General features: G+C 52.2%; 11 protein-coding genes, 1 long non-coding RNA gene and 1 other non-coding gene across 38 annotated transcripts in view; 7 read left to right on the forward strand and 6 right to left on the reverse strand.

The window, feature by feature from the left end:
- The window catches only part of EFNA1 (ephrin A1), a 7,054-nt gene extending 1,484 nt beyond the window's left edge, over positions 1 to 5,570 (forward strand). Inside the window, exons 1-5 of one of the 2 annotated variants that reach the window (XM_012476309.2) lie at positions 303 to 505; positions 1,952 to 2,247; positions 4,208 to 4,273; positions 4,434 to 4,484; positions 4,659 to 5,570. In XM_012476309.2, the coding sequence (XP_012331732.2) occupies positions 360 to 505; positions 1,952 to 2,247; positions 4,208 to 4,273; positions 4,434 to 4,484; positions 4,659 to 4,771 (672 nt within the window). In that variant the 5' untranslated portion in view covers positions 303 to 359 and the 3' untranslated portion in view covers positions 4,772 to 5,570. Of the gene's footprint in view, positions 1 to 302; positions 506 to 1,951; positions 2,248 to 4,207; positions 4,274 to 4,433; positions 4,485 to 4,658 lie in introns of those variants that run through there. The other variant, XM_012476312.3, reaches the window with a different exon arrangement.
- A 1,020-nt stretch (positions 5,571 to 6,590) lies between these two features.
- On the forward strand, positions 6,591 to 8,954 carry SLC50A1 (solute carrier family 50 member 1). 3 transcript variants are annotated; one of them, XM_021673091.2, is made up of 6 exons: positions 6,595 to 6,714; positions 7,008 to 7,105; positions 7,224 to 7,347; positions 7,939 to 8,100; positions 8,368 to 8,487; positions 8,569 to 8,954. In XM_021673091.2, exons 1-6 carry the CDS (start codon positions 6,676 to 6,678, stop codon positions 8,668 to 8,670), a joined length of 645 nt encoding a protein of 214 aa, XP_021528766.1. In that variant the 5' UTR covers positions 6,595 to 6,675; the 3' UTR covers positions 8,671 to 8,954. The 3 variants fall into 3 exon arrangements, with proteins under 3 accessions (XP_012331738.1, XP_021528766.1, XP_012331736.1); XM_012476313.2 differs by having other exon boundaries at positions 6,596 to 6,714; positions 7,008 to 7,085; XM_012476315.3 differs by lacking the exon at positions 7,939 to 8,100 and having other exon boundaries at positions 6,591 to 6,714; positions 7,008 to 7,085.
- Positions 7,974 to 10,359, reverse strand: DPM3 (dolichyl-phosphate mannosyltransferase subunit 3, regulatory). The gene is made up of 2 exons (XM_012476307.2): positions 10,293 to 10,359; positions 7,974 to 10,040 (listed from the first exon to the last, which is right to left on the reverse strand). The coding sequence occupies exon 2, from the start codon at positions 10,033 to 10,035 to the stop codon at positions 9,757 to 9,759; it is 279 nt and encodes a 92-aa protein (XP_012331730.1). The 5' UTR covers positions 10,036 to 10,040; positions 10,293 to 10,359; the 3' UTR covers positions 7,974 to 9,756.
- A 28,736-nt stretch (positions 10,360 to 39,095) lies between these two features.
- KRTCAP2 (keratinocyte associated protein 2) lies at positions 39,096 to 43,800 on the reverse strand. Of its 2 annotated transcripts, none has more exons than XM_012476283.3 (5): positions 43,697 to 43,800; positions 43,171 to 43,325; positions 42,998 to 43,061; positions 39,497 to 39,563; positions 39,096 to 39,248 (listed from the first exon to the last, which is right to left on the reverse strand). In XM_012476283.3, the coding sequence occupies exons 1-5, from the start codon at positions 43,743 to 43,745 to the stop codon at positions 39,128 to 39,130; spliced, it is 456 nt and encodes a 151-aa protein (XP_012331706.1). In that variant the 5' UTR covers positions 43,746 to 43,800; the 3' UTR covers positions 39,096 to 39,127. The 2 variants fall into 2 exon arrangements, with proteins under 2 accessions (XP_012331706.1, XP_012331705.1); XM_012476282.2 differs by having other exon boundaries at positions 43,664 to 43,773.
- Positions 43,801 to 44,296: 496 nt separating this feature from the next.
- Positions 44,297 to 54,101, forward strand: TRIM46 (tripartite motif containing 46). Of its 6 annotated transcripts, XM_064370905.1 has the most exons (11): positions 44,415 to 44,477; positions 45,638 to 45,724; positions 45,838 to 46,099; positions 46,340 to 46,683; positions 47,371 to 47,514; positions 47,637 to 47,732; positions 48,403 to 48,656; positions 48,891 to 49,012; positions 50,029 to 50,331; positions 51,614 to 51,911; positions 52,939 to 54,101. In XM_064370905.1, the coding sequence occupies exons 1-11, from the start codon at positions 44,415 to 44,417 to the stop codon at positions 53,330 to 53,332; spliced, it is 2,367 nt and encodes a 788-aa protein (XP_064226975.1). In that variant the 3' UTR covers positions 53,333 to 54,101. The 6 variants fall into 6 exon arrangements, with proteins under 6 accessions (XP_012331702.1, XP_012331704.1, XP_064226976.1 ...); XM_012476279.2 differs by lacking the exon at positions 45,638 to 45,724 and having other exon boundaries at positions 44,297 to 44,477; XM_064370904.1 differs by lacking the exons at positions 44,415 to 44,477; positions 45,638 to 45,724 and adding an exon at positions 45,017 to 45,081.
- Positions 54,102 to 54,918: 817 nt separating this feature from the next.
- Positions 54,919 to 59,631, reverse strand: MUC1 (mucin 1, cell surface associated). Of its 2 annotated transcripts, none has more exons than XM_012476278.2 (7): positions 59,481 to 59,631; positions 58,913 to 59,028; positions 57,245 to 57,294; positions 57,090 to 57,145; positions 56,541 to 56,662; positions 56,310 to 56,459; positions 54,919 to 55,301 (listed from the first exon to the last, which is right to left on the reverse strand). In XM_012476278.2, exons 1-7 carry the CDS (start codon positions 59,536 to 59,538, stop codon positions 55,227 to 55,229), a joined length of 627 nt encoding a protein of 208 aa, XP_012331701.1. In that variant the 5' UTR covers positions 59,539 to 59,631; the 3' UTR covers positions 54,919 to 55,226. The 2 variants fall into 2 exon arrangements, with proteins under 2 accessions (XP_012331701.1, XP_064226462.1); XM_064370392.1 differs by adding an exon at positions 56,808 to 56,944 and having other exon boundaries at positions 57,245 to 59,028.
- A 2,520-nt stretch (positions 59,632 to 62,151) lies between these two features.
- Positions 62,152 to 75,360, reverse strand: THBS3 (thrombospondin 3). 11 transcript variants are annotated; one of them, XM_012476266.2, is made up of 23 exons: positions 74,436 to 75,356; positions 73,214 to 73,420; positions 71,904 to 72,160; positions 71,698 to 71,800; positions 70,333 to 70,359; positions 70,043 to 70,125; positions 69,906 to 69,957; positions 69,632 to 69,780; positions 69,096 to 69,236; positions 68,792 to 68,869; positions 68,266 to 68,418; positions 67,959 to 68,069; positions 67,765 to 67,872; positions 67,004 to 67,163; positions 66,544 to 66,662; positions 66,355 to 66,407; positions 64,968 to 65,161; positions 64,600 to 64,778; positions 64,442 to 64,490; positions 64,026 to 64,222; positions 63,605 to 63,777; positions 62,551 to 62,690; positions 62,152 to 62,463 (listed from the first exon to the last, which is right to left on the reverse strand). In XM_012476266.2, the coding sequence occupies exons 1-23, from the start codon at positions 74,512 to 74,514 to the stop codon at positions 62,405 to 62,407; spliced, it is 2,871 nt and encodes a 956-aa protein (XP_012331689.1). In that variant the 5' UTR covers positions 74,515 to 75,356; the 3' UTR covers positions 62,152 to 62,404. The 11 variants fall into 11 exon arrangements, with proteins under 11 accessions (XP_012331689.1, XP_064226653.1, XP_012331691.1 ...); XM_064370583.1 differs by having other exon boundaries at positions 69,913 to 69,957; positions 74,436 to 75,352; XM_012476268.3 differs by having other exon boundaries at positions 73,530 to 74,524.
- Positions 62,829 to 73,578, forward strand: LOC105733708 (uncharacterized). The gene is made up of 3 exons (XR_001111332.3): positions 62,829 to 63,533; positions 71,481 to 71,596; positions 73,238 to 73,578. It is a non-coding gene; the product is annotated as an uncharacterized LOC105733708 (long non-coding RNA).
- TRNAE-UUC (transfer RNA glutamic acid (anticodon UUC)) lies at positions 72,702 to 72,773 on the forward strand. The gene has a single exon. It is a non-coding gene; the product is annotated as a tRNA-Glu (tRNA).
- Positions 75,361 to 75,443: 83 nt separating the features above from the next.
- On the forward strand, positions 75,444 to 80,779 carry MTX1 (metaxin 1). Its single transcript, XM_012476274.3, is given in 10 exon segments — positions 75,444 to 75,613; positions 75,616 to 75,660; positions 75,663 to 75,973; positions 76,980 to 77,049; positions 77,182 to 77,261; positions 79,093 to 79,185; positions 79,351 to 79,533; positions 79,659 to 79,735; positions 80,194 to 80,348; positions 80,441 to 80,779. Coding segments are annotated over 10 exon segments (1,398 nt in total). The 5' UTR covers position 75,444; the 3' UTR covers positions 80,656 to 80,779.
- Positions 77,581 to 97,252, reverse strand: LOC135272277 (lysosomal acid glucosylceramidase-like). Of its 3 annotated transcripts, XM_064370587.1 has the most exons (12): positions 97,086 to 97,252; positions 86,917 to 87,008; positions 86,462 to 86,549; positions 86,033 to 86,224; positions 85,763 to 85,909; positions 84,678 to 84,811; positions 84,297 to 84,469; positions 83,541 to 83,778; positions 82,699 to 82,923; positions 82,156 to 82,319; positions 81,518 to 81,634; positions 77,581 to 81,426 (listed from the first exon to the last, which is right to left on the reverse strand). In XM_064370587.1, the coding sequence occupies exons 2-12, from the start codon at positions 86,941 to 86,943 to the stop codon at positions 81,324 to 81,326; spliced, it is 1,608 nt and encodes a 535-aa protein (XP_064226657.1). In that variant the 5' UTR covers positions 86,944 to 87,008; positions 97,086 to 97,252; the 3' UTR covers positions 77,581 to 81,323. The 3 variants fall into 3 exon arrangements, with proteins under 3 accessions (XP_064226657.1, XP_064226654.1, XP_064226655.1); XM_064370584.1 differs by lacking the exons at positions 81,518 to 81,634; positions 97,086 to 97,252 and having other exon boundaries at positions 86,917 to 87,101; XM_064370585.1 differs by lacking the exons at positions 86,462 to 86,549; positions 97,086 to 97,252 and having other exon boundaries at positions 86,917 to 87,100.
- A 1,002-nt stretch (positions 97,253 to 98,254) lies between these two features.
- On the forward strand, positions 98,255 to 102,525 carry LOC135272321 (metaxin-1-like). 3 transcript variants are annotated; one of them, XM_064370823.1, is made up of 7 exons: positions 98,547 to 98,777; positions 98,941 to 99,000; positions 100,835 to 100,927; positions 101,093 to 101,275; positions 101,401 to 101,477; positions 101,936 to 102,090; positions 102,183 to 102,525. In XM_064370823.1, exons 1-7 carry the CDS (start codon positions 98,718 to 98,720, stop codon positions 102,395 to 102,397), a joined length of 843 nt encoding a protein of 280 aa, XP_064226893.1. In that variant the 5' UTR covers positions 98,547 to 98,717; the 3' UTR covers positions 102,398 to 102,525. The 3 variants fall into 3 exon arrangements, with proteins under 3 accessions (XP_064226891.1, XP_064226893.1, XP_064226892.1); XM_064370821.1 differs by lacking the exons at positions 98,547 to 98,777; positions 98,941 to 99,000 and adding an exon at positions 98,255 to 98,340 and having other exon boundaries at positions 102,183 to 102,522; XM_064370822.1 differs by lacking the exons at positions 98,547 to 98,777; positions 98,941 to 99,000 and adding an exon at positions 99,948 to 100,047 and having other exon boundaries at positions 102,183 to 102,521.
- On the reverse strand, positions 102,523 to 108,875 carry LOC110568742 (lysosomal acid glucosylceramidase). Of its 2 annotated transcripts, XM_064370819.1 has the most exons (11): positions 108,705 to 108,875; positions 108,250 to 108,337; positions 107,821 to 108,012; positions 107,551 to 107,697; positions 106,465 to 106,598; positions 106,083 to 106,255; positions 105,327 to 105,564; positions 104,453 to 104,677; positions 103,910 to 104,073; positions 103,260 to 103,376; positions 102,523 to 103,168 (listed from the first exon to the last, which is right to left on the reverse strand). In XM_064370819.1, the coding sequence occupies exons 1-11, from the start codon at positions 108,729 to 108,731 to the stop codon at positions 103,063 to 103,065; spliced, it is 1,611 nt and encodes a 536-aa protein (XP_064226889.1). In that variant the 5' UTR covers positions 108,732 to 108,875; the 3' UTR covers positions 102,523 to 103,062. The 2 variants fall into 2 exon arrangements, with proteins under 2 accessions (XP_064226889.1, XP_064226890.1); XM_064370820.1 differs by lacking the exon at positions 108,250 to 108,337.
- Positions 108,876 to 122,186: the final 13,311 nt, after the last annotated feature.

The following is a 122,186-nucleotide window of genomic DNA, read 5'->3' on the forward strand; positions in this document are numbered from 1 at the left end:
GTTTCCTCTCTTTCAGGAAGAAGCCTTTTCCTTACCCACCTCCCCGCCTTCCCTGACGCCGGTGCCCCCCTTTCCCAGATAGGGAGCAACATCAGATGAAGGCTAAGAAGAGCAGACCGTACCCCCAGGAGAGGGGGCTGGTGGGTGACCCTCTGGCCCCCCCCCCACACACACACACACTCTATCATACCCAGGACTAAAGAGACGCCAGTCCAGAGTAGAGTCCCCAAGCAGCCAAGCTGAGCCCAGCGTGGGGCAAATATGAGGCTACAATGAACTGGGTAGGTGTGAGGCTGGCATGGGTGACTCAGGCCAGTGGGCATCAGCCCTGGGATCTCCAGGCCTCAGGCGGGGGCAGCATGCTGAGAACGGCGCCGGCCTCCCTCATGCTGGAGGGCAGGCCCCTCATTCCAACCTGCCAGCTCCCTTTGTCCGGAGGACAGTGTTGGGGGCAAGTGGGTGCTGTGCCCTCCTGGGGACCTGGGGGCTGTCCACATTTGACAAGGTAAATTTTCACAGGTTCTCATGAATGCTGGGGCGGGTAGCAGAGGTGGATGAGGAATGAGTCAGTGCCCATCACGGGAATGAGGGAAAGACGCCAGGCCCAGAGCTGAAATACCTGTTCCGAAATGGCTTCTATGTTTATCTCTCCAGAGAGGAATTTTAAAAGCCTCTCTCTGCTCCTCTCTCTCTTTTCCCCGAGGTGGGGGAGGGGCCTGGTAAGCCCAGTTTGAACGCTGGCATGCTGCTGCAAAGCCCGGCCTCTCGGGGGTCATGCTGACTGGGCAGTGGGTGCCCACCTCAGAATCCTCTCCACCTGACGCCTTCCTCGCCCTCCCCGCGGTGGACAGGGCTTTCGCTTCGAAGCAAGTTGGCACTAACTTTGCTGAGTCTCTAGCTGGCAGTGCCTGGGGGAATTAGAGAAACTGGCCAGCTTGGGGGGTGGGGAGAAGCACTGTTCCCCCTACTGGGACCCCACCCAGGCTGGAGCCAGGTGTCTGGAGCTGGTGGGGAGGGGCTGGTGGGCAGTCAGGCTGGAGCCGGCGGGCCGGGGGGCGTTGGGGGGGGGGAATGAACTAGGAGGGAGCTGGCTCCACCTTAGAGGAGGGGAGGGGAGAAGCCGTCTGAAGCCCCGAGCTCCAGAATTTCATCTGGAAGGAGGTGGAAGTGTGGCTTTTGGAGATAAAGGATCAGGGGTGTTTTGGGGTGCGCTGAGAAGGGGCAAGGAGACCAGTGCATAACTTTGAGTAGCTAGAAAGGGAGATTTGAGGGGGCTGAATGAATTGATGACAGTGATTTAACTTAAAGGATTAGGGGCTTGGTATTCATGAAGGGTTAAAGATGGTAAGAAAAAAAAAAGGGGCTAGGGGAATTATCTGTGGGCCAGGTATACGAGCTTCACTGTTGAGGAAAAGTGAAGCTGGGAAGTGTGAGATCTACTCGGGGGGGTCCGGGAAACATGAGAGGAGTAAGGAGAGTGAAGACACAGATGTGTTAGGGGCTCGGGGCTAGCATGGCAAAGAGAAGGGATTCCCTGGATCCTGACTGCAGGAGGTCCAAGAGCATTTAAAAGGAGCAACTGGTAGAACAGATTTGGGGGAATATTTATGGGTAGAGAGAATGATAAGTGAGCTACAGAAACAGGTAGAGGTAAATATCAGGGTAGATATCAGGGGGTTACGGAAAACGCTTTGGTACCTGAGAGCTACTGAGTAGATGCTATTTGAAGGATCAACAGGAGACAGTGATGGTGGGTGGGGGGGATGTTTAGAGATGGCAGAGAGAAATGTAAGGCATCAGGATAAGTACATATTGCGAGTTGAGACTTCGGAAAAGTCTCCTGGGGCCCAGTGTGAAAGGTGAGAGGTCATGTAAACAAACATTCGGAGGCCTGAGGATCTGGCTTGGCTTCTGAATGACCGCTGGCTTCTTCCCCTGCGTGTATCCCCAGGTTCCGGAATGAGGACTACACCATACACGTGCAGCTGAATGACTACGTGGACATCATTTGTCCGCACTACGAGGATCACTCTGTGGCAGATGCTGCCATGGAGCGCTACATCCTGTACCTGGTGGAGCGTGAGGAGTATCAGCTGTGCCAGCCCCACTCCAAGGACCAGGTCCGCTGGCAGTGCAACCGGCCCAATGCCAAGCATGGCCCAGAGAAGCTGTCTGAGAAGTTCCAGCGCTTCACACCTTTCACCCTGGGCAAGGAGTTCAAAGAAGGACACAGCTACTACTACATCTGTGAGTGCCTGTGATGGGACAGTGTCTGTGTTCTTTCTGCCACCACACACACACTTGGGTACATGCTTGGTGCGGAGTCCAGCAGCAGAGGACCGTTTCAATTCTATTGAAATAGAATTCCAATCCTGAATGCTATTTTCATTCATCCACATCACAAATGTGAGTGAGCTTCTACTGTGTGCTGGGCACTCTGCTTGGCACATGGGCACACAGATAAATAAAACACTACAGAGCCCTTGTCCTCAAGGAAGCTGGGAAGAAACACACGTAGGTTAACAGACCCTTAAAGCAGTGTGCTACAGTAGACATGAACACAGGGGCCTTGGGAAAATGACCTGGGCACCTGCCAGGCTATGGGGCTCAGAAAACGCTCAGTGGGGAAGATGATCCTAGAGCTTAGGACAAGCAGAGGAGCTGGTCAGGCATGAAGGCACACGCACAAAGGAAGCATGACATCTTCAGGGAACTTCCTATGGCTCAGCCTGGCTGAAGTGGGAGGGATACAGGAAGTGAGGAGAGGTGAACAGGACAGACCATGGGGGGCCTAAAAGGTGATAAGGAGTTTAGACTTTAACCTGAGGGCTCTCATCACTGATGGGTCTTATTTTATTTTTTGTGACAGAGTTTCCCTCTTGTTGTCCAGGCTGGAGTACAATGGTGGGATCTCTGCTCACTGCAACTGCCGCCTCCTGGATTCAAGTGATTCTTCTGCCTCAGCCTCCCAAGTAGCTGGGATTATAGGCACCCGCCACCATGCCCAGCTAATTTTGTATTTTTAGTAGAGACGGGATTTCACCATGTTGGTCAGGCTGGTCTTGAAACTCCTGACCTCAAGTGATCCACCCACCTCGGCATCCCAAAGTGATAAGATTACAAGTGTGAGCCACCACATCCAGCCTGATGGATTTTAAAAGTTATGAGATCACCCATCACTTTGGGAGGCCAAGGTCTCCTGAGGTTCAAGACCAGCCTGGCCAACGTGGCAAAACCTTGACTCTACTGAAAAAATAGAAATATTAGCTGGGCGTGGTGGTGCACACCTGTAATCCCAGCTATTTGAGAGGCTGAGGCAGGAGGATCACTTGAACACAGGAGGTGTGAGGTTGCATGAGCCAAGATCACGCCACTACATTCCAGCCTGGGTGACAGAGCAAGACTCTGTCTCAAAAAAAAAAAAAAGTTATGAGATCAGCTTTGTGTAAAATGGATCTAGGACTCTTGTCAGTGAGGCCTAGGTAGGAATAGTTTTGTTTTGTTTTGTTTTGTTTTGAGACAGAGCCTCACTCTGTCACCCAGGCTGAAGTGTAGTGGTGTGATCTCAGCTCATTGCAACCTCCGCCTCCCAGGTTCAAGCCGTTTTTCTGCCTCAGCCTCCCAAGTAGCTGGAACTACAGGTGCACACCACCACACCTGGCTAATTTTTGTACTTTTAGTAGAAACGGGATTTCACCATATTGGCTAGGCTGGTCTTGAACTCCTGACTTCATGCTGTGTATCTGCCCTGATTTCTACAACTGGAGTTTTTTCATACAATGTTCTTTATATCAAAATAAAGCAATGTGTTTTTTTCCCACATTGGCCTCCCAAAGTGCTGGGATTACAGGCGTAAAACACCGTACCCAGCCTAGGAGTAGTATTAAATGGCCCAGGTAAGAGGAACATATGGTGAAGCCCTCACACTTCAGACTTGAAGGAGTGAAGGATGAAATGTAGGGCGGGGACAGTGTCTATGTTCTTATGTCACCACTGCCAAACCTGAGGGTTGTTTCCAAAGAATGGCAGGTTGGGCTGAACTATGGGCAGGAAGTTAGCAAAAACTAAGGAGGGTAAGAATCAAGGTTAGAGGGAAGAGAAGAATGAAATGAGTAGGGATCTGAGAAAGCAGGGTGAGGGGCATTTGGACTTACATTTTCTTCCAGCAAAGGTTTCTTCCTTAACACCCTGTGGGCTTATCTTGCAGCCAAACCCATCCACCAGCAGGAAGACCACTGCTTGAGGCTGAAGGTGACTGTCAATGGCAAAATCAGTGAGTGTCAGGGCGCTATGGGCCTCCTTCCTCCACCTCTATGCTGGGTGCAGTCTGGTGATCTGGGATGGTATAGAAGTCTTGCAGCCCAGCCACTCGCACTCACAGCCCTCTGCCTCTTTGATACAGTACCTGATCTATTACCACTCTTGTCTTTCAGCTCACAGTCCTGAAGCCCATGACAATCCACAGGAGAAGAAACTTGCGGCTGGTGGGTAGCTGGAGCAAATTGGGCCTGGGGCACAGGAAGGGGTCTGCTTGAAGAGGTTGGGTACAGGAAGTGGCTCCTTTACCAGGCAGAGGCTGAGGGAACCGTGTTGGGCTGAGGGCCAGTGTAAATAGTGGGGCCATTCACATTGGGGGCCTTTGCCCTCTTGCCTTGCAGATGACCCAGAGGTGCGGGTTCTACATAGTATCGGTCACAGTGCTGCTCCACGCCTCTTCCCACTTGCCTGGACTGTGCTGCTCCTGCCACTTCTGCTGCTACAAACCCCATGATGAAGGTGTATGCCACACATGGCCTTAAGGATTGGAACTGGGCTGAAGAGAGGGACAGGAACTCCAAACCTGTCCTGGGGCCACTTTCAAAGCCCCCAGCCCTGGGAACCACTCCCACCACATGCACAAGCTGTCACCCAGCAGCCTCAAAACGGGTCAGTATTAAGGGTTTCAACTGGAAGGAGGTCGACCAGCCCGGGAGTGCCATCCCCACCTTCACCTCAGAGGGATGGAGAAAGAAGTGGAGACGGTCTTTTCCCACCATTCCTGCCTTTAAGCCAAAGAAACAAGCTGTGCAGACATGGTCCCTTAAGGCACAGTGGGAGCTGAGCTGGAAGGGGCCACATGGATGGGCAAAGCTTGGCAAAGATGCCCCCTCCAGGAGAGAGTCAGGATGCCCAGATGAACTGACTGAAGGAAAAGCAAGAAACAGTTTCCTGCTTGGGAGCCAGGTACAGGAGAGGCAGCATGCTTGGGCTGACCCAGCATCTCCCAGCCAAGACCTCATCTGTGGAGCAGCCACAGAGAGGTTTGTAGCCAGGTACTGCATTCTCTCTCATCCTGGGGCGGCACTCCCCAGAGCTGTGCCAGCAGGGGGGCTGTGCCAACCTGTTCTTAGAGTGTAGCTGTAAGGGCAGTGCCCATGTGTACAGTCTGCCTAGAGTGTAGCCTAAAGGGCAGGGCCCACATGTACAGTATCTGTATATAAGTTGCTGTGTGTCTGTCCTGATTTCTACAACTGGAGTTTTTTTTATACAATGTTCTTTGTCTCAAAATAAAGCAATGTGTTTTTTCCGGACATGCTTTTCTGCCACTCCATATTAAAGCTTATGACCACTGAGTCCCTGCTAAGTACTAGGCTCTGTGCTACAACAGTAGCAACTGGGTTTGAATTTCTTTCTCTCCCAAGAATGCATGCCCCTCACCAGGCTAAAAGGGTGGGGTGTTTCCTCCTCTGAGGGTTGTCCAAGACCAGAGTGCTCCTGACAGCAGTCTCTTGGGTTCTGAGCTGCACTCCACTCTGGAAGTCCTTCCTGTCCAACCTCTACCCCACTCCCACCCCCTCACCGCAGGGCTTCGGCATACCACCGTTCAGGTACTCATGCTGTTTGGGTGAGTCAGGGAAGCTGGGAACGCCAGCTGAGGCATGCGGCCCCGCCTCACAGCCACACCAGCAGAGACGTGTGGGAGGCTGGGAGGGAAAGTTGCCAGCAGCAAGTCGGTTGGACCAGGGGGTCAGTGATAGAGGCGTCAGTGGATTGGCCACATCATATAAAGTTGATCTGACCTTGTAGCCCGAGAGGAAGGACAAAAGAGGAAGGCTTGGTGATTCTCGGCAATGTCTGTTATTTTGAGAAAAGGCTTCGGCAGCAAACTTCAGAAAAAAACTTCCCAAACCCTGGGCAACTGGGGTTCTGATGTGGAGCTCTGGATGGAAAGCGTGCTGAAGTCTGGTTGAATCTAGCAAGCTTTTGTTTGGAAGTCCGCCGCCGAAGGCGTACAGGCCTGTGGGAACACGAGCGTTGAGACTGGGGTCTAGATGATCCAAGGGGTAGGCACAGTGTGAGGAGCGACAGGTATCGGGGACACATCCGCGGGGCCCTAAGGAAGGGGACCGACCGGGACCTGGAAGAGGGCTGGACCAGGGAACTGGGCAGGCGCTCAGAGGGGCAGGGCGCGAGTTCCGGTTCAGTGGCGGAGGGGGCGGGGCTTAGCGTAGTTTCCGGAGGGACGGCCCGAGCTCGCGGGGGCGGAGCCGAGTGCGCGGGGCGGGGCTCTAGCGCCGCAGGTCTAGGCCGCCGTAGGTCCCGGCCACCGCAGGCTGGCGGCCGGCGCTGGGCGCGGGATCCGACTCTGGTCGTGATGGAGGCGGGCGGCTTGCTCGACTCGTTCATTTACGGAGCATGCGTGGTCTTCACCCTCGGCATGTTCTCCGCCGGCCTGTGAGAGCGCGGCGGGACTGGGCTGGGGAGGACTAGGAAGTCAGGAAAGGAGAGAGGGCAGAGACGTGGCCACAGCACCTGGCTCGTCTGGAACCCGGGATCAAAGTGGGATCGGGTCGAGGGGACTAGGGTACAAGGGCGAGGCTGGTCACTAGGCCTGAGGGAGAAGGCAGGATAGCTGGGGGGGGCGGAGTCTGCGGTGGTCCGGGAAGGATGACAGGCGTTGGGCATCCCCACCAAACACTGCTTCTCCCTTCCCACCCTTCACCCCTCCCTTCTGGGCCCCATTACAGCTCAGACCTCAGGCACATGCGAATGACCCGGAGTGTGGACAACGTCCAGTTCCTGCCCTTTCTCACCACGGAAGTCAAGTGAGGGAGCGACGGCTGCGGCGGTGGGAAAGGCTATCAGAGGGAGGTGGGGGCGGGGTAGGAGCATGAGTGAAAGAGCCCCTTTGGGTCCCCCTCTCACAGTGACCCCTTTGAGCCATGTCCCTCTCCACCCTGCAGCAACCTGGGCTGGCTGAGTTATGGGGCCTTGAAGGGAGACGGAATCCTCATCGTCGTCAACGCAGTGGGTGCTGCACTTCAGACCCTGTATATCTTGGCGTATCTGCATTACTGCCCTCGGAAGGTAGAGGCCCTACCTTGGACCCACCTCTCTCCTGCACGCTCTGCCTTGCTGGCAGAGTAAACACTACTTCCTAGAAGACTGTAACAGCTGGCACTGCCACTCTTTCCAGGAAGGCCCCTCCAGCTTTGCAGGTCTCCTTCCTCAAGAAGCCAGCCTTCTGACATTCACGAATTGCCCCCATTTAGGCAAGGCTGGTAGCTGTATCTAGCCTGAGATGCTTATGCTGCCAGCGAGCTAGGGGGAAAGGGCTTTTGTCTCTGATATTTTTTTCAGAGCCAGGGCCTGTGGGTGAGAATGAGATGATTAGCTCTGCTTCCCTGCTCAATCACACAAGCATTTATTAAGCTCCTACTGTGTGTGCCAAGCACACAGAAAGAAACACATCTTTCCCTGCCCTAGAAGTCTCCGGTGTTGTGGGTGTATAAGACTTTCCTATCAAGTTGCTGGTGGGAAAGATGCTGTGACAGTGCAGTGCTGGAGGCCTAAGCAGTTTGGCTTCCCCATTGGAGCATGGGAAAAGGCAGGATGAATTAATTCTAGCAGGGACGTCCGAGTGCACATCTGGAAGTAAGGCTACTCTCTCCCCTGCAGCGTGTTGTGCTCCTTCAGACTGCAACCCTGCTAGGGGTCCTTCTCCTGGGTTATGGCTACTTTTGGCTCCTGGTACCCGACCCTGAGGGCCGGCTCCAGCAGCTGGGCCTCTTCTGCAGTGTCTTCACCATCAGCATGTACCTCTCACCACTGGCTGACTTGGTGAGTGGGGGTGTCCAAGGAGGTAGAAGAGGTTAAAGTCAGGCTCTCATAGCCAAATACTATGCCTTACAGTCCAGAGAAAGGGGAGATCAAAGTGGGATCTCCCACTTTGGAAGGAGACAAGGCCGTAGAGGTGGGCGAGTGGGAGGCAGGAAAGGTGGTGACAGATCAGGGAGGGTGTCTGACCTTTTTCCAGAGAAAATTCTTAGGCAAGTGAAAGCTTTACTATGTGCTTGGCCCAGGAGAGTCTTTCATTCTTTCCCACAGGCTAAGGTCATTCAGACTAAATCAACCCAATGTCTCTCCTACCCACTCACCATTGCTACCCTTCTCACCTCTGCCTCCTGGTGCCTCTATGGGTTTCAGCTCAGAGATCCCTACATCATGGTAAGCAGAACACGGATGGGGTGACAGGTATGCAAGGTGGAAAACTGGCTCCTCTCCTCATAGCAGTTCTTGTGATTTCAGGTGTCCAACTTTCCAGGAATCGTCACCAGCTTTATCCGCTTCTGGCTTTTCTGGAAGTACCCTCAGGAGCAAGACAGGAACTATCGGCTCCTGCAAACCTGAGGCTGCTCACCTGACCACTGGGCACCTTAGTGCCAACCTGAACCAAAGAGAGCTCCTTGTTTCAGCTGGGCCTGCTGTCCAGCTTCCCAGGTGCAATGGGTTGTGGGAACAAGAGATGACTTTGAGGATAAAGGGACCAAAGAAAGAGCTTTACTTAGATGATTGGTTGGGGCCTAGAAGATGAAATCATTTTTATTTTTTAGAGAGATTATTTTTTTTAATTTTGGAGGTTGGGATGATATGTTTAGAATATGCCTTAAAATAAAGTGTTCCCCATTCCTGCCCATGATGGTTCATTCTCTACTCATGATTCTAAACCTGCCTGGTTTGGTGACAGGTGGGTCCAGTTATTCTCAGGTTGGTAGGGTAGGCTCAGAAAAGGTATCTCAAAGAACCAAAAGGTTGGAAAGACCCAGGAAGGCCTTAGAAAGAACAAAAGTTGGATGTTATAAAGAATGGAAGCCTTCACGAAAGTACTTCTGGCTGGATAAGGTGGCTTATGTCTGTAGTCACAGCACTTTAGGAGGCCCGGGTGGGAGGATCACTTGAGCCCAGGAGTTCAGGAAGAGCCTGAGCAACACAGCGAGACCCTGTCTCTACAAAAAATTAAACATTAGCCTGGTGGCACATGCCTGTAGTCTCAGCTACTCTGGAGGCTGAGGTAGGAGGTTTGTTTGAGCCCGGGAAGGTGAGGCTGCAGTTGATTGCACCAATGCACCCCAGCCTGGGCAACAGAGTGAGATCCTGTCCAAAAAAAAAAAAAAAAAAAAGGCAGAAGTACTTCCTAGTACTTCCTACAGGGTTAAAAGGACCAGGACAGTGAAATGTAATTTCCATCCTGAGAGATCTTGAGAAGGGGTCTTTTTACCTCCTTGGAAGCAAAAATGGGAACACCAGCAAGATGCAAAGATAAAGGCTGAGATGGCCTCAGGAAGGTGGTTCTTTCACATTCACTTCTCGACCGTTAGTACACAGAACCCCCAATACCCATTTTCCATACTCAAACTAAACGAAGTTAGAAAATAAACTGGCTCTTTAATGGGGAATGGGAGGAAGGGCTGTCCGGGCAGGAATGGGGTTAGGCTGTCAGAAGCGCAGCCCCCTGCGGGCTAAGTCGGCTCTGGCCTCCTGTATCTGGCTCTGCAGCTCGCGTGCGGCATCCTCGCAGTCATGAAAAGTGGCCACACGATAGCCCACAGTGCCCAGGGCATAGCAGCCGGCGGACACCAGCAAGTAGGCGGGCAGTGGCCACAGGACTTCCTGGCAGGACAAGGGCAGCTCCAGGCCCAAGGCTCCCGTGGTCAGGGCCGCCCAGGTGGAGCCCAGGATAGCCAGTCCCCAAAGCCACTGCGCTAATTTCGTCATGGTCACTGCGAGAAAAGAAAGCAAAGCTCCCCTGAGGAGCAGAAAGGAAAAGCGGACCAAATTCAGCCGACGCCCGCCCACCAGAGGGAGCATTTAAACCAGCCCTAGCCAGAGGGGAATCACCAATCCCAGCGGTTCGAACTTGAGTACTCGCAAAAGGTGGAAGGGTTCCTTCCATCTTGCTAACCCCTCTACATTTGAGACCCATTCCCCAGCTCTCGCCCTCTCCATTCAGTCTTCAATCCACACTTACTCACCTCTTGGCTCCGCGTCTCCCCTTACCCGGCGGCCCGGATGTCTGCGTCCGGAAGTCCTCCCTGGCTCACGTTCTGCTTCCGCGCAGCCTTCTGGGAGTTGTAGTTCACATGGCAGCGCCTGGCGTACTCGTGCCACTGCCTCAGTCTAGGCGGGGTCCAGCAGGCTGTGCTCCGCAAACGGAGAGCTGAGAGAGCCGTCGGCGCTGCTTCCCCACCTTGGGCTACGCTCTAAGCTGGCGTGGGGCTTGAGGACATCCTTAAATGTTGCAACACCATGGGAATATAATACAGTTCCCCTTAAACTCATTCGCCAGCACTGAAATCTTCATTCCCTTGTTCATTCATTCGAACATTCTTTCTTTTTTTTCTTTCCGTTCTTGACAGGGTCTCTCTATAGTGCCTAGGCTAGACAGAACTTTTTCTTTTTCTTTTTTTCTTTTTTCTTTTTTTTTTTTTTTGAGATAGAGTCTTGCTCTGTTGCCCAGGCTAGAGTGCAGTGGCGCGATCTCAGCTGACTGCAACCTCGGTAGCTGGGATAACAGGCACGCGCCACCACACCCGGCTAATTTTTGTATTTTTAGTGGAGACGAGGATTTCACTATGTTGGCCAGGATGGTCTCGAACTCCTGACCTCAAGTGATCTGCCCACCTCAGCCTCTCAAAGTGTTGGGATTACAGGCGTGAGTCACTGCACCCAGCCAGAACATTTCTTGATTACCATGATAGACTGTAGAGATATAGAAATGTCAAGAGATGCAACCCCTCCTTGGGTGGAGGGGGAAAGCAGGAGTCAGGGAAGCAGTTGCATTGACAACTAACGATGAAGGCTTGAGATTATTGTTAGAACAGAGGTAGTCATATTTTTACAAGGACAACAACCAATATAACTTGGAGCCAGAGGAAGAAGGGCTCCAGGAGGCTGTGAGAAAAGGAAGGAAAGAAGGAAGGAGAAAGAGAGAGAGAGAAAGAAAAGGAAGGAAGGGAGGGAGGGGAGGGAGGGAGGGAGGGAGGGAGGGAGGGAGGGAAAGAAAGAACCGGAAGAATTACCCGAAGTGGTGAAGGTATTAGGGTATCTGGCTGAAGAAATTTCTAAGCAGCAAAGCATTCAAGAGGTGACTTGGGTTCTGTTAAAGGCATTCAATTTTATAAGGGAAGCAGAGCATAAAAGTTTGGAAAATTCACAGCCTGACTGTGCAATAGAAAAGAAAAACCCATTTTCTGGGGAAAAATTCGAGCCAGCTGCAGAAATTTGCATAAGTAGTATGGAGCCTAATGCTAATCCCCAAGACCATGGGGAAAATGTCTCCAAGCAGGTCAGAGACTCACGGCAGCCCCTCCCATCATAGGCCCAGAGGCCCAGGAGAAAAAAGTGGTTTCATGGGCCTGGCCCAGGGTCCCCATGCTGTGTGCAGCCTAGAGACTTGGTGCCCTGTGTCCCAGACACTCCAGCTGTGGCTGAAAGGGGCCAACATACAGCTCAGGCTGTGGCTTCAGAGGGTGGACGCCCCAGATCTTGTCAGTTTCCATGTGGTATTGAGCCTGTGGGTGCACAGAAGTCAAGAACCTGAGGTTTAGGAACCTCCACCTGCATTTCAGAAGACGTATGGAAACGCCTGGATGCCCAGGCAAAAGTTTGCTGCAGGGGCGGGGCCCTCATGGAAAGCCTCTGCTAGGGCAGTGCAGAAAGGAAATGTGGGGTCAAAACCCCCAAACATAGTCCCTACTGGGGCACTGCCTACTGGAGCTGTGAGAAGAGAGCCACCGTCCTCCAGACCCCAGAATGGTAGATCCACTGACAGTTTGCACTGTGTACCTGGAAAAGCCACAGACACTCGACGCCAGCCTGTGAAAGCAGCCAGGAGGGAGGCTATACTCTGCAAAGCCACAGGGGCAGAGCTGCCCAAGACTATGGGAACCCAACTCTTGCATCAGCATGACCTGGATGTGAGACCTGGAGTCAAAGGACAGCGTTTTGGAGCTTTAAAATTTGACTGCCCCGCTGGATTTCGGACTTACTTGGGCCCCATAACCCCTTTGTTTTGACCAATTTCTCCCATTTGGAATGGCTGTATTTACCCAACACCTGTACCCCCATTATATCTAGGAAGTAACTAGCTTGTTTTTTTAATTTACAGGCTCATAGGCGGAAGGGACTTGCCTTGTCTCAGATGAGACTTTGGACTGTGGATTTTTGGGTTAATGCAAAATTAGTTAAGACTTTCAGGGACTGTTGAGAAGGCATGATTGGTGTTGAAATAAAAGGATATGAGATTTGGAGGGGCCGGGGCGGAATGACATGGTTTGGCTATGTCCCCACCCAAATCTCAACTTGAGTATCTCCCAGAATTCCCACATGTGGTGGGAGGGACCCAGAGGGAGGTAATTGAATCATGGGCACCAGTCTTTCCTGTGCTTTTCTCATGCTAGTGAATAAGTCTCACAAGATCTGATGGGTTTATCAGGGGTTTCTGCTTTTGCTTCTCATTTTTCTCTCACCACCGCCATGTAAGAAGTGCCTTTTGCCTCCCACCATGATTCTGAGCCCTCCCCCACCCAGGTGGAACTGTAAGTCCAATTAAACCTCTTTTTGTTCCCTGTTTCGGGTATGTCCTTATCAGCAATGTGAACATGAACTAATACAACAGGACATGGGAAAGGCTTGACTTTAATATTTATATTTTAAAATGTATTTACTTACTTATTTGGAGATGAAGTCTCACTATGTAGCCCAGGCTGGACTCAAACTCCTGGGCTCAAGTGATCCTCCTGCCTCAGCCTCCCAAGTAGCTGATACTATAGGCTAGCTAAAATTTAAATGAAGCAGTGTTTTGATAGGTTCAAAGTAAGCATAACTTTAAGTGAAGGGATCAAGAAGAAGTCTGAGCTGAGGGTCCACTTGGAAATTACAAAGTTAAAACAAATGTAGAATGTAGTGTCCAAAACCCCACTATCTAGGCTGGGAACAGTGGCTTATGCCTGTAATCCCAACACTTTAGGAGGCCAAGGTGGGAGGGATGGCTTCAACCCAGGAATTGGAGACCATCCTGGGCAACATAGTGAGACCGTGTCTCTATTTAAAACAAAACAAGGGCCAGGCACAGTGGCTCATGCCTGTAATCCCAGCACTTTGGAAGGCCGAGGCAGGTGGATCACCTGAGGTCAGGAGTTCAAGACCAGCCTGGCCAACATGGTGAAACCCCGTCTCTACAAAAAACAAAAACAAAAACCTCATTGTCTGAAGCTTTGCACTCGGATTGGAAATGGAGGCTACTTTTCTGTTGAAGTAATCCACGTGGCTCAGAGCTTCTGGCAAGAGCATGATGTTCCATTCTCACTGACTGATTTCAAATAGCAAAGTTTGTGACTATGATTTTAGAAAATGAGGTTTCTCAGCCTTATGTCCTTGATGTTAATTAACAAAAGCAGTTTTTACAGATTCACAGTCTTACTACAAACACAAATGGCTCAGCTGTGAAGAAAATTTTCACAGCCATAATAATGTAAACACTAAGTATTGATTTAACTAAAAATTGGAGCTGGGCACAGTGGAGCTGTGATCTCAGAACTTTGGGAGGCCAAGGCGGGAGGGTTGCTTGAAGAAATGTAGAGGTAAGTATCAGAAGTAGCTGAGAAACTTGAGCCTGGTTGTATATGCAGGCTGTATACTTAAGGGTTACAAAAGAGAAGCAGGGGATCGTTATTTTTCATTAAAAGCCTTGTTCTTTTTTTTCTTCTTCTTCTTTATCTTTTTTTGAGACAAGGTCTTGCTCTGTTGCCCAGGCTGGAGTACAGTGGTACAATCATGGCTTACTGAAGCCTCAACCTCCTGGACTCAAGCCATCCTCCTGCCTCAGACTCCAGAGTAGCCGGACTACAGAAGTGGGCTACCACGCCCAGCTAGTGTGTGTGTGTGTGTGTGTGTGTGTGTGTGTAGATGCTATACTGAGGGTCCACAGGGTCTCCCTATGTCGCTCAGGCTGGCCTTGAAATCCTTGGCTCAAGCGATCCACCTCAGCCCCCACAAAGTGCTGCTATCACAGTCATGAGCCACCGCGCCCACCGAAGTTACAGCTTCCAGAATTTGTCTAACAGGTTTTCCAATTTTCACCTGAAAATGCCCCCACTGCCCCAAAAGAGCTTTGTTGAACTAGTTGGTTTTTAAAACTATACAAATTCTTTTGTTAAGTAAAAATTAAAACAAATAAAAACTTTTTTTTGAGCTGGAGTTTCACTCTTGTCACCCAGGCTAGAGTGCAATGGCACAGTCTCGGCTCACTGCAACCTCCGCCTCCCAGGTTCAAGTGACTCTCCTGCCTCAGCCTCCTGAGTACCTGGGAATTACAGGCACCTGCCACCATGCCCGGCTAATTTTTGTATTTTTAGTAGAGATGGGGTTTCACCATGTTGGCCAGGCTGGTCTCAAACTCCTGACCTAGTGACTCACCCGCCTCAGCCTCCCAAAGTGCTGGGATTACAGGAGTGAGCCACCGCCCTGGCCAAAAACATTTTTAAAAACTTGCTATACAAACTTCAAAGCCCTACCCGCATCCCCATTTCCAACCCAAATCTTTCAGGTTGCTCAATCAAGGCCTCAGTGGTCACAGTGACTTTCAAATATGGGCACGCTACAGGGGCTGGACACCATCGCTGCAGATCCAGATGCAGAAAGTCTATTTTATTTACACACAGTAGACTTGGCCCTGAAAGACTACCACTCCCCAGGACCTTTTTGGGTGTAAGATAATGAGGAGGGGCTTGGACCAGCACATATAAGGATAAATAATAAATTATACAGTTTTTTGTTTGTTTGTTTTCATTTTTTTTTGAGATGGAGCCTTGCTTTGTCACCCAGGCTGGAGTGCAGTGGTGCAATCTTGGCTCACTGCAACCTCCACCTCCCAGGCTCAAGTGATTCTCCTGCCTCAGCCTCCTGAGTACCTGGGATTACAGGCACCAGCAACCACACCCAGATAATTTTTGTATTTTTAGTATAGGCGGGTTTTCACTACATTGGCCAGGCTAGTCTCGAACGCCTGACCTCAGGTGATCCACCCACTTCGGCCTCCCAGAGTGCTGGGATTACAGGCATGAACCACTGTACCTGGCCTATAAATTATAAAGCTTTGATAATCAGCAGCAGAAGAAGAATAAACATTCATTGAGGAGCCATTACGTGTCCTACCCTGTGAAACATCGTCATGTTTAATTTTCAGAACACACTGCAATAGGTATTTTGTTTTTTGGTTTTTGTTTTTTTTTTTTTGAGATGGAGTCTCGTTCTGTTGCCCAGGCTGGAGTGCAGTGGCGCTATCTCAGCCCACTGCAACCTCCACCTCCCAGGTTCAAGTGATTCTCCTGCCTCATCTTCCCAAGTAGCTGGGATTACAGGTGCCCATCACCATGCCCAACTAATTTTTGTATTTTTAGTAGAGACAGGGTTTCACCATGCTGGCCAGGTCGGTCTCAAACTCCTGACCTCAGGCAATCTGCCCACCTCAGCCTCCCAAAGTGCTGGGATTACAGGCATGAGCCACAGCACCCGGCCACAGTAGGTACTTCCCATTCCCATGTATGAATGAGGAAATCAAGATACAGAGAGGGCAAAAGGTAAGTAACTAGCTCAAGGTTGTGCAGATAATAAATAGCAGAGCTGTCCCACTGGACCCAAAACTATATTCTTAGCACTTTCATTCTACTGTGTTGCTGCTACAGCGATGGGCAGGTAGAGTTCATCACAACAGCTGACGTTCACCATGTGTCAGCTATATGTCACTATGATTCTTACGTGTCAGGCACTGTGATCAGTGCTTTATGTGCATTATCTCAGTCAATCTTCACAGCAAGCATATGAAGTAAGTACTACTGGCCCGGCACGGTGGCTCCCGCCTTTAATCCCAGCACTTTGGAAGGCCAAGGCGGATGTATCACTTGAGGTCAGGAGTTGGAGACCAGCCTGGCCAACATGGCAAAATCCCTCCTCTGCTGAAAATACAAAATTAGCCAGGCGTGGTGGCAGTTGCCTGTAATTTCAGCTATGCTGGAGGCTGAGGCAGGAGAATTGCTTGAACCCAGGAGGTGGAGGTTGCAGTGAGCCAAGATCATACCATTGCACTCCAGCCTGGGCAACAGAGTGAGACAAAAAAAAAAAGAAGAAGAAGGGAAGGGGAAGAAGGGAAAGATGGGGAAGAAGGGGAGGGGAGGGGATGGGAGGGGAAGGAGGGGGAGGGGAAGGAGCGGGAGGGGAAGGAGGGGGAGGGAGAGGAAGGAGGAGGAGGGGAAAGGAAAGGGGAAAGGGAAGGGGAAGGGGAAGGGAAGGGAAAAGGGAGGGGAGGGGAGGGAAGGGGAGGAAAGGGGAGGAGGTTAGGGGGGAGGGGAGGGGAGGGGAGGAGAGGAAAGGGGGGATTAGGGGGGAGGGGAGGGAGGGGGGAGGGGAGGGGGGAGGGGGGAAGGGAGGGGGGAGGGGGGAAGGGATGGGGGAGGGGAGGGGAAGGGAAGGGAAGGGAAGGGATGGAACTACTATCTCCAATTCACAAATGAGGACACGGAGGCACGACCCAGCTGATCTCCCTCAAGAGCCTGCATACTTTACCACTGCAGTCTAGCACCTCCTTCCCGAGACTGATGGAACAGAATAAAAAGAGAAAACAGATCAGACATGTATACGAACGTGGCATATGATAGAGGCACCATCTCGAGTGAATGAGGAAAGACGGATTGTTTGAAAAGCATTTGCAAATAGCTTACCATTTGGAAAACAAATTAAGGTAGATTTGAACCTCACATCTTATACCAAAACAAAGACCCAGAGTGTTAAAACAATTTTAATGTAAAAAGTGAAACTTGAATGTGCTGCAAGCCAATGTGGTGCATGTTTCTCTAATGCTCAGCTCAAGCACCACGTCCCCCAGGCAGCCTTCCTGGGCGGTGACTCTGTCCTGCAGAGTAGGCCCCCATCTCCCTCCTCCGTGCTCTCACCGACTCTTTTATAGATGGCAATAGATGTCGAGCTGCAGAGGTTTTGTTTCTCTGCTCGTCCTGCCCCCAGGACCATTGCATCCCCAAGATCAAGCACAGTGTGGGAAATGGAGCCAGGCTTCTATACATGTAAGATGAGGGAGCGAGAGAGAGAAGGACAGTTTGGCATTAGATGATCTCCAGAAACACTGTCCTAGCTTTTCTGGTCCCAGAAAATACAACTACTGCAGAGACTCAGTCTTCCAGACACGGGGTATTTGGCTTTGGATAGCGCTGGACAAAAGACAGCAGATTCTCAGGGTCCAACTCCTTTCTCGTCAATCTTTTTGCAGATCATCACCCTTCCACTACCACCTCGGGATGAAGTGCATGTGACTTCAGTAGGGTGTGAGAGGCAGTGCAGCTTGGGAGTTAAAAATTGGGGCTTTGGGGGAACATGTCATCAGGACCTCCTGGGGCTGTGTCATGGTAAATAAATAAAATAAATAATTTTTTGTAATTGGGGCTTTTGCTGAACATGGTGGCTCGTACCTGTAATCCCAGCATTTTGGGAGGCCAAGGCAGGAGGATCACATGAGGCCAGGAGTTTGAGAGCAGACTGGGCAACATAGTGAGACCTGATCTCTATTAAAAAAAACAAATTAAAATTTTAGCTGGGTGTGGTAGAGCATGCCTGTAGTTCTAGCTACTCCAGAGCCTGAGGCAGGAGGATTGCTTGAGCCTAGTCAAGCAATTTGGGAGAAAAATTCCAAATCTAAGAGCCTCTGTACTGAAGATAAAAGGATATGCAAAGTTAAAGAGACCACAGAGGAGGAAGGGACTATCTGGAGGAAAGACTTCATAGAGGCCCAGAAGCCTGAGGAGATGCTGGAAAGATGGGTACGAGTTGTTTAGGTGAGGGAGGGGGGCATGTAAGGCCGAGAGAACAGCTTGAATGAGAGGCCTGAGGTTCGTGGTGAGCAATCTTTTCCGGCTGTGTCTGAGACAAAGAATGTTTCATGGGAGGAGTGGCAGGGATGAGGTTGGAAAAGTTGGCCAGGGTCAAGTGATTAAAGACCCCTTAAAAGTATCTGTGGGCTGGGGGAGGTGGCTCATGACTGTAACTCCAGCACTTTGGGAGGCCGAGGCTGGCAGATCGCTTGAGTTCAGGAGTTCAAGACCAGCCTGGCCAATATGGCAAAACCCCATCTCTACTAAAACTACAAAATTTAGCCAGGCACAGTGGCACACGCCTGTAATCCCAACTACTCAGGAGACTGAGGCAGGAAAATCATTTGAACCTGGGAGGTGGAGGCTGCAGTGAGCTGAGATCGCACCACTGCACTCCAGCCTGGGTGACAGAGCAAGCCTCTGTCTCTAAATAAATAAATAAATAAAAGTATTTGTGTTGGACACTTCACCTATAAAGATACACATAGATGGGGCCGGGCACGGTGGCTCAAGCCTGTAATCCCAGCACTTTGGGAGGCCAAGGCAGGTGGATACCTGCATTTGCTGTTTTCTTTGCCAGGGATGCTCTTTCCCAAATATTCAGAAGACTTGTTTCCTGATTCATTTAGGTGTTTACTGAATCTATCTTAATCTATCTAAACAGTTAAGACCATCTTGCACTTTGGGAGGCCGAGGCGGGTGGATCACGAAGTCAAGAGATCGAGACCATCCTGGTCAACATGGTGAAACCCCGTCTCTACTAAAAATACAAAAAATTAGCTGGGCACGGTGGCGCGTGCCTGTAATCCCAGCTACTCAGGAGGCTGAGGCAGGAGAATTGCCTGAACCCAGGAGGCGGAGGTTGCGGTGAGCCGAGATCGCGCCATTGCACTCCAGCCTGGGTAACAAGAGCGAAACTCCGTCTCAAAAAAAAAAAAAAAAAAAAAAAAGATACACATAGACTGAAAATAAAAGGATGGAAAAAGATATTCTATGCCAATGGAAACTGAAACAGAGCAGGAGTAGCTATACTTATAAATTTCAAGACAAAATAAATTTCAAGATAAAAACTGTAAGAAGAGACAAAGACATTATATAATGATAAAGGGGTAAATTCAGCAAGAGACTATAATAATTGTAAATATATATGCACCCAATGTGGGAGCATCCAGATATATAAAGCAAAAATTTTTTTTTTTGAGATGGAGTTTCACTCTTGTTGCCCAGGCTGGAGTGCAATGGTGCAATCTTGGCTCACCGAAACCTCCGCCTGGGTTCAAGCGATTCTCCTGTCTCAGCCTCCTGAGTAGCTGGGGTTACAGGCACGTGCCACCACGCCCAGCTAATTTTTTATATTTTTAGTAGAGATGGGTTTCTCCATGTTGGTCAGGCTGGTCTCGAACTCCTGACCTCAGAGGATCCACCTGCCTCAGCCTCCCAAAGTGCTGGGATTACAGGCATGAGCCACCGCATCCAGTCATAAAATAAATATTATTAGAGCTAAAGAATAGAAGAGAAGAGGTGCAAACGACCCCCATACCAACCAGAGCCTGCGTGCCGCTGCATCCCGCACCCAGCACCTAAGTCACCCCTGCTGTCGCTGCCATCAAGCCCAAGGGAAAGGCTACAGGAGATAAAGCCAAGGCAAAGGACGAACCACAGAGAAGATCCGCGAGGTTGTCCGCTAAACCTGCTCCTCCAAAGCCAGAACCCAAGCCGAAAAAGTCCCCTGCAAAGAAGGGAGAGAAGGTACCAGAGGGAGAAAGGGAGAAGCTGCAGCTGGCAGGGAGGGGAAGACCCTGCAGAAAATGGAGAGGCCAAAACAGAGCAGGCACAGGAAGCGAAAGGTGCTGGGGATGCCGAGTGAAGTGTGTGCATTTTTCCTAACTGTGTACTTCTGGTGAATGTACACTTTGAAATACTATTTTTTATGAAGTTTTATAAAAATGCAGAATTTTGTTTTACTTTCTTTTTTTTAAAGCTATGTTGTTAGCACACAGAACACTTCATTGTTGATTTTGGGAAAAGAATGTCTCTGAAGCTGGATTGATGTGGGGAAAACACCTTTCCCTTCTGGTTTTGAGAGACTTCCTCTTGACTTCCAGGAGGAGGGGTTCCCTGACTTTGACACACATGGCCACCTTGGCACAAAAGCCTTGTGGCATGGAAAAACAAATTTGTTTTTATGTTCTCTTCCCTTTCCACCTTCCAGTGTAGACTTAACTCCCTTAAGCCCAGACACCTGTTGGGACCTGACCCCCCAGTCATTCGTTGCCAGTGTGTCAGGACTCTGGACTTTCCAGTGATGCCACTGAGATGGCACCTGTCAAAAGAGAAGTGGTACTGGGCGCAGTGCCTCAAGCCTGTAATTCCAGCACTCTGGGAGGCCCGAGGTGGGCAGATCACCTGAGGTCAACAGTTTGAGACCAGCCTGGCAAATATGGTGAAACCCCGTCTCTACTAAAAATATAAAAAATTAGCTGGGCATGGTGGTGGGTGCCTGTAATCCCAGCTACTTGGGAGGCTGACGCAAGAGAATCAATTGCTTGAACCCGAGAGGCACAGGTTGCAGTGAGCCGAGATTGCACCACTACACTCCAGCCTGGGCATGACAAAGTGAGACTCTGTCTCAAAAAAAAAAAAAAAAAAAGGCCAGGCGCGGTGGCTCAAGCCTGTAATCCCAGCACTTTGGGAGGCCGAGGCGGGTGGATCACGAGGTCGAGAGATCGAGACCATCCTGGTCAACATTGTGAAACCCCGTCTCTATTAATACAAAAAAATTAGCTGGGCACGGTGGCGCGTGCCTGTAATCCCAGCTACTCAGGAGGCTGAGGCAGGAGAATTGCCTGAACCCAGGAGGCGGAGGTTGCGGTGAGCCGAGATCGTGCCATTGCACTCCAGCCTGGGTAACAAGAGCGAGACTCCGTCTCAAAAAAAAAAAAAAAAAAAGCAGTGGTTCTGCTGTTTCTAGACTGTCAATCTTCAGATAAATTCTGCCATTTTCATTTCACTGCCTGAAAGTCAGGGTCGGCTTGTGAAAGTTGTTAAACAACTGACTAAATGTGAAATGTCAACCCTCGCTCTAAACGTTCCCTGTTCAGAGCATCACATGAAGACTTCATTGGGTTTTTTAGTGGCTTTCTGATTTTTGGTAGTCCGTTGAAGAAGGGAGTTTGAACGTTGTTGTATACTGTTAATGACTGTCTGCCCATGTCCTGCCTGAAATACCATGATTGTTTATGCAAAGTATCTTTAATAAAGCTGGATACAAACAAAATTTAAAAAAAAGAAAAAAATAAAGCTGGATACAGTTTGACTTGAAAAAAAAAAAGAATAAACAGCTGGAGACTTCAACACCCCACTTTTATCGTTGGACAGAACTCCCAGAGAGAAAATCAACAAGGAAACAATGGACTTAATCTGCACTACAGAACAAACAGACCTGATAGATACTTACAGAACATTTCATCCAGTGGCTACAGAACACACATTCTTCTCCTCAGCATATGAATCATTCTCAAGGATAGACCATATGTTACCCCACAAAACAAGTCTTAAAACATTCAGTTCAAAAACAAGGAAATAATATCAAACATCTTCTCTGACCACAGTGGAATAAAACTAGAAATGAATAACAAGAGGAATTTTGGAAACTTTTCAAATACATGGAAATGAAACAATATGCTCCTGAATGACCAGTAAGTCAATGAAGAAATTAAGAAGGAAATTGAAAAATTTCTTGAAACAAAGGATAATGGAAACACAACGTACTAAAACCTGTGGGATACAGTGAAAGCAGTACTGAGTGGGAAGTTTATAGCTAGAAGTGCCTACATCAAAAAAGAGGAAAAGCAGCCTGGGCAACATGGCAAAACTTCGCCTCTACAAAAATGCAAAAATCGGGCAGACGGTGGTGCGCACCTGTAGTCTCAGCTACTTGGGAGGCTGAGATGGGAGGATCACTTGAGCCTGGAAGGTTGAGACTGCTGTTGGCCATGATTCTCGATACTGCACTCCAGCCTGGATGACGGAGCAAGACCCTGTCTTAACACACAAAAAAAAAAGAAGAGGAAGAAGAAGGAGGAGGAGGAGGAGGAAAAACAGCCAAATAACCTATTGATGCATATTAAAGAAGAGAAAGACCAAACTGAACCCAAATTTAGGAGAAGAAAACAAATACTAAGGATCAGATTAGAAGTAAATGAATCTGAAATGAGGAAAACACCAGTGTGGCCAACATGGTGAAACCCCATCTCTACTAAAAATACAAAAAGTAGACGGGCGTGGTGGCATGCACCTGTAACCCCAGCTACTCGGGAGGCTGAGGCAAGAGAATCACTTGAACCCATGAAGCATGTTTTGCAGTGATCCAAGATCGCACCACTGCACTCCATCCTGGGCAACAGAGCAAGACTCCATTTAAAAAAATAATAATAAAAATAAAAATATAGGCTGGGTGTGGTGGCTCATGCCTGTAATCCCAGCATCTTGGGAGGCCAAGGTGGGAAGATCCCCTGAGGTCGGGAGTTCGAGACCAGGCTGACCAACATGGAGAAACCCCACCTCTACTAAAAATACAAAATTAGCTGGTCACGGTGGCGCATGCCTGTAATCCCAGCTACTCAGGAGGCTAAGGCAGGAGAATTGCTTGAATCTGGGAGGCAGAGTTTGCGGTGGGCCAAGATCATGCCATTGCACTCCAGCCTGGGCAACAAGAGCAAAACTCTATCTCAAAAAATAAATAAACAAATAAATATAAAAATATAAATATAAAATAAAAACGATCAGGTGGGGTATGGTGGCTCACGCTTGTAATCCCAACACTTTAGGAGACCCAGTTGGGCAGATCTCCTGAGGTCTCAGCTACTTCAGACGCAGAGAAAGAAAATCACTTGAACCCAGAAGGCAGAGGTTGCAGTGAGCGGAGATCACGCAACTGCACTCCAGCCTGGGCGACAGAGTGATACTCCATCTGAATAAATAAATAAATAAAACAAAAAAAGATCAACAAACAAAAAGTTGGTTTTTTAAGAAGATAAAAAAATTGACAAACATTTAGCCAGACTAAGAAAAGAAAAAGAAAAGACCCAAATAAATAAAATCAGAGATTAAAAAGGAGACATTGCGTCTAATACCGCAGAAATTCAAAGGCTCACTAGTAGTTACTATGAGCCACTAATGCCAATAAATTGCAAAATCCAGAAGAAATGGATAAATTCCTAGATACATATAACCTACCAGGATTGAAGCATGAGAAATCCAAAACCCAAAGAGCAATAACAAGTGATGAGATCAAAGCCGTAATAAAGTCTTCCAGTAGGCTGGGTATGGTGGCTCATGCCAGTAATCCCAGCACTTTAGGAGACCAATGTGGGAGGATCGCTAGAGCCAGAAGTTGGGGACCAACCTAGGTAACATAGAGAGACCCTGTCTCTATTTTTTTAAAAAGCCAGGCATGGTGGCTTACACCTGTAATCCCAACACTCTGGCAGGCTGAGGTGGGCAGATCACTTAAGGTCAGGAGCTCCACAGCAGCCTGGCCAACATGGCGAAACCCTGCCTCTACTAAAACTACAAAAATTAGGCATGGTGGTGCACGCCTGTAATCCCAGCTACTCGGGAGGCTGAGGCAAGAGAATCACTTGAACCCGGAAGGTGGAGGTTGCAGTGAGCAGAGATCGTGCCACTGCATTCCAGCCTGGGCGACACAGCGAGAGTCCATCTCAAAAAAAGAAAGAAAAAAAGGAGGAAGGAAGGAAGGAGGGAGGGAGGGAGGGAGGGAGAGGGAGAGAGGGAAGGAGGGAGGGAGGGAGGAAAGGAGGGAGGGAGGGAAGGAAGGAAGGAAGCAAGGAAAAAGAGAGAGAAAGGAAGGCAGGCCAAGGGCAGTGTCTCACACCTGTAATCTCAGCACTTTTGGAGACCGAGGCAGGTGGATCACTTGAGGTCAGGAGTTAGAGACCAGCCTGGTCAACAGCCTGAAACCTTGTCTCTACTAAAAATACAGAAATTAGCCAGGCATGGCGGCGGGCACCTGTAATCCCAGCTACTCAGGAGGCCAAGGCAGGAGAATCGCCTGAACCCAGGAGGCAGAGGTTGCAGTGAGCTGAGATCGCACAATTGCACTCCAGCCTGGAGGACAAGAGAGAGACTTTGTATGAAAAATAATAATAATAAATTAGCCGGGTGTGGTGGCATGCACCTGTATAGTCTCATCTACTTGGGAGGCTGATGCATGAGAATCACTTGAACCCGGGAGGCAGAGGTTGCAGTGAGCCGAGATCACACAACTGCCCTCCAGCCTGGGCGACAGAGTGAGACTCTGTGTCAAAAAAAAAAAAATTTTACCCAGACTTGGTGGCACACACTTGTAGTCCCAGCTACTTGGGAGGCTGAGGCAGGAGAATCACTTGAACCTAGGAGGTGAGGGTTGCAGTGAGCCAAGATTGCACCACTGCACTACAGCCTGGGTGACAGAGAGAGACTCTGTTTCAAAACTAAATAAATAAATAAATTTTTTTAAAAATACAAAAACTTAAAAACTAAAAAATTAGCCAGGTGTGGTGGCCCACACCTGCAATCCCAGCTACTCAGGAGGTCGAGGCAGAAGAATTGCTCAAACCCAGAGATGGAGGTTGCAGTGAGCTGAAATCATGCCACTGCACTTCAGCCTGGGCAACAGAGTGAGACTCTGTCTCAAAAAACAAAAAAAAAAATCTAAAGAGGAATTAATACCAAAATCTAGAGAAGGAGGGAATACTTCCAAATTCATTGTATGAGGCCAGTATTACTGATACCAAAACCAGACAAAGACACATGAAGAAAAGAAAACCACAGACCAATATGTCTCATAAATATTGATGCAAACATTCTTAGCAAAATACCAGCAAGCCAAATTCAATAATACAATGCAAAGATCAGTCATCGTGACCAGGCGGGACTTATCCCAGGGATGCAAGGATGGTTCAGCATATGCAAATCAATCAATATGATGTATCACATCAACAGAATGAAGGACAAAGGCCATATGATCATTCCAACTGATGATAAGAAAATGCTCGATAAAGTTCAACATCCCTTCATGATAAAAGCCCTCAAAAAATGAATAGAGAAGGAACATATGTCCACATATTAAATGCCATATATGACAGACTCATAGCTAGTAAAATACTGACTGCAGACAAACTGAAAGCCTTTCCTCTTTTATCTAGAACATAACAAGGATGCCCACCTTCACCACCGTTATTCAGACTGAGACTCTGTCTCTACCAAAAATGCAAAAATTAGCCAGGTGTGGTGGTGCGCGCCTGTAGTCCCAGCTACTCAGGAGGCCAAGGCAGGAGGATGGTACTGAGTTTTAGCTAGAGCAATCAGACGAGAGAAAGAAATAAAGAGCATCCAAACGAGAAAGGAAGAGTCAAATTATCCTTGTTTGCAGGTGATACGATTTTTTTTTTTAAACAGAGTCTCGCTATGTCACCCAAGCTGGAGTGCAGTGGTGCAATCTCAGCTAACTGCAACCTCTGCCTCCCAGGTTCAAGCGATTTTCCTGCTTCCGCCTCCCAAGTAGCTGGGACTACAGGCGCCCGCCACCACGCCTGGTTACTTTTTTTTGTATTTTTAGTAGAGATGGGGTTTCACCATGTTGGCCAGGCTGGTCTTGAACTCCTGACCTCATGATCCACCGGCCTCAGCCTCCCAAAGTGCTGGGATTACAGGCATGAGCCACCACATCCAGCCTGACATGATGTTATATTTGGAAAAACCTAGACTTCATGAAAAAACAATTAAAACTGGTAAGTTCACTAAAGTTGCAGGAAACAAAGTCAACATACAAAACTCAGTAGCATTTCTCTATGCCAACAGTTAACAGTCTGAAAGAGAAATCAAGAAAGTAATCCCATTTACAATAGCCATGAATAAAATTAAATACCTCGGAATTAACTTAGCCAAAGAGGTGAAAGATCGCTACAATGAAAACTATAAAATGCCGATGAGGCCGGGAGCTGGTGTTCATGCCTGTAATGCCAGCACTCTGGGAGGCCGAGGTGGGAGAATTGCTTGAGCTCAGGAGTTCAAGACCAGCCTGGGCAACATATTGAGACCCCCATCTCTACAAAATAAATCAATAAGAAAGAAAGGCTGGGCACGGTGGCTCACATCTGTAATCCCAGCACTTTGGGCGGCCGAGGAGGTTGGATCACCAGAGGTCAGGAGTTTGAGACCAGCCTGGCCAACACGTTGAGACCCTGTCTCTACTAAAAATGCAAAAATTAGCCAAGCATGGTGGTGGTGCACACCTGTATTCCCAGCTACTCGGGAGGCTGAGGCAGGAGAATCCCTTGAACCTAGGAGGTGGAGGTTGCAGTGAGCCGAGATCGCGCCACTGCACTACAACCTGGGCTATGTATGAGACTCTGTCTCAAAAAAAAAAAATTGATTAAAGACTTAAATCTAAGACCTCAAACTATGAAACTGTTACAAGAAGACATTAAGGAAACTCTAGGACCTTGGCCTGGGCAAAAATTTATTGAGTAATATACCACAAGAACAGGCAACGGAAGCAAAAATGGACAAATGGGATCACATCAAGTTAAAAAGCACAGCAAAGGAGGTAACAACACAGTGAAGAGAAAACCCAAAGAATGGGAGAAAATATCTGCAAACTACCCATCTGATAAGGGATTACTAACCAGAATATATAAGGAGCTTAAACCACTCTTCAGGAAAAAAATCTAATAATCTGATTTTAAAATGGGCACAAGATTTAAATAGACATTTCTCAAAAGAAAACATACAAATGACAAACAGACATATGGAAAGGTGCTCAACAGCATTGATCATCGAGAAATGCAAATCAGGCCGGGTGTGGTGGCTCATGCCTGTAATCGCAGCACTTTGGGAGGCTGAGGCGGGCAGATAAACTGAGGTCAGGAGTTCAAGACCAGCCTGGCCAACATGGTGAAACCCTGTCTTTTAAAAAAAAAAATAAACAAAAAATAATAAATAATTTTTAAAAAATTTAAAAAAGAGAAATGCAAATCAAAACTACAATGGGATGTCATCTCGCCCCAGTTAAAATGGCTTATATCCAAAGGACAAATAGTAACAAATGCTGGCAAGGATGTGGAGAAAAGGGAATCCTCCTATACTGTTGGTGGGAATGTAGATTAGTACAAGCACCATGGAGAACAGTTTACAGATGCCTCAAAGAAACTAAAAATAGCGCTACCCTGTGATCCAGCAATCCCACTGCTGGGTATGTACCCCAAAGAGAAAGGAAATCAGTAGATCAAAGAAGTATCTGCACTCCCGTGTTCGTTACGTCACTGTTCGCAATAGTCAAGTGTCCATCAGCAGATGAATGGATAAAAACATGTGGCACATATACACAATGGAGTACTATTTAGCCATAAAAAGGAATTAAATTCTGTCATTTGCAACAACGTGGATGGAACGGGAAGGCATTACGTAAAGTGAAATAAGCCAGGCACAGAAAGACAAGCATCACATGTTCTCACTTATTTGTGCATTCTAAAAATCAAAACAGTCCGGGCGCAGCGGCTCATGCCTATAATCCCAGCACTTTGGGAGACTGAGACAAGTGGATCACCTGAGGTCAGGAGTTCAAGACCAGTCTGGCCAACATGCTGAAACCCCATCTCTACTAAAAATACAAAAAAAATTGGATGGGCACAGTGGCTCACGCCTGTAATTCTAACACTTTGGAAAGCCGAGGCGGACGGATCACCTGAGATCAGGAGTTCAAGACCAGGCTGACCAACATGGAGAAACCCTATCTCTACAAAAAATACAAAATTAGCCAGGTATGGTAGCACATGCCTGTAATCCCAGCTACTCAGGAGGCTGAGGCAGGAGAATCGCTTGAACCCAGAAGGTGGAGATTGCAGTGAGCCAAGATCACACCATTGCACTCCAGCCTGGGCAACAAGAGTGAAACTCTGCCTCAAAAAAACAAAACAAAACAAACAAACAAACAAAATTAGCTGGGCATGGTGGCAGGCGCCTGTAATCCCAGCTACTTTGGGAGGCTGAGGCAAGAGAATTGCTTGAACCCAGGAGGTGGAGGCTGCAGTGAACCGATATCACACCATTGCAATCCAGGCTGGGCCACAAGAGCAAAACTCTGTCTCAAAAAAAAAAAACCAAAACAGACCAAGGGTTGTGGCTCATGCCTGTAATCCCAGCACTTTGGGAGGTCGAAGTGGGTGGATCTCTTGAGATCAGAAGTTCAAGACCAGCCTGGCCAAATGCTGAAACCCCATCTCTACTAAAAATACAAAAATTAGTTGGGAGTGGTGGTGGGGACCTGTAATCCCAGCTAGTCAGGAGGCTGAGGCAGGAGAATCACTTGAACCCAGGAGGCAGAGGTTGCAGTGAGCCAAGGTCAGGCCATTGCACTCCAGCCTGGGCAACAAGAGCAAAACTCCATCTCAAAAATATAAATAAATAATTAAAATAAAATAAAATCAATTGAACTCATGGAATTGGAAAATAGAAGGCTGGGAAGGGTAGTAGGGGGCCATGGGGATGCTTAATGGGTACAAAAAATAGCTAGAATGAATAAGACCTAGTATTTAATAGCACAACAGGGGGACTATAATTAATAATAATTTAATCATACATTTAAAAATAACTAAAAGAGGATATCGAATTGTTTGTAACACAAAGGATAAATGCTTGAGGGAATGGATACCTAATTTTCCATGATGTGATTATTACGCATTGCATGCCTACACCAAAATATCTCAGGTACCTCATAGATATATACACCTACTATGTACCCACAAAAATTAAAAATAAAACCTTTTTTGGGGGGGGATGGAGTCTTGCTCTGTCACCCAGGCTGGAGTGCAGTGACGCAGTCTCTGCTCACTGCAAATTCCGCCTCCCAGGCTCAAGTGATTCTCCCGCCTCAGCCAACCAAGTAGCTGGGATTACAGGCGCCCACCACCATGCCTGGCTAATTTTTCTATTTTTAGTAGATAAGGGGTTTCACCATGTTGGCCAGGCTGGTTTCAAACTCCTGACCTCAAATTATCTGCCTGCCTAGGCCTCTCTAAGTGCTAGGATTACAGGCGTGAGCCACCGTGCCCGGCTACATTTTAAATAAGCATATATAAATAAATAAAACTGTATCAATGGACTTTTCATACTCCGTTACATTACGATTCATTGGTTTCTCTCGCACTTCGCATAAATCTTTTACTCTTTCATAATTTTGTAATATTTTAAGCTATTCATATTGACTCACTGAGTGATGTGGATCTTCCAACATGTTGATGCTTCACTATAAAAATGCTTCTCAGGCCGAGCGCAGTGGCTCACACCTGTATCCCAGCACTTTGGGAGGCTGAGGCGGGCAGATCATGAGGTCAGGAGATCAAGACCATCCTGGCTAACACGGTGAAACACAGTCTCTACTAAAAATGCAAAAAGTTGGCCGGGCGCGGTGGCTCACGCCTGTAATCCCAGCACTTTGGGAGGCCGAGGCGGGTGGATCACTAGGTCAAGAGATAGAGACCATCCTGGTCAACATGGTGAAACCCCGTCTCTACTAAAAATACAAAATTAGCTGGGCATGGTGGCGCGTGCCTGTAATCCCAGCTACTCAGGAGGCTGAGGCAGGAGAATTGCCTGAACCCAGGAGGCGGAGGTTGCAGTGAGCCGAGATCGCGCCATTGCACTCCAGCCTGGGTAACAAGAGTGAAACTCCGTCTTAAAAAAAAAAAAAAAGCGCACAAAAAAAGTGCTTCTCGACTGACTTATGATGGGGCTACTCCCCCATAAGCCCATCATAAGTTGAAAATACTGTAAGTCGAAATGAGTTTAATACACCTAAACACCACCAAACATACAGCTTGGACTAGCCTACCTTAAACATACTCAAAACACTTGCATTAGCCTACAGTTGGGCAAAATCATCTAACACAAAGTCTATTTTATAACAAATTGTTGAATATCTCATATAATTTGCTGAATACTATGCTAGAAATGAGAACCGAATGGCCGTATAGGTACTCAAGCTGGGTTTCTACCGAATGAGTATTGCTTTTACATCGCTATAAGATCGAAAACTCACATATGGAACCATCATAAGTTGGGAACCGTCTATCCAATAAGAACAAATAAAACCACATTACATAATAACAAGAAATGAAAGGTCATTTGTTAATATTTTTTTAAAAGGCTTTGTGTTGGGGAAGAGTTGGTCCCTCCCGTCAGTGGCCCACCCTCTAGTGGGGTGGGCAACCGTCTTGTGTGTCTGTCAGGTAGTAGGGATTTCTGGATGTCCACAGGTATCAAGGTGATTAACTTGCAGTTCCATAGGTTAACAGGACAGAAGCACAGGTAATTAACAAAAACATATACTTACGAAATTACAGACAGGCTTTTAAAAGAGAAGTAGTGGAGCAGGGGCTGGGTGAGTCAGGGTTTCCTGGAGAAGATAACCTACAAGAGACCAAGATGGGAAGCTAGGATAGCCTGAAAGTGGGCAGACTAAGGAACAGGTCTGAGCAGCTTAGAGAAACATCTGGACCATTCTGAGGATTCAGCAATTTGGAACTGATGCAGGGTCGAAATTGGGTTTCAACAAACAGCTCAAAGTACAAGAGTGCTGTGTTGCCAATGGGGTTCTTGGTTCTTCTTCTTTTTTGGGGTAAGAATATTGCTCTTATAAGGTTGGTGGAAGGGTTAATTGAGAATATCTGTAAAGCAGGAGTACAGCCACAAGTGGTAAATGTTCAGTTAAAGATGGTTGTTGTCGCCAGGCGCAGTGGCTCAGGCCTGTAATCCCAGCACTTTGGGAGGCCGAGGCGGGTGGATCACGAGGTCAGGAGATCAAGACCATCCTGGTCAACATGGTGAAATCCCGTCTCTACTAAAAATACAAAAAATTAGCTGGGCACGGTGGCGCGTGCCTGTAATCCCAGCTACTCAGGAGGCTGAGGCAGGAGAATTGCCTGAACCCAGGAGGCGGAGGTTGCAGTGAGCCGAGATCGCACTATTGCACTCCAGCCTGGGTAACAAGCGCGAAACTCCATCTCAAAAAAAAAAAAAAAAAAAAAAAAAGATGGTGGTTGTCATCACAAAGGGAAGAAATAACCTTTGTCAAATGCCTAGTATGTCAAATGCAATGCTAGGCTCTTCTGCACTGTTATTTAATTAAAATCATTACCACACATTGAGGTAGGTATTATTATCCCCATGTTTTGTTTTGTTTTGTTTTTTGGCCACGTGACAACTTCACTCCTTGCAGAATCCTCATGTTGCAGTTAAGGAACTTAATGTGCCGAGAGATCACTCACCTTCAAGGACCCTCACCTGTAAGTGTCAGGGCCAACACTAGAAATTAAGTCTGTCTGATTTCAAGAAATGGGCTCTTTCCCCCATGGGCTGGAGGCTGAAAACAGAAAGGAGAAGTCTCTCTGAGGCATCACCCCTAGTACCCTCACACACAGACATACACATACCTCGGTTTCAGTAATTCCCTTGAAAAATCCTGAGGCCCCATGTAACTCTTTTTGTTTGTTTGTTTTGAAATGGAGTCTCTCTCTGTCACCCAGGCTGGAGTGAATGGCGCAATCTTGGCTCACTGCAACCTCCACCTCCCAGGTTCAAGCGATTCTCCTGCCTTGGTCTCCTGAATACCTAGGATTACAGGTATGCACAACCACTCCCAGCTAATTTTTGTATTTTTAGTAGAGATGGGGTTTCACCATGTTGGTCAGGCTGGTCTCAAATTCCTCACCTCAGGTGATTCACCCTCCTCGGCCTCCCAAAGTGCTGGGACTGTAGGCGTGAACCACCGTACCTGGCCCCCATGGTAACTCTTAACTCTGAAAAGGGCAATGTGGAAGGGTTTATTTCTGTAGGATCTGGGCCTCTATGGACAGGAATCCTGCCCTCCAGTTCCTCCTGACAATGCAGCCTTCTCTTAAAATGGATAGGGTAACCTTTGCTGGCTTTTCTCTCCCAGCTTACATGATATAAGAGGAGTTCTCAGTTGGGTTCAGTGGCTCACACCTGTAAACCCAGCACTTTGGGAGGCCGAGGTGGATGGAGCACCTGAGGTCAGAAATTCGAGACCAGCCTGGCCAACATGGTGAAACCCTGTCTCTACTAAAATACAAAAATTAGCTGGGTGTGGTGGTGCACACCTGTAATCCCAGCTACTGGGGAGGCTGAGGCAGGAGAATTGCTTGAACCTAGGTGGTGGAGGTTGTAGTGAGCCGAGACTGCACCACTGCACCACAGTCTGGGTAACAAGAGCGAAACTCTGTCTCAAAAAAAAAAAAAAAAAAAGAGAGGAGTTCTCAGAAGGGCTCCTCACAGGCCATGAGGGCCGTTTGGCTCAGACCTTATTGCCACATAAGGCCTCAAATTTAGAATTCTGATGTTTTCTCCAAATGTGGTTATAGTCACGCTGTTACTCTGATAGAACAGAAAGTAAGAACTTACCATAAAATTGATTTAACCTTTATTACGGAATTTTCAAATATATACAAAAAGAAGGCCGAGTTCAGTGGTTTATGCCTGTAATCCCAGCACTTTGGAAAGCTGAGGCAGGAGAATAGCTATACACACACACACACACACACACACACTCTCACACTCACACAAGTCAAAGAATAGTACAATGAATCTGGTATGCCCATTATCACAATACTTTTATTTTTCCTTCAACTTTTTTAACAATTTTTTTTTTATAAAGACAGGATTTCACCATGTTGGTCAGGCTGCTCTTGAACTCCCGACCTCAGGTGATCTGCCTGCCTTGGCCTCCAAAGTGCTTGGATTATAGGCATGAGCCACCACGCCCGGCCAACAATTTTTTTTTGAGACAGTCTTGCTCTGTTACCAGGCTGGAGTGATGCCTCCCGGGTTCAAGCGATTCTCCTGCCTCAGCCTCCAGAGTAGCTGGGACTACAGGCACCTGCCACCACATCTGGCTAATTTTTGTATTTTTAGTAGAGACAGGGTTTCACCATGTTGGCCAGGATGGTCTCGATTTTTTTTTTTTTTTTTTTTTTGAGACGGAGTTTCACTCTTGTTACCCAGGCTGGAGTGCAATGGCGCGATTTCGGCTCACTGCAACCTCCGCCTCCTGGGTTCAGGCAATTCTCCTACCTCAGCCTCCTGAGTAGCTGGGACTTTAGGCACGCACCACCATGCCCAGCTAATTTTTTGTATTAGTAGAGACAGGGTTTCACCATGTTGACCACCATGGTCTCGATCTCTTGACCTCGTGATCCACCTGCCTCGGCCTCCCAAAGTGCTGGGATTACAGGCTTGAGCCACCGCGCCCGGCCCGGTCTCGATTTCTTGACCTTGTGATCCACCTGCCTCGGCCTCCCAAAGTGCTGGGACTATAGATGTGAGCCACTGCACCCGGCCTTCTTCAACTTTTATTTTAAGTTCAGGGGTACATATGCCAGATGGGAAGGTTTGTTACATAGGTAAATGTGTGCCATGGTGGTTTGCTGCACAGATTGTCCCATCACCTAGGTACTAAGCCCAGCATCCATCAGTTATTCTTCCAGATGCTCTGCCTCCCCTACCCCTACCCTTCCAAAAGGCCCAGTGGTGGGGTTCCTACCATGTTTTCTCATCATTCAATTCCCATTTACAAGTGAGAACAAGCAGTGTTTGGTTTTGTTTCTGTGTGAGTTTGCTGAGAATAATGACTTCCAAGTCCATCCATGTCTGCAAAGGACATGATCTGATTCCTTTTCATGACTGCATAGTATTCCATGGTGTATACATATGTGGTATTCCATGGTGTATATATACTTCCATGGTGTATATTTTCTTTATCCAGTCTATCATTGATGGGCATGTAGGTTGATTCCATGTCATTTTTTTTTTTTTTTCAAAGAGACGAAGTCTTGCTATGTTGCCCAGGCTGGAGAGCAGTGGCTATTCACAGGCGCGATCCCACTACTGATCACCACGGGAGTTTTGATCTGCTCCATTTCCGACCTGGGCCGGTTCACCCCTCCTTAGGCAACCTGGTGGTCCTCCGCTCCGGGAGGTCACCATATTGATGCCAAACTTAGTGCGGACACCTGATCGGCATAGCGCACTACAGCCCAGAACTCCTGGACTCAAGAGATCCTCCAGCCTCAGCCTCCCAAATAGCCAGGAATACAGGTACACGCCACCACGCCTGGCGGTCATTGTTTTTTATTATTATTTTTTTTGAGAGGGAATCTCACTCTGTCGCCCAGGCTGGAGGGCATGGCATCATCTCGGCTCACTGCAACCTCTGCCTCCAGGTTCAAGCGATTCTCCTGCCTCAGCCTCCTGAGTAGCTGGGATTACAGGTGCCTGCCACCATGCCCAGCTAAATTTTTGTATTTTTTAGTAGAGACGGGGTTTCACTATGTTGGCCAGGCTGGTCTTGAATTCCTGACCTCCTGATTCGCCCGCCTCGGCCTCCCAAAGTGCTGGGATTACAGGTGTGAGCCACCGCGCTGGCCAATTTGCATTTTTCTGATGATGAGTGATGTTGAGTTTTTTTATTACATTTTTTGGTCATGCGTATGTCTTCTTTTGAGAATGTCTGTTCATGTCCTTTGCCCACTTTTTAATGGGGTTGTTTTTTCTTGTAAATTTGTTTAAGCTCCTATCATAAGACTTTAAATTATAAAATAGGACCTGCAGTTCCCTGTAAAGAAAATTTGCTATAAATTCTGTAATGATCTTGTGGATAGCATAATTGTATTGTAATTTTGTGTGAAAAAATGTTAATCTGGCTGGGTGCAGTGGCTCCTGCCTGTAATCCCAGCACTTTGGGAGGCTGAGGCGGGCAGATCACAAGGTCAGGAGATCGAGACCATCCTGGCTACACATGCCTGTAGTCCCAGCCACTCCAGAGGCTGAGGCAGAAGAATAGTTTGAATGCAGGAGGCGGAGGTTGCAGTGAGCCGAGATCAAGCCACTGCACAATAGCCTGGGTGACAGAGTGAGACTCTGTCTTAAAAAAAAAAAATGAGGCCTGGCACAGTGGCTCACGCCTGTAATCCCAGCACTTTGGGAGGCTGAGGCGGGTGGATCATGAGGTCAAGAGATCGAGACCATCCTGGCCAACATGGTGAAACCCCATCTCTACTAAAAAATACAAAAATTAGCTGGGCTTGGTGGTGTGCGCCTGTAGTCCCAGCTACTTGGGAAGCTGAGGCAGGAGAATTGCTTGATCCCAGGAGGCAGAGATTGCAATGAGCCGAGATTGCACCACTGCACTCCAGCCTGGGGCCTGGTGACAGAGCAAGACACTGTCTCAAAAAAAAAAAAAAAAAAAAGTTAATTTGTCAAATGTAAATGTGCCTGTTTTTCTTCACGTTCAAGTGTATCTGGAGCCTCCACAGAGAGTAGAGACCTAGATTTCTCTCCATCTTTCAGAAGTCCTGTCTCCAAGGGAGCAGTTGCTGAAATCTGAGTCCAGTTTCCCACCCTGCCCCTGGCCCCCTGCAGAGGCTGGGGTGGGAATAGATGGTTCTTCAAACTCTGCCAAAAGCTCTAAACTCTGCCTCCTGCCAGTGGTCAGGCCTCCTCCACCTGACCCTTCACCCAAGGTGATGGGGTGCCTAACCATAGGGCCAACTGGGGGGCTTCTCTCTCTGCCTCTGCAGGAACTCAACCAAACAGCATTTACAGAACAACCTCTGTGTGGCCAGCTGGCTTTCAGCCCTGGGGGTGGGAGGTGTGGGGGTGGATTTGGGAACCTGATCCCGATCCCAGGACTGCTGCCTGAGGAACCTCCAGTCTTCTGGGAGAAAAGCAAAGAAAGGTACTTAAAGCAGAGTTATTAAGTGCCCCAACTGGGCCGTGTGAGGGTCCCACCATTGTTTGCCTGAAAGGCAGATCCTAGTAAGCCTAAGTCAAGGAGGGCGGTGCACAGGGCAGGCGGGCCTGTAGGTCCCCGAGGGCAGGGCCTCCAGACTTCCCATTCTTTCTTGGTTCCCACAACGCTCAGGCCCCACTGGGCTCACAATAAGCTTCAATGCCCGCTTTTGACTGAAACTTTCCCCTTTGTATCTGTCTCTGTGTCTCTCAGCATCTCTGTCTCTAGGGGTCTCTGGCTCTCTCTTGTTTCCCAACATCCTTCCCGAGCCCCTGGGGAGCAGAGCTGGGGGAGCCTGGCAGTGGGAACGGGACAGCGTCCTGTTCTCACCAAGGACAATAAGGGCCGGAAAGGGCTGGAGCCAAGGCCTGGCGCAGACTCCCCTCCCTGCCTGCCCTGGGCGCCCCCAAGCCCCCGCCCTGACCCCCTGGCAGGGCCTAAGTGCCAGTCCTCGTGGAGTCAGCCTCCTTGCCCTTCGTCTCACATTCCCACTGCCCTCCCTTTTCTCTGGAGGCATCACTTCTGCCCCCAGGAACCCGCAGAGCGAGCACCCTCCCGCCGTCCTCCACTCTCCCCGTCCCCTGCATTATTTACTCCTGTTTCCGGAGCTGGCTGCGGGTGCTGGCGGTGTCAGGGCCACGTGTGAGGGAGCAGGAGGAAACATCTGGCTTCCCTCTGTCCCCCAGGGGCGGGGACGCCTTTCTCTCCCTCAGGCCTACCGCCTCCTCCGGGGTGGAGCTGAGCCCCAGGAGTCCAGAGGCCAAGAGGTTAGCACCTTTGCCCTTCTTACCCTCAGGGCTCTGGGAGCCTTGGAGTCCTCACGCCCCCTTACCTAATGATAGTGATTAGGTGGCTGTGGTACTCCTGCCAGGGTTAATTGGCAGGTCAGGTGCAGGCAGCCTGCAACCAGGCAGGGTACAGAGCTGCGACGTCGGCGCCAACCTGCCCTGTAAATGTACTCATTCCCTGAGGAAGGCGTCATTATTCCTGGGCCACATGCTGCCCCTGGTGCCTATGCAGTAGTGGCAGCAGGTGCTCCGATCCCTTGGCACTGCCCTGGCACCTGCTCTCCGGCTCCTCCCCACCCTCCTCTAGCCATAGAGATGATGCTCGCTGCTGGTCTCCACCCAAGCCAGCACCCGCTGTGGAAGGCACGGTGCCCTCTGGTGGTTGGATCCCCAGACCCCCCCATCCCCCACAAGCTGTGTCTGTGCTCACCTGGACTGGGACCTGACCCTCTGCCCAGTGCTCCCACTTCGGGTTAGGACAAAGTCGAGGTTTGACAGTGAGACTTAGAACCAACCCAGCCTCCCCTTAAGCCCAGAGACTATCTTGGACAACCTCACCTCATCTCCCAGATGGTCTCATCTATCACAACCCACCGCGCCACCCCTCTCAACCATCAATACAATATGAGTGAGTCGGAGCCTAGAGCGGCCATCCTATCAGGGAGGCTCTCTCTGGTCTCCACTGAACTTTCTGCCTCCATTCCCAGCCTAGAGAGAGAAGAGGCTTAATTCAGGATTCAGTCCTTCCAAATGAACCAGTCTTTCGAGTCTTCTAAGAAGGCTCGCTTCCCAGGGAAGGACCCAGCAGCAACGAACGCCCCTCCCAGCCCTCAGGGCTGGCTAGCCTGGGAGGGTGCTGCTAGCCTCCAGGAGGGAGACGTGGGTCCATAGCACCCCCTGCAGGCGTCTTGGATAAACTGCCCAGCACTTCCTCCTCTGCCAGGTTATAGAAGGGCAAATGTCTGCGGTTCTAGCCAGATAGGAGTGGAGTGGGTGGCCTCTAATCCTTGACCAAAACTCTACTCACTTCATCTTTGTTGGGTCTTCGTCCCTAACTCAGGCACCTATGGGCAGGATTTTGTCTGTTCTGGACAGAGTCTCACTGTTGTTCAGGCTGAAGTGCAGTGGCACAATCTCCGCCTACTGCACTATCCACCTCCCGGGTTCAAGTAATTATCGTGCCTCAGCCTCCCAAGTAGCTGGGAATACAGGTGCGTGCCACCACACCCACTAATTTTTGTATTTTTCGTAGAGACGAGGTTCCCCATGTTGGACAGGCTGGTCTCAAACTCCTGACCTCAAGTGATCCACACGCTTCGGCCTCCCCAAGTGCTGAGATTACAGGCTTGAGCCACTGCACCCAGCCCAACCCACCGGTCTTTATTGTCCATTATTATCAGGCTCTGGAATAGACAAAGCTAACCAAGACAAGGTGCCCACCCTAAAGCCCACATCATTCAGCACGAGGGAGGGCGCCTTTAGGTACCCCAAAGAACAGGCACTCTGCACGGAGTTGTTCCTCAAGACAGCACAGACAGGGCAGGGTGCAAGTAGCCAGCTGCCTCATTTCCATCAAGGCTGGCTCAAAGGTTAGTGTCCTTGCTCCTGTTTTATATACTTTGCTTAAACTTAGGAAGTTCCCAGTGTCTTGGCTACAAGATAGAGAAAAAATGAAGGCACCAAAAGAGACGCTAGGAGCAGTTGACTGCCCTGGAGTCTTTCTAAACACAGGCATATGTTCATGCTGGAGTAGAACGGATAGGTCCTGGGCAGCATCAGAAGGGAAGTCCTATCTATGCACTTGCAGCAGAAAGGGCAGGGTGCTCATTTGCTCAAGGCAGGTAGCTGGAGTGGCAAAGTTATCACACAGAACCCCATCAAACAGTGTAGGGGTGAGGGACCTTTCCTTCCTTTACTCTTCTGCTTCAAGTTCCCTTCTGGTGCTGACAGGCAGGCCTTCCTGCATTGCAGCCTTTACCCCTTTCCCCAAAGGTCAAGACTGCAGAATTCATGTACTTTTCTTCCATGATGAGACGCACACGAGTATATGTCACTCCAGTGCCTGGCCAAATGCCTGGCACCGATGGTGTTCAACAGATACTTGGTAAAAATGCATGTGGGAGGAAGGAAAGCCTCACCATTCCCAAGCTCTGAAAACGGTAGGTGCCCAAATGTGTTAACATTCTGCACACCTAAGCTGGGCACTGGTAGATGAGGCCCACAATATATCACAACTCACAGAGCTACAAAGAATCAACTTTATTGAACAATCAGGGTCAATTTCTCTTCTTGCTCTTGCCTGTGACCTTGGCTGGTGTGAGGACTGGAGCTGCTGCCTGGTACAGGGTGGAGGAGATCTTGTTGATGTAGTACAGACCAACCATGGAGAAGATGAAGCTGTATGGTGAAGACAGAAAGGTCATGGCACCAGTGGGCATGCTGCCAGCCCGGTGCCTCCTAGGGAAGACACTAGCATCAGGGAAAGAATCCAAGCTCAGGTTTAGGAAAATGAGGAAGGACAAAGGAGGAAGTACAGAGGGCTCTCCCTCTGTAGGTGTGGATGGAAAAAGTCTGGCACCATCACAGTAGGATCCAGTGCCAAAGAACAGAATGCTACACCCCTTACCCAGCTGTCAGGAACATACCAGGTGGTGACACAGACTCGGTGGATGAGGCCAGATGCAAAGAGAGCCAACAGGAGGCACAGCAGAACTAGGGAGGCAAGAAGAGACAAGGAGAGCAACGGTCAGAATGGAAATACTAGGCATTAGTACGTGGAGTCCAGGAGAAATCTGGGGCTCTCTGCATCTTGGGGAACCTGCTTAGAAGGGTATGCGTGACAACAGCAAGAAGATTCAGATGACCTTAATGATACCCAGAACATGGAGGCAGGAGGCTGAGTGTGGTGGCTAGCATCTGGAATCCCAGCACTTTGGGAGGTTGAGATGGGCAGATCACTTGAGCCCAGGAGTTTGAGGCCAGCCTGAACAATAAAGGGAGATCCTATCTCGAAAATAAAAAATAAAAATTGAATTTAAAAAAAATTAGCCAGATGTGGTGGTACATACCTATACTCCAGCTACTCAGGAGGCTGAGGTGGGAGGAACCCTTGAGCCCAAAGTTCAAAGCTGCAGTGAGCTGTGATTGCACCACTGCACTCCAGCCTGGGCAACAGAGTGAGACCTTTTCGCAAAAAAGAAAAAAAAAGCCAGGCGTGGTGGCTCACGCCTGTAATCCTAGCACTTTGGGAGGCTGAGGTGGGTGGATCACCTGAGGTCAGGAGTTCAAGACCAGCCCGGCCATCACTGTGAAACCCCATCTTTAAAAAAATAAATAAATAAAAGAAAAAAAAGAACATGGATGTAGATGTATATATTTTTTTCTTTTTTTAACCAGCTCTGCCCCAAATCTCACATTACCTCCTGGCTTTCCTCCTATAAAAGGGAAAAGGAAAGGTGACAGACAACAGAGCCTGAAGGGCAAGGTGCATTCCCATTTGGGGAGTCCAGTTAAGGCCTTTCCAACAGAAGCCAGACAATGAGAGTCGTCATTAAGCTGAGTGACTAGTAGTGGAAGTTGAGGACCTTGCTCCCCGGACACAGGTTTGGAGGGCAGAGGGCTTGGATCCACTTGTTCATGGGGGCAGGAAAGGACTGTAGGTTATCTGGAATATGGGAGAGAAGGTGGGAAGACTAAAGCAAGGACAAACAGGGCCCCACCTGCCAAGGGAGAAAGGGCAGGGAAGGCAAAGAGGGCCAAGACTTTGCCCCACCACAGTGGAATCTTTTTTTTTTTTAAGTTTTAAGGCAGAATTGCACTCTGTCGCCCAGGGTAGAGTGCAGTGGTGCGATTTCAGCTCACTGCAACCTCAACCTCCTGGGCTCAAGCGATCCTCCCACCTCAGCTTCCTGAGTAGCTGGGACTACAGGTATGTACCACCATAAGCAGCTAATTTTGTATTTTTTTTGTAGAGATGGGGTCTATCTATGTTGCCAAGGCTGGTTTTGAATTCCTGGGTCCAAAGGATCAGCCAGCCTCCACCTCCCAAAGTGCTAGGATTACAGGCATGTGCCATCCCTCCCAGCCAATAGAAGCAACTGAAAGGCCAAGCACAGTGGCTCACGCCTGTAATCCCAGCACTTTGGAAGGCTGAAGTGGGTGGATCACTTGAGATCAGGAGTTCAATACCAGCCTGACCAACATGGTGAAGCCCTATCTCTACTAAAAATAGAAAAATTAGCCAGGTGTAGTACTGCATGCCTGTAATCCCAGATACTTGGGAGGCTGAGGCAGGAGAATCGACTTGAACCTGGGAGGCAGAGGCTGCAGTGAACTGAGTGTGTGCCACTGCACTCCAGCCTGGGCGACAGAGCAAGAGTCCCTCTCAAAAACAAACCAAAAAAAAGCAGCAAATGAAGACAATACACATGGAAACAAAATCTAACAGAGAGAAGTCCCAGGACCACTGGATGGAAGAAACTATGGAAGCCTGCAAAAGGACTATGCAGAGAAAGCAAGTCCTAAAACAGGGCAAAGAAATGAGGGCAGCCAGGCACAGTGGCTCATACCTGTAATCCTAGCATTCTGGGAGGCCAAAACTGGAAGATCGCTTGAGCCCAGGAGTTCGAGACCATCCTGGGCAACATGGTAAAACCCCATCTCTACAAAAACTTAAATCATTAGGCTGGGTACGGTGGCTCATGTCTGTAATCCCAGCACCTTGGGAGGCCAAGGTGGGCAGATCACCTGAGGTCAAGAGTTCAAGACCACCCTGACCAACATGGAGAAACCCCATCTCTACTAAAAATACAAAATTAGCTGGGTGTGGTGGCACATGCTGTAATCCCAGCTACACGGAGGGCTGAGGCAGGAGAATTGCTTGAACCAGGGAGGTAGAGGTTGCGGTGAGCCAAGATTGCACCATTGCACTCCAGCCTGGCCAACAAGAACAAAACTCTGTCTCAAAAAATAAATAAACAAACAAAAAATAAGCTAGGTGTGGTGGCACTCACTGGTAATCCCAGCTACTGGTAAGACTGAGGTGGGAAGATCACTTGAGCCCAGAAGGTCAAGGCTGCATAAGCCATGATCACACCACTGCACTCCAGCCTGGGTGACAGAGTGAAACCTTGTCTCAAAAAAAAAGAGAAAAGATTAAGGGCAACCGTGATAGATCTTTGTTTTACCAGATGAAACTACAGGCGTGTACCTGGCATCTGCTGTGAATTTCTGAGCATGTGGCATTCCTTAAGTGATCTGGCCTTAATGCTTAATTTGCATTACGAACTTAATTGTCTATACATAACTAAATCATCAATTCTCGATTACATGAGCAATTGAACAAGAATTACTCCAAACAGGAAATAATCTAACAGTTATTCTGATTGGGTCAGGATTCCTGCTGCCACAGAAATTTGGTGCCTCTAGTATTTAGGCTCTTCCCAAACCCCTCAAATAACTAATTCTTGGCTGGGCACGGTGGCTCACGCCTGTAATCCCAACACTTTGGGAGGCCCAAGTTGGGTAGATCATCTGAGGTCGGGAGTTCGAGACCAGCCTGACCACCATGGAGAAACCCTGTCTCTACTAAAAATACAAAAAATTAGCCAGGCACCGTAGCACATGGCTGTAATCCCAGCTACTTGGGAGGCTGAGGTAAGAGAATCACTTGAACCTGGGAGGAGAAGGTTATGGTGAGCCGAGATCACACCACTGCACTCCACCCTAGGCAACAAGAGAGAAACTGTCTCCAAAAAAAAAAAAATGTAGAATTCTCTAATATTGAGTCAATTTCACACCAGAAAGCCATAGTGAACTTGGTCCTGCTGCTTCTTCTGGTGGGAACAAGGACCACCTCCCAGAGAATAGTGCAAAACATCAGCCCAGACTTGCCTGTTCCCCTCAAACCTTCCCTGGGAGCTGGCCAGAAGGTACCAAAGTTTCTTGCTTTCCAAGGTCTTCTCTTCCAGCTCCAATTCCAGGAGCTATGCAAGGTGCAGAATCAAAAAGCATCAAAAATCAGACAGCTTTAGTAAACATATTTCTCCTTAAAAACCTTTATACCTAAGCATCTGGAAATTCAATATCCTGTTTCAGAAGGTTAAAAAGGAGAAAGTTCAAATACTCAAGCTCCAATTTTCACTTACTCTCAGGGAAGATCTTTGCTTGGAATCCTTTGCCAAAGACAAGATTCTCCAGATTATTGAAGGCCTGTTTGAGAGAGTTAAGGAGTAGGGCGTGCAATGGGGACAGAGCTGTGTGGGGAAGGCGAAGGGCACATGCCTACGTGGCCCGCCCCCTCCCACCGCAGGGAGGATACAGTGAGGGAGAACACGAAGAGGCCCGAGCCAAGCAGGCCGCCCTGGATGGTGAGCCACTCGGTGGAGGCCAGCTGACGGCTGTACATCTGCATCCCAGCGAAGAGCAGCAGGGACAGGAGAGAGGACAGCGCCAGCGAGGTGCCTGTACCCACCACTGGAGGGGATGGGAAAAGAGACGGAGTCAGGCTCGGCCCTCCCTCCGACAGCTACAGGCAGATTCGGCCGGTCCCGAAGCTCGGTGGGCCGACCCCCTCCAAGAACTCCCCCGGGGCTGCAGCCACATTCCCCAACTCCCCACACCGCGCGGCGGTACTTAGGAGTACCCCTAAGTACTCCCCAGCTCCGGACACCCCGAACCATCTCGTTCTGTGGTAATGCCCACTCCCCGGAACTCAGGACACGTCAGCTCTGCTGGGAGAGGACGAGGAAAGCTTGTCCACCCCAACCCCGACCCCCGCTAGCACTTCCCGGGGACCCCACCGGTCCCGTTACCCATCATTTCCCGCCTGTGAGTCCAATCGGCACCTCTAGCCAAGAAAGCGGAGGCAAACCGGGTACAGTTAGCTATGCGCATGCGTCAGCGCTTAACTCGGACTTGCTATTCCCGGCGTCTTCCTCTTTCCTCCTCTAGGAGTCTGGACGCAGCGCCCTCTTGCGACAGGGAGGAAATACTGCGTCAAGGGGGCATCTTCGGCCACCGCCCTGGTCCCCAGACTTTCCTCATACCTGGTGCATCTACTGCCACTCTGTACAAGCGGCACTTATCTCTTTAAGTCATTGGGCCCATGCCTGTGACATCTATCCCATCTCTTTTCTTTGCCATTTCTGTCATCTCTATTGCACGTTCCTAAAACCTCCCTGCCCCATGATCATTGCCTCAACATCTCCCAACCCAAAATTTAGTGCTCCCAACCCGGAACCCATTTTCCTCTGAAACTAACCCCCGGCTTAATATGAGTAAGCTTAGGAGCCAATGAAAATCGAGAATATCAGAAATGGCTCCCCCCTCAAATACTTTTCCATATTACCCAACCCCCCGACCGGCTTTTGAGAACCACGTGGGGAGAACTATTTCCCACCCCCTACCCCGACGGGCGCTGTTCGAGGCTGGTCCCTGGAGCATGCGCAGTGACACCTCACCCCCCAGCCCTCCTCACACCCCCACTGGGCTCCTGCATTAAGCCCGGGGTTCGCAGCCGCAGCCGGGATCGGGCATCCGGGGGCGGGCGGGCACGGTAGGGCCATGGCAGAGGGTGAGGATATGCAGACCTTCACTTCCATCATGGACGCACTGGTCCGCATCAGTGTGAGTTAAGGTGGGGTCGAGGGAAGGGGGGGCGTATAGGGTTCTGGGGCAATCTGGGACCTGGAACAGGTGGGGATCCAGGAAGGTGCTGGGATGTATACAGCGGGCTAACGATGGCAGAAATGGCTGGGCGGGTCGGGATGCAGGTGTGAGAGTAATCCCGGGAGCAGCCCGGAGGTGAGTGCCGTGAAGGCGTCGGCGTGCTAGGGCATGGGGAGCTAGGAGCAGCCCAGACGCAGCGGGTGGACTGGGGTGGCCTCCAGCAGTGCACTGGGGCTGGGGCTTCAGGGGAAAGGCGCTGTTATGAGGAGGGGGACGTGTGAGCTTGGATATTTTCCAAGAAAACTGAGGACAGGTGGGGGATGATGTAGGAACCGCCCCACAGTGCAGTTCCCAATTTGGACCCCTCCCCAAGACCCCACCCCACGCACCCCCACTCAGGGCTGCTTCTGAGCCTGTGGTTGTCATGGCAACCCGTACCCGGCTCTCCCAGGGGCGGTGCCAACCGTGCTCCCCCCCACCACTTCCTCCCCCCCTCCTTGTCCCTCCCTCCTTTGTGTCAGCTGCGCCCCTGACCGGGATGGCTGCGAAGAGAGGGACCAAGGTGAGGTGTGGGGGTGGGGCATAGCCTGAGGACCCCCACTCTCGCCACTAAGGGGGGAGGGGGACTTCCGGTGGGGAGGGGGCGAGTAGGCGGGGCTCTTGATTCCCTCGCTAGCTCGGAGAAGGGGTGCTGCTGACCGGGTTGCGCTGCGGGATAGGGCGGGAGGGCCTGAGTGGGGCGAAGGGGAATGGGTTTGTAAGAAGGATTGGAGGAGACCGATGGGGAAGTGAAGGATGGGGAATGGAGGCTGGAGCGGCCGCAGGCCGGAGCCGCGGCAGGAGGACGAACGGAGCCAGCAGGATGGAGAGCCAGCTTCGCCTGGCTATAGGGAGGAATCACGGCATGGGGGTGCTGCTAGAGAAGGGAGTGGGGGTCTGCATGGAGCTGCAGAATGGGCGGTGTCCTTGAGAAAATTGCCAGGGGCGAGCTGCCCAGAGATGGAGGATGGAGGCAGGTGAGGGGGCTGCCAGCTGGAGCTGCTGCGGCTGGAGAAATGGGGATTGGTCTTGAGGCTGGAGAGGACACAGCGCCAACGATCCCTCCTCTGGGCCTTTAGCTCTGCAGCAGGGAAACAGAGGCAAGGGACAGAGGTCTGGGAAGGTCTGTGAACCAGCCCAAAGCAAGTGCTGGGGAAAAGCTGCAGGTAGCTTATCTTGCTCCTTCCTCAGACCCTTAGGGTATCCAAGGGCAGCCAAGGGGCTGCTGAGGTATGCCTAGGTGTCCAAGCGCTGACCTAGCCTCCTGGTCCCTCCACAGACCAGCATGAAGAACATGGAAAAGGAACTGCTGTGCCCAGTGTGTCAAGAGATGTACAAGCAGCCACTGGTGCTGCCCTGTACCCACAATGTGTGCCAGGCCTGTGCCCGGGAGGTCTTGGGCCAGCAGGGCTATATAGGACACGGCGGGGACCCCAGCTCCGAGCCCACCTCTCCTGCCTCCACCCCTTCCACCCGCAGCCCCCGCCTCTCCCGCAGAACTCTCCCCAAGCCAGACCGCCTGGACCGGCTGCTTAAGTCAGGTGGGACTGGGGCCTGTAGGGTGGGGGTGGGAATGCCGAGCTATTCATCAGGAAGATGGAAGAAGTCCATCACTGGTCAGGGGCATCTGTCTGTCTTTCTAGGGGGTGGAGATACTGCTTATGCAGGCTCGAATGAGAGCTGAGTTCTGGCATAATGAAAATCTAATTTAATTTAACAGGTTTCCCCACGCCCAGCCAGCTGTAACTCTCACATCCTCTCCCTCCCCGGTTCATCCACAGGCTTTGGGACATACCCTGGGAGGAAGCGAGGTGCTTTGCACCCCCAGGTGATCATGTTCCCGTGCCCAGCCTGCCAAGGTGATGTGGAGCTTGGGGAGCGGGGCCTGGCAGGGCTTTTCAGGAACCTGACCCTGGAGCGTGTGGTGGAGCGGTACCGCCAGAGTGTGAGTGTGGGAGGCGCCATCCTGTGCCAGCTGTGCAAGCCCCCACCACTAGAGGCCACCAAGGGCTGCACAGAGTGCCGTGCCACCTTCTGCAATGAGTGCTTCAAGCTCTTCCACCCCTGGGGCACCCAGAAGGCCCAGCATGAGCCCACCCTGCCCACCCTCTCCTTCCGCCCCAAGGTGAGCCAGCCCTTACAAGGCCTGGGGAGGAAGGGACATGCTGCTCCAGGTGGGCGGGGGTGCCTGGCATTGTGGGTGGGAAGAGTTTTCCACTGCCAAGCACTTATCTGTGGAATCTGTAAGAAAGTCACCGGACGAATCATTCAACAACTTCGGGCCTCCATCTGATTTACTACAGGGGGATGGTAGTATTACCCTGCAATAACCATACCTGAAGGGTTGTTGAGAGGATGGCGTGAGATAATGTTTGTTCACTAAAAAGTGCTATCTGCACACTGAAAAGGTTTGTGTGCATTCACTCACTAAACAAATATTTACTGAGCACCTACCTATGTGCGTGGTGCTATTCTAGGTGTTGGAGATACAGCAGTAAACAAGATGGACAAGGTTAATTATTAAGTACCAGGCTAAGAATAATTGTCATCATTGTTACTGTTACTACCACATATCCCAGTGAGAGAGATGAAGGCAGGTGCAATGCTGGTGAAATGGGCACCGCCCGGAGACTGCAGGAAAGGCTCGCTTTGATGCCAGTATGTACCACCAGGTGGCACTGTGGAGCACCACCGGCAGATTTCTCCACTCCCATCTTGCCAGTGGAGGGAGGGCAGCAAACTGCTGTCGTGGTAGCATGGCACCCTTACCCACACCATTAGCTGACCATCACATTGCTCTTTGTGTCCCTAGGGTCTTATATGCCCAGACCACAAGGAAGAGGTGACCCACTACTGCAAGACATGCCAACGGCTGGTATGTCAACTGTGCCGGGTGCGGCGCACCCACAGCGGGCACAAGATCACACCAGTGCTCAGTGCCTACCAGGCCCTCAAGGTAAGGACTCCCCTCATCCAGCCCTAGTGCCAACTCACACGCTTACCCTCTTGCACCTCCATCCAACTGCTGGCTTCTGCAGAGCTGGGCGTGATGCCCACCTCTTTCTTCTTCCCCCTCAGGACAAGCTGACAAAGAGCCTGACATACATCCTGGGAAACCAGGACACGGTACAGACCCAGATCTGTGAGCTGGAGGAGGCCGTGAGGCACACCGAGGTGAGGGAGGGCACAGAGGTGGGCCCTGGGCCCTGCCTGGGAGTGGGGGCAGGAAGGGGGTGTGGGTGGTCATGACCCAATCACCTCGTTGCTAGCTCAGGAAGCCCGTAAGGTGTCCAGGTTCTGGTTAAACCAGGTTGGCTAGAACACCATTGCCCCAGGCCAGGCTATACCTGGGCTGCAGTGGGGGCAGGGTGGCTATAGCTCAGGAGAAAGAGAGCTCAGAAAACCCCACACGTAGCTCAGATGCTCTCAGGTTCAGGTGCCTACCAAGGATGGCACACATCCCTAGTGCTAGAGTGAGGTGATGACAGATGACCTTCTCCCAGGTTGTCTGAGCTGGCTAACATGGGGATGGACAAATAAGGATGGCATAGATGCCAATGGACATTAGTGCAGTCCGAGTGGACATTAGTGTAGCCATGGCCTCTTTGATTTGGATGAGTCACTAAGGGGTCAGGATTATGACGTGGGGATCCAGGAAGGTTAGCACAAATGATCGGGAGTTGAGTCCATCTAGAGGTGCCTTTGCAGCCATGAGCCCAGACCCCGTAGGAACGGGTGAGCAGGATTTCCCCAGACCCCTCGTGACCTTAGCCACGCTGTGGTGTCCAATCTTCACAAAGAAGATTGTAAGTCACACATCCTTTGGGTGTTGCTCCCTGGGCAGGTGAGTGGTCAGCAGGCCAAGGAGGAGGTGTCACAGCTGGTGCGGGGGCTGGGGGCTGTGCTGGAGGAGAAGCGGGCATCGCTGCTTCAGGCCATTGAAGAATGCCAGCAGGAGCGGCTGGCCCGTCTCAGCGCCCAGATCCAGGAGCACCGGAGCCTGCTGGATGGCTCAGGTCTGGTGGGCTATGCCCAGGAAGTACTTAAGGAAACAGATCAGCCTTGCTTTGTGCAAGCCGCCAAGCAGCTGCACAACAGGTACTCAGGGGCATGGGCTCCTAGGGGGCAGGGACATCGCGGGTGTGGCCAGCAGCTAGGACAATGTCTAGCGTACAGCCAGGTGGAGAACTGGGGTTCTGAGGATTTTCCTGAGGCCAAACTGATACCAGCTCCCAAAGCAGTTGCCAAGGCTCTAGGGGCAGGCAAGATAGAATCTAGAGGAAGGTGGCTGCCCAGATGGCAGGACCTGACCCTTTCTTGCCCCCATCCCAGGATTGCCCGAGCCACTGAGGCCCTCCAGACATTCCGGCCAGCTGCCAGCTCCTCCTTCCGCCATTGCCAGCTCGACGTGGGGCGTGAAATGAAGCTGCTGACAGAGCTTAACTTCCTGCGAGGTAAGAAGATGGCCAGGCCCCATGCCCAACCAGAGCCTTCTTCCCTTCTTCCCCAGCAGCGGGCCCGGGGGGCAGTGCCCACCGGGGACCTCCCGGCCTCCTGCCCGGCCTGGCCAGCCACTCCTCCCGCCCAGCCCACCCTGCCACACCGTCCTACCGCGCTCAGCGCTGCTTCTCCCTCTCTTTGTTTGTAGGCTGTGGCCACCGCGGACTCTGCTCCGGAGCACCCCAGGCAAGTCAGCGGCCCTGCCCCGGGGGCCCTGCCCGCCGCCGGCCCCTTCCCCGTCCGCTGCTCCCACGCATCTCGGCCACCCACTCACTTGCTTTCTTTTCTTTCCTGCCTTGCCCCTACCTCGTGGTCCTCCCACTGGACCAATGCCCTGTCTCTCTTCTGCCTTCTTCAGGCGCTTGCCTAATCCTGGCCTTTCTGACCTTTTGTCCTTGTGACCCTTGCCTTCTGACCTTGCACTTCCTTTCCCTTGACCTCCAACCCCTGCCATCAGCTTTTGCTGTCCCTCTGTCATCCCCGCTTTCCACCTCGCTGCCTCCTGCATCTCTCTCCTGAGCCTGGTCCCCTTCCTTCCTGCTTGGCGCCCTCTTGCCTGTGGGCTCCAGTGGCCTCTGCCTGCCCCTCCCTGGGGCTCCTCTTAACCCATAGAATGTCTGAGCTGCAAGGGCCCCCAGAACTTACCTGATTTGATCCTCTCCTTTGACAGGGGAGGGAACTGAGGCCCAGAAAGGGGAAGTGACTTATTCCAGGCCAGAGTGAGGTAGCAGCAGCCCAGGACTAGCACACAGGCCTCCTGACCCCCAGCCCAGCGCTTTCCTGCCTCGTTCTCTCTTGGGCCCTGCTCTGCCCCTCCTGTGCCCATTTCCCGGAGGAGTCCTTCCCCAGCTCCCTCTCACCCACACTCACCCCCCCGGCTCCCGCTGCTTTCCCTTTTCCTGCCTGCCCCTGCCCTCCATGCCAGGCCAGTGGCCAGGCCCTGACTGACCCCCGCTGTCTCTTCCAACAGCGCCTGAGGCCCCCGTCATTGACACCCAGCGCACCTTTGCCTATGATCAGATCTTCCTGTGCTGGCGGCTGCCCCCCCACTCACCACCTGCCTGGCACTATACTGTCGAGTTCCGGCGCACGGATGTGCCCGCCCAGCCGGGCCCTGCTCGCTGGCAGCGGCGGGAGGAGGTGAGGGGCACCAGCGCCCTGCTTGAGAACCCCGACACCGGCTCTGTATATGTGCTGCGCGTCCGTGGCTGCAACAAGGCTGGCTACGGTGAATACAGTGAAGACGTGCACCTGCACACGCCCCCAGCACCTGGTGAGTGAGCAGGCACAGGTGGTATGTAAAGGGCATGGGGTCTGCCAGGGCCCAGGCCCTGATGGTTGGTTCCAGGTGGCTGCTAGAGAGGCCATATAACATACTGGGTCACACACAGTAGCTCTGGAGCTAGACTGCTTGGGTTCAAATCCCAGCTCTGCCTCTTACCAACCGTGTAGGTGGCATTTGGCAAATTTTTCACCCTCTCTGAACTTCAGAGTCCTTTTTTGTAGGGATAATGATAATATTAGCCAGGCACAGTGGCTTATACCTGTAATCCTAGCACTTTGGGAGGCCAAGGAGGGAGGGTTACTTGAGGCCAGGAGTTCAACACCAACCTGGCCAACACAGCGAGACCTCATCCCTTAAAAATAAAGGTCAGGTGCGGTGGCTCATGTCTGTAATCCCAGCACTTTGGGAGGCTGAGGCAGGCAGATCACCTGAGGTCGGGAGTTCAAGACCAGCCTGACCAACATGGAGAAACCCCATCTCTACTAAAAATACAAAATTAGCTGGGCATGGTGGTACATGCCTGTAATCCCAGCTACTTGAGAGGCTGAGGCAGGAGAATCGCTTGAACCCAGGAGGTGGAGGTTGCAGTGAGCTGAGATCATGCCATTGCATTCCAGCCTGGGCAACAAGAGTGAAATTCCATCTTAAAAAATAAATAAATAAAAAATAATTTTTAAAAAATGCTAATACTTACCTCATGGGGTTGTGAGAATTCAACTGATGTGAGGCACTCCATGGGAGTCTGAGTACAGTGTCCGGCTCATGGTTAGGTCTCGTGAATGTTATTAACGTGACTCTAGAAAATAGTTTGGACTCTAGGGGGTGGGCATGAGAGGGGAGCCTTGCCACCCAAGTAGGGGCTGGGTAAAAGGGCCAGGGGTGAACCCAGAGTGTGGGCTGGAAGACATAGGTTGATGGTGATGGCAATGTCACCAGGTGGAACACAACAGCGGGGACCGTCCATGGGGCTGGCAACAAGGAAGGGGTTAGAGGAAGCACCATGAGTCAGCCAGGTCCAGAGCCCTGGTTTTGTGCCCACTGTCATCCTGAAAACGCTCTCTGGGGTTCCATGCCCATTTGGAATGCCCCCTTCTTTTTTCCTCATGCCTCCCATTCCAGTTTCCCATGCCCTGTTCTCCTGAACCCCCTGCCTGTTCCTGGTGGCTGAGCCCTCCTGCAACATCTTCCCTGTTCCGAAATCTCACAGCCCCCAGTGCCAGTGTTTGTCCCTGAAGCTCTTCCTCCGTCTCAACCCTCTCCCTCCTTCCAGTCCTGCACTTCTTCCTCGATGGCCGCTGGGGTGCAAGCCGAGAGCGGCTGGCCATCAGCAAGGACCAGAGAGCAGTACGGAGTGTTCCAGGGCTGCCCCTGCTGCTGGCTGCTGACCGGCTGCTGACCGGCTGCCACCTGAGTGTGGACGTGGTCCTGGGCGACGTGGCTGTGACTCAGGGCCGCAGCTACTGGGCCTGCGCCGTAGACCCAGCCTCCTACTTGGTCAAGGTGGGCGTCGGGCTGGAGAGCAAGCTTCAAGAAAGCTTCCAGGGTGCCCCCGATGTGATCAGCCCCAGGTCAGGCCCCTCTGGAAGGGATGGGGTGTGGGGGTCCTGGTGGGAGTGAGGGGCAGGGCAGGGGTGGCAAGCGGAGCACAGATTTGCTGGGGTGGGGCCGGGAGAGGATTAGGAGGGAGAAGTAGGAGCATGGAAGCCAGGCTGGGAGGCCTGAGGCCAGGAGAGGCATGAGCTCAGCAAAAGGGCTTTCGAGGACTGATTTTCAGAGCGTGGTGTGTGGTCAGGGAAAGGGATGATAGAAGAGGGGGCCATCTCTGCTTCCTTCCAACCATCTGTCACCCTGGACCAACACACCATCTCTCCAAGCGTCTGTGTCCTTTGTCCCTGATACTCCATTTCCAACAGTTTCTCCACTAAACCTTTGCTCTCTAAGACCTCCTCCACCCACGTCTTAAAATTCTTCCCTTAAACACCCCACCTCCATATCCCTCCTCTCCCCAACTCCCTGTTTAACACCCTCCCACCAATGCTTTTCTTCCTAAGCCTTCTCCCCAGTACTCTATCCCCCAACACCTCATTTCTTCAAAGCACATTCTCTCCAACACAAATCCCCTCCTAAACCCCACTGTCCCCAACCCCGCATCCCTCTGACACCCTTCATCTGTGACACCAATCCACCCTCATCTATCTCCTGACGCCCACCTTCCCAACTTCCTTTCTCTTCTTAGTCACTAATCTGGGATTCTTCCCAACGTCCTCTAATCCTCAGAACCCTCTCCCCAGCGTGATTTCCCCAACACCATCATTCTCGACGCCTTTCCACGTGCTCTACCAATGACTGTCTTTCCTGTCCTCCCTGCCAATGTGCCAAAGTGCTCTTGCCAATGTGCTTTCCTTTCAATGCCCTTTCCCATTGAACCCAAACCCCCCTGTACTCTAACCCCTGCCTCTTCAACGTTTTCAACACCCCAAATCCATCCCTTCAACCTCCTGCTCCTCAACATTCCATCCTTCCGGCATCTCCCTTTGGCACCTCATCCGTCACTCCGTCCCTCAAAAATCTCGTACCCAACGCCCGCTCCTGCAGGTACGACCCGGACAGCGGGCACGACAGCGGTGCCGAGGATGCCACAGTGGAGGCGTCGCCGCCCTTCGCTTTCCTAACCATTGGCATGGGCAAGATCCTGCTGGGGTCGGGGGCGAGCTCAAACACCGGGCTGACAGGGCGGGACGGCCCCACAGCCGGCTGCACGGTGCCCCTGCCGCCCCGCCTGGGCATCTGCCTGGACTACGAGCGGGGCCGGGTTTCCTTCCTGGATGCTGTGTCCTTCCGCGGGCTCTTGGAGTGCCCCCTGGACTGCTCCGGGCCCGTGTGCCCTGCCTTTTGCTTCATCGGGGGTGGCGCGGTACAGCTGCAGGAGCCAGTGGGTACTAAGCCTGAGAGGAAAGTCACCATTGGGGGCTTTGCCAAGCTGGACTGAGCCTTCCAGGCCCCTCATGCACACCTGGGGTCCTCCTGGGCCCTGGCCGCCAAACCTCTTTGCCCAGGTCGTTCCCCCAAAACTCTTCCTACAATGCGGCCCTGCCCCTTCCCCGTGTCTATGTCTTCCCAGGGTTTTCTCCTGACCCAGGGGCTCTCCTCTGCCCACCTCTCTGGATGGCTCCCATTCTCCCCACTGCCTGTTAGCCAAGCGCCCACCCCCACTGCGTCTGCCCCATGCCCTGCCTTTGACATCTCACCCAAGCCATGGAGAGAGCCCCTTCTCCATCCCTGTCCTGTGCCCCCAGGCTGATTGGGAGGGAGGGCCCCTGAACACTGGGCACGATCTCCAGCTCTGCCCTTGCCCTGCCAAGCTCCCTGCCCTGTTGATGCTGGACTATAGTCTTGGGACAGGCAGGCTTTTGGGCTGGATGCTGTCCAGGCACTCTTGGTGAGGGGAAGGGGACCCTGTCATCCTGCTTTATTTATTTGGGTCCCGACACCCCACAGCCGCATGCCCCTTAAGTCCCTCTTCTCCCTCTTGCATGCTTTACCTGTCCTGCACCCATGCCAACGTGCCAAGTCTCCCTTGGGGACCCAGCTGAGTCTGGGTGTTCCCACAGGGTTGGGCCAGGCAAGGCTTCTGGTGCCTGCTGCTGTCCCCCTGCAGTGGGCTCTGCTAGGCCTGTGCCGAGCAACAGCTGTTATTTTCATGGTTTATAAACAATAAACTGTGATGCCAGGCACATCTCTGCCTCCCCTGAGCGTGACCATTCCTCTTAGTTTCTGTGCTGGGTGTGGCGGGCAGGAGGGAGCAGGGTGCTGGGCTGTGGTTCTGGGCCGGGACACCGGATAGATTTGGCACCTGAGGGACGAGGGCCTCCTGCCTCACACGTCCCGGCCCGGCCTGAGCCCACCACAACCGCCAGGGGATGTAGCTCTCCAGCTGCGGGCAGGAGGCCCCAGCCAGGGTGTCCGGGCCGGTGGCGCCCAGGCCCTGGGGGAATGCGGTCGAGGGGACAGGCAACATGCCTGGGCCCGAACGGGTCAGGGGACCAGAACCACTTCCCCATTCCCAGGGTGCTGCGGAGCCCACCCCAGGGGCAGTGCGCTGGTGGGGCGGCCAGGGTCATGTGGGGGCCGGGCCTGGTGCCAGCGCCCGGATCTGACCGGCCCCTGCTTATCTCAGCCCTGTTGACTCTGGGCTGTTATCACTGCCCTAGGATTTACTTCACACCCAGGCAGCTGAGAATAGAGGCACCTGGGGGCACCGTGCCAAGTGGAGAGGAGAGTATGGGCCAGGCAACGCCAAGGGAGAGCCGCTGGCGCACGGAGCCCAGTCACGCTCACCCTCCAAAACCTGCCTGGGTTTCGTTTCCTCCTTCCTCTTGTGCTGCCAGGGTCAGCCAGAGGTGGCTCCCCAGGCCACCCCTCCTCCCCAACGTCACCTCCTCCTCACATCTCCTGCTTCTCAAACAAACCTGCTCCTTCCTGCCTCCTGGCCTCCCTGTCTCCTCCCCCAGGCCTCTCACACACATTCTGACCACCCTGCTGCCCACAGGTCACAGATGAAAGATCAGAAGTTGGTACAGTGGGAGACCATGTTTTATTCAGTCCTGTCCAGGTTACCTGCCATCTCCAGGGTCTCTGGGCCAGTCCTCCTGTGAGCTCCCACCACACCACTCCCTAGGCATAAGCCCTCAGGAGCAGGCATGGGCTTCCACAGGCCGAGAAGGGTCCAGGAACTTGGTGAGGCCTCTGAGGGAGGCTGTGAGCAGCGCACCTGAGCTCCCAGCTCACCACCCCAGAACAGGGTTTGGGGGCTCTGGCCCTGAAGAGCCGGAGTGGGGCGGACTGGCACTGGCTGACCACTCAGCTCAGCAGGCGATGTGCCCCTATAGGTTGGCAGAAGTGGCTGCCACCGCTGGGTTTGTGTAAGAGAGGCTGCTGCCACCATTACCTGCAGAAACCTGGGTGGAAGGAAAAGAGATCCCAGGTGAGAAGCAGAAGGTACCTCCCAGAGCCCCTGCATGGCACCCCAAGCTGGATAATCCGTCCAGGGTCCTGGCCAGCTCTCAAAGGGTTAAGTCGGAGAGAGCACCTGCCACCCCACCAGCCAGGTGACTGTAAACAGGGCTGTCCTCCTCCCTCTGCTCCCCTTCACTCCTCCTTGGCTCTAATCAGCCCCCCTGGCCTCCCATGCAGCCCCTTTGACCCTCCATTCTCTGCTGTTTCAGCCCAAGGAGGGGTATGTGTGTGTGTGTGTGTATCTGTGTCTTTGTGAAATTGAGAGAGGGAGGTCTCCAGGAGGAGGAAAATAGGAGCAAGAAAAATAAACTCCTCTCTCCTCCCCCACCCAGAGTGGTTTTCCAGCCTCAGGTGGCTGCAGTAATTATTTACTAGGTTCCATAGAGAAAGGCCAGGAGAGGAAGGAGGGAGGGTTCCTTGCTCCCTTGAAGCTCCCAAGAACACTACTGGCACCCAGGCTCACCTGCTCTGCTGACACTTCTTCCTCTGCCTAGGAAACCTCCCCTTACACCAGCCTTTCTTGGTCTCCCCTCCATTCCTAGGAGATGATTAGGGGCACCGGGGCTCACCCCTATGGTTCTTCAGGAAGGGCTCCCCTGAGCATAGTGCTCCACCCATTTTGCTTCTGGGTGCAAAAAAAAAAAAAAAACTGCCGCGGTGGCACCAGTTCAGCCAGCGCCAGCCAGCACGAATGCAGATGGCCAATGCTCTTTTAGGAATTCTGGCAGTGGGGCCACTCCCTCTTGAGGGCCCCTTTCTTCCGTGGTCTCCTCCCAGGCCTGTCCTCCAGAACTCTTCTGACCTCCGCCCCCCATCCTTGCCAGGCCCTCCCCTGCTCACTTCATGCCACTTCTCACCTCTTCCAAGCTCTCTGGGTTTTCCAAGTACCCCCTTCAGAACCCTCGCCAGCCAAAGCCTCTGCCTCCCCCAGCCTGTGGGGCCAGCCTCACCTCCTCATAGGGGCTACGACTGGTACTTCCAGGGGGCACATAGCGCCCATGGGTGTGGTAGGTGGGGTACTCGCTCATAGGATGGTAGGCATCCCGGGCTGGAAAGATATCCAGCTGCCCGTAGTTCTTCCGGCGGCACTGCCAGACAGCCTGGGGATATAGGAGGTTATGGTGGGCCACGGGGTGCCTTCTAGCGGCGGGGCTCTGATCAGGGCCAGGGACTGCACTCACCAGGGCAACAAGATAGATGATGGCCAGCGCAACCAGAACACAGACCAGCACCAGCAGCGCGATGCCCCAGCCTGGCACCCTGGCCCCGGATGGGGCAGAGAAAGGAGACGGCACATCACGCACTAAAAGGAAAAGCAGTGGTGAGGGCAGTCTCCCAAAGGAGGTGCCCCTCCTACTGCCAGGACTAAGGAAAGAGCAGGGACCCAGACACTGGAGGGAGAGGGGCCGCGGCATGGTGCCGGGCTACAGGCCGGGAAGCAGCCTCACCGCTGGCTGCTGAGACATTCAGGTCATATCTAGAGGCTGCTTCCGCTTTACGCGCATCAAACTGTGTCTCCACGTCTTGGACATTGGTGGTACCTTCTCGGAAGGCCAGAGTCGATTCTACCACCACAGATCCTGGCCTGGTCACAGGGAAATGGGCACTTCAGCCACGGGTCACAGCTCTGGCTCAGCACTCTCCCCCAACCTTGATGCACCAGTCCCTCCCTACGATCATGACAACCACCCACCCTCCAACCACCACTGAGTCCACACCCAGAACTGCACCTGAAGTTGATATTGAAGAGGCCCAGAAAATCCTCTTGTTTATAAATCTGCAAAAACTGGGGTGAGAGGGAAAGGACTCAGGCTTGATGCAAAGGGTGTGGACAGTTCTGAAGGCTGCTTCAGGGGAGCATGGGGAAGGAAAGACTGATACTCACCAATCCAGAAATGTTTCTCCGCAGCTCTTGGTAATAGTTGGTATTGGGATCTCCCAGAGAGGAGTTAAACTGGAGGTTCAAAATGCGAAAAGACAGGAAAAAGAAAGAGACCCCAACAGACAACTGGGGAGAAGTGCTGTGATTGGAGGAGGTGAGAGGAGGTACTATGCTATGGTGAGTGCTACTGGCAACAGTCTTGGTGCTATGGCTGGCAAGGGTGGCAGGAGTATCAGAATGGTGGCTGGGAGTTGAGAATGGAGTACTCTTGCTGCCTGGAGTTGTAGTAGACTCAGCAGCAGAGGTGCCATTGTGCACCAAAGTGGAAGCTGAGCCTGATGTCGAGCCTGAGGCCGAGGTGCCATGGTGGGCTGGAGCGGTGGTGGAGCCCAGGGCTGGAGCAGTGGTGGAGCCGGAGGTTGGCCCGGTGTCTGTGGTCGAGGTGCCATGGTGGGCTGGAGCGGTGGTGGAGCCCAGGGCTGGAGTGGTGGTGGAGCCAGAGGTTGGCCCGGTGTCCGTGGTCGAGGTGCCATGGTGGGCTGAAGCAGTGGTGGAGCCGTGGGCTGGAGCGGTGGTGGAGCCTGGGGCTGGCCCGGTGTCTGTGGCTGAGGTGCCATGGTGGGCTGAAGCAGTGGTGGAGCCGTGAGCTGGAGCGGTGGTGGAGCCTGGGGCTGGAGTGGTGGTGGAGCCGGAGGTTGGCCCAGTGTCCATGGTCGAGGTGCCATGGTGGGCTGAAGCAGTGGTGGAGCCGTGGGCTGGAGCGGTGGTGGAGCCCAGGGCTGGAGTGGTGGTGGAGCCGGAGGTTGGCCCAGTGTCCGTGGTCGAGGTGCCATGGTGGGCTGAAGCAGTGGTGGAGCCGTGGGCTGGAGTGGTGGTGGAGCCTGGGGCTGGCCCGGTGTCTGTGGCTGAGGTGCCATGGTGGGCTGAAGCAGTGGTGGAGCCGTGGGCTGGAGCAGTGGTGGAGCTGGAGGTTGGCCCAGTGTCCATGGTCAAGGTGCCATGGTGGGCTGAAGCGGTGGTGGAGCCCAGGGCTGGAGCGGTGGTGGAGCCGGAGGTTTGCCCAGTGTCCGTGGTCGAGGTGCCATGGTGGGCTGGAGCAGTGGTGGAGCCAGAGGCTGGCCCAGTATCCGTGGCCAAGGTGCCATGGTGGACTGGAGTGGTGGTGGAGCCCAGGGCTGGAGCAGTGGTGGAGCCTGGGGCTGGCCCGGTGTCCGTGGCCGAGGTGCCATGGTGGGCTGGAGTGGTGGTGGAGCCATGGGCTGGAGCGGTGGTGGAGCCTGGGGCTGGCCCCGTGTCTGTGGCCAAGGTGCCATGGTGGGCTGGAGCGCTGGTGGAGCCGGAGGCTGGCATGGTGTCTGTGGCCGAGGTGCCATGGTGGGCTGGAGCGGTGGTGGAGCCTGGGGCTGGCCCGGTGTCTGTGGCCAAGGTGCCATGGTGGGCTGGAGCGGTGGTGGAGCCAGAGGCTGGCCCGGTGTCCGTGGCCGAGGTGCCATGGTGGGCTGGAGCGGTGGTGGAGCCCGGGGCTGGGGTCAAGGAGACATCCTGTCCCCCAGTGGCAGCTGAACCTGAGGTTAGTGTGGTGGCTGGGGCCGGGGTCAGGTTCTGTCCCTGAATAGTGGAGGAGCCTGAATCAGGGCTATGGCTGGAGATGCCACTGCTGGTCACACTCACAACATTCCTGGTAGAGCTGGGTGCTGAATTTCTGTGGGTAGTCCCCGTCTTTTCTCCTCCTGGGGTAGAGCTTGCATGACCAGAACCTGTAAGAACTGTTGTAGGGTCTGTGGCAGCTGTAAGAAGTTGAAGTCACAGGGTTGGGTTGGAGGACAAAATAAGAAAATAGAAGCTCTAGCCACCAGGAAATAATACCAGAGGACTGGGAAGTGGGCAGCCTCAGGCAGCCCCTGGGTTGGCCGGCTCCTTACCTGCGACCTCTCCTTCTCTGCCCACAGGCCTCAGCTGCTAGCCTGTGCATTTCTCCCTCCTAAGCCTTCCCTCTCCCTCCTCCTTTCCCCTAAGACTTCTCTTCAGGACATTTGCTTGCCCCTGGCACCCACTCTCAGGGTGGGGGGGCACCTCTTCTTAGCCTGTCCTTAGCCTCTCCCTCATCCTGGCACAGACAGGGCAGCCTCTGTCTGCAATTCTTGCCTTTCATGATGCCATCTGCCAGGGAGCAAAACCCACAGAAAGTGCACGAAGACCACCTAAGCAGGGCATCCCACTCCCCCCTTGTGCCTCTCACCTGTAAGCACTATGAGTAGCAGCAGTAGGAAGAAAGGGGACTGGATGCCCGGTGTCATGGTGGTGGTGAACTGGGTGGGGAGGGGGCAGAACAGACTCAGGCAGGCGCTGCTTGAGAGGTGGAGCGGGCACAGGCGCCTGCTGCTTTATACCAGTCCCCCCCCCCGCCCGCCCTAGGCACAGCCGGAGCAGGTGACAGGTGACAAAACCCCGCCCCCTCCCCCGTCCCTACCTCCTACCTCTTCCTACTCCTCCCCAACCGTTCCCGGTAGGGAATGGGCTCTAATCACTCAACCCCCTGACAACCCCGTTTGTTCTCCAACTGGCCTCCCCCTTTCACCAACCACTCCCTGGCTCCAGGGGGAAGGGCAGAGGGCCAGTCTGGAACCTGGGGCCCCTGGGCTCTAGTTTTAGCCCCAGGACAACAACTAAGGTGGGACTGGGGAACACAGCCGGCTAGGTCGAGGTCCTGGACAGCAAGGCCAGAAAGCTCCCCCTAGGTCTCCCACTCCACTCCCCGGCCCTCCCTGGACCCATTGAAGCAGAGCAGGGCCGAGAAGAAATAAGAGGGCTGGATAATGAGTGGAATAGGTGCTAGTTTTGGGCTCCCTGCCCCCACCACTTCCCGGAATAGCCCCACCCTTCTAACCGCTCCCTGTCCCGTTCCACACGCAGTTTCTACCCTGAAACCCATAGTCCCCGCCCCAGCGGGGGACTTTGGGGGATCCAGGACTTTCCAGCAGCCTGAGTTCCCTCCTTGGGTTTCTCCCGAGAAGGGAGTTGGGGAAGAAATTTCCACTTAAAGGAGGAAACCTGGGCTCTGATTAACCCTAGGGTCGTTCCTTGCCACCCTCCACTGCTAGCCAGGAGCTCCCGCCCTCTAGTGGTCACCAGGAGCCTTGCGGGGCCGGACCGCGCCGGCTGAGGGGCCGCTCGGACCGGATGGAGAGGAGTTAGGGCAGCGCTACCTAAGTGAGGCAGAGAGACCCCGCGAGAGGGAGGCAGAGCCCGGGGGAGAAGGGTCACTGCCGTGGCCAGGGAGAGAGGAACGCACAGCATGGTGGACGGCTGGGAGCTTTAGGAGGGGCACTCCGGGAGGGCGTGGTGGTGGCGTCTGGAGGAAGTGGAGCCGAGCGGGTGGGGTCCTGAGGTACGTGGAAGGGGCACCAAGGTATGTGGGAGAGGACATTGGAACGTGGTCGGGGGAGTTGGACACGTTCTGTGTGGGCCGTTATGTACTTACGAGGCAGAGAGTAGGTGGGGAGACAGAATGGGATTTAGGGGCACAGAACTATCCTTTGAGGAGCAGAGTGGTATTGGGGACAGGTAGGCACGCAGTGGGGGGCAAAAGCACACGGGAGGTGCGTAATGAGCGAGAATCGAGAGGTGTGTGCGGCCAGCAGTGCGCCAGAGGAGGAAGCAATCCTGGGCCGCGGCGGCACGTGGAACTTGGGTCCAGCCGTCGCTTGCTGCGGTCTAGACCGATGGAAGCAGTTCCTACTGTATTTGGGAAACAGTTCTCAGCCCCAACGACACAGATTGGAAGGAACACTTTTTTTTTTTTTTTAAAGACGGGGTTTCACCATGTTGGTCAGGCTGGTCTTGAACTCCCGACCTCAGGTGATCCGTCCGCCTTGGCCTCCAAAGTGCTTGGATTAAAAGCGTGAGCCACCGCGCCCGGCCTGGAAGGAACACTTTAAAAACACTTCAGCGAGGCACGGGATTGGAGAGCATCGGGTCACCGGGCGAGAGACCACTTCTCCCGCCCGCGCGCCTCTCGGGCCCCCGAGGCGAGAGGCTTTGTGCTCGGCAAGACCCGGGGGCGGGCGCGGGGCGGGTTGGGGGCGTCTGACGTCAGCGCGCCCGGACGCGCGGGCCGGGGAGGCGGGGAGCCCCCCACTCCCAGGCCGGAGAAAACCCGAGTAGCTAGGTGGGCGGCAACAAACCGCAACTCCCGACATTGCCAGGCAACAGCCATTCAGTTCGGTTGCTGGGACACGCGTCACCATGGCGACGGCTCCGCGCCGCGCAGTCTGAGTATTTAAAGAGCAAGCGCGCGCAACGCCCGGGCGTCGGAAAGCGGCCTTCCGGGACTCCGCGAACTCCATTCTCCCTACCCCCTCCCCTTTACCATTCCCTTCGCCTTCCGGGCGCCAAGTCTCTCTGGCCTCCAAGGTGAACCCAGCTCCCCAGTGCGCCCAGTGTTCCCGGGTCGAGCCGGCTTCACGCGATGGGGAGCGGGATCCCGGGATCCCGGGATCCCGGGCCCCGGGCGGGCGGGAGGGACGGGACGCGGTGCAGTGTTGTTCTTTCCCCTGCCAATATTGCACTCGTCCCGGCCTCCGGCCCCCCCGGCCCCCCGGCCTCCCCCTACCCCGAGCGGGGCAGCCCCCGCCCTCCTGGCTCTCCATCCTGGCGGATCTCTGATAGACTGGAGTGTCGCGGCTGCCACCGTGAGTAAATGGGGCTGGGAGGACTTAGGGCATCCTCCGACAGACACCCTATCCTTCACTTAATTCCATCCAGCACCTTCCCCACCCGCACCCCTAAATCAGCCAAACTTCCTCTAGATCCCTAACTTCCACCATCCCAGCCTTTCTCCCCTACTCCCTGATTCCTTCCATTTCCCCTCCCTATCCCGGAAAATCCCTAAAATAAGCAGTTGCACTGGCTTAGAAAACAACCAGAACTTTATGGCAGTGTGCTGTCATCTTTCCAGGGGTTGGTGCCTGAGTAATACCCCTTGAAAACTTCTCACCCCCTGAACAGTGGGGTGACCACCCCTCTGGGGCTGAACTCCTTTTGGGTGCCAGAGAAGGGTCTGTGGTTGGCTGAGGGGCTGTAGCTTAGACCTCAGGGTCTCCAGGATGGACCCCAAGGCCGAAGGGTCTAAAATTCTGAATTCTCAATCCGGTGGCCTCCTCCTCATACCCTTCCCTGGAGCAGCTGCCTCCGGAATGGCTCAAAGTCCTCAGGCACTGTGTCTGAAGAAGGGAAAATAAGTTAGGTCAGAGGATGTGGCTCTCCCACAAGGCATGAAAGATCAGCTTGATCTCAATCAGCCACCTCACCATTGCATCGATACTGGAGATTGGACCAAATGATGTTTTCTTGAGAGAAGCAGAATACACCAAGACGTCCCCCTCGCATGGATGTGTCAATGATCACCCCAGAATCTGCCACAAGCTGGGGTCCTTCATAGAGCTTCACCCTGTCCAAGATGCCAGGAGTGTCCATGGGTGCTAGGGTGCCAGTGGGCACTGTGCCACCATGCCTGGGGCCTTGCTTTTCCCCAGCCCCCCTTGAGCTCACCAGGCCTGAGAGGGGAGGGAGGGAGGGAAAGGGAGGCAGGAAAGGAGAGGGAAGGGTGGTGCTTTTCTCAGGCCTGGGGCCCCTAGCTCTTTGTCCAGCTCCTTTTGCATCTCAAAGCACCAGCCGCATTCCAAGCGAGGATTGGGTTGCCATGACGATAAGCACAATGGGCTGGGGGGTGAAGTCACCCGCTTCCCAGGCTCTAGTCCACCCCCTTTTATCCCCTGTCCTGGCACCCCACAGCCCCAGGCACCTTAAAGGGGAACCAACCCAGGTTCCTGGACTCTGGGCTCTTGGCCATGGAAAGTCCAGCCTATAAGCAGACCCACTTCCCCTCCCCTTCCTGTTCATCCCCACCAACTAAGGCTACTTGTTGGAGGGAAATGCAAAGTTGTGGACAAAGTGCTGAACCGAGGCCTGTGAAGTCAGGGCCTTGGTTTTCTCTTCTGTAAATGATGATCCCTTCCAGGTCAGATCATTCTTATCCAGGTTGATAAGGCAGGTTCCAGGCCATTCCAATTAAGGGGCCAGATGTGATGTGCCCCTCCACAGATTGGCCCGGGTTTGGAGGCTTCTGGAGAACTGTAAAGGGCATCTAACCCAATGCCCTCATTTTACAAAGGGGAAAATGGGTCATGGAGGAGGAGTGACTTCACCAACATCACTCATAGGTGCTTGTGTCTGCAGTGAGAAGGGAGAGGGAGAGAAGCGGCTGCAGTCCCCATCCATGGAGAGGCCACTGGTGAGTCCCAGCTAAAGAGGAAGGACAGGCCCGGCCTGAGTCCCACAGGTGGGCTCAGCCCCTCTCCTTACCGAATGTAGCCAACTTGAGGCCGGTGCAGAAGCTGCCAGCGATAGGAGGTCTTGTCCCGCCAGCCCACATTTCGTGGGTCCGTCCACAGCAGTCGTACCTGATCAGGGGTGTGGCCAGTATGCCACAGGGCATTCCGGAGGTGCTCACCTGGGCCAGACACTGATGTCACTGCCTGGGGGACATAGGCAAAGACAGTGGGTCAACTGCAGAACTGGAGTGAAGGGAGACAACAGGTCGGTAAGTGCAAGTGGGAAAGGGAGTCTAGGTGGTCATGAAAATGCTTTGGGTCCCAGAGAGCCGGCCTCCGTGCCAGATGTCTGGGTAAGAGGGCTCCCAGTCAGGCAGGGGAGAAGGCCCTGGGGCTGCAGGGGAGAACTTTGAGAAAGGACCCTGGGTTGGGGAATCTGGGCTGCTGGGGACCTTGAGCTGCAGCCCTGGCTGGGCAACCGCCCGGAAGGGTGTAGCCTGCCAGTAGGTCTGCTCCGTCTGCTTCCACATGACCACGTAGAAGCGGCCGCTGTCTTGATAACTGAAGAGAAAGCCCGCATAGTCATCATCAGTCACTGTGTTCACATGGAAGGTGCCTTCAAAGTCCACGCCATTGAAGGCCGTGTATCCTGGGGTGGGGGTGGGATAAAGGTCAGGGGTAGCAAAGCTACTGGTGGCCATCATGGGGTGAGGTTGGGAAGGAATGCCTGCTATGTGTGTGGCCAGCTGGTACCACTGCCTTCTCTCTCGCCACTTTTTCCATTCTCCCTGTCTGTTTCCTCCCCTACCCTCTGCCCCTATAGGATTCCTCCATTTGGAAGTTATTGAACTGGGTATCCCTTACATACCAACTGCCAAGCCAGGGTCACTGTTCATGGTCTGAACGATTTCCATGCCCTGGTGTTGTACAGTAAAGAAAAAAGCTGTGATGCAGGCGTGCTGTCCTTCCCAGGCTCCCTCGGTAGCCCTGTCTGATAGCACCTGCCCATCCCAGTGCCCCGAGTACCTGGTTGAGCACAACCCAGTTTGGGTCAATCTGAGCATCACCCTCAGGATCCAGGACGACGGTCTGATAGGCCCGAAAATCCGTAAGCGTTACCTCTGCACTTTCGGGACACACATCCAGGGGGTCCACCACAGCATCATTGTCAAAGTCATCCTCACACACATCACCAACGCCATTGCCTGCACAGAGTGAGGCTGGGTGCTCACGACGGCCCTGCCCACTGCCACTAGGCAGCAGTACCACCTGTTGGGCCTTGCATTTCTGACTTCTTTCCCCACCCTGCCCTTCCTCACTTCCCAACAGGGCTTGCTGCCTCCCCCTGGGCAAAGGCAACACCAGTCTAACGTGCTCTGGGTCCCCATGCTTACCATCTGAGTCCTTCTGATTGGGATTGGGTACCAGGCGACAGTTATCAGGACCAGGAGGCACGTAATCTGGGATGCCATCATTGTCATCATCACCATCACACTCATCTCCAAATCCATCGTTGTCTGAGTCCAGCTGAGAGCTATTCGGTAGCTGTGGGCAGTTGTCCTTGGTGTCCTGATGCCCATCCCCATCACTGCTCAGAAGAACAAGAACCAAATAAAGGCTTTAAAGGTACTCCTTGTCCTTCCCCTTGCTTCTGCCTAGGAGCCTCTGGAGTCTACTCTCCATCCATTCAGACCCCTGGCAATCAGCAAGATGAGGTGAAGGTCCAGCAGTAGGAATTGAGGGTAGACCATAAGAGTGACTTCTTGCTCAATAGCAATCAAGAATTAAGGCTAAATCATAGAAGGAATTAAGAATATACTATGGCCCAAGCACAGTGGCTCAAGCCTGTAATTCTAGCACTTTGGGAGGCCGAGGCAGGCAGATCACCTGAGGTCAGGAGTTCAAGATCAGCCTAGGCAACACCAGGAAACCCCGTCTTTACTAAAAATACAAAAAACAACCAGGCTTGGTAGCACATGCTTGTAATCCCAGATACTCAGGAGACTGAGGCAGAAAAATCACTTGAACCCAGGAGGCAGAGGTTGCAGTGAGCCAGTATTGCACCACTGCACTCCAACCTGGGTGACAAAGCAAGACTCCATCTCAAAAAAAAAAAAGATAGACTAGAGGAAAGTAAAATATCCCCAGTAAGACCTTGCATTCCACCAGGCACAGCAGCTCATGCCTGTAATCCCAGCACTTTGGGAGGCTGAGGCCAGCAGATCACCTGAGGTCAGGAGTTCAAGACTAGCCAGGCCAATACAGTGAAACCCCTGTCTCTACTGAAAATACAAAAATTAGCCAGGGTTGGTAGCACATGGCTGTAATCCCAGTTACTCAGGGAGGCTGAGGCATGAAAATCGCTTGAACCTTGGAGGCAGAGGTTGCAGTGAGCCAAAATTGCGCCACTGTACTCCAGCCTGGGTGACAGAGAGACTGTCTCCAAGAAAAAAAGCCGGGTGTGGTGACTCACACCTGTAATCCCAGCACTTTGGGAGGCTGAGGCGGGCAGATCACGAGGTCAGGAGATCAAGACCATCCTGGCTAACATGGTGAAACCCCATCTCTACTAAAAATACAAAAAATTAGCTGGGCATGGTGGTATGCACCTATAGCCCCAGCTACTTGGGGAAGCTGAGGCAGGAGAATTGCTTGAACCTGGGAGGCAGAGGTTGCAGTGAGCCAAGATCATGCCATTGCACTCAGCCTGGGCAACAGAATAAGACTATCTCAAAAGAAAGAAAGAAAGAAAGACCTTGCATCTCTTGGCCAAGACCTTACCTGTCTTCGTTGGTATCACAGACATCCCCCACCAGGTCGCTGTCCGCATCTGTCTGAGAGAGAGGGACCTGTTCTCACCATCTTCTCTTGATAACTCAAGAGGGTGATCTGACCAGTTCCCATCCAAAGGGCTGGGGCTTCATCCACCAGTATCCTCATCCCTCCCCTGCCCTTACCATCCCCCTGTACCTGGGTAGGATTGCTCATTTCAGGGCAGCTGTCACAAGCATCTCCCACCCCGTCCTCATCCCTGTCTGTCTGTAGTGGGTTGGGGACTTTAGGGCAATTGTCCAATCCATTGGGGATGCCTAGAAGACATGGGAAGCACAAGGTTATTACTAGAACATGTCATACTGTCTCTTCTAGGTTGGTGAAAGTCCTGAACTTTTTCTCAGGACACACCCAGAGGACAACTGGTCAGGAAATCTGCCTGTTTCTTGTCTCACCCTCTAGTCCACACTCTGCCTAACGCTACACCCTACCTCACATTCCCACTGACACCTGCTGCAGGTGATCTCTCCTCACCCAGGCCAGCTTCCACAAGCCTGCCTCCCCAATTCACAGAGACTTGCCAGCTTCCCTGCTTCATCCCCACCTGATCCAAATTCTTACGGCTCCCCCAGCCTCCCCTTCAGCCCCAGGCCTGCACCATCCCCATCCACATCGTTGTCACAGGCATCTCCTTCCCCATTGCCATCTGTGTCCTTCTGGTCATTGTTGGGAACGTTGGGGCAGTTGTCACAGGCATCACCAAATGAATCTGTATCTGAGTTCTGCTGGTCCTTGTTGGGGAACAGCCGGCAGTTGTCCTGGGCAGAGGGGTGGGAGGGGAAGAGTCAGCACCCCTAAACCACTTGTCATCTTGCACCTACCTTGTCACTGTATCCTTTTCTAAGATCACAACCTTGTGGTGGTCAAACTCCTTGGCACGGTCCCACCCATCCAACCTCCTTGTCCTGGGCACAAGGTTTTTGCCTCCCTTATTTGGGGTATTGGGCCCTTCCTAGAGAGCTGCCAGATGAGGTAAGAAAGGCACTGAGAGGGCCGGGCGTGGTGGCTCATGCCTGTAATCCCAGCACTTTGGGAGGCCGAGCGGGTGGATCACAAGGTCAAGAGATCGAGACCATCCTGGTCAACATGGTGAAACCCCATCTCTACTAAAAATACAAAAATTAGCTGGGCATGGTGGCGCATGCCTGTAATCCCAGCTACTCAGGAGGCTGAGGCAGGAGAATTGCCTGAACCCAGGAGACGGAGGTTGCGGTGAGCCGAGATCGCGCCATTGCACTCCAGCCTGGGTAACAAGAGCGAAACTCTGTCTCAAAAAAAAAAAAAAAGAAAAAGAAAGGCACTGAGAGGACAGGAGCAGAGTAGAGGAGCTTCCAGGGGGCAGGGCAGTCTGAGAGTCACCTCAACGTTCTTGATCCCGTCCCCATCAGCATCGTCATCACACTGGTCCCCGACGCCATCATTATCAGCATCTTCCTGCCCAGAGTTGGGTGTCAAAAGGCAGTTGTCCTAAAGTTCAGAGGAGAAGGATGATGAGTTCTGCCTGAGCCAGCCTGGGCTCCCCGCCGCGCTCCCTCGCCCGCCTGCCCCTGCACCTGTTTGCAGTGTTTGTTGTTGTCCATGCAGGGCAGCGCTTGGTCTGGGTAGCCATCGATGTCTGTGTCAGTCCCGCATACGTTCCCGTTCCCAGCCCAGCCCACGTTGCACTGGGCAACATAAAGGGTAGGAGCTAGCCGTTTGGGCCGGCTCCCCTCCTCCCTCTTATTTTCCCTGCTTCAGGTTCTGTCTCCCCACCAACCAGTTCCCCTCTCTCCCATGAAGGCCCCCAATCCAGGCCCTAAATAGAACCCTACACCTTCCCCCAGACTCCCCTTTTCCTTCCACGCCTGAAGCCTAGCTCACCTGGCAGGACACTGCACCATTGCGTTCAAAGAGACAGTGAGCATGGATGTGGCAGGGGCTGTGAGCTGGGCTGTGGCAGGTCCGGGCTGGGAGGCAGCCCTGGCTCTGGTTGCCCAGGAAACCCAAGCGGCAGGGACCGCACTTGAAAGAGCCCTAAGAGTGGAGTGGCAGCGTCAGGAAGGAGCCCACCAGGCACCCAGAACCAGCACTGCCCCACCTCCGGGGTGTGGGCTGGGCATTCAGCTATGTCAGGTATAGCAACATCTCCGTTAGGTTCTCATGACAACCTTTCAGGGTGGATAACAGCCCCAGTTTCCAGATGAGAAAGCTGAGGCTCGGAAGGTTAAATAATGCCAAAGAGCTAGCAAGAGGCAAACCAGTATTCCAAACCAAGTCCATGTGAACACCTAATCTGTAGTGCCCTGAGGAGGAGGAAGGACAGCAGGAAATCTGAAGGTAAAAAGGGGCGGGGGTGGGGTTTTACCATTCCCATCACCCCAGAATACTCTCAGGGTATTCAGCTCACCACAGTGTTGGTACAGATGGAGTTTGGGTCACAGCCACCGTTGTTGCCATCATTGCATTCATCGATGTCATTGCAGACCTGAAGGGGCAGACTTTGGGTGGAACCAGACCTATGGTGGGTCTCCTCAGATACAGCAGAGGGCACTGGTATGGCCTTATCTGTGAACATCAACATTAAGCCCAGACCCAAAGCCGATGCAAAGCCATCCCTGCCCCATACATCGCAAGGGTCCCATGTCCCACCCAGAAGCCCCTGGCCTCTACAAGGCCAAGATCCCTTGTCCACACACACTACCCAGTCTGACCTGTTTGCTGGCCCGGGCATAGTCAATGCCTACACCAGACACCTGTATGCCCTTGTACCCTCGAGGACAGGCCTCACAGTGGAAGCCGGGCATGGTGTTGATGCAGCTGGAGCCTGGGAAACACGGGTCAGCGTGAGCACACTGGGGACCAGACGAGAAGGCAGAGGTCAGGCTGCCCTCTGGGAAACTCAGGGCCCTGCCTGTGATCTAAGAACCATTGCTCCAAGTCTCTCCACACCATCGTCTTGTGCTCCTGGGCCCCACCCTGCCTCCCTTGGGGTTCCCTGGCTCCCTCCCCAAGCCCCTGGTGGCCATCTCAAGCCTCCCCTGCTGCTCCCCAGCTCCTTCCCTGTGTGGCCTTCGGTCTTTGCCCCGGGCCTCCTGTCTCTCCCATCTTGCATTTCTCTTCTTATCTCTGACCGCTCCTAAACTCTAGATTCCTCTCCTCCAGACCAGCATTTATCCCACCCTCTTGGGCCCCTCCTGACGTCCTCACCCCAGTTTTCTGTACCCTTCTGGGCTCTGCCCTCCCCCACCTCATTGATGTCACTGCAGTGGGTGCCGTTGCCCTGCAGGCCGGGGGGGCAGGGCCCACAGCGGTAGCCTGGGTACTCGTACACTTCCATGCAGTCCACGCCTCGGAAGCAGGGATTGGGGCTGCAGTGAGAACGCTGCTCATGGAAGCCTGAGGGGTGGACACAGTCAGAGCTACCCGGTGGTCACCCTTTAAGCCACCAGAACAGGAAGCTGAAGCCATTGGGTAGGGAACATGGCACTGTCATCTGGAGCCTCCCCTACACTCCCACTCACCGCACACCTGACACTCCATGATGGTGTTTCGGATCAGGGACATTTCCTTCACCTGGGGAAGGATGGAGAGGAGTCAGCACTTGGCATCTGCCACCCCACCCCAGAATCAGTGCCACCCTTCACTGGCCCACCCGAACCTGGTCTCGGATATCATCCCGCAGCTCCACCAGGATCTGGTTGAAGAGGGTGAGTTGGGTGACCAGCGCCTTGGTCTGCTCCCCTGTCAGGACCCAGGGTGTGAGGGGCTCAGTAGTGGGGTACCAGTCCAGGGCCCTTTGTAGGCAATAAGCCAGCACCTGCCATGGCTGCCCACCCCTGCCTTTAAACCTACTACATCCTTGACTGAAGAGGACTTATTTCGAGGCAGCTGCCAGAGCCTGGGGCCTCCTCCCCCCTTGCCCCTTCCGCTTCAGCGTGGCCTACTCACCTAGAATGGAGTGCAGTGCATTGCTCACTGGAGAGGAGAAGAAAACAGAGTCAGAGGGGTGAAATGATGAGGAGGAGGAAGGAAGGCAGGGACAGGGCTAGAGCCTCAGAATAAAGATGGGGTGCTGAATGGTGGGAGGGCAGAGCTGGCAGACGAGCAGTGCTAGCTCCTTCCACAGGGAAAAGGACCCTCTAAGGAGTTGCTTCATAGGAATCAAAACCCAAATCCTCCTGGTTCCTAGGAATGAGAGTGGCAGAAGGGATGGACCCAAAGCAGGGCCAGGGCCCCAGTACATTCCATTCCCCCCAACTTTGTTTTTTTTTTTTTTTTTTTTTTTTGCAGATGGAGTCTTGCTCTGTTGCCCAGGCTGGAGTGCAGTGGTGCGATCTCGGCTCACTGCAACCTTTACCTCCAGAGTTCAAGCCATTCTCCCGAGTAGCTGGTACTACAGGCATCCACCACCATGCCCCGTTAATTGTTTGTATTTTTTAGTGGAAATGAGGTTTCATCACATTGGCCAGGCTGCTCTCGAACTCTTGACCTTGAGTGATCTGCCCACCTCAGCCTCCCAAAGTGCTTGGATTACAGGCGTGAGCCACCACACCTGGTCATCCCATTCCCTTCAAGTGCTCTCTCTCTCTCTGAAATATCTGGGAAAGGTGGGTGTTTGATTTAGGTGAGAGCTTCTGAACATCCCTGCCAGAGAGACCAGGCAGATGGGTAATGCTCAGAGAAATTGCTGGTTGACAGCTGCCAGTGAGAACTAAAAAAGACTCAAGACCAGGCCACATGCGGTGGCTCACTCCTGTAATCCCAGCACCTTGGGAGGCCAAGGTGGTTGGATCGCTTGAGGTTAGGTGTTCGAGACCAGCCTGGCCTACGTGGTAAAACCCTGTCTCTATTAAAATTATAAAAATTAGCTGGGTGTGGTGGTAGGCAACTGTAATCCCAGCTACTCGGGAGGCTAAGGCAGGAGAATCACTTGAACCTGGGAGGCGGAGGTTGCAGTGGCCCAGATTGCACCACTGCACTCCTGCTTGGGTGACAGAGCAAGACTCTGTCTCAAAAAAAAAAAAAAGACTCAAGACCAGTATCTCTCAGTCAGCCAAAACCAAGCAATTAACTTCTTTCTCTCCCATCCCTTCTAGAGTTCCTCAGTGATATTCCTCTCTTGGATCGCTTTGTTTTTTTCTGGGATGGCTGTACTGGAGATTGTGGAGTCAGGTAGAAGATTTGGAATAACAGGGTTAGAAACCCCAGGAAGGTGAGTCAAAGGAATGGGTGTTGAGAGGGAGGTTGAGAAGACAGGATTCACCAAAGGCCACAGGGCCTGTGGTCCAATGTCAGCAAATAAGTCTGTGTTACCTGCACTGTGGATGGACTCGTCCCCTTGGAATGGACACTCACTCAGGGCTCCTACCCGGGCCATGGACCCACCCAGAATAATTTTCATAGATTCCACAAAGCCCTGGGGGGGATAGCAGCAGAATAAGGTGGGAAGGTCTACCAACCCCTTCCCCAACTGGTGCAAACTCTATTTCCACAGAACTCAGAGGCTCCTCCCTGCTCACCTGCATCCTCAAATAAGCCTTCTGTCCAGTCCTAATCTCCAGCCCATCGACCTCCGCTGGAGGAATGGGGGCCAGTGCTGGAAGGCCTGCATGTTGGTCACCCAGTTTGCAGTCCACATAGAGATGTAGGGCAGGGCTGGGTCTGGAGGGGCCTCGGAGTCGCAGGAGAACTGTGTGTGTGCGCCCATCGGCCAGGCCTGCTTGCTGTAGGTTCACGGCGTGGACTTTGCCATCCTCCCGCTGATACCGCACCAGTACTGCCCAGGAGGGGAGATCAGTATGGGCACTGTCCCCCATCCCCTGCCTCCCAGTTGAGCCTTGGATCAGCTCTGCTGGATACATCTCTAAGGCCCCCATCCCTAATTCTACTATGTAGCTCTCAACACCTTGTATGTAATAGGTACACAATAAATGTTTTTCAAATTGGTTTAGAGGCCGCAATGGCTCATGCCCGTAATCCCAGCACTTTGGGAGGCCAAGGTGGGCAGATCACCTGAGGTCATGGGTTTGAGAACAGCCTGGTCAACATTCGAAATGCTGTTTCTTTATTTTTTTCTTTTTCTTTTTTTTTATAGCTTCTTTCTTACCAAAAACCAGACAAAACACTGTTTCTACTAAAATTACAAAAATTAGCCAGGCTTGGTGGAGGGCAGCTGTAGTCACAGCTACTTGGGAGACTGAGACAGGAGAGTCGCTTGAATCTGGGAGGCGGAGGTTGCAATAAGCTGAGATTGTGCCACTGCACTCCACCCTAGGTGACAGAGTGAGATGCCGTTTAAAAAAAAAAAAAAAACTGGTTCCCATATAGTCTAGCAGTTAGGATTCCTGGTTTTCACCCAGGTGGCCCAGGTTCGACTCCTGGTATGGGAACCAAAATAAAAAAATAATAATAAAAATAAAAAATTGGTTTGGAGAATAAGACTGTCTTAGTCTTCAGTGGTATCAGATGACTCTATCCTCTCCTAGGGTGACAGCTGGTTTTGTGCCCACTGAACTGTGCCAGGGATCTGAAGGACCTTTCTGTATCACTGCTGAGGCAGAGACATGCCTCACCCTCCCTCCAGGCATCCCAAGTACAACCCATCCCTATAAATACCAGGCCTCAAGTTTCACCCTATTGTTTGGTACCTGGCCTCTTAAAGCACCTTGTAAGCACCCCGTACAAGATGCCCTTGATGTCTGGGCACAGCCAGATGGGACCATGGTCCCCAGTGGAGGCCAAGGAGAATTAGGAAGTACTTGGGAAGTAGGGATGAGGGAGAGTGCTCAAGGGGGTCACCATTGCAGGAAAGGAGATGCCCACCAGTCACCTTTGTTGATCTTGCCTACAACAGAGGCCTCCAGCCATCGTGTGTTGTCTTGACGAGAGTAGAGGCCGAAGAGGACACCACCCTGCTTGGGGGGCAGGCGGAAGGTGGACAAGAGGTAGATGTCCCCAGCAGTGAGCAAGGCTGTCCGGATCTTCTCTGCCACAGCCACCATCTGCCGAGACTCGCCCACAGTCAGCAGGTCAATTACTGGTCAGGCAGGGGTTGTCAAGGTTAGAGAATGGGATCAAATGCTAAGGTATGCCCTCCCCTGAGCCCACATCACCCCCTACCCCCACCACCAGGCAGCGTTAATCACCTCAAAACTCAACTCTTGCTCTCAGAAGACAGAGGCACTGTGCCTTCCTTTCCCCATTATTGCCTACTACCACCTTCCAGGAACCTGCAGGCTTGAGGCTCACTTAGAAACAGAAACAGCACCCCACAAATTTGAGATGTCTCCACCAGGTGGCGCAAGGGAGATGCTGTGCTGATCCCCCACAGGAGTGGCACCTGGTGCCCACAAGGCAGAAACGGGAGGCAGCTTCTCTTTCCACTGCTGGATTTGGCTCGTTCCACACCCTAGTGTCCCTCCTCCCATCCTAAGGGAACATCACAAAAGCTGCCCACTGAGGGCTCTGACCCTCCCACCATCTGGGCTCTCTCCCATAGGAATGTAGGACCCAGCTCCTCTGCCTCCTGTGTCCTGGCCAATCTGTGGTTTTCCCTCCAGTCAGTAAAGAATCTACGCCTGTGTCATCTGCTCCAGCTACTTCTCTCACACCGATGGGACCATCCCACCGCCAGACCTCTGGGAGAGCTTCTTGGTCCCCACCCCCGCCCTGTCCTTGGACACCCAGGAGCACAGGGGGATGAAACCCAGGGACCTACACAGTACACCCACGTTCAGGCTGCTCTCCTAGACCCTGGGGTGTCTACAGATGCTCAGACACCACCCCAGCCAGGCAGCCTGAGCATCCAGTTTCTGAGTCCTCTGCCCTGGCCTCATGCCTGACCCTGGCCCGTTCCGACTCCTCCACTACCCTCTGGTGCCCACTCCTCTCCACCAGGCCATAATTTCACCAATTCTAGGCAGTCTAACGTTTTCCTCTGGCTCAAGTTCTGGACTCTTCCCCTCTCTCCTTGCCCACATGTTCTCTGCTACTTGGGCTGGGGGCAAATGGGAAAGAGGCAGAGTGGTCTAAGAGGATGGAGACAGGCTTACCCTGCAGGTCCTGACTGGCAGATGCGAAAGAGCAAAGGAGGAGAAGAGCCAGGGCCCCCCGAAGTTCCTGCGTCTCCATGCCGCTCAGCCGGCTCACTACCCCTGGCAGGCAGGCAGCTGGGAGGGGAAAAGGCTAGGCGGAGAGAGCAGGAGCTGGGGGGCGGAGGGACGGAGTGGGAGGGGGGGCCAGCAGGCGGGTGATGGGGGGGCTGAAACAAAGAGCTGCCAATCACCCTGCAGGCATCATCGGCTCTGGGAACCAGGGGCACTGGGAAAGAGTCCTGGAGGCCTCCCTGCCTCTTACCTCCCCCTAATGGTCCTCCCCTTGTTGCCTCCCTTTCCGCAGTCATCACACTGTTGGGGGTCTCAGCACACAGCACTACCAAATGCTACTGTTTTCTGGAAGCCACGATTGTGGAAGGCAAGAACCCCTACCAGGGGCAGTGCTAGACAGTGGGCATTATTCCACAGCTGGCAGGAAAGGATGCCAAGGGAGTGGCCAAAACTAGCTTGCTATAGTGCCCAGGGATGCCCACATGGCATGAATTTTGCTGTTCTGGCGGAGCAAGTGCTCTTTATTAGGGTTGGGGTCCCCTGACACGTGCCTGTTTCTCCATTTTCCCTCATTTCTAGGAAACTTTGGGAGTCTGGAAGCTTCTGACGGGAACTGGAGAGTCTAAAGCAGTGGTCAGTGAGGTCGGAGTGAAGAAACCAGGAAAGAGGAAAGGGACACCAGGGACAGGCGCAGAAGACCGGGGTACAGGCCAGGAGCCAACGACCAGACTGTGGAACTCTGTAGGTACTAGCGGACGGTCCTTGACCCGGATGGAGCAGAGGGGCGCCTGAGTTCCCATTACCTAGGCAACAGCCTGCGAACCTCCACTCCCCTCCCCTCCCCCACCCAGGCCCCAGTCCGGCGTCCGCTCCGGCCGCCGCCACCGCCCCTGTTTTGTTTCCATGGCGACAGGCGGCGCAGGGCCTGCTCCAAACATAACGCGCTGTGGAAAACATGCTGCTCGGGGGACCTCCCCCCCGCAGTCCCCGCTCCGGGACGAGCCCCGAGGGGCCCCAGAGCAGTACAGGCCACGTGCAGTTTGGCAAGAGCCCCCAGACCTGGCCCAGGCGCACGAGACCCCACTCTTCTGGGCCTGCCGCACCGACGGGGGTTCGGGGCTCCACTCGCCGAAGCGCCGTGACTTTCCGAGGCGCGCCTGGCTGACAGCGCTGCCCGCTACGGGGCCCGGCTCCGGATGGGCCGGCGGCCGTCCCTCCCCTAGGCCCGCGGCCCAGTCCCCCGCAGTGCGGCTGCCAGTCGAGCCAGGAGAAGTCTCGCTTCCCCGGGGACCTCCCCAGGTCCCCTGCCCGCCACGACCCGAGGGGCGGTGGCGGGGGGCGGGTCCGTGCAGGGGAGGGCAGGAGCACAGAAGGAAGTGTTTCCGGGACAGAGGGCGGGCAAGATGGCGGCGCCCATGGAGCTATTCTGCTGGTCAGGGGGTTGGGGCCTGCCGTCAGTGGACCTGGACAGCCTGGCCGTGCTGGTGAGGGGAGGCGCCGGCGCCCTCTGCTGTGCCTTGATGACTGGGGAGGGGGTCGAACTAGCGAGCATCCGAACTTTGTCAGGGCTACTCAGCACGGGCGCATTGGGGGAAACTGAGACAGTCATAGAGCGTACGTGGCCGCTATGGGCTCAATGCCCTGTGCTGTAGTTTTCTAGGTTTCATGCAGCAATGAAAAGACGCCTGGTCGGGAGTTCAGGAGATGGGTTCTAGTCCTTGCTCATCCATTAACTGGCTGTGTGACCTTGGGGCGATTCTTTTTCTTCTCTGAGCGTTGTTTTTCCATCCGGAGGTTTACTAGCCTGGACTATCTCAGGGACCTACTCTGGCTTGGAATTCCTGCCTTCTCCTCACCCCCGTTCTTTTCCTCCTCCTCACTTAACAGCATTTACTGAACCTATTGTTTGTTGGACCAAACGACTCACAGCCAGGCTCTGTAGAAAGAGCTTAGCAATCAGACAGACTTAGTTAGCTTCATTTACTCAATCACTCCTGCTTTGAAAAGCATCTATTATATTTCTTCCAAATACTAAATATTGCCATGCAAAGATGAATAAAATTTGGTTCCTTCCCTTGAGTTTACGCAAAGGCAGATAGGAAAGCAAATAAATATAATACAATATTCAGGTATAAGTAGGAATAGACCACAGATTGTGCCAAAGAGAAGGGCATGGTCAGTGCTTCCAAGAAGAGGGATACTCGTTAGGAAAAGCTTCTGAGGATAGATGTTCACCAGGTAGATGACAGGGGAGGAGATAGAGGGAAGGACTTTCCTGACTGACCTGTAATCATGGACATGTCCGTAATCTAAGTCCTGTGTTGTCCATTTGTGAAATAGCAGTGGTAGTGTCTTACCCTTTTTTTTCTGAACTAGGATACAAAGCATAGGGCATGGCACATAGGTATTCAATAAATGTTATTTCTCTTCTTGATACCCCTTGTGGGGACCATGGCCCTGCCTTTCTGCCTTCTGCTTCATTCCCTGCAGACCTATGCCAGATTTACTGGTGCTCCACTGAAGGTGCACAAGATCAGCAACCCCTGGCGGAGCCCTTCAGGTACCCAGTATCCTTTGGGGGTGAGGAAGGGTGTGTAAAAGGGGAGGAGCACGAGATAGGCAGGAATGTGTTGCAAATATGTGTGAATAGGCAGCTAAGGGCCTGGTTGGTATACTTCTCTCTCAATGTCAGGAACTCTGCCTGCCCTTCGGACCAGTCATGGAGAGGTCATCTCAGTACCACACAAGATCATCACCCACCTTCGAAAAGAGGTAGGTGGCTTGCATAGAGGGGGCTGCCAATGAGAGAAATTGAGTCAATTCTGTACAATACACATTTATTGAGCACAAGACATATGTCATGCTAGATGCAGGTGACCCAGAGCATCAAGGAGCACACAGTCTGATGGCGGAGACACACACAATGTTGCTGTGATATATTGAAGCAGTCGGCAAGAGATGCAGTTCAGGGCACTGTTGGGGTATCCAGAGGCACAGTGTCTTCTGCCTGTCGGACAGGAGGGAGAGGAGCACAGGCCAAAAGAGAGCAGAAGAGAGCAGTTGGCCTCTGATGGTGGGACTGCAAAGAGATTTCTTTTCTTTTTGAGATGGAGTCTCGCACTGCTGGTCAGGCTGGAGTGCAGTGGTGCAGTCTGAACTCACTGCAACCTCTGACTACAGGGTTCAAGTGCTTCTCCTGCCTCAGCCTCCCGAGTAGCTGAGATTACAGGTCCCTGCCACCAAGCCCAGCTAATTCTATTTTTAGTAGATATGGGTTTTCACCATGTTGGCCAGGCTGGTCTCCAACTCCTGACCTTAGGATTCGCCTGCCTAGGCCTCCCAAAGTGCTGGGATTATAGGCGTGAGCCACCACACCCAGCTTGGACAGAGATTTCTAAGGGCCACTTCCCTGTTTTTGGGGACTAGGTTGGGCTAGATATGGGGCTAAGGATGGACAAGACTTAGAGCCAGGTTGGAGAAGTTGAAAGAGCATTACTAGAGGAGTGGGCAGGCCTAGGCTATGCTCTTTACTCTGCCACTGACTGTGTGATCTTCAGCAGGCCACTTGACCTCTCAGGGCTGTGCACTCCCTTATTTGTAAAACTAGAGGGCTGAGCCCGCACGTTTTCCAAGGGTTCTTCTAGCACTGATGGTCTGATTCCAAGAGGGAACCCAGTGTCAGAGTGGGACACTTCCTCATTTCTACTCTCCCAAAGGTTACAGACCTGGGGAATTAATGGAGAGGCCTGGAAAGAGAGGATCCAGATAAAAGCCAAAGTTCCTGGCAGGGCCGCGGCCGCTGCCCTGATTCCTTAGGTATGAACAGAGCTTTTCCAGCTCCCAAAGTGTTATAAATTATTTCCTAACACGGGGCATTGAGAGAAAGAGATTCTTACCCCCATTCCACAGGGGACAAACGGAGGCTCAGGGAGATTTAAAGATCATGCTCAAGAGGTTATTTGGGGACAAAGCTTACACAGGATGTGGAGGGGTTGCTGAGAAGCAGGGACTGGAGCCTGGAAAGGTAGGGCAGGCTGAGACCTGGGGGTATGAGTGGAATGTGTATGTGGTAGTGGTGCCTGGGCCATGGAATGAAGTGGAAGAAACAGCCAAGAGCTGGGCACTGAGGGAACGAGCTGGGGGGCCCTGGGTGTGGGTTCCCTGGATCCAGGGAGTGTGAGGATGGCTCTCCCTGGTTCCTGAGGCATGGACTGAGTCCCAGCTGCATCTGAGCTCTGCTCTGCTAGCTTTGTGGTGTCTGGATTGGGGAAGTCACCGTTAGAAAGTTGCCGTCAGCAGGCGTCCTTCCAGCTTTCCATGGAAATTCTGGGAGCTGCTCCTAGTTTGCGGCTGGGCCTTCCTTCCTTCTCCCCAATGGACACAGGACCTTGACGGCCAGCGGGCTCCAAGGCCCAGGCCTTTTGCCAACAGCAACAGGCTACTGGCTGGGCCCAGGCAAGGGGGCCTTGGCAGGAAAAGTTCCTTGTTGTACCTCCGCTACACTCAGAGGCCAGTGAGGGGGGTACCAGACAGGACTCCTTCCTCCTGGGTGAAATGCCCCTGCAGCCCCTCAGTGTCCACCCCATGGATGTTTCCTTTACAGAAGTACAATGCTGATTATGATCTGTCAGCTCGGCAAGGGGCAGACACCCTGGCCTTCATGTCTCTCCTGGAGGAGAAGCTGCTCCCGGTGCTGGTGAGTGTGCCCAGACTTCCCAGCATCCATGCCCAGCAGGGGAGGGGTCGGGCGCACACACACGCACACACTGGCTCAGGGCAGCATGGGGGTCAGGAGCCCACCTTGAATCAGACAGGTGCACTGGCTCAGACCTGCCTGTTTCTTCGTGCCTACACAATCCAGGTACATACTTTTTGGATAGACACCAAGAACTATGTGGAAGTGACCCGGAAGTGGTATGCAGAGGCTATGCCCTTTCCCCTCAACTTCTTCCTGCCTGGCCGCATGCAGCGGCAGTACATGGAACGGCTGCAGCTGCTGAGTGGGGAGCACAGGCCTGAGGACGAGGAAGAGTTGGAGAAGGAGGTAGCTCTGAGACAGGGGGCTATTGTATGAGATGAGCCCTAATGATGATGGCCAGGAAAGGGAGTGCCTGGAGGGGAGGTGGCACTGTTCCCGCAGCTGCAAGCCTACCTGTGTCGTCCCTACAGCTCTACCGAGAGGCTCGGGAGTGTCTGACCCTGCTCTCTCAGCGCCTGGGACCTCAGAAGTTCTTCTTTGGAGATGCGTGAGTCTGACTCCAAGGGTGTCAGTGGGTGGCTTGGAAGAAGATACGGGTTCAGATGGAGCATCTGGGGCTGGTGCTGGGGCTGGCTCAGGCTCTGGATAGGAGGTCCTTGGGACAGATACTGGCCCTGGTGACAGTGCGGCTGTGTGTGGGGCCGGAGCCTTCTCAGAGGTACAAAAGGGTACAGTGGAGGGCAGCCAGGCACAGGAGGGGCCTGCAGGGCTGTGGGGCACTCAATGTGCCCTTTATGCAGCCCCGGGATAGAGTCCTATTCAGGGCCAGGCTGGCGCCACCTGGGAACTCTCCCCATACCAGGTCTAGAACTGTGTGTCCTGTCCTTCCCTGGTGGCCGCCTGCTGCCCAGAGCCCACCTCCTGGGGCTGACTCGTCCTCCAGCTCTATCTTCACCCCTCTGCCCCAGTGGTTCTCCTCCATCTTACCCTTCTCTCTCTGCCCAGCCCTGCCTCCTTGGACGCCTTCGTCTTTAGCTACTTGGCCCTGCTCCTGCAGGCCAAGCTGCCCAGTGGGAAGCTGCAGGCCCACCTGCAGGGGCTGCACAACCTCTGTGCCTATTGTACCCACATCCTCAGTCTCTACTTCCCCTGGGATGGAGGTAAGGGGCAGATGGGCGGGGACAGCCCTGGGGAGAGTGGGCAGGGATCCAGGAACAAGTTCCCCAACCCACCTTCCTTCCTTGACCCTCAGCTGAGGTACCACCCCCACGCCAGACACCAGCAGGCCCAGAGACTGAGGAAGAGCCGTACGGGCGCCGGAACCAGATCCTATCTGTGTTGGCAGGGCTGGCAGCCATGGTGGGCTATGCCTTGCTCAGCGGCATAGTCTCCATCCAGCGGGCAACGCCTGCTCGGGCCCCAGGCACCCAGGCCCTGGGCATGGCTGAGGAGGATGAAGAGGAATGATTGGTCCTCATGCCCCCAGGACTGGTTTTTTTACTCTCATGCATTCCAGAGGCCCCTGTGCCTCCTCACTGTTGGTACAGCCAGAAACGGGGTGCTGCCCCCAGAATAAAGCCACTCACACTGACTGAGCTCAAACATATTCTCCTTTAAGGGCTGCGATTATTCCTGGCTGGTGCCATGGAAGCCATCTGGGTCCTGAGCCTACCCAGTGGTGCTATAGGGCTTCCTCCCTGAGGCTGACAGTGCTGCCCCACGGCCCGGTTCTGCATCTCCAGGAAACACACAGTCCATTCCCCAGTTTTGGGTCCAGATTTCCTAGTCTCTCCTTTTCCTTACCCTCATCCCCATCCTGCGCCTGCACAGACAATGAGCTCACCCCAGGCCTGGGCCCGGGCCCAGTTTCCACAACAGGCAGCACACAACGCACGCTCACATCAGCATGGAGGCTTGGGGGACACTGGGGCTTTCTGATCTTGTTCTAGGGGCCTCCAGGCCCTGGCACCACCTAGAGGGGAAAGTGAGTCACCCAAACCACTATTCCTGGGCTTACGTCGCTGTAAGCTCTCCCTGGCCCCGCTGTGCCTCTAGCCACAGACAGTGTGTGCACTGCCTCTGTCCCTTTAATGCCCAGGCTGAGCCCAGTGCCTCCTTGGGAATCTGTTCCATCACTAGCGACGCCAGAGGTAGGTGTGAATGGAGTAGCCAGGTGAGATCGTCTCCAGGAAGCCCACAGCAGGATCCTCGATGGTAAGAGGCACATCCTTAGAGGAGCTAGGAGCGGGGAGGAGAAGCTGAGAGTGTGATCCTGCCAAGGCTCCCATCCTGTCTTCAGCCACTTCCCAGACCCCGCCATTGCCCTCACCGGTTCAGCACGACCACAACGGCAGAGCCATCAGGATGCATCAGTGCCACTGTGTCCAGGTCGTTCTTCTCACTGGCAGCCAGCCCCACTCTCTGGGAGCCCTCAGGAATGAACTTGCTGAATATGGGAACAGACATGGTCAGGGACTCTGGCCCTCGGGGTACCTCCCATGAAACCCTCATCTAAGAAGTCACCCACCCAGCTGCGCGTGGTGGCTCACGCCTGTAATCTCAGCACTTTGGGAGGCCAAGGCAGGCAGATCACCTGAGGTCAGGGGTTCAAGACCAGCCTAGCCAACATGATGAAACCCTGTCTTAAAAAAAAAAAAAAAAGTCACCCACCCACCTACCCACCCCATAAGTCCTGCAGAAGCTCTGCCCTGGCTCTCTAGTCCCAGAGCCATGCTGCTGGCCACTGACCCTGCCTTTCCGCATGGCAGCCCCAGCCTCAGGCATTGGGGTTGTCTGTTGCTACCTACTCACTTCCTGCCTCCATGGTGCAAGAAGGGATGGGTGGCCTCTCCCAAGGTTCCCACCCTAAACACCTTCCTGCTCCCACATGCTGTAGAGTGATGTAAGCCATCCCATGCAGGAGATGATAGGCCTGGTATGGAATGGAGGTGCCCGCCCTCCACTCACCTGAAGTGGCCAAGGTGGTAGAACATGGGCTGTTTGTAAAACGTGTCCTTGGTGATGTCCACAATGATGGGGCTGTCGACAAAGTTACGCACCCAGGTGGGTCCTCCTTCGGGATTCAGGGCGAGGTTCCAGTCAGTCCAGCCGACCACGTGGTACAGGAGGTTCTAGATAAAGAGACGAAGGCTCAACACTGGGGGTCCCCAGAGAGGGTAGGTGAGGGTCACATGAGGGAGAGGGGGCTGTGGGTAGCTCAGCCCCGTCAGGAGTGCACTGTCTCCTTAATAGCTAAGGAGGGTGGTCGTGAAGACAGGCATCTCAAGGGGAGCTGAGGCAGGTGCAAGTGCCTCAGTAGTTGCAAAGGGGCAGTCACGTGTGCAGACCTGCGAAGCAAAGGCAGGACAGAAAAGCATGGTTCCCCAGAATTGCCCAAAAGGACAGGCTAGCTGGGGAGAAGGTGGAGAGGAAGGTCTTCTGTCCGTCTTTGGTGAGACTAGGAAGGGGTCTGAGGTGTGCCCTGCAGGAAGCGGGACTGGGGTGGCTCACCGTGATGATGCTGTGGCTGTACTGCATCCCTCGATCCCAGGAGCCTAGCCGCACGCTCTGCTCCCAGAACTTGGAGCCCACACAGGCCTCTGAGGCAAAGAGCGTGGCGTTGGGGAACAGGCGGTGTGTCTCCCCTAGGGTGGCTTTGACTGGAGCCAGAAAGTCCAGGTACCAATGTACAGCAATGCCATCAACATACTTAGCTGCCTCTGGGTCTGTCAGTACCTGCAAAGGAAGAGCCGCTGACCCTGGACCGTGCACACAGCGTTCTGGAACTTCTAGTTCCTCTTCTAGGAATCCTGAGGAGGAGTGGTGGGAAGAATGCAACTAGAGAGGTTGTGGGAGGGATGTCTTTTGTTTTTGAGACAGGACTCACTCTGTCTCAGGCTGGAGTACAGTGGTATAATCACAGCTCACTGCAGCCTCAACTTCCTAGGCTCAATCAGTCTTCCCGCCTTAGCCCATTGAGTAGCTGGGACTACAAGGGTGCCACACCCAGCTAATTTTTGTGTAAACGTATATATATATAGATATATAGTTTGTTTTTTTTTTTTGTAGAGATGTGGTTTCACATGTTTCCCAGGCTGGTCTTGACCTCCTTGGGTTCAACTGATCTGCCCACCTTGGCCTCCCAAAGTGCTGGGATTATAGATGTGAGCCACCACCCCCGTCCTGAGAGGTTTAAAGTGACAACTGTGGGGATCTGTGGGGCCCTGGAGGTCCAGAGAGATGGCGCTCTAGGAATCCATAATTGAGCTGAGAAATCTCCCTAAGTTTGGGAGCCAGTCATTTGGATGCCAGATTTGGAGGTCACTGGGGCACCATGGAGGTCCGGGCCTTACCACCTGTGCCCAGTGGGGCAGCAGCAAACGTTGGTCATCCAGCATGAGTAGACGGACATTGCGGTGAGTACTGTTGGCGAGGGTAGGACCTAGGTCACGGGCAATGAAGTCTCGCTGATGTTCGGGGGTGAAGCCCAGGCACTGGAAGGGGTATCCACTCAACAGCCCAGCAGAAGGCTCATTTTCAGCTGTCACTGCCCAGAACTGTAACTTGTGCTCAGCATAGGCATCCAGAAACCTGGCAAAAGAAAGGTCATGAATGACGCGGCCAAGAAGGTGGACCAGATCGGCTGGGCGTGGTGGCTCACACCTGTACTCCCAGCACTTTGGGAGGCCAAGTCAGATGGATCACTTGAGGTCAGGAGTTCGAGAACAGCCTGACCAACCTGGCAAAACCGCATCCCTACTAAAAACACAAAAATTAGCTGGGCATGGTGGCGGGCACCTATAATCCCAGCTACTTGGGAGGCTGAGGCAGGAGAATCACTTGAACTCAGGAGGCTGAGGTTGCAGTGAGCCAAGATAGCACCACTGCACTCCAGCCTGGGTGACGGAGTGATAGAGTGAGACTCCTTCTAAAGAAGCTTGGTGGAGTTGGCAAGATTGACAGGCCCAAGTCTGCAAGGCCCAAGAAGGTAGAAAGGTGAGCTGAGGAGAGACAGATCTAGAACTGAAACCAGGTTGAGGGTTGGGACATAGATCAGGGTGGCCAAAGGGGAGGCCACTTCTGACCCCTCAGACTTGCCGATCCCTTACTTCACGAAGTATCTGGCCCAGGTCTGGTGGTAGATGTCTCCGGGCTGACCCTTGAGTGACCCCTTCCCATTCACTGCTCCATTGGTCTTGAGCCAGGTGGGTGATGTCCAGGGGCTGGCAAAGAGTGAGATGGGACGCTGGGACAACTGCAGGGCTCGGTGAATCAGGGGTATCTAGAGCCAAAGGTAGTGAAGAGAGAAGCACCCAGAGTTGGAACACATACTAGTCCAACCAGTGTATCAGGTTCAGCCATCAGCCCCACCCTCCCACCCCCGGACAAAACAGCTGGGGACAAAATAGCTCTATGGGCAGGCCTCCCCTTCAGCTTCTCAAACCCCAGACATCAAGGCTATCAGGGCCTGAGGAAGCCAGAAAGCTCACCTTGAGCCTGGTATCTTCCTCTGGGAGGCTGAAGTTGAACAACTGAAAATCGTCAGGGGTGTCTGCATAGGTGTAGATGCGGATGGAGAAGTCACAGCTGGCCATGGGTACCCGGATGATGTTATATTCGATTCCTAGAGAAAAGGATGTCCAAGATATGGTAGTCTGAGTCAATTGGAGAGTATGGGACTCTGCTTATCACTTGCCAGTCCTAATAGTGTCTGAGTCAGAGCCAAAGGGAACTTGGGCTCCAGGGTTGGACCTGTGGAGGCCGGCACCCGGGTGAAGCACAGGCCTTTCTGAGCCTGAGTTCATAAGCACTTAACAGATGATTGGTGGGAAATCTTATTTCACTGGGCATTAAGACAGGAACCAATGTCAGGGATAGGCTAAAGTCAGGATCCAAAGAAAGGTCAAAGAAAAGTGTGGGCTGGGTCCGGTTGCTCACGCCTGTAATCCCAGCACTTTGAAAGGCCGAGGTGGGTGGATCACAAGGTCAGGAGTTCGAGATCAGCCTGGCCAGCAGAGTGAAACGCCATCTCTATGAAAAATACAAAAAATGAGCCAGGCATGGTGGCGGGTGCCTGTAATGCCAGTTACTCAGGAGGCTGACACAGGAGAATTGTTTGAACCCGGGAGACAGAAGTTGCAGTGAGCCGAAATCACGCCATTGCATTCCAGCCTGAGCAACAGTGTGAGACTCCATCTCCCCCGCAACATACACAAAAAAGAGAGAAGTGTTGGCCGGGCTTGGTGGCTCACACCTGTAATCCCAGCACTTTGAGAGGCCGAGTTGGATGGATGATTCGAGGTCAGGAGTTCGAGCGTAGCCTGGCCAACACTGAAACCCCATTTCTACTAAAAATACAAAAATTAGCCAGGTAGTAGTGGTGTGCGCCTGTAATCCCAGCTATTCAGGAGGCTGAGGCAGGAGAATCGCCATAGCCTGGGAGACAGAGCTTGCTGTGAGCCTAGATTGCACCACTGCACTCCAGTCTGGGCATCAGAGTGAGATTCTGTGTCAGAAAAGAAAAAGAAAAAAAAATGTCACTGGTACTATGTCACCTCATCCCCTTCCTCCTCACCTTCTTCAGAGAAGTATGATTTAAGTAGCAAATTCTGGGCAGGGAGTGACAGGGCAAGGATGTTGAGAGCAGCAGCATCTGTCACGGCCCCTCCAAATCCCTTTATTTTCTGGAACTTCTGCTCTGGCTGCAGGGTCAGTAGCAGGCCTGAGGACATCCACAGGGAATAAGGCCATCAGTGCCCAGGGGAGAAACTCCATGGTGATCACTGACACCGTTTACCTCTAGGAGGACCCAGCCTGGCCCAGGGGTGAGGGCTGTAGTGGTTACCTGTGCCCGTGCGATTAGCCTGGATGGTCCCCGTACTCAGCTCCATCCGACGCCCACTGCGTGTGCTCTCATAGCGGCTGAAGGTACCGAGGGCAGGAAAGGTCAGGGGGTCGACAGAGTCACAGTATGTGGCATTGCAGACACAGACCACCGAACTATAGCCAAAGCTTTTAGGGATGCAGGGGCGGGCACCTGGGAGGGAGGGAGCACAAGCAGACATGAGGTCTGATGAAGACGTGGAGAACGAACACAGCTGCTAGGTGAGACTGAGCACGGTTTCAGCCTCAGCCCAAAGTTGGTCTCAGTCACTCAAAAGGACTTATTGAGCACCTACTCAGAGTCTACCACCAGTTTACTAGAAGGCTGCCACACGACTGTAAGGCAGAAGGGAGCCTCTGTGCTACCTCCCCTCCGCCTTGACTCACTTACCTGATGCCCACGACACTGCCTGAAGTAGAAGCAATCCCGTGAGGCTGGCGGCCATCATGCTTACCCTACCCGAGGGCTTGGGACATTCCTGAAGACAGAACGAGGGGCGGCTGAGAAGCAAGCCCCCTCTACCTCTCAACTACTCTCCTGGGCAGGGCTTGGCTGCTTAAGGGTGCCCATGGGCTAGTCTCCCACATTCATTAGGACAAGGCCCACAGACACCTGGGTGCAGCCCTCCCTGCAACCCCTCTGGTGACAGCTCTCTGCCCGTCCCAAATCAGGAGGCTCCCCACCACTCTTCCCACCCATTTCAACTTCGACCCCTCCCTCCATCTGCTTCTTGCTCAAAGAGACATGATGACCCTGCATTCAAAGAGAGTCTGTCATTCACTGAATTCCAGTGCCAGGGTTCCAGAAGCTGTGTGAGGAGGCCGATTGGGAGCTCTCCCTCTTACCTCTCTGGAAAGACGTGAAAACTCCATCACCTGAGGGTCATTGGATGAGAAGACCGCAGGGGTTCCAGAGTCTCTGAAGGATGGAGGATCCACTAAAGAAAAACGAGGATACAGTACCTCCCTTAGCTATAAGCACTAGATTAGTCCTACAGGTAATTCTGGCTTCCCTATGTGAAAGGGTCATGTGAACACTAAAAGAGTCACGTGACACAGGCAGCGAGGTAATTGCAGCCATATTTGTAAAGGGCAACTGGCTTCCTCCAAGCTGTTACAGTTTATACACCCTATAAAACTGTGGAGGGCATGTGTGAGTGACAACTTTAGGAAGAGCCTAGAACACAGATCTGGGTGAAGAATCGGGTAGAGGCTCCTCAATCCCAGAGGATGGGAACCACAGCAGTCATACTGCTTTTTTGATAAAAATTTCAAAACTGTCAAAATAAAGCTGATACAAAAAAACGAAAACAAAACAAAAAACTTCACCGCACAAAATGCTGAGGCTATCGAGATGTTCAAGACACATTATTTGCCCTATAGAGGTGTGTGAGGCATAGAAGTCAGAAACAGATATTTACAAATAAAGACAGAAACAGTAACAGGTGTGCATGGAGAGCTCTCTGAGATGAGAGGGACCATTCGTGGGTAGGGAATTATCCAGTATGGCAACACACAGGAAAAAGTGAAGTGAAGTGTAAGGGTCAGGGAGGGTGGGACACTGCAGTGGGAAGGCAGGACTGGAGGGAGTAGTCAGTGCGGGTCCTCTGAGCCTTCCCTTGTTTCATCATCAAGGGCCTGAGACAGTCACATGACACAGGCAGTGAGGCAATTGCAGCCATATCTCTAAAGGGCAATTGGCTTCCAGATGCAGATGGTAATAATTGTTCTTCCTTCCTTACAGGACAGGGAGATTTGTAAAGTAGTTCAGAAACCAGAAAGTGTTATACAAAGCCACATCCTCAGTGCCTCATGAACCGCATCAAATGAGATCTAATGGGAGTGGTACACACAGTCATGACCTACGTCCAGAGCTCAGCCTATTTTCTCACCTGGAAAATGGAGGCAGTGCCACAACCTCGCAGGGTGGTTTCTGCAGTCGGGGAGGTAAGTGCAGTGCCTGACAACTTAGTAGGTGCCTGGGATCTATTTGTGGTGTGTATCTTTTTTTGTACAATCTCAGTGAGATGGCAAGGTTGGCATCCTGGCTACACCATTTACTGGCTGTTTGACCTTCAATAAATCAATCACTCTAAGCCTCTGTTTCATCTATTAAAGGGGGGTGCTAACTCCTACCTCACAGAATGGCTGTGAGGTTTGAGTGTCATAAGTGTCTCTAGTACACCAATGGCACTAAACATTACAACATGTTAGGCCTACATTCCTGGAGTTCCCTGAAGGAACGTCTCACTCATTCTAAATAGCCTCATATCCTTATAGACAGCCTGGCACAGAGGTGGGTGTCAAGTTGTAGATCTGAACTAGGTGCCTCACTGTGTCCATCTCCACCCCTTCCAGACTTCCTGCTTTTTTTTTTTTTTTTTTTTTGAGATAGAGTCTCACTCTGTCACCCAGTCAGGAGTGCAGTGGCCAATCTCAGCTCACTGCAACCTCTGCCTCCCAGGTTCAAGCGATTCTCCTGCCTCAGCCTCCCGAGTAGCTGGGATTCCAGGCACATGCCACCAAGCCTGGCTAATTGCTGTATTTTTAGTCAAGATGAAGTTTCACCGTGTTGGCCAGGCTGATCTCGACCTCCTGACCTCAGGTGATCCACCCGCCTCGGCCTCCCAAAGTTCTGGGATTACAGGCTTGAGCCACTGTGCCCAGCCCTGATTGGGCTTTTTCTACAAAAAATTGTGAAACTTTTCTGCAATATTTTATAATAAAGTCCTACTGATTCGTATTTGATTTTATATTGTGTAAGTCAGGTGAAATGGGCGACTTCCTCCTTGTGCAGGATGTGCTCCCACACGTTGCAGAACGGCCACCCTTCCTTGGGCCCCATCCACTGAATTCTCAAAGTGCCTCCTAATCACTGTCTCTATAAAAGATGCCCCACAAATTTCCAAAATGCCCCTAGGGGGTGCCTGAGAGCCACTGCCCTCAGTGCCTCTTCTCAAACACCTAAGCCTCACTGCAGTGGCCACTAGGGGCATACTAGGTGGCCACAATCACATTCTTCTGTCCCCTTTGGATAGCACTTGAAAAGGAGTTAGCTCAGGCCTGGTGTGGTGGCTCATGCCTATAACCTCATCCTTTAAGGAAACTAAGATGAGAGGATCCCTTGAGGCCAGGAGTTCAAGACCAGCCTGTGCAACATAGGGAGACTGTCTCTAGAAAATAAAATTTTTTTGGTGGCGCAGAGAAATGGGGTCTCCATAAGTTTCCCAGGCTGGTCTCAAATTCCTGGACTCAAGCAATCTGCCTGCCTTGTCCTCCCAAAGTGCTGGGATTACAGGTATAAGCCACCATGCCTGGTCACTAGAAATGATTTTTTTTTAATTGGCCGGGCATGGTGGTGTGCACCTGTGGTTCTAGCTACTTGGGAGCCTGAGGCAGGAGGATCACCTGAGCCTGAGAGATTGAGGTGAGGGATGACCACACCACTGCACACCAGGCTGGGCAACAAAGCAAGACCCTGTATCAAAAAATAACAGGCCAGGCACAGTGGCTCATGCCTGTAATCCCAGCACTTTGGGAGGCTGAGGCAGGCAGATCACCTGAGGCTGGGAGTTCTGGACCAGCCTGACCAACATGGAGAAACCCCATCTCCACTAAAAATACAAAATTATCACAAGGTCAAGAGATCGAGACCATCCTGGTCAACATGGTGAAACCCCGTCTCTACTAATACAAAAAGTTAGCTGGGCATGGTGGCGCGTGCCTGTAATCCCAGCTACTCAGGAGGCTGAGGCAGGAGAATTGCCTGAACCCAGGAGGCGGAGGTTGCGGTGAGCCGAGATCGCGCCATTGCACTCCAGCCTGGGTAACGAGCGAAACTCCGTCTCAAAAAAAAAAAAAAAAAAAATACAAAATTAGCTGGGCATGGTGCCGCATGCCTGTAATCCCAGCTACTCATGAGGCTAAGGCAGGAGAATCGCTTGAATCCGGGAGGTGGAGGTTGCAGTGAGCTGAGAGCCAAGATCACGCCATTGCACTCCAGCCTGGGCAACAAGGGCAAAACTCCGACTCAAAATAATAATAAGTAAATAAATAAACAATGCTGCAGCAAATTCCTAGACATGTATCTTTTTTTTTTTTTTTCTTCCCAAGACAGAGTCTCGCTCTGTCACCAGGCTGGAGTGCAGTGGTGCAATCTTGGCTTGCTGTAATGTCCCCCTCCCACATTCAAGCGATTCTCCTGCCTCAGCTTCCCGAGTAGCTGGGACTACAGGTGCGTGCTATCATGCCTAGATAATTTTTGTATTTTTAGTAGAGCTGAGGTTTCACCATGTTGGCCAGGATGGTCTTCATCTCTTGACCTTGTGATCCACCTGCCTTGGCATCCCAAAGTGCTGGGATTAGAGGCATGAGCCACCACGCCCGGGCTTTTTTTTTTTTTCTTGTTGCGCAGGCTGGAGTGCAATGGCACGATCTCGACTCACCACAACCTCTGCCTCCCGTTCAAGATTTAAGTGATTCTCCTGCCTCAGCCTCCTGAGTAGCTGGGATTACAGGCATGTGCCACCATGTCTGGCTAATTTTAGTTGTTTTTTTTGTTTGTTTGTTTGTTTGTTTTTGAGACGGAGTCTTTCTCTGTCGCCAGGCTGGAGTGCAGTGGCACGATCTTGACTCACTGCAATCTCCATCTCCCGGGTTCAAGCAATTCCCCTGCCTTAGCTGGGACTACAGGTGCACACCACCGCGCCCGGCTAATTTTTTGTTTTAGTAGAGACGGGGTTTCACCATGACCAGGATGGTCTCTATCTCCTGACCTCGTGATTCGCCCGCCTCAGCCTCACAAAGTGCTTGGATTACAGGTGTGAGCCACGGCACCCAGCCCTAATTTTGTATTTTTAGTAGGGACGAGGTTTCTTTGTGTTGGGCAGGCTGGTCTCAAACTCCTGACCTCAGGTGATCCGCCCACCTCAGCCTCCCAAAGTGCTGGGATTATAGGAGTGAGCCACCATGCCTAGCCCACATAGATCTCTTTACTTAAAAAAAAAAAAAAAAAGAGAGAGAGAGACTAGACTAGCTGACTGGGGTGGCTCAAGCCTGTAATCCCAAAACCAAATTTGGGAAGCCAAGACCGGCAGATCACGAGGTCAGGAGTTCGAGACCAGCCTGGCCAACATGTTGAAACCCCATCTATACTAAAAATACAAAAAATTAGCTAGGCATGGTGGTGTGTGCCTGTAATCCCAGATACTCCGGAGCCTGAGGCAGGAAAATAGCTTGAACCTTGGAGGCAGAGGTTGCAATGAGCTGAGATTGTGCCACTGCACTCTAGCCTGGGTGACAGAGCAAGCCTCTGTCTCAGAAAAACAAGCAAGCAAAAAGACAGCCATATGCCCAGGGAAGACATAAATATAAGTGAAAAGTAGAAGTATAAAAATAGTTCAGCTGGGCCGGGCGCGGTGGCTAACGCCTGTAATCCCAGCACTTTGGGAGGCCGAGGCGGGTGGATCACGAGGTCAAGAGATCGAGACCATCCTGGTCAACAAAGTGAAACCCCGTCTCTACTAAAAATACAAAAAATTAGCTGGGCATGGTGGTGCGTGCCTGTAATCCCAGCTATTCAGGAGGCTGAGGCAGGAGAATTGCCTGAACCCAGGAGGCGGAGGTTGCGGTGAGCCGAGATCGCGCCATTGCACTCCAGCCTGGGTAACAAGAGCAAAACTCCGTCTCAAAAAAAAAAAAAAAAAAAAAAGAAATAGTTTAGCTGACCCAGCAGCAATTTTGAGCCCATCCTAGCCAGCCTTGTCCTGGAGTGCAGGTCTGTCTCAGCAAACTCCAGCCCTTGGAGACTGACAGGTATCATATCGCAGCTTCCTAGTTTTTTAGGTCCCATGGAGGGTGCCTCTCTAGTTCCGCTGTTAGTTACTTCTGTGGTCTGTGTTCAAGTCAAATAAAGACACTTGTTCATTCCATGCACAGCAGAGAGTAGGTGTTCAAAAAGTACTTATTATACAGATAAATGAATGAACTACTACCAGTTAACCTTAGAATCTGTCCTTTCAGCTCTAATTATTTTATTTTATTTTATAGACAGGATCTAGATACAATCAAATTCACTACAGCCTTTACCTCTCAGGCCCAATCAATCCCACCTCAGCCTCCATAGTAGCTGGCACTACAGGTACGTGCTACCATGCCCAACTATTTTTTTTTCCTTTTATTTAAAGACAGGGTTTCACCATGTTGGTCAGGCTGGTCTTGAACTCCCAACCTCAGGTGATCCGCCCACCTTGGCCTCAAAGTGCTTGGATTACAGGCGTGAGCCACCATGCCCGGCCTTTTTTTTTTTTTTTTTTTTCAAGAGATGGGGTCTTGCTTGTTGTCCAGGCTGGTCTTGAACTCCTGAGCTCAAGCAATCCATCTACCTCAGCCTCTCAAAGTGCTAGGACTATAGGCGTGAGCCATCATTCAGCTCTAGTTTCTAGCCTGAGGATATATTACTCTCTCTGATTACTGACACCAAAAATAATTTCACTCTTGGGTGGGACCCCTGTTGCCCCTTACCCATTAGGGTGTGGGTTTTTTTGGTTTTTGTCTTTTTCTTTTTTTTGAGACGGGAGTTTCGCTCTTGTTACCCAGGCTGGAGTGCAATGGCACGATCTTGGCTCACCGCAACCTCCACCTCCTGGGTTCAAGCAATTCTCCTGCCTCAGCCTCCTGAGTAGCTGGGACTACAGGCACGCGCCACCATGCCCAGCTAATTTTTGTATTTTTAGTAGAGATGGGGTTTCACCATGTTGACCAGGATGGTCTCGATCTCTTGACCTCGTTCCACCCGCCTCGGCCTCCCAAAGTGCTGGGATTATAGGCGTGAGCCACCGTGCCCGGCCTGTTTTTGTCTTTTTTAAGACAGGGTCTCACACTGTCACCCAGGCTGGAATGCAATGGTGTGATCCTGGCTTACTTGCAGCCTCCATCATCTGGGCTCAAGGGACCCTCCCACCTCAGCCTCCTGAGTAGCTGGGACCAGAAGTGCACAGCACCATACCAAGCTAATTTTTTTACTTTTTGTAGAAACAGGTTGCCTAGTCTGGTCTCAAATTCCTGAGCTCAAGCAATCCTCTTGCATCGGTTTCCCAAAGTGCTGGAATTACAGGTGTGAGCCGCCGAGTCTGACCTTATGGTGTGGTTTTACCATCAGATTCATGTGATTTACCAGCTCTTCAACAGTAACCACAGCAGATGAAAGGTCCTTGTACCTCTTATGCTGTCTTCCAATTTTCTGCAAGATAAGTCAATCTTTCACGAGTGCTTATTACATGGATTAGCCTGACAACTCTACATTGCAGATAAGAAAACTAAGACTTAGAGAATTGAAATGTGTGGCAGAGTGAAGCCTAAGCTCATATCTATCCTACTCTAAATTCCAAGCAGCTCTGAGTCATCACGTCATACAGCCAGCCTCTGACATGCTTCAGGAATGCCTTTTCAGTCCTCCTTAAAGGTTGTAAACAGTCGCAAAGTAAATTTCATGGTTCCTATTTCTTCTAAATCTCAAAGCTCTTCACTCAGCCAAGTACGGTCGCTGGAGCCTGTATATCCAACTACTTGGGAGGATCAGGGGAGAGGATCTCTCAAGCCCAGGAGTTTGAGATGAACCTGAGCAACACAGGGAAAGCCCTGTCTCCTAAAAAAATAAATAATAGCACCAGTTTTTCATTTAGAGGTAAGCACAGAATAGGTGCTCAATGTTTGTTGAATAAATGAGCTCTTACCAACCACACTCCACTATTCAAGGTCTTGCTTGTCAGTGTTGCAGGGAGTGTTCTTGGTGTGGTCTGAAGCAAAGTAGTGGTAAACTTCAGGAAGAATAATGCTGACTCTGAACACATTTATTTATTTATTTATTTATTTTATTTTTTTGAGACAGAGTCTTGCTCTGTCGCCCAGGCTGGAGTGCAATGCTGCGATCTCCACTCACTGCATCCTCCGCCTCCCAGGTTCAAACAATTCTCCTGCCTCAGCCTCCTGAGTAGCTGGGACTACAGGCACCTGCCATCACACCTGGCGAATGTTTTGTATTTTCAGTAGAGACAGGGTTTCACCATGTTGGCTAGGTTGGTCTTGAACTCCTGACCTCAGCCGATCCACCCACCTCAGCCTCCCAAAGTGCTGGGATTACAGGCATGAGCCAGTGTGCCCGGCCTGAACACAATTATTAAAGTAAAAGTGAGACCTAACAAAGGGACTTCGGATTTGGCTACAGAAAATATGGATTCAAATACTGAACACCAGCCAGGCACAGTGGCTTATGCCTATAATCCCTGCACTTTGGGAGGTTAAGGCAGGATGACGGTGGAGCCCAGAAGTTTGAGACAAACCTGGTCAACAGAGTAAAATAAAAAAATAGCCAGGCGTGGTGGTGCACACCTGTAGTCTCAGCTACTTGGAGGCTGAGGTGGGAGGATCGCCAGCCGAGGTGGTGGAGGCTGCAGTGAGCTGTGTTCCTGCCACAGCACTTCAGCCTGAGCAACAGAAAAAGATCTTGTCTCTAAATAAATAAATATAACAAAAATAAAACAAATACTGGGTCAGGCGTGGTGGCTCCGAACTATAATCTCAGCATTCTGGGGGGCTGAGATGGGCGGATCACTTCTGGTCAGGAGTTCAAGACCAGCCTGGACAACATGGTGAAACCCCAAATTATTAAATATTTAAAACATAATAATTATTTTAAAAATATAAAAATTGGGCTGGGCGCGGTGGCTCACACCTATAATCCCAGCACTTTGGGAGGCCGAGGCAGGTGGATCACGAGGTCAAGAGATCGAGACCATCCTGGTCAACAAGGTGAAACCCCGTCTCTACTAAAAATACAAAAAAAATTAGCTGGGCATGGTGGTGCGCACCTGTAATCCCAGCTACTCGGGATGCTGAGGCAGGAGAATTGCTTGAACCCAGGAGACGGAGGTTGCGATGAGCCGAGATTGCGCCATTGCACTCCAGTCTGGGTAACAACAGTGAAACTCCGCCTCAAAAAAATATATATATATAAATAAATTAGCTGGGCCTGGTGGTGCAGGCCTGTAATCCCTACTACTCAGGAGGCTGAGGCAGAATTGCTTGAACTCAGAAGGGAGGCGGAGCTTGTAGTGAGCCAAGATCACCCCACTGCTCTTGGTTGCAGTGAGCCAAGGTCACGCCACTGCACTCCAGCCTGGGTGACAGACCAAGACTCCATCTAAAAAAAAAAAGAAAGAAAGAAAAATAAACTGAAAGCATAGAGAGTGCTGGAGCAGTGTGAGTGAGATGGATACTGGTAAAAAGTGACCTTGGAAAAGGACATTGCAGGTCAGATTGTGTAGGGTCTTGGTGGCCATAGTAAGGAGTCTGAATTTTGTTCTAAGAGGGAAATTCACTCTAGAGTTTGGGAATGGGAAGTGACAAGATCAGTTGTGTGTGTGTGTGTGTGTGTGTTGACATGATCTCAGCTCACTGGAACCTCCACTTCCCAGGTTCAAGCAATTTTCTGCCTCAGCCTCCTGAATACCAGATTACAGGCGCCTGCCACCATGCCCAGCTAATATCTTTTTTTTTTTTTTTTTTTTTTTTTTTTTTGTAGAGACAGGGTTTCACCTAGTTGGTCAGGCTGGTCTCAAACTTCTGACCTCAGGTGATCCACCCGCCTCAGCCTCCCAAAGTGCTGGGATTACAGGCGTAAGCCACCTCGCCTGGCCCTATATTTTTTTTTGCATTTTTAGTAGAGAGGGGTTTTACCATCTTGGCCAGGCTGGTTCAGTTGTGTGGCCAGGTGTGGTGATTCACGCCTGAATTCCCAGTGTTGAACTCCTGACCTCATGATCCACCCACATCCGCCTCCCAAAGTGCTGGATTACAGGTGTGAGCCACCATGCCCACTCCAAATGGGCTTTTTTTTTTTTTTTGAGACAGAGTCTCGCTCTGTCACCCAAGCTGGAGTGCAATGGCGCCATCTCGGCTCATTGTAACCTCCGCCTCCCGGATTCAAGCGATTCTCCTGCCTCAGCCTCCCGAGTAGCTGGGATTACAGGCGCCTGCCACCACTCCTGGCTAATTTTTTTTTTTTTTTTTTTTTTTGTATTTTTAGTAGAGACAGGGTTTCACTATGTTGATCAGGCTGGTCTCGAACTCCTGACCTCAGGCAATGCGCCTGCCTCGGCCTCCCAAAGTGCTGGGATTACAGGCGTGAGCCACCGCGCCCAGCCCCAGATGTGTATTTTTAAGAGATCACTTTGGCTGCTGTGTAGAAATCAGACTGTAGGAGGCAAGTGTTGAGGGAGACCAGCATCCAATTACAACCTGCCATGGACTTGCCAGGCTCTTCTTCCCCTCCTTCAGAACGCATCACTATTCCCCACCGCTTAGCCTAGTTAAGGTTTATTCTTTCAGAATTCAGCCCGGATGTCACTTTCCCTAACAACATCGCGCCCCGCCTCCCCCGTCACCTCCCCGCCCCACGCATCTCCGGTAACACAAACCCATAGCCCTCACATCTTCCTTGTCACTTCTTTATCCCCCTTTTTTTCAGATAGGGTCTCACTGTCTCCCAGGCTGGTCTCGAACTCCTGGGCTCAAGCGATCCTCCCACCTCAGCCTCTCGAGTAGCTCTTTTGTCACTCTTATCACTGTTGTGATTAATTGCACAAATGGCTTAATGGCAGTTATATCGCCCAGCTCGTCAAAGGCAGTGGCCGGCCAATCGTCAGCGGGCAGGGTAGGGACCAGTCCGTCCTGGCTCCCAACTGCAGCCCCTGTGCGCATCCCGACTCCGGAGCTAGTCGCCGCGCTCCGGGAACGTTTGTCACATGTTTGAAAAACGCATGAATTATATAACCTTTTTCTCACTCCACTCCTCAAAAAGCAAGCGGATACAAGGACTTGAAGATTTTATAATTTCTTCTTCATTACTAAAATTTGACCATTCTTACCAGTGAAAATAATGATGATGAAAAAGGTTAAGTGCGAACGCAGGGAGGGGACAGCTAAGACCCAAAGGGCGAAATATTTACAACGCCTACCGTCGGCGAAGCGAAACAGCAACCCCAACCGGAGGCAAAAGGAAGTCCCGCCGCAGCCTGCAAAGGCGCGTGGGCGGGACGGGACACTAGGGTCCAGCGCAGTAAGTGCGGATGCCAGGATACAGCCCCACCAAGCGCAGCCGCAAGAAAAGCAGCCCGGAGGAAGCGGGGCTTCACTCGGAAAAGAGATGGCCACTCGCCCAGAGGCGGGACTCAGAGGCCCTCCACAAGTCTCATTGGTCTAAGTGGAGACGGACAACTCTCGCTGACCAGCCATAGCCAAGATGGGGCGCAAGCGTATTTGGAAAGGGAGAGGGCGCCGAACGCGAGAACTACGCGTGCGTCGCAGCGTTTTCGCGCCAGAACAGCTATAGTGGCGGGGGGCGATTGAATTCTCACAGTGAGTCCAGCCCACCGAAGCTCAGCAGGATTCCTAAGCTGCTTCTTTAGAGATCCTCGGGTTAGGAAACGTCCTGTGCCCAGAAGCTGCCCCCTGGGAATCCCAGAGCCCACCGCCTCCTATCTAATGTCGTCCTGGCCACGCCCCAGCCCTTCCTGAGGCTGAGTTGTTATGATGGTGGATTATTCACGAAGTCTTGCAGCCTGACGCCATCTCTGGGCACTGCTCCTCCCTCCTCCCTGGCTTCCTTGGAGGGTACCACGTTGCCCCTACAAGCATAGGGTTCTGAAGCTGTTTACAAGGCCCCACTGTGCCACTTTAGTATCTTAACGAGTGTTCGCTGAGGAAGCACTGTGTGTTAGACCCAGTGCAGTAAGTCCCAGATCCTGGGACCTTACATTCTATGGGATGACACAAACATATAAACAAAAAATAATTGTAGATAGTGATACATGCTCAAAACATGACTATGTGGCAGGGCGCGGTGGCTGACATCTGTAAATCCAGCACTGTGGGTGGCCGAGGCAGGCAGATCACTTGAGGTCTGGAGTTCGAGACCAGCCTGCCCAACATGGTGAAACCCCATCTCTACTAAAAATACAAAAATTAGCCAGGCGTGGTGGCACGCGCCTGTAGTCCCAGCTATTCAAGAGGCTGAGGCAGGAGAATCGCTTGAACCCAGGAAGTAGAGGTTGCAGTGAGCCAAGATTGCGCCATTACACTCCAGCCTGGGTGACAGAGCAAGACTCCATCTCAAAACAACAAAAAAAAAAAAAGAAGAGAAAAAGAAGAGGGCTTAGGTGAGGGCCCTGTAATTGCTGCTTCAAAGTCAGGTGCGATGCAGGCAGAGAAATGGTAAGTGGGTCTGACACCACTTTGGTAACTGAAAATTTTCTTCAGAGCCGTGGCTGGAGAGAGACAGGGAATCGAGTTTGATGGGGGTCAGTGAGAAGAGAATGGATTTTTTTTTTTTTTTTTTTTTTTTTTTTTTGTAGAGATGGGTTTTCACCATGTTGGCCAGTCTGGTCTTGAACTCCTGACCTCGTGATCCACCCGCCTCAGCCTCCCAAAGTGCTGGGATTACAGGCGTGAGCCACCACACCCAGCCGAGAATGGAGCTTAAATGTGGAGGGAAGAAACAGAAAACCCATTGTTATGAAAAGGAGCAGACATAGAATTAGTGGTTGGAGTGTCTTGAAACTTTCTTTTTTCTTGAAAGTTTCTTGTGCACCATGTTGCACAAGATCAGCAACCCCTGGCAGAGCCCTTCAGGCACACAGTATCCCTTGGGGGTGAGAAAGGGTGTGTACAAGGGAAGGAGCAGGAGATAGGCAGGAATGTCTTGCAAGTATGTATTAATAGGCAGCTAAGGGCCTGGTTGGTATACTTCTGTCTCAAGGTCTCCTGACATTGAGAGACATTAGGCCCTAAGCCGCCTATTCATACATACTTCAGACCAGTCACGGAGAGGTCATCTCAGTACCACACAAGATCATCACCCACCTTCAAAAACAGGTAGGTGGCTTGCATAGAGGGGGCTGCCAGTGACAAATTCAGTCAATGCTGTACAATACACATTTATTGAGCACCAAACATATGCCATGCTACATGCAGGTGACCCAGAGCATCAAGGAGAACACAGTGTGATGGCGGAGACACACACGTCTCTAGGATGTATTAAATCAGTCAGTGACCGGGTAGGGTGGCTCACACGTGTAATCCCACCACTTTGGGAGTCCAAGGTGGAAGGATCACCTGAGGTCAGGAGTTCGAGACCAGCCTGGCCAACATGGTGAAACCCCGTCTGTACTAAAAATACAACAATTAGCCAGGTGTGGTGGTGGGCAACTGTAATCCCAGCTACTTGGGAGGCTGAAGCTGGAGAATTGGTTGAACCCAGGAGTCAGAGGTTGCAGTGACCAGAGATTGTGCCATTGCACTCCAGCCTGGGTGACATGAGTGAAATTCCATCTCAAAAAAATTAATAAAATAAGTCAGCAAGAGATGCAGCTCAGGGTACTGTGGGGATATCTAGAGGCACAGTACCTTCAGCTTGTCAGACAGGGAGGGAGAGTAGCACAGGCTGAAGGAGAGTGGAACATAGCAGTTGGCCTCTGACGGTGGGACTGGAGACAGATTTCTAAGGGTCACTTCCCTGTTTTTGGGGACTAGGTTGGGCTAGATATGGGGCTCATGATGGACAAGGCTTAGAGCCAGGTTGGAGAAGTTGAAAGAGCATTACTAGAGGAGTGGGCAGGCCTAGGCTATGCTCTTTACTCTGCCACTGACTGTGTGATCTTCAGCAGGCCACTTGACCTCTCAGGGCTGTGCACTCCCTTATTTGTAAAACTAGAGGGCTGAGCCCGCACGTTTTCCAAGGGTTCTTCTAGCACTGATGGTCTGATTCCAAGAGGGAACCCAGTGTCAGAGTGGGACACTTCCTCATTTCTACTCTCCCAAAGGTTAAAGACCTGGAGAATTAATGGAGAGGCCTGGAAAGAGAGGATCCAGATAAAAGCCAAAGTTCCTGGCAGGGCCGCGGCCGCTGCCCTGATTCCTTAGGTATGAACAGAGCTTTTCCAGCTCCCAAAGTGTTATATATTATTTCCTAACACGGGGCATTGAGAGAAAGAGAGTCTTACCCCCATTCCACAGGGGACAAACGGAGGCTCAGGGAGATTTAAAGATCATGCTCAAGAGGTTATTTGGGGACAAAGCTTACACAGGATGTGGAGGGGTTGCTGAGAAGCAGGGACTGGAGCCTGGAAAGGTAGGGCAGGCTGAGACCTGGGGGTATGAGTGGAATGTGTATGTGGTAGTGGTGCCTGGGCCATGGAATGAAGTGGAAGAAACAGCCAAGAGCTGGGCACTGAGGGAACGAGCTGGGGGGCCCTGGGTGTGGGTTCCCTGGATCCAGGGAGTGTGAGGATGGCTCTCCCTGGTTCCTGAGGCATGGACTGAGTCCCAGCTGCATCTGAGCTCTGCTCTGCTAGCTTTGTGGTGTCTGGATCGGGGAAGTCACCGTTAGAAAGTTGCCGTCAGCAGGCGTCCTTCCAGCTTTCCATGGAAATTCTGGGAGCTGCTCCTAGTTTGCGGCCGGGCCTTCCTTCCTTCTCCCCAATGGACACAGGACCTTGACGGCCAGCGGGCTCCAAGGCCCAGGCCTTTTGCCAACAGCAACAGGCTACTGGCTGGGCCCAGGCAAGGGGGCCTTGGCAGGAAAAGTTCCTTGTTGTACCTCCGCTACACTCAGAGGCCAGTGAGGGGGGTACCAGACAGGACTCCTTCCTCCTGGGTGAAGTGCCCCTGCAGCCCCCCAGTGTCCACCCCATGGATGTTTCCTTTACAGAAGTACAATGCTGATTATGATCTGTCAGCTCGGCAAGGGGCAGACACCCTGGCCTTCATGTCTCTCCTGGAGGAGAAGCTGCTCCCGGTGCTGGTGAGTGTGCCCAGACTTCCCAGCATCCATGCCCAGCAGGGGAGGGGTCGGGCGCACACACACGCACACACTGGCTCAGGGCAGCATGGGGGTCAGGAGCCCACCTTGAATCAGACAGGTGCACTGGCTCAGACCTGCCTGTTTCTTCGTGCCTACACAATCCAGGTACATACTTTTTGGATAGACACCAAGAACTATGTGGAAGTGACCCGGAAGTGGTATGCAGAGGCTATGCCCTTTCCCCTCAACTTCTTCCTGCCTGGCCGCATGCAGCGGCAGTACATGGAACGGCTGCAGCTGCTGAGTGGGGAGCACAGGCCTGAGGACGAGGAAGAGTTGGAGAAGGAGGTAGCTCTGAGACAGGGGGCTATTGTATGAGATGAGCCCTAATGATGATGGCCAGGAAAGGGAGTGCCTGGAGGGGAGGTGGCACTGTTCCCGCAGCTGCAAGCCTACCTGTGTCGTCCCTACAGCTCTACCGAGAGGCTCGGGAGTGTCTGACCCTGCTCTCTCAGCGCCTGGGACCTCAGAAGTTCTTCTTTGGAGATGCGTGAGTCTGACTCCAAGGGTGTCAGTGGGTGGCTTGGAAGAAGATACGGGTTCAGATGGAGCATCTGGGGCTGGGGCTGGGGCTGGCTCAGGCTCTGGATAGGAGGTCCTTGGGACAGATACTGGCCCTGGTGACAGTGCGGCTGTGTGTGGGGCCGGAGCCTTCTCAGAGGTACAAAAGGGTACAGTGGAGGGCAGCCAGGCACAGGAGGGGCCTGCAGGGCTGTGGGGCACTCAATGTGCCCTTTATGCAGCCCCGGGATAGAGTCCTATTCAGGGCCAGGCTGGCGCCACCTGGGAACTCTCCCCATACCAGGTCTAGAACTGTGTGTCCTGTCCTTCCCTGGTGGCCGCCTGCTGCCCAGAGCCCACCTCCTGGGGCTGACTCCTCCTCCAGCTCTATCTTCACCCCTCTGCCCCAGTGGTTCTCCTCCATCTTACCCTTCTCTCTCTGCCCAGCCCTGCCTCCTTGGACGCCTTCGTCTTTAGCTACTTGGCCCTGCTCCTGCAGGCCAAGCTGCCCAGTGGGAAGCTGCAGGCCCACCTGCAGGGGCTGCACAACCTCTGTGCCTATTGTACCCACATCCTCAGTCTCTACTTCCCCTGGGATGGAGGTAAGGGGCAGATGGGCGGGGACAGCCCTGGGGAGAGTGGGCAGGGATCCAGGAACAAGTTCCCCAACCCACCTTCCTTCCTTGACCCTCAGCTGAGGTACCACCCCCACGCCAGACACCAGCAGGCCCAGAGACTGAGGAAGAGCCGTACGGGCGCCGGAACCAGATCCTATCTGTGCTGGCAGGGCTGGCAGCCATGGTGGGCTATGCCTTGCTCAGCGGCATAGTCTCCATCCAGCAGGCAACGCCTGCTCGGGCCCCAGGCACCCGGGCCCTGGGCATGGCTGAGGAGGATGAAGAGGAATGATTGGTCCTCATGCTCCCAGGACTGGTTTTTCTACTCTCATGCATTCCAGAGGCCCCTGTGCCTCCTCATTGTTGGTACAGCCAGAAACAGGGTGCTGCCCCCAGAATAAAGCCACTCACACTGACTGAGCTCAAACATATTCTCCTTTAAGGGCTGCCATTTTTCCTGGCTGGTGCCATGGGAACCATTTGGGTCCTGAGCCTACCCAGTGGTGCTATAGGGCTTCCGCCCTGAGGCTGACAGTGCTGCCCCACGGCCCGGTTCTGCGTCTCCAGGAAATACACAGTCCAGTCCCCAGTTTTGGGTCCAGCTTTCCTAGTCTCTCCTTTTCCTTACCCTCATCCCCATCCTGCGCCTGCACAGACAATGAGCTCACCCCAGGCCTGGGCCCGGGCCCAGTTTCCACAACAGGCAGCGCACAGCGCACGCTCACATCAGCATGGAGGCTTGGGGGACACTGGGGCTTTCTGATCTTGTTCTAGGGGCCTCCAGGCCCTGGCACCACCTAGAGGGGAAAGTGAGTCACCCAAACCACTACTCCTGGGCTTACGTCACTGTAAGCTCACCCTGGCCCCGCTGTGCCTCTAGCCACAGACAGTGTGTGCGCTGCCTCTGTCCCTTTAATGCCCAGGCTGAGCCCAGTGCCTCCTTAGGTATCTGTTCCATCACTGGCGACGCCACAGGTAGGTGTGAATGGAGTAGCCAGGTGAGATCGTCTCCAGGAAGCCCACAGCAGGATCCTCGATGGTAAGAGGCACATCCTTAGAGGAGCTAGGAGCGGGGAGGAGAAGCTGAGAGTGTGATCCTGCCAAGGCCCCCATCCTGTCTTCAGCTACTTCCCAGACCCCACCATTGCCCTCACCGGTTCAGCACGACCACAACGGCAGAGCCATCAGGATGCATCAGTGCCACTGTGTCCAGGTCGTTCTTCTCACTGGCAGCCAGCCCCACTCTCTGGGAGCCCTCAGGAATGAACTTGCTGAATATGGGAACAGACATGGTCAGGGACTCTGGCCCTCGGGGTACCTCCCATGAAACCCTCATCTAAGAAGTCACCCACCCAGCTGCGCGTGGTGGCTCACGCCTGTAATCTCAGCACTTTGGGAGGCCAAGGCAGGCAGATCACCTGAGGTCAGGAGTTCAAGACCAGCCTAGCCAACATGGTGAAACCCTGTCTTAAAAAAAAAAAAAGAAAAAACGAAGTCACCCACCCACCCACCTACCCACCCCATAAGTCCTGCAGAAGCTCTGCCCTGGCTCTCTAGGCTCAGAGCCATGCTGCTGGCCACTGACCCTGCCTTTCCGCATGGCAGCCCCAGCCTCAGGCATTGGGGTTGTCTGTTGCTACCTACTCACTTCCTGCCTCCATGGTGCAAGAAGGGATGGGTGGCCTCTCCCAAGGTTCCCACCCTAAACACCTTCCTGCTCCCGCATGCTATAGAGTGATGTAAGCCATCCCATGCAGGAGATGATAGGCCTGGTATGGAATGGAGGTGCCCGCCCTCCACTCACCTGAAGTGGCCAAGGTGGTAGAACATGGGCTGTTTGTAAAACGTGTCCTTGGTGATGTCCACAATGATGGGGCTGTCGACAAAGTTACGCACCCAGTTGGGTCCTCCTTCAGGGTTCAGGGCGAGGTTCCAGTCAGTCCAGCCGACCACGTGGTACAGGAGGTTCTAGATAAAGAGACGAAGGTTCAACACTGGGGGTCCCCAGAGAGGGTAGGTGAGGGTCACATGAGGGAGAGGGGGCTGTGGGTAGCTCAGCCCCGTCAGGAGTGCACTGTCTCCTTAATAGCTAAGGAGGGTGGTCGTGAAGACAGGCATCTCAAGGGGAGCTGAGGCAGGTGCAAGTGCCTCAGTAGTTGCAAAGGGGCAGTCACGTGTGCAGACCTGCGAAGCAAAGGCAGGACAGAAAAGCATGGTTCCCCAGAATTGCCCAAAAGGACAGGCTAGCTGGGGATAAGGTGGAGAGGAAGGTCTTCTGTCCGTCTTTGGTGAGACTAGGAAGGGGTCTGAGGTGTGCCCTGCAGGAAGTGGGACTGGGGTGGCTCACCGTGATGATGCTGTGGCTGTACTGCATCCCTCGATCCCAGGAGCCTAGCCGCACGCTCTGCTCCCAGAACTTGGAGCCCACACAGGCCTCTGAGGCAAAGAGCATGGCGTTGGGGAACAGGCGGTGTGTCTCCCCTAGGGTGGCTTTGGCTGGAGCCAGAAAGTCCAGGTACCAATGTACAGCAATGCCATCAACATACTTAGCTGCCTCTGGGTCTGTCAGTACCTGCAAAGGAAGAGCCGCTGACCCTGGACCGTGCACACAGCTTTCTAGAACTTCTAGTTCCTCTTCTAGGAATCCTGAGGAGGAGTGGTGGGAAGAATGCAACTAGAGAGGTTGTGGGAGGGATGTCTTTTGTTTTTGAGACAGGACTCACTCTGTCTCTTAGGCTGGAGTACAGTGGCATAATCACAGCTCACTGCAGCCTCAACTTCCTAGGCTCAACCAGTCCTCCCGCCTTAGCCTCTTGAGTAGCTGGGACTACAAGGGTGCCACACCCAGCTAATTTTTGTGTAAATATATATATTTATATATATATATATATATATATATATATATATATTTTTTTTTTTTTTTTTTTTTTTGTAGAGATGGGGTTTCACCATGTTTCCAAGGCTGGTCTTGACCTCCTTGGGTTCAACTGATCTGCCCACCTTGGCCTCCCAAAGTGCTGGGGTTATAGATGTGAGCCACCACCCCCATCCTAGAGAGGTTTAAAGTCACAATTGTGGGGATTCGTGGGGCCCTGGAGGTCCAGAGCGATGGCGCTCTAGGAATCCATAATTGAGCTGAGAAAGCTCCCTAAGTTTGGGAGCCAGTCATTTGGATGCTAGATTTGGAGGTCACTGGGGCACCATGGAGGTCCGGGCCTTACCACCTGTGCCCAGTGGGGCAGCAGCAAGCGTTGGTCATCCAGCATTAGTAGACGGACATTGCGGTGAGTACTGTTGGCAAGGGTAGGACCTAGGTCACGGGCAATGAAGTCTCGCTGATGTTCGGGGGTGAAGCCCAGGCACTGGAAGGGGTATCCACTCAACAGCCCAGCAGAAGGCTCATTTTCAGCTGTCACTGCCCAGAACTGTAACTTGTGCTCAGCATAGGCATCCAGAAACCTGGCAAAAGAAAGGTCATGAATGACGCGGCCAAGAAGGTGGACCAGATCGGCTGGGCGTGGTGGCTCACACCTGTACTCCCAGCACTTTGGGAGGCCAAGTCAGATGGATCACTTGAGGTCAGGAGTTCGAGAACAGCCTGACCAACCTGGCAAAACCCCGTCCCTACTAAAAACACAAAAATGAGCTGGGCATGGTGGCGGGCACCTATAATCCCAGCTACTTGGGAGGCTGAGGCAGGAGAATCACTTGAACTCAGGAGGCTGAGGTTGCAGTGAGCCAAGATAGCACCACTGCACTCCAGCCTGGGTGACGGAGTGATAGAGTGAGACTCCTTCTAAAGAAGCTTGGTGGAGTTGGCAAGATTGACAGGCCCAAGTCTGCAAGGCCCAAGAAGGTAGAAAGGTGAGCTGAGGAGAGACAGATCTAGAACTGAAACCAGGTTGAGGGTTGGGACATAGATCAGGGTGGCCAAAGGGGAGGCCACTTCTGACCCCTCAGACTTGCCGATCCCTTACTTCACGAAGTATCTGGCCCAGGTCTGGTGGTAGATGTCTCCGGGCTGACCCTTGAGTGACCCCTTCCCATTCACTGCTCCATTGGTCTTGAGCCAGGTGGGTGATGTCCAGGGGCTGGCAAAGAGTGAGATGGGACGCTGGGACAACTGCAGGGCTCGGTGAATCAGGGGTATCTAGAGCCAAAGGTAGTGAAGAGAGAAGCACCCAGAGTTGGAACACATACTAGCCCAACCAGTGTATCAGGTTCAGCCATCAGCCCCCACCCTCCCACCCCGGGACAAAACAGCTGGGGACAAAATAGCTCTATGGGCAGGCCTCCCCTTCAGCTTCTCAAACCCCAGACATCAAGGCTATCAGGGCCAGAGGAAGCCAGAAAGCTCACCTTGAGCCTGGTATCTTCCTCTGGGAGGCTGAAGTTGAACAACTGAAAATCGTCAGGGGTGTCTGCATAGGTGTAGATGCGGATGGAGAAGTCACAGCTGGCCATGGGTACCCGGATGATGTTATATTCGATTCCTAGAGAAAAGGATGTCCAAGATATGGTAGTCTGAGTCAATTGGAGAGTATGGGACTCTGCTTATCACTTGCCAGTCCTAATAGTGTCTGAGTCAGAGCCAAAGGGAACCTGGGCTCCAGGGTTGGAACCTGTGGAGGCCGGCACCCGGGTGAAGCACAGGCCTGTCTGAGCCTGAGTCCATAAGCACTTAACAGATGATTGGTGGGAAATCTTATTTCACTGGGCATTAAGACAGGAACCAATGTCAGGGATAGGCTGAAGTCAGGGTCCAAAGAAAGGTCAAAGAAAAGTGTGGGCTGGGTCCGGTTGCTCACGCCTGTAATCCTAGCACTTTGAGAGGCCGAGGTCGGCGGATCACAAGGTCAGGAGTTCGAGATCAACCTGGCCAGCAGAGTGAAATGCCGTCTCTATGAAAAATACAAAAAATGAGCCAGGCATGGTGGCGGGTGCCTGTAATGCCAGTTACTCAGGAGGCTGACACAGGAGAACTGTTTGAACCCGGGAGACAGAAGTTGCAGTGAGCCGAAATCACGCCATTGCATTCCAGCCTGAGCAACAGTGTGAGACTCCATCTCCCCCGCAACATACACAAAAAAGAGAGAAGTGTTGGCCGGGCTTGGTGGCTCACACCTGTAATCCCAGCACTTTGAGAGGCCGAGGTGGATGGATGATTCGAGGTCAGGAGTTCGAGCGTAGCCTGGCCAACACTGAAACCCCATTTCTACTAAAAATACAAAAATTAGCCAGGTAGTAGTGGTGTGCGCCTGTAATCCCAGCTATTCAGGAGGCTGAGGCAGGAGAATCGCCATAGCCTGGGAGACAGAGGTTGCTGTGAGCCTAGATTGCACCACTGCACTCCAGTCTGGGCATCAGAGTGAGATTCTGTGTCAGAAAAGAAAAAGAAAAAAAAATGTCACTGGTACTATGTCACCTCATCCCCTTCCTCCTCACCTTCTTCAGAGAAGTATGATTTAAGTAGCAAATTCTGGGCAGGGAGTGACAGGGCAAGGATGTTGAGAGCAGCAGCATCTGTCACGGCCCCTCCAAATCCCTTTATTTTCTGGAACTTCTGCTCTGGCTGCAGGGTCAGTAGCAGGCCTGAGGACATCCACAGGGAATAAGGCCATCAGTGCCCAGGGGAGAAACTCCATGGTGATCACTGACACCGTTTACCTCTAGGAGGACCCAGCCTGGCCCGGGGGTGAGGGCTGTAGTGGTTACCTGTGCCCGTGCGATTAGCCTGGATGGTCCCCGTACTCAGCTCCATCCGACGCCCACTGCGTGTGCTCTCATAGCGGCTGAAGGTACCGAGGGCAGGAAAGGTCAGGGGGTCGACAGAGTCACAGTATGTGGCATTGCAGACACAGACCACCGAACTATAGCCAAAGCTTTTAGGGATGCAGGGGCGGGCACCTGGGAGGGAGGGAGCACAAGCAGACATGAGGTCTGATGAAGACGTGGAGAACGAACACAGCTGCTAGGTGAGACTGAGCACGGTTTCAGCCTCAGCCCAAAGTTGGTCTCAGTCACTCAAAAGGACTTATTGAGCACCTACTCAGAGTCTACCACCAGTTTACTAGAAGGCTGCCACACGACTGTAAGGCAGAAGGGAGCCTCTGTGCTACCTCCCCTCCGCCTTGACTCACTTACCTGATGCCCACGACACTGCCTGAAGTAGAAGCAATCCCGTGAGGCTGGCGGCCATCATGCTTACCCTACCCGAGGGCTTGGGACATTCCTGAAGACAGAACGAGGGGCGGCTGAGAAGCAAGCCCCCTCTACCTCTCAACTACTCTCCTGGGCAGGGCTTGGCTGCTTAAGGGTGCCCATGGGCTAGTCTCCTACATTCATTAGGACAAGGCCCACAGACACCTGGGTGCAGCCCTCCCTGCAACCCCTCTGGTGACAGCTCTCTGCCCGTCCCAAATCAGGAGGCTCCCCACCACTCTTCCCACCCATTTCAACTTCGACCCCTCCCTCCATCTGTTTCTTGCTCAAAGAGACATGATGACCCTGCATTCAAAGAGAGTCTGTCATTCACTGAATTCCAGTGCCAGGGTTCCAGAAGCTGTGTGAGGAGGCCGATTGGGAGCTCTCCCTCTTACCTCTCTGGAAAGACGTGAAAACTCCATCACCTGAGGGTCATTGGATGAGGAGAAGACCGCAGGGGTTCCAGAGTCTCTGAAGGATGGAAGATCCACTAAGGAAAAACGAGGATGCAGGTACCTGCCTTAGCTTATAGGCTCTAGGTTAGCCCTGCAAGTAATTCCGGCTTCCGTACGTGATGGGTCATGTGATGCCTGGGAGAGTCACATGACACATGAAGTGAGGCAATTGCAGCCATATTTGTAAAGGGCAACTGGCTTCCTCCAAGCTGTTACAGATTATATACACCCTATAAAACTCTGGAGAGCATGCCTGAGTGACAACTTTAGGAAGAGTCTAGAACACCGATTTGGGTGGAGAATGGGATAGAGGCTCCTAAATCTCAGAGGATGGGAACCACAGCAGGCACAGTGTTTTTGATAAAAATGTCAAAAGGGGCCTGGCGTGGTGGCTCACGCCTGTAATCCAAGCACTTTGTTGGCCAAGGCGGGCGGATCACCTGAGGTAGGGAATTCAAGACCAGCCCTACCAACTTGGTGAAACACCCTCTTTTTTAAAAGAAAATTAAAATAAATAAATAAATAAAAATATCAAAAGGTACAAATAAAGCTGATATGACAATAATAAAAAAAAATTAGGCCAGGCGCTGTGGCTCAGGCCTGTAATTCCAACACTTTGGGAGGCCAGGGTGGGCGGATCACGAGGTCAAGAAGTCGAGACCATCCTGGCCAACGTAGTGAAACCCCGTCTCTACTAAAATACAAAAGTTTAGCTGGGCATGGTGGTGTGCGTCTGTAGTCCCAGATACTCGGGAGGCTGAGGCAGGAGAATTGCTTGAACCTGGGAGGCAAAGGTTGCCAAGATCGCGCCACTGCACTCCAGCCTGGTGCCTGGCAACAGAATGAGACTCTATCTCAAAAAAAAAAAAAAAAAAAAAAAAAAAAAAAATCACTCTGCAAAATGCTGAGGCTACCGAGATGTTGAAGACAGTCTTTGCCCTATAGAGGTGCGTGAGGCATGGAAGTCAGACACACAGATATTTACAGATAAAGACAGAAACGGTAACAGGTGTACATGGAGAGCTCTCCGAGATGGGGAGCGACCATTCGTGGGTAGGGAATTATCCAGGATGGCAACACACAGGAAAAAGTGAGGGTGGTTATTAGCCAGTAAAGTGTAGGGCTCAAGGATGGTCGGACGCCGGGCAGTGGGATGGCAGGACTGGAGGAAGGGAGAGGTCAGCACGGCTCCTCTGCGGCATCCCTTGATTCATCATCAGATGCAGATTGTAATAACTGATCTTCCTTCCTTACATGACAGGGAGGCTTGTAACGTAGTTCAGAGACCGGAAAGTGTTGTATAAAGCCGTACTGTCAGTGGACACAAGGAGGAAGTTGTCTGTGCTGTTGTCTCATGAACCACATCAAATGAGATTTAGCGGGAGTGGCACACACAGTCACGACCTGACTAACCACAGCGCTCAGACTATTTCCTTGCCTGGAAAATGGAGTCAGTGCCACAACCTCGAAGGGTGGTTACTGCAGACAGTGAGGTAAGTGCAGTACCTGGCCACTTGGTAGGGGCCTGGAAACTATTTGTCTGCTATTCTATCTTTTTTTTTTTTTTTTTTTTTTTGAGACAGAGTATTGCTTTGTCGCCAGTCTGGAGTTCAGTGGAGTGATCTCAGCTCACTGCAACCTCCAACTCCCAGGTTCGAGTGATTGTCCTGCCTCAGCTTCCCGAGTAGCTGGGACTACAGGCACATGCCATCACGCCTGGGCTAATTTTTGTATTTTTAGTAGAGATGGGGTTTTGCTGTGTTGGCCAGGCTGATATTGAGCTCTGGACCTCCGGTGATCTGCCCACCTTGGCATCCGAAAGTGCTGGGATTACAGGGGTGAACCAGGACACCAACCATCTTTTTTATTTTTTAAATTATCTCAGTGAAGTCCTTCCAGATACACCCCAAGCAAAATGGATCATTTTTTCCTCTAGGTTCCTCCGGTAATTTATTATTTTTATTTTGGAGATGGAGTCTCATTCTGTTGTGCAGGCTGGAGTGCACTCCAGAGTGTGCAGTGGCACGATCTTGTCTAACTCCAACCTCCACCTCCCTGGTTCAAGCAATTCTCCTGCCTCAGCCTCCTGAGTAACTGGGATTATAGGTGTCCACCACCATGCCCAGCTAATTTTTGTATTTTTAGTAGTGTTGGGGTTTCACCATGTTGGCCAGGCTGGTCTCAAACTCCTGACCTCAGGTAATCCACCTGCCTCAGCCTCCCAAGGTGCTGGGATTACAGGCATGAGACACCGAACCCAGTCCCTCCTTAAATTAAGTGCAGTCTCAGTGAGATGGCAAGGTTGGCATCCTGGCTACACCATTTACTGGCTGTTTGACCTTCAATAAATCATCACTCTAAGCCTCTGATTCATCTATTAAAGGGGGGTGCTAACTCCTACCTCACAGAATGGTTGTGAGGTTTGAGTGTCATAAGTGTTTCTAGTACACCGATGGCACTAAACATTACAACATGTTAGGCCTACATTCCTGGAGTTCCCTGAAGGAACGTCTCACTCATTCTAAATAGCCTCATATCCTTATAGGCAGCCTGGCACAGAGGTAGGTGTCAAGTTGTAGAACTGAAGTAGGTACTTCACTGCGTCCATCTCCACCCTTCCAGACTTCCTGCTTTTCTTTCTTTTTTTTTTTTTTTGAGATGGAGTCTCACCCTGTCACCCAGTCAGGAGTGCAGTGGCCAATCTCAGCTCACTGCAACCTCCGCCTCCCAGGTTTAAGAAACTCTCCTGCCTCAGCCTCCCAAGTAGGTGGGACTACAGATGCGCCCTGCCATGCCCAACTAATTTTTTTATTTTTAGTAGAGATGGGGTTTCACCATGTTAGCCAGGCTGGTCTCAACCTCCTGACCTCAGGTGATTCACACGCTTTGGCCTCCCAGCGTGTTGGGATTAAAGGTGTGAGTCACCGCGCCCGGCCTGATTTCCTGCTTTTCTAGGAAACGTTGCACAGGACTTGTTCTGGGTAGGGGAGGTAATATCTCGTATGATACTTCCCTCAAGTTCATTCATCTCACAGATATTTCCTGAGCATGTTCTACATTTGCCTCTCCTGCTCTAGTGCGTTAGAAGTCCAACCGTCTCCTTCCTCTTTCCCTCTGCGTACAGTCAGTGAGCCTCTTCTTTTCTGGCCAGGTACTGAGCAATTTTCTTTTTTCAGACAGGGTCTCAGTATGTTGCCCAGGCTGGAGTAAAGTGGCTAGATTTCGACTCAGTGCAACCTCTGCCTCTCGGGCTCAAGCAATCCTCCCACCTCAGCCTCCAGAGTAGCTGGGACTACAGGCGCACATACCACACCTGGCTAATTTCTGTATTTTTTGTAGAGACAGGGTCTTTCTGTGTTGCACAGGTTGGTCTCAAACTCCTAAACTCCTTTGAAAAGTGCTGGTATTACAGGCATGAGGCACTGCGCCCAGCCCTCTTTTCTTCTTCTTCTTTTTTTTTGAGATGGAGTCTCACTCTGTTGCCCAGGCTGGAGTGCAGTGGCCTGATCTCAGCTCACTGCAACCTCTGCCTCCTGGGTTCAAGCGATTCTCCTGCTTCTGTCTCCCAAGTAGCTGGGACTACAAGCGCATGCTACACACCTGGATAATTTGTTGTATATTTAGTAGAGACAGGGTTTCACTATGTTGGCCAGAATCGTCTCAATCTCCTGCCTCAGCTTCCCAAAGTTCTGGGATTACAGGCGTGAGCCACCGTGCCCGGACATTTTTTTTTTTTTTTTTGGAGATGGCGTCTTGCACTGTCACCTGGGCTGGTATACAGTGGCACAGTCTCGGCTTGCTGCAACCTCACCCTCCCAGGTTCAAGTGATTCTCTTGTTTCAGCCTCCCGAGTAGGCAGGATTACAGGTGCCCGCTGCCACATCCAGCTAATTTTTTCTATTTTTTTTTTTTTTTTTTTTTTTTTGAGACGGAGTTTCGCTCTCGTTACCCAGGCTGGAGTGCAATGGCGCGATCTCGGCTCACTGCAACCTCCGCCTCCTGGGCTCAGGCAATTCTCCTGCCTCAGCCTCCTGGGTAGCTGGGATTACAGGCACGCGCTGCCATGCCCAGCTAATTTTTTGTATTAGTAGAGACGGGGTTTCACCATGTTGACCAGGATGGTCTTGATCTCTTGACCTCGTGATCCACCTGCCTCGGCCTCCCAAAGTGCTAGGATTACAGGCTTGAGCCACCGCGCCCGGCCAATTTTTTCTATTTTTAGTAGAGATGGGGTTTCACTATGTTTGCCAGGCTGGTCTCGAACTCCTGACCTTGTGTTCCACTTGCCTTGGCCTCCTAAAGTGCTGTGATTACAGGCGTGAGCTACCATGCCTGGCTAATTTTGTATTTTTTTTTAATCTGTTGAGAGTCTTCTAATAATTTTGTATTTTTAGTTGAGACATGGGGGTTTCTCCACATTGGTCAGGCTGGTCTCGAACTCCCGACCTCATGTGATCTGCCCACCTCGGGCTCCCAAAGTACTGGGATTACAGGCATGAGCCACCACGTCCAGCCTTTTCTTCTTTTTATTCATCATTTTGTAAAATTTTTTCCAGGGTAGGGCTCGGCGCAGTGGCTCATGCCTGTAATCCCACCACTTTGGGAGGCTGATGGGGGCAGATTACTTGAGATCAGGAGTTTGAGACCAGCCTGGTCAAATTGGTTAAACCCCATCTCGAATTAAAAAAATAGAAATCAGCTTAGTGTTGTGGTGTACGCCTGTAATCCCAGCAACTTGGGAGGCTGAGGCACAAGAATCACTTGAATTCTGGGAGGCAGAGGTTGCAGTGAGCCCAGATTGTGCCACTGTACTCCAGCCTGGAAAACAGAGTAAGGTTCTGTCTTAAAAAAAAAAAAAAAAATCCCAGGGTGGATATTATCTCATCTTTCAAATTTCTTGTACACTGTGATTTGTCCCTGAGGATTCTGTATCTTATTTTCTAAGTAAAGTTAGTTTTTAAAAGGACTAAAGTTTATTGTGACACATACAAAATTACAACAAATTTAAAGTGCTCCATTGGATTTTTTTTTTTTTTTTTTTTTTTTGAAATGGGGTCTTGCTCTGTCACCCAGGCTGGAGTGCAGTGGCGTGATCTCAGCTCACTGCGACCTCTGCCTCCAGGTTCAAGCAATTCTCCTGCCTCAGGCTCCTGAGTAGATGGGATTACAGAAGCCCACCACCACACCCAGCTCACTTTTGTATTTTTAGTAGAGACGGGGTTTCACCATATTGGTCAGGCTGGTCCCAAACTGCTGACCTCAGGTGATCCACCCTCCTTGGCCCTCCAAAGTACTAGGATTACAGGTGAGTCACCAAGCCCAGCCTGGATTTTTTTTTTTAATTATTATTATTATTTTTCACCTGTGGTCTCAGCTACTCCAGAAGCTGAGTAGACAAAATGCAATAATCTCAAGACAATATTTTCTACTTAAGCTTCCTTCTAAATGTTATTTTTCCACTTCTTTCTTTTGGAGACAGGGTCTCATTCTGTCACCCAGGCTGGAATGCAGTGATGCAATTAGGGCTCACTGCAGCCTCAATCTCCTGGACTCAAGTGATCCTCCCACCTCAGCCTCCTGAATAGCTGGGACTCCAGGTGTATGCCACTTCGCTGGGCTCATTTTTGTAGGGACAGATGGCTGTCTTTAATTTTTAAATTATTTTTAATTTTTGACCTGTCAGCAGGAGGTAAAGATGGGATCTTCCTATGTTGCACAGGGTGGTGTCAAGCTCCTGGGCTCAAGCGCTCCTCCCACCTCAGCCTCCCAAAGGGCTGGGATTACATGCTTGAGTCACAGTGCCCAGGACTATTTTTTTTTTTTTTTCAGCTGGGTCTCTCTGTTTTGCCCACGCTGGAGTGCAGCAGTTATTCACAGGCATGATCATAGCTCACTGAAGCCTTGATCTCCTTGCCTCAAGTGATCCTCCTGTCTCAGCTTCCCAAATAGCTGGGACCACAGGGGAGCACCACTGCATCTGGCCTGATTGGGCTTTTTTGTTTGTTTTTGTTTTTGTTTTTGAGACGGAGTCTTATTTTGCTGCCCAGGCTGGAGTGCAGTGGCATGATCTCGGCTCATTGCAACCACTGCTTCCTGGGTTCAAGTGAATCTCCTGCCTCAGCCTCCCGAGTAGCTGGGATTACAGATGCACGCCACCACGCCCGGCTAATATTTGTATTTTTAGTAAGATGGGGTTTCACCATGTTGGCCAGGCTGGTCTTGAACTCCTGACCTCGTGATCTACCTGCCTTGGCCTCCCAAACTGCTGAGATTACAGGCATGAGCCACTGCACCTGGACTTGTTTGGTTTTTGAGACAGAGTTTTGCTCTGTTGCCCAGGCTGGAGTGCAGTGGCATGATTGGCTGACTGCAACCTCCTCCTCCCGGGTTCAAACAATTCTTCTGCCTCAGTCTCCTGAGTAGCTGGGATTACAGGCACGTGCCACCATGCCTGGCTAATTTTTGTATTTTTAGCAGAAGTTGGGGTTTCTCCATGTTGGTCAGGTTGGTCTCGAACTCTCGACCTCAGGTGATCCACCCGCCTTGGCTTCCCAAAGTGCTGGGATTACAGGCATGAGCCACCGCACCCGGCCTCATCCACTAAATTCTCAAAGTGTCTCCTAATCATTATCTCTATTAAAGATGCCCCACACGGATCACAAGGTCAGGAGTTCAAGACCAGGCTAGCCAATATGGTGAAACCCCTTCTCTACTAAAAAATACAAAAATTGGCCAGGCGCGGTGGCTCACGCCTGTAATCCCAGCACTTTGGGAGGCCAAGGCAGGTGGACCATGAGGTCAAGAGATCGAGACCATCCTGGCCAACATGGTGAAACCCCGTTTCTATTAAAAACACAAAAAAAATTAGCTGGGCGTGGTGGCGCGTGCCTGTAGTCCCAGCTACTCAGGAGACTGAGGCAGGAGAATTGCTTGAACCCGGGAGGCGGAGGTTGCAGTGAGCCGAGGTCGCGCCACTGCACTCCAGCCTGGCGCCCGGTGACGGAGTGAGACTCTGTCTCAAAAATAAATAAATAAATAAATAAATAAATAAATAAATAAATAAGCTGGGTGTAATGGCACGTGCCTGTAGTCCCAACTACTCAGCTGGCTGAGGCAGAAGAATCACTTGAACCTGGGAGGTGGAGATTGCAGTGAGCCAGGATCATGCCATCCTGGGCCATAGAACAAGACTCCATCTCAAAAAAAAAAAAGAAAAAAATACATATATGCCCTACAAATTTCCAAAATGCCCCTGGGAGTGCCTGAGAGCCACTGCCCTAGGTGCCTCTCCTCAAACACCCAGGCCTCACTGCAGGTGGCCACTAGGGGCATACTAGGTGGCCACAATCGCATTCCTGTCCCCTAACTTGAAAAAGAGTTAGCTAAGGCCTGGTGCAGTGGCTCAAGCCTGTAACCCATTTTTATTTTTTATTTTTTTGAGACAGAGTCTCTCTCTGAAGCCCAGGCTGGAGTGCAACAGCACGATCTCAGCTCACTGCAACCTCTGCCTCCCAGATTCAAGTGATTCTTGTGCCTCAGCCTCCCAAGTAGCTGGGATTACAAGCCCCTGCCACCATGCCTGGCTAATTTTTGTATTTTTAGTAAAGATGAGGTTTCACCATGTTGGCTAGGCTGGTCTCGAACTCTTGACCTCAGGTGATCCACTCGCCTTGGCCTCCCAAAGTGCTAGGATTACAGGCATGAGCCACTGTGCCTGGCCACCCCATCATTTTAAGAAACTGAGGTGAGAGGATCCCTTGAGGCCAGGAGTTCAAGACCAGCCTGACCAACACAGGAAGACTCTGTCTTTACAAATTTTTTTTTTGGTAGACATGGGGTTGCCCACGCTGGTTTCAAATTCCTTGACTCAAGCATATCTGCCCCCCTTGGCCTCCCAAAGTGCTGGGATTACAGGCATGAACCACCTCTCCACTACCCACATGCTTGAATCACCTCCTCCAACAGGCTACACTCTGTCTTGCTGCTTCTGTCCCCTCTGCCTTGAACCCTTTCTTCTTCCCACTGTCTTGTAAAAAAGCCTGTCTTGTACTGAAGCCTCAGCCTTAGTACTACTGTCATCAGAACCATTTTCCTGACACCCCTGACTGGATGTTAGGCGCCCCTACTATGCACTCTCCAATTCACACATTCAACAAATATTAATTGGGTATCTACCATATGCCCGTCACTGTTCTCAATTCTGGGATACAGCAAGGAACAGAATGATAAAGGGGGTTATGAAATTTATGTTGCCGGGTGCGGTGGCTCACGCCTGTAATCCCAGCACTTTGGGAGGCCGAGGCGGATGGATCACGAGGTCAAGAGATCGAGACCATCCTGGTCAACATGGTGAAACCCCATCTCTACTAAAAATACAAAAATTAGCTGGGCATGGTGGCACGTGCCTGTAATCCCAGCTACTCAGGAGGCTGAGGCAGGAGAATTGCCTGAACCCAGGAGGCGGAGGTTGCGGTGAGCCGAGATCGCGTCACTACACTCCAGTCTGGGTAAGAAGAGCGAAACTCCGTCTCAAAAAAAAAAAAAAAAAAAAAAAAAAATTTATGTTGTGGCGGGGTGGTAGACAAAACAAAAAACAAACACACAAACAAAAACGGATTTCAGATGATAGGTAAGAAGAAAAACAAAGTGGGCCAGGCACAGTGGCTCACACCTGTAATCCCAGCACTTTGGGAGGCCAAAGTAACAGATTACTTGAGGTCAGGAGTTCAAGACCAGCCTGGACAACATGGTGAAATCCCTTCTCCAGTAAAAATACAAATTTTTTTTTTTTTTTTTAAAGACGGGTCAGGCTGGTCTTGAACTCCTGACCTCAGGTGATCCGCCCACCTTGGCCTCCAAAGCGCTTGGATTACAGGCGTGAGCCACCACACCCAGCCAAAAATACAAAAATTAGCTAGGCTTGGTGGCCTATATTCCCTGCTACTCAGGAGGCTGAGGCAGAATTGCTTGAACTCGGAAGACAGAGGTTGCAGTGGGCCAAGATCACACCACTGCAGTCCCGACTAGGTGACTAGGTGACAGAGCAAGACTCCATCTCACAAAAAAAAAAAAAAAAAAAAAAAAGAAGAAAAGAAAGAAGGAAAACAAAGAAATAGTGAAAGCGTAGAGGGTGTTGGAACAGTATGAGTGAGATGGATAGTGGTAAAACGTGACCTTGGAGAAGGAAGTTAGAGGCCAGATTGTGTAGGGTCTTGGTGGCCACAGTAAGGAATCTGAATTTTAAGACAGAAATTCACCGTAGAGTTTGGTTCAGGGGAAATGACAATATCAGATGTGTATTTTTATTATTTTATTTATTTATTTTTGAGACAGTCTTGCTCTGTCGCCCAGGCTGGAGTGCAGTGGCACTGTGATCTTGGCTTACTGCAACTTCCACTTCCTGGGTTCAAGTGATTCTCCTGCCTCAGCCTCCCAACTAGCCGTGATTAAAGGCACACATCACCAAGCCAAACTAATTTTTGTATTTTTAGTAGAGACGGGGTTTTACCATGTTGGCCAGGCTGGTCTTGAACTCCTGACCTCAAGTGATCCACTCACCTCAGCCTCCCAAAGTGCTGGGATTACAGGCTCGAGCCACCGTGCCCAGCCCAGATGTATATTTTTAAAAGATCACTTTGGCTGCTGAGTAGAAATCAGACTGTAGGAGGCAAGTGTAGAGGGAAACTAGCATTCAATGACAGCCCCTTCTTTCAGCAGCCCCACTCTTCCCCACAGCTTAGCCTAGTTAAGGCGGATGTCACTTTTAAGAACCTCACCCCTTGGCCGGGCATGGTGGCTCACGCCTGTAATCCCAGCACTTTGGGAGGCCCAGGCAGGTGGATCATGAGGTCAGGAGTTCAAGACCAGACTGGCCAACATGGTGAAATCGTGTCCCTACTAAAAAATACAAAAATTAGCTGAGCATGGTGGCTCGTGCCTGTAATCCTAGCTACTTGGGAGGCTGAGGTAGAAGAATTGCTTGAACCGGGACCCAGAGGGGAGCGGGGGTTGCAGTGAGCCGAGATCGCGCCACCGCACTCCAGCCTGGGCTACAGAGTGAGACTCCATCTCAAAAAAAAAAAAAAAAAAAAAAAAAAGAACCTCGCCCCATGCCGCCCCAACCCCACACCTCCTGTAACACAAACTCATAGCCTGCTCATCTTTGTCACTTTCTTTCTCCCCTGTTTTTCAGACAGTGTCTCTCTCTATCCTCCAGGCTGGTCTCGAACTCCTGAGCTCAAGCGATCCTCCCGCCTCAGCCTCCCGAGTAGCTCCTTTGTCACTCTTATCACTGTTGTGATTAATTGCACAAATGGCTTAATGGCAGTTATAGTGCCCAGCTCATCGAAGGAAGTGGCCGGCCAGTCGTCAGCGGGCAGGGTAGGGACCAGTCCGTCCTGGCTCCCATCTGCAGCCCCAGTGCGCATCCCGACTCCGGAGCTAGTCGCCGCGCTCCGGGAACATTTGTCACATGTCTGAAGAATGCATGAATTATATAACCTTTTTTCCACTCAACCCCTCAAAAAGCAAGTGGATCCAAATACTTGAAGACTTTTTTTTTTTTAGACGGAGTTTCACTCTTGTTGCCCAGGCTGGAGTGCAATGGCGTGATCTTGGCTCACCGCAATATCCGCCTCCCAGGTTCAAGCAATTCTACCTCTGCCTCCCTAGTAGCTGGGGATTACAGGCATGCGCCACCGCGCCCGGTTAATTTTTCGTATTTTTAGTAGAGATGGGGTTTCTCCATGTTTTTGGCCAGGCTGGTCTCGAACTCCCTACCTCGGGTGATTCGCCCGCTTCAGCCTCCCAAAGTGTTGGAATTACAGGCGTGAGCCACCACGCCCGGCCGAACTTGAAGATTTTATAATCTCTTGTTCATTAGTAAAATTTGACTATCTTTACCAGTAAAAATAATAATGCTGGTGAAAAAGGTTAAGTGCGAACGCAGGTAGGGCACAGCTAAAATCCAAAGGGCGAAATATTTACAACGCCTCGGGGAAGAGAAACAGCAGCCCCAATCGGAGGCAAAAAGAAACCCCACCGCACCCTGCAAAGTCGCGTGGGCGGGACTGCAGCCTGGGGTCCAACGCAGTAAGTGCAGAAGCCAAGATGCACGCTCGCCAGCCTCAGCCGCGAGAAAAGCAGCACGGGGGAGGCGGGGCGGGGCCTCACTCCCAAGGGAATGGCCACTCGTCCAGAGGCGGACTCAGAGGTCCTCCACAAGTTTCATTGGTCTAACTGGAGACGGACAACTCTCACTGACCAGCCATAGCAAAGATGGGACGCAAGCGTATTTGGAAAGGGAGAGGGCGCCGAACACCGGAACCACGCATGCGTCTCAGCGTTTTCGCGCCAGTATACCCATAGTGGATGGGGGTAATTGAATTCCCACGGTGAGTCCAGCCCACCGAAGCTCTGCAGGATTCCTAAGCTTCCTCTTTAGAGAGCCTCGGGTTAGGGAACGTCCTGTGCCCAGAAGCTGCCCCGTGGGAATCCCAGCGTCCACCGCCTCCTACTTAATGTTTCGTCCTGGCCGCGCCCCAGCCTTTCCTAAGGCTGGGTTGTTATGATGGTGAATTATTCACGAAGTCTTGCAGCCTGACGCCATCTCTGGGCACTGCTCCTCCCTCCTCCCTGGCTTCCTTGGAGGGTACCACGTTGCCCCTATAAGCATAGGGTCCTGAAGCTGTTTACAAGGCCCCACTCTGCCACTTTAATAACGAGTGTTTGTTGAGGACCTACTGTTAGACTCAGTGGAATGAGCAAGTTCCTGATCTTGGGGCCTTACACTCTATGGGACGACACAAACATATAAACAAAAAATAATTGTAGATAGTGATACATGCTTAAAACATGGCTATGTGGCCAGGCACAGTGACTCACACCTGTAATTCCAGCACTTTGGGAGGCCGAGGCAGGCGGATCACTTGAGGTCAGGAATTCGAGACCAGTCTGCCCAACATGGTGAAACCCCATCTCTACTAAAAATACAAAACTTAGACTGGTGGGCATGGTGGCAGGCGCCTGTACACCTAGCTACTTGGAAGGCTGAGGCAGGAGAATCGCTTGAACCCGGGAGGCGGAAGGTTGCAGTGAGCCCAGATCGCACCACTGCATTCCAGCCTGGGTGACAGAGCAAGACCCTGTCTCAAAAAAAAAAAAAAAAAAAAAAAAAAAAAAACAGGCTATGTGATAGAATGACTAAAACGGGGTGCTCACTGAAATGGTGAGAATGGAGCTAAAACCTGAAATTAGGTGACAGCACCGGCTATAGGGGCCAAGGGTTTCCTGCTTGGAAAAGAGCAGATGCAAATGTCCTTGTGCTGTGAGACAATTTGGCTGGAACAGAAGGTGTGCCATAGTCTCTCAGAGCTTGGAGATGATTCTAAATACAATGGGAAGCCATTAAATTGAGGCAGAGCCTTGACATGACATGCTTTATCATCATGCTGCTGAGTGGAGAATGGACTGTTGGGGAAAGTGAAAGATTGATTGAGAGGCTGTGGAGAGAAGGTGGCTGGAACTAGGAGGTGGTGGGACGTGGATGAATTCACGATAGGATTGGTTGTGTTGGATATGGGAAAGGAAGTCACAATGGTGCCTAAGCTTTTGGAATGTGCAAATGATAATGGAGGTGCCATTAATTGAGATGGAAACAGTGGAAAAATAACAGGTGCTGAGGTGGGAATCAAGAGTTCAGTTGTGGCCACGTTGAATCTGAAATGCCCATTAGACGTCCAAGCAGATATGCTGAGTTGGATGGTGCTCGTGAGAGGTCAAGGCTGGAGTTATGCATTAACACAGAGAAAGATGGTATTTAAAGCCAAGGACCTTAGTAGTAGGGCCAGCTGCAGAAAAAGTGGAAGTAAGAAAGAGGGCTTAGGTGAGGGTCCTGGGCCCCTCCACGCTTACCCAGTTCAACAGGATAAAGTAGAAGAGCCAATTTTTCCTGTTTCAAAGGGAAGCATTCAAGAAGGTGCTGATTATGGGATCATTGCTGCCTTGAGGTCAAGTGAGATGCAGGAAGAGAAACGATCACTGGGTCTGACACCACTTTGGTCACTGAATTTTTTTTTTTTTTTGAGACGAAGTCTAGCTCTGTTGCCAAGGCTGGAGTGCAGTGGTGTGATCTCGGCTCACTGCAACCTTGACCTCCTGGGTTCAAGCAATTCTCCTGCCTCAGCCTCCCGAGTAGCTGGGATTACAGGCGCCCACCACCATGACTGCCTAATTTTTGTAGTTTTAGTAGAGACAGGGTTTCACCATCTTGGCCAGGCTGGTCTTTTTTTTTTCTTTTTTTTTTTCTTTTTGAGATGGAGTTTCGTTCTTGTGGCGGCGCAATCTCGGCTCACTACGGCCTCTGCCTCCTGAGTTCAAGCAATTCTGCCTCAGCCTCCCAGTAGCTGGGATTACAGGCCACCG

The sequence above is a fragment of the Aotus nancymaae genome, unplaced genomic scaffold (genome assembly GCF_030222135.1).
Source record: "Aotus nancymaae isolate 86718 unplaced genomic scaffold, 86718_ANA_hifiasm-v0.15.2.pri h1tg000108l, whole genome shotgun sequence".
NCBI lineage: Eukaryota > Metazoa > Chordata > Mammalia > Primates > Aotidae > Aotus > Aotus nancymaae.

Excerpts from the sequence above, each read along its gene's own strand:
- KRTCAP2 (XM_012476282.2), bottom strand. The coding sequence starts at position 43,745 with ATGCGCATAGCTAACTGTACCCGGTTTGCCTCCGCTTTCTTGGCTAGA. Across the intron at positions 43,326-43,663 it reads TCACAGGCGGGAAATGATGG|TGGTGGGTACAGGCACCTCG; the intron begins GTAACGGGACCG and ends CATCCCCTCCAG. Across the intron at positions 43,062-43,170 it reads TCTTCGTGTTCTCCCTCACT|GCCTTCAATAATCTGGAGAA; the intron begins GTATCCTCCCTG and ends TCTCTCAAACAG.
- LOC135272277 (XM_064370587.1), bottom strand. The coding sequence starts at position 86,943 with ATGGAGTTTTCACGTCTTTCCAGAGAG. Across the intron at positions 85,910-86,032 it reads GGCTAATCGCACGGGCACAG|GCCTGCTACTGACCCTGCAG; the intron begins GTAACCACTACA and ends GGATGTCCTCAG. Across the intron at positions 84,470-84,677 it reads AGGAAGATACCAGGCTCAAG|ATACCCCTGATTCACCGAGC; the intron begins GTGAGCTTTCTG and ends CTTTGGCTCTAG.
- LOC110568742 (XM_064370819.1), bottom strand. The coding sequence starts at position 108,731 with ATGGAGTTTTCACGTCTTTCCAGAGAG. Across the intron at positions 108,338-108,704 it reads TTTCACGTCTTTCCAGAGAG|GAATGTCCCAAGCCCTCGGG; the intron begins GTAAGAGGGAGA and ends TTCTGTCTTCAG. Across the intron at positions 104,678-105,326 it reads TGCCCCACTGGGCACAGGTG|GTACTGACAGACCCAGAGGC; the intron begins GTAAGGCCCGGA and ends CTTCCTTTGCAG.
- SLC50A1 (XM_012476313.2), top strand. The coding sequence starts at position 6,635 with ATGGAGGCGGGCGGCTTGCTCGACTCGTTCATTTACGGAGCATGCGTG. Across the intron at positions 8,101-8,367 it reads TCTCACCACTGGCTGACTTG|GCTAAGGTCATTCAGACTAA; the intron begins GTGAGTGGGGGT and ends TCTTTCCCACAG. Across the intron at positions 8,488-8,568 it reads TCAGAGATCCCTACATCATG|GTGTCCAACTTTCCAGGAAT; the intron begins GTAAGCAGAACA and ends TTGTGATTTCAG.
- TRIM46 (XM_064370905.1), top strand. The coding sequence starts at position 44,415 with ATGGCAGAGGGTGAGGATATGCAGACCTTCACTTCCATCATGGACGCA. Across the intron at positions 45,725-45,837 it reads GTGCTGGGGAAAAGCTGCAG|ACCAGCATGAAGAACATGGA; the intron begins GTAGCTTATCTT and ends GTCCCTCCACAG. Across the intron at positions 48,657-48,890 it reads GCCAAGCAGCTGCACAACAG|GATTGCCCGAGCCACTGAGG; the intron begins GTACTCAGGGGC and ends CCCCCATCCCAG.
- DPM3 (XM_012476307.2), bottom strand. The coding sequence starts at position 10,035 with ATGACGAAATTAGCGCAGTGGCTTTGGGGACTGGCTATCCTGGGCTCC.
- THBS3 (XM_012476266.2), bottom strand. The coding sequence starts at position 74,514 with ATGGAGACGCAGGAACTTCGGGGGGCCCTGGCTCTTCTCCTCCTTTGC. Across the intron at positions 69,781-69,905 it reads CATGGAGTGTCAGGTGTGCG|GCTTCCATGAGCAGCGTTCT; the intron begins GTGAGTGGGAGT and ends TCCACCCCTCAG. Across the intron at positions 64,779-64,967 it reads CAATCAGAAGGACTCAGATG|GCAATGGCGTTGGTGATGTG; the intron begins GTAAGCATGGGG and ends CACTCTGTGCAG.
- MUC1 (XM_064370392.1), bottom strand. The coding sequence starts at position 59,538 with ATGACACCGGGCATCCAGTCCCCTTTCTTCCTACTGCTGCTACTCATA. Across the intron at positions 59,029-59,480 it reads GCTACTCATAGTGCTTACAG|CTGCCACAGACCCTACAACA; the intron begins GTGAGAGGCACA and ends AACTTCTTACAG. Across the intron at positions 55,302-56,309 it reads GTCGTAGCCCCTATGAGGAG|GTTTCTGCAGGTAATGGTGG; the intron begins GTGAGGCTGGCC and ends CCTTCCACCCAG.
- LOC135272321 (XM_064370823.1), top strand. The coding sequence starts at position 98,718 with ATGTTGCACAAGATCAGCAACCCCTGGCAGAGCCCTTCAGGCACACAG. Across the intron at positions 101,276-101,400 it reads AGGAAGAGTTGGAGAAGGAG|CTCTACCGAGAGGCTCGGGA; the intron begins GTAGCTCTGAGA and ends TCGTCCCTACAG. Across the intron at positions 101,478-101,935 it reads AAGTTCTTCTTTGGAGATGC|CCCTGCCTCCTTGGACGCCT; the intron begins GTGAGTCTGACT and ends CTCTCTGCCCAG.